Here is a 144179-nt window from a genome sequence, read left to right as displayed (position 1 = left end):
ACATGTATGAAATTGTCAGATAATAAATTATAAAAGTAATTCATGCTTCTGCATAAAAAAAGAACTTCTACTATATATTGACTTGTGAGGTACCAGTTTCACAGTGATAAATTACCCAATTGCTTTCTCCCTACCTTTCCTTTAATCTCTTCCTCCCTGACTTCTACCCTGGGCTCCTATCAACTTTCCTGTTTTAGGTAGGATTAGTCAGTTAAGCAGAACCAATTAGTGTAAGAGAGTCTTTTTTTTTTTTTTAAGGCATACTACCTTACAGCCTGGATACTGAAAAAAAAATGAAATTACATTTGAAGAAAAAATTTTAAAAAGTCAAATTAAAAAAAAAAAAACCCTCCTAAGTGTGTCTTGCTGGTCCATGTCACCAATCTCAGCATGTGGGATATTGAGGAATAAGGCTGAGGTGTTCAAGGTCATGTTCAATTTCATCCTCAGTGAGTACTATGCCAGCCTGGCATTTAATGAGACATCATAATTAGCTTCCTTCGACTGACTTGGCATCTATCTTTTATGTCTTTGTACTTTATTTTTGTTTGGCTTTATGACCCACTGGGTTTAACCAGGGCAACTTGCGTGGGCACAATGTGAGTGAAGCTATCTATGAATGTTAGTAACTCACCAAAGGATATGTCACTGAAGACAACAGCTGAAGCATCCCAAGATTACCATGATCTCTCAAATGTCCCACGAGTCTCTGCCCCAATCCATAGCAGACTGTTTACTGGCTCAGTCTTGTACAGGCTTTATAGAGGCAGCAGCAGCTGTTCTGATTTCATGAGTGCCGTGGACATGTCATGCCTGTAAGACTGTCTCATGGCCTTTCTCCCTATTGCCCAGCTCTTAATTTCATTCTTTGTCTCTGCCATGATGTTCCGTAAGCCCTTGAGGGGGTGGTATGGGTGTCCCCTCGAACACTGAGCATTCAGCAGTCACCTGTTCTCAGCACCTAGAGAACCAGCCTTGAGACTGCATTAACCTCCACTCACGGCAAAGAGTATCTTCTTTGATGAAAGCTGAGGGCTGCACTAACCTGGTCATATAAACTGATATGACTCATACATTCTTTAAGGGAAGTTTCTTCTAGCTTATGGCCAGTTTTCTAACAGCGAGGTACAGAAAATGCCCAGAAGGGCTTGATGACCCTGCTTTCTGTTGGTACCTCTCTTGGGCTCCTGTTTAGATGTGTTTTCCTGCATTCTGAGCTTTTCCTGCCATTTATGCAGATGAAGCCGCAAGGTCCTCTTTATGCTAAGATGGTGATAGTGCTGAGGAAGTGGGGTCTGGTTGGAAAAAGACTGCACCTAGGTGTGTGCTGCTCATGATCGTTCTACTTTCTCTTGACGGTCTTTCATCTTAATTTCTCTGGGAACTGATGCCTCTGATTTCTCAATCTCCTCAAAGTTTTGTAGCCTGAAGGGTAAGTTGGGCCACTTCTCCTACATGCCCTCTTTTACATGACTTTGCGCTTTGTCTCTGCCAGAGATCTGAATTGTGTGGGAGCTGATTCCCACCTTCCATACATGCAGAGAAACCTGTTGTGTATGTTGCGCTCCTCCTGGTCTTGACAGGCTTACTTGTAGTTTTCCACCTATTAAAATTAGTATTTTATTGGGAATTTCAAGGAAAAAGGGAGTGCATTAATGGCTTTGAAATACTTGCTTATATTTAAAAAAATAAATAAAATTTAAAAAATTAATGTGCTATCTAAACCCAAAATTGTCAATGCTTTAGTTTTAACTCCTAAGTATGATGCCAATCATAATACTGAAAATTAAGGAAGAGGAAGAAGAAAGAAAAAGAAATCTCAGAGGAGATAAAGATAAGTTGCCAATTGGGGGAGACGATAGACACCTTAAAGCTGTGCCTTCAGAGCTTGATGGTGATTTTATTTTAAAACTGGAGCACTACTGAACTGAATCACCACTACATACATTGAGATACTGATCCTTTCTGCTGTCAATCTGCTTTGGATCAAGGTCACAGGCCCCATGGAGCTAGCCTATATGTTTATAAAGGTAATTACAGCTATGTGTGTGTATTTTGTGTGTGTGTGTGTGTGTGTGTGTGTGTGTGTTATCACTATAGCTGCTTTGAATTTAAAATCATCAACCAATAATCACACCAGAACTGAATAGTTTCAAAACTATTTATTACTTTGACACTTTACAGAAACTCTTATTGGCCTTAATTGTGGTTATACCTCAAGGATTGAACTGTAACATTGTTATTAAATAAGAAATAAAGAGAATCAAAGGTAAGGAGAAATGAGTGGAAATTTTTTGTTTGTTTGTTTGTTTGTTTGTTTGTTTTTCAAGACAGGGTTTCCCTGTGGCTTTGGAGGCTATCCTGGAATTAGCAATTGTAGACCAGACTGGTCTCAAACTCACAGAGATCCGCCTGCCCCTGCCTCCCGAGTGCTGGGATTAAAGGCGTGCGCCAGCAACACCCAGCTCAAGTGGAAAATTTTTGTACCCTGAGCTTTTTTTTTTTTTAGTTTGTGTTAAGTATAAAAAGTGAATGAGAACAACATATGTAGGATGGATTATATTTGAAGCACATTAAACCCAGTTTCTCTTGCAACAAAACTCTTTGTGCCATTGCTTTATTACATAAAGGAGCATTGTATCTGGGAATTTGATGTAAGTTCTTCACCATAACCTCAGTAGACATAGTAGTATATATGAAAACCAGACAGCCGGGTTTGTTTCCAGTCTGTATACAAACACCAAAGCCTTGGATAAACCCTAAACCCTATTGATTTCAGCTCCCTTATCCACAGAGGTAGTGGCATAAACTGCATAGCATTTCACTATGATCCTATAAAACAGCAGGTAACAGTGTCTTCCCTTGTGTGTGAGGGGGGGTCCAGTGTTCTACTTACTTTAATATTGAAAAGAAAAGCATCAACGATTAAACTGAGGAATACTGAGACTGTGCATGTGTTATGTGCCTATTCTTTATTTGGATTGCCTTAGAAAAATCATTTATGCAATTCCATGCTCCAGTTTCCTTTTTACTAAAGCAGCAATAATAGTGTTTGTGTCTTTAGTGTATCAAGATATACTATTCTTTTGGCAACCCTATTTGGAATGATTTGGACCAAAAAAAGATGCATAAATACTAAATTCTTGTTTCAAAATTAATTTTAGGTTATTACAATAATTCAAAAATACTTAACCCTGCCCTTTAGAATTCTGCACAGAAAATGCAAATTAAATGCTAAATTCTACATAGTCCTTACTCATGTGTGAAAAAATTAGATATTCTGCATCGTAGACAACTCTTCTGAAATAATGTCACCATGTAATATCACTGTTAGCTTTCCCAGCTGAGAAATGCTGTTTTCATGAATAGTGATAAGAAAGGAATTTGAATGGAATTTTACATTCTCATGCCTTGTTACATAAAATTGTCACCCAGGACTATAAATTTTATCCCTTTTATGCCAAATATAAACTATCAATTTCAAATGTATAGTATAGATTTAAATGCATTTCTTTCCATTTAATTTTTAAATGTCAGGTAAACACTGTTGAGTAAAAAGAACTTACAATATGATTAGCTAGCATTAGATATATTAAATAAAACCATGACCCCCATCTATTAATATATTAAAATCCTTGCTACTTGTGTAATGCATAGCAATTGAGAATATTTGCCTTAATAATCCAACTTACAGTAACATTTTTAATATGATTTTTTAAAGGTCTGGACCTTTAAAAATGGGATAAAATCACTTCTTTTTAAATATTCATTCTTAACATTTGATATTTATGCTGTTAATTAAAGTACTCAAAATTATGTTGATATTTCATCAGAAAATGTGATTACCAAAATATGAGCTATGCATGTTTGGAAGAGATTGTAAATTAATTTTAAAAAGTACTTTAAATAAACATACTACTAAATCAGTTTTTTAAAATGCATTTATCTGTATACAATGTAATGATCGGGAAAGTGTAGAGCTTTGGTTGAAGATCCTGTCATTGTTTGCTGAGTCGAAATTGATTATTTAATATTTATGAAGCATCTATGAAGTTCACTGGAACCCATAAAGCCTGATCTTTGTCTGAAGGAGTGTATGCTAACATAAGCAACCTTTAAAAGGGGCTTGCTAATGAAAGAGCAGAGAGAACAAATACCTTATCAAAATAGATTTCTGACAACAGTTTTCTCCTTTAGACCTTGGTTTCTGTTGACATTCTATCAAAATAGACTATTGTTCACTGTTTTAATGTGACAATTTAGAGCCATGTATTTGGTTTTCTTTCATAGTAAGGGTGTATTTTAACTGCACCTTTTCAAATTGAGTTTTGAATATCATTTGTAAAGTATGTATGTGATTGTCTCTTTGTTTTCTGAGACATTGTCTCATGTTCCCCAAGCTAGCTTCAAATTCCCTGTACTCTGTGAATGGCCTTGAACTCCCGGGTCTCAACCCAAACACGGGGACTACAGTCATACTTTATCACACACCAGCCATTTGTAAAGTATCCCTGCAGTGTGTGTAGTCCTTGCTTCAAATTCCTATGAAACTCAATCTAGGTAAGCTTTTGCAGTTATTCTGTTTGCCTCTTTTTTGAAAAAAATGTGTAGCTATATATTTTATACATTCTATCAGAATTTGTACTTCAATGTTTATGAAGTACTTTTTCTTTCATCAATCTAGCACTGCAGCAACCATGACATTTTCTCTTAAGCAATGAACAAGTTTGGGGACAATTGAGAGAGCTTCCCACCTGCTAATACAGCTATAACTGGAGCAAAGCACCTGGCAAGCCAGCTCCTCCTTCCAAGTCCTAAAGTCTTTTTCTCTTTGCACAATGATGAGGACTCACAATTACGCACTAGATAGCCTACCCTCAGCAACAGTTTTAAACACCTTACTGACTTCAAGACAATGGACTCTGTGAAGTTCCCACCAGGTTACTACCATCCCAGTTGCTTCAGATATATCTTCTTAGGACTTGGGTGTAACTTTCCAGAATCGAAAGCCACTTTATTTGTTTAGCAAAAATGTCATGGTAGGGTATGACTCACATATGGAAAAACAAAGAAGCCTGTGAAATGGAAGCCCAGAGATCAAGTGGAAAGTACTGGGAAGGGGAGGAATTTTGTGATAAGTAGCTTTTATTGTGGCTTTTGATGTTGCTTACCTCCTGGCCTTAGTGTTTTAACACCCATCTTATTTATTTGTCTATTATGTATACAGTGCTCTGCATACAGTATGCCTGCAGGCCAGAAAAGGGCACCAAATCTCATTGGTTGTGAGTCAACAAGTGGTTGCTGGGAATGGAACTCAGGATGTTTGGAAGAGCAGGCAATGCTCCTAAGTGCTGAGCCATCTCTTCAGGCCCCTAAACACCCACTCTTGAGTGGTGCTGCTGATGGGCCGAACCAGAGAAATATGCTAAGAAAAGGTAACTTCTCAGATTAGTCTGTAAAAAAGACTGGCTCATTTTTATTACTTTCTCTTTCCAACTGAAGCCAGCTGCTGCAATGTGAGCTGACCTACAGAGATGTTCATGAAAAGTATTGAACCCTCCACTCAATGGCCAGCAAGCAATTAGAGACATCTAACAACCACATTAGAAATATTGGAAAGGATCTTGCAAGAGTGGGTTCTTCCTCTCAGACAACCCCCTATGTCAGAGGAATGAGTTAGTGTGCGCCCAGATCTTGACCCCCCCCCCAAAAAAAAACTATGTTATACAAATGTCTCTTTTCTGAGATCATGAGGTTATAGGGCAAATTATTAGGAAACATGTGGTTACATGTCTTTCCACATGTGATATCATGTAAACATCATATAGGCCTTTGAACTTTGTATTTCACTATGGTGGTTTTTTTATTTATCTTTCCGGGGGAAATGTAAAACTACTGGGTGACTTGGTAAATGGAAGCAAAGAGCTTTTTGAAATGATCTTGAGGCATGATATACACACCTGCAATGCTGACTCAACAGGCTGACATGGGGGATCATAAGTTCAGATTAAACCTGGACTTTATAAGACCTGTATCAAAAGAGTGGATGGGGGATTACTGTTGCCCTCATACTGACACACTGGGCACACTTTCAGGAGCACAAAGGCAAGAGTGTCCAGAAGCATTAAGAAGCCATTGCCCTAGTTCAAGTGAGAGATGATTCAGGCCTGAACTAAGGCAGAAGCTGTGGAAATGAGAAGAGGTTAGAGCAGAAAGAGCCAAGAGCAGTTGATAATGGAATATAGTAAGGCATAAGAAAGAAGGAAGAGCTGAAAAAGTGTTTCGAAAATATCAAATAAGACTGCAGTTTCAGAGATGGTGAGAACTATGCCAGAAGAGGGTTGGGGGCAAAAGATGTAAAGTAACTTGGTGTGAGGGCTGTTCCATAAAATATCCATATTAGATATCCTTTGCAAAGTTCCAAATGATTAGCTCAGTGTGTGAGTCAAGTGCTCAGGGCAGAGGTCTAAGCTGTAAATATGGCTTTAGAAATACTCTGAATATAGGCAGCACTGAAGTCTTGAGTTGAGTCTGTGAGACCATTGAGAACAACAAGCCAAGAGAAAGCATGCAAGCCCCAGACCAGGAGACACCCTAAAGTTTAGAGTTAAGGGGTATCCCTAAGTTGGGCACTGAAAAGGAACAGGTATAAATAAATGAGGTAAGGAAAGAACATGTCCTAGAAACAGAGAGAAAAAAATTATTCAATATGCTGTGTGGATACATGTGCTCAGTCCAGTGCTGCTGAGAGGTTATACAGAAGTAAGACTGAAAATGGAGAATTAACTTCATCAGCATGGAAATTGTCCATGGTCATGATAGCAGCATCTGCTGGAGCACCAGTGAAATTAAAGGAACAATGGGTAGATGGAAAAATACTTTAAGTATGTCCTGACAAATATTCAATAGAGGTTTACTGTAAAGAAGAGAAGTGGGAAACGTATTAACTTAAGGAATATATCAGGACAAGAAAGGTTTCTTCCTTCAAACTGGTAAAAATAAGGAGTTCACTTGAAGAGAGGGAGAAGGGATTGTATAAGCAAGAGGGTGGGTCAGGATCATGACTGTGAACCCACAGAGACAGCTAACCTGTGCTTGTGAGAGCTCCCAGAGTCTGTACCAACAGCTAGGGAGTCTGCCTGGGACTGACTTATGCCCTTCACATGTGGGTGACAGTTGTGTAGTTTGGTCTGAGTATGGGGCCTCTAGCCATGGGATCAGGACCTGTGCCTGGTGTATGATCTGGCTCTTGGGAACCAATCGCCATACAGGAATGCCTTATTGATCCTTGATGTAGGGAGGGAGTGGTAGATGGCAGGTGGGAGAATAGAATGGGAAGAGAGGAGAGAGGAGAAACTGTGGTTGATCACATGAAAAAAAAAGAAAAAAATAACAGGAGGTTTGCATGCTGACGATTCATTTAAAGAATATAAATAGTTAGAAAATGAAGCAAAGTTGGAAGTAGGAAATCATTTCAAGAAAAAATAAACAACACACACACATTTCAAGGAAGAAATTAGTTTGTCATAATTATTTTAAGCTAAAAGAACAGATTTTTTGAGTTATACCCATAGTGTGGAATGAGAAACAATTCACACAGAAACAGCCAGATAAGAAAGGAGTAAAGCTCTTTGTTCTTACACCACTCTCTCCCTCCCTCCATCCCTCCGTCTTTCTACCTTTCTCCCTCCCTCTTGCCTTCCTTCCTCTACCATCTCTTTATCCTAAAATCTATTAGTAAAATGTATTTGTTTAATAGTTGTTTAATAAATGGTATTAGTCTTCATTATTCAGTTTGTGCAAATTGTTATTTTTCATTTTCTGCAATATTTCCCCAAAATTCTGTGATGCCACATAGTATTTTTGTTCTTCCCTGTAGCTATAGGAATCTAGTGGCAGGGGATAATAGCTGCAAGAAAGCTGGTACACATTGAAAACTGACCTTCCACATGTCCTTAAAGGAATTAGATAGGCTCGGGATGGTTCCAAGGAATATGCAACTTTAACCCAATGTCCAAGTGATTATCATTACATAGCTGTGAATGAGTTTGGTGGGAATTCTGGATAGAGTTAGACTCATTGATATGGTTCTTTAAACTGAAGAGGCCATATTTATGTAGACTGAATATGCTGTTAAGAACCAGATAACCAAGTAGACTGTTGAAAATGGCTCCCATTCCTCCATACTCCGACAACACATGAAAACATACATATTTTATGAGCTAGTTCATTGTTTCTTTGACTAATTTAGTATATCCAGTGCATACCAAGAAATATTAACTAGTTAGGTCTTAACTAAAATTAGAGAATTACTAGGGGGCTTTACTTTGTATATGGGCCTAAATAAATAAGAACTATCTTTGACAGTAGAAGCTTAAAATTCTTTGTGACACCATAAATGTATGCTCTTAATAAGTGGGGGTCACTAGTGTTAAGCAGATGATTTGCAAATATTCTCTACAAATTGCCCAATTTGTAGATTACCCACATTGCTTTCATCTTCTACACCTTTTATGTACAGTAACAGACAACCTAGAATGAAGTAAAGATACAAAGATGGCAAGAAAACACAATGTTCATGATCAAATAATAGGATTCTTTTTGCTTTATATTTTCAGAATGGAATATTATGAAGAGGAGAAATAATGAGACAGTAATCAGCATATGTGAAATAAGAGTTAGATTGGTTTAAAAGGGGGGGCTGCCCTAGGTGTAAACACCAGGGAAGAAGCCATGTATAGAGTTTATAAGACATAGATGCTAAGTGTGAATTTGCACATCAGTGACACCTGTGAAGGAGCAAAACAACAGCACTAATTGGCATCCTTTGTCTGGAGGTGCCACACTGGAAACTTAGATTACTAAAGCACCTATCTTCAAAAGGAGTTTATAGTTTCTGGAAACTATTTGTCTAGAACAAGAAATTACAACTGCTGTATGATTTGCTAAGTGCTGTGCTGGAGCATCACACGAAGGTCTGGGAAAATTTAAGGAGAAAACCAGCTTTCTAAGGTGTAAATTGAGAAAGGTTCTTTGAGATAATAGTACTTTGGCTCTACAAATGTCCCCCACAGGCTCTGCCATGCTGTATTGTCAAGGCTGCACACCTGCCAGCATCCCAAGGATTCTCCTATCTCTGCCTCCCTTTTCACTATAGAACCACTGGGATTATAGATGCTTGCCACAGCATCCAAATTTTTTACATGGGTCCCAGAGGTCAAACTTGGATGGTCAGGCATGCATCTACTTGACAGCTTGATAGATGTGCCTTTCGTTGGAAGCCAACCAATTTAATGTTTAGCGTGAAAACCTCCTGAGGTCAGTGAGAACAGAACTTTGTAGCAGACTAAGCGTAGATGTCTACTTCTTTTACAATAACAGTGTTAACAGAACTAAGGAGGCTCTTTGTTTTTCTCTAATTTAGAGTTAGTAAGATTCTTAAAGCTACAAAAGGGTACACTTCAAGCAGGATACAAATGCAAAGGAAAGGAAAATCAGTTGCCAAGGTACACAGATGTTGATTAGCAGTGTTGGGGCATAGGTGATTCTGAGTAAAGTTCAAATAAAAGCCATCTCCAATGGTCTCGGGAAAATAACTTGGAAATGCTATTTATTACTTAGTTTGAAATTAAAAGTAACTTTATCTAGTACTCCCATTGCACTTCTCTAGCAGAAGAAAACTTTTAGCCCATGAAAGAAGACTGCTAATCAAAAATCAAATAAAAACTCCAGTTGAAAATGAAAACACACTGCATGTTTTCTTCAGCCATCATCTTTAAGAAAAAACCCAATCACAATGGATAGCTACTATGTTTGAAAGGAAAGAGAAAGAAAAGAAACCGTAACTAATGGCAGATATCACCCCCTAATGGAACACATGAAAACATTTCATTTTATCTGAAGTTTTATGGGGAACATATCCATTAATATCTCCTCTGCCCCAGGAACTCTAGCTCAAACTTTCCTCCAACTTGCTATGGCCAATAATGACCTTGAATGACATTCTGCCTTCATTTGGGGACTCTTGGTGCTATAGCCACCATGTTGGGTTGAGATGGTGCAGAATAGAACAGTACTCTGCCAACTGAGCCATCTCCAATCTGATTATTACCTCTTTAAACCTGTTTCTTCATATGGACAGAATAAGCATCTATAGCAGGTTCACGGAACTTTAAATATAACCCATCAACTTTAAATATTTTCCATCATTCCTGTTTTATCAAGGGGCATACATTACCCCTACTTCCAGTGTCATAGGAAATATAGCTGTTTTGGTCAACAAGTAGTTGAAAAAAATAACGTTAAATCCAACTGTGATTATGTTTTATTACAGACCAGTCCTTTACACAATTAGTGCTTAAGCTTCATGATCATGAATTTATTTTGAGATGTCAATTTTGAGACAGAGTGGGAAAAAAAGTGTTCAAGGCAATGATAATGTCCCACTTTAAAGTTCTTATGTTTTTGCTTAAATGGTTATAATAACACATGCTGTGGAAGTTTTCTATATTTATTTTGGAATTACTGCTATGTGCATATGTATTATTCTTGGTAGGATGGGCATCTTCATATCTAGGGCATCCCACTATGATGGCTGATTATGTTCCAGCTGGTCTTTCTCTACTTAGGAATGAAATTTTTTACTGGAGTAAATTTAATCAGGCAATCTTGTTAAATGTGGCACTGGGCCCAATCAGTTGAAACTTTTGAAAAGAGGAAGAAAAGAGGAAAGACAAAAGCTACAGTTTTGGGTATCATGGATTTCTCCCGGGTAAATTCTGAAGTCAGATCATCTTTGGTTCCTTCCCTGGTTGTGCTCTACACAGACTGTGATTGCTCAATCTCTTCACTTTAGGTTCTCACTAAATAGGGAAATAGTATCAATAACTGAATCTAAAGGTACTGTATGGAGGAGATAATGAATGTATGCTTGTCCAGCATCAGATAAATGGGAAGTGTGCAGTCAAAGTTTCCTTTTATTGTTACTGTTATGACACATAACCAGGGTCAAAGTATGATCTATAGACTACCTGCTTCCTTATATCACAAGATACTTATTAAACTATAACTTACTCGGTATTTATAATAATTATTACTTTAAATTCCCTAAGGTTTAATCTCAGACATCTTTAGTTTCAATAAGAACTCCAGCTGATTCTTATTCACATTAAAATTCCACGGCCCAAATACCCACTTTCAAAATACTGTCTTATAGTCTCAGCATTAAGAAGTTTCTGATATCGGTATCATGATCCATTATTAAAATTTTGTGTTCCAGAGTAAAATGGGCCACATTGCTGGAATCTGTGTATAAATGTTCACACTGGTCCATATGAGTTCAGGAACTGGCAGAAGTGTCTCCATCCTCAAAGCTCCTATTTCCTTCCTTACACCAAACAGGAGCAGTGTATCCTCTCCAAAATAGTGCTTGAGGACTCTTCAGAATCTTGAAGTAGTCATTCCTGCATGAAAAAAAAAAGTCTACCCCCCCTTTCAGCTCTCTCTTCATCCAGTTTCTGACATAGGATATTCCACTGAAATAAGAATAAAACATCCCTTCCACTTTAAATGAGTAAATTTGCCCCCACTTCCATGCCTTGCCTGAAGTCAACAAATGCTCATCAGAGAAGCATGTCAGTGTTGCCAGACTTTTGTGGACTGAGCACTCAAGATTAATCTCCAGATATATACATCAAGAAGCACCTTGGAAGGAGGTGGCCTTTGAGCCAGATCTTGGTGGACATGATTGCAACAGAATGACATTTGAGATCATCTCCAGTTCCCATGTTTTTGAGAGAGTCTCCATTTTTAGCCTGGACCATGTTTTAATTGAAATCTTCCTTCCTCAGTCTCCTCAGTACTGGCATTAAAGTCCACACTGAGAGCTAATTTATGTGTGTGTGTGTGTTGTTAATCTGGGGACCAAACTAACCCAGCAGCTGCCATGATCTAATTTGTATTACCTGATGTGATACTGAAACAAACAAACAAACAAACAAACAAAAAATTAGATTGAACTCCTGTTGTTACTTTTGTCTGTCTTTTACCATATTTTGTCTGTATTTTACGGAGATAATTTTACTAAGTCAATCATTTCTGTTTTTAGAATGAAATCCTAAATCACAAGGCCAGGTATACATGTCAAAGATAAATGACCTGAGACCAGTGATCAACATAACACAGAAATTTCTGCAACTCCTTATTGTTCTTTAGACAATTATATTTAATATATAAAATAAAAATAGTATCTAAAATACTTATTTCAAAAGATATATATATATATATATCTTTTATATATATTCCTTATTAGTTTACATGCAACCTATAGGAAATTGAGCAAAATCAATCACATAGATATTTTCTACTGACATACTATGAAATTTTAAAAAGTTTGATTCTAATTGCATACTTAAAAAGCTGTCTACATCATTGCTTATACAGTCCATTCCTTATATCTCATAGCCTCATTAGTGTGATGAAAATCTAAGAATATCATTCCTACTATAGTTAAGTAAAACTGATGTTTAATAGTATCAGTGTATTTCAGCTTTATTTTTATTGGCACTAAACAGAAGAATAAAAAGGTGTATATTTAATCACCAGTGATGACAATAACTAAAATATTGAATACTGCTTGCATGTTTAATACTTACCTTGGTTGACTCTAATGTATGGTACCCAAGATGACAAGTTCTGTAAACCCCACCCTAAATAAAACATCATATGGCTTGTCTATATAAATATATTAAAGCATGTTTCATACATTTAAGGAGATCTCTCTGTTAAAACAATATCAATTATACAAAAAAGCATTTAATATTTTATGAAATTATTGCCTCCTTGAGAAACTGCCTGTGCTCTAAGCAAAACTCAATATAAAAATATTTTACTAGACCATGATATAAAGTCTTTTTTCACAGTGTTTCCTACTTAAACACAATGCCTATAAAATCTGTAATGTATATTTTGGAAGAACTTTTAAGTAATACAGAAATAGTCAAATCCTTAAATTTCTTCCAAATCCCTTTTATAAAACATAGAATAATGTTAAAATCCTTGATTTAATTAGGAGAATTTAAAGCTGTTTTAATTTTTAATGATTTCATATTTGTCATCATTATTAATAACTATTATGGAACTTTTGTACTTAAGATCTTGAGGATGGCCGAGCGTTGTTGGTGCATGCCTTTAATCCCCACACTCGGGAGGGAGAGCAGGCGGATCTCTGTGAGTTCGAGACCAGCCTGGTCTACAAGAGCTAGTTCCAGGACAGTCTCCAAAGCCACAGAGAAACCCTGCCTCGAAAAACCAAAAAAAAAAAGAAAAAAAAAAAAAGATCTTGAGGATGAAACCTCAAGTTAAAGAATGATTTAATATTTATTCATTGATGGAAACTGGGAAAGATGATGGGTGAGACATGGTGGAAAGTGCCTTTAATCTCAATACTCAGGAAGCTAAAGGCACATGGATCTCTGTGAGTTGAAGTCAGCGTGGCCTACATAGAAAGTTCCAAGCCAGACTAGGCTTACATAGAGATATCCTGTCTTTAAAATAAAATAGATCCCAACCCACAACTCCGGCAGAAACCCCCTACTCTACCAGAGGCTATGCTGGTACCTGGAACACAAAATAAGACCCCATCCACTAACACTCACTCCTTAGAGCCAACTCAACTTTCCCACAAATCCCCAAATGCCCTAGTCTTCATATCTTTGCCCACAACTCCATCAGAAGTCCCCCTGCTCTACTGGAGGTCAAACAAACATCCAGAACTCCAGGTAATACCCAACTCTCAGAAATCTGTGATTCCTCATAGCCCTGTCAGCTTTCCAGAACAACACTCTTTCCTGTCTTCTTCATATTCCAGCTCATAACTCTGGCAGAACCTCCCTGATCTACTGGAAGCCAAACCAATGCCTGGAACCTCGGAAGTCACATTGATATCATGAATACCAGAAGACATGCTGGTATCCAGAACCCCAGAAGCTCCTGCTACAATAGAAGCCATGCCAGTACCTAGAAACCTAGAGGCTACACCAATTCCCAGAACCCTAGAAACTCAGAGACAATTCCAGCACCCAAAACACCAATAGAGACACCTTACTGGACTTGAAGAGTCAGTAGTCATTAGAACTACAGACAACTCAGGCCAGAAGACCAGACAGGAAATAGAAACTAAAGGAAAAAAATACCCATCAAACAAAGATAAACTCAGAAATCACCACCTAAACCCATAATTAATTACCCGTGTCTAGAGACCAGTGTAAGAAACAAGAAACAACTGCCAGGGCAATATGGCAGTATTCAGACAGTAGTTATGCTGCTCTACCAAATCCTGGATATTTCAACACAGCTAAAGCACAAGAAAATGACCTTAAAACCACTTTCATGAAGATTATAGAAGTCCTTAAAGAGGAAATGCATAAATCCCTTTTTAAAAAATCCAGGAAAACTCAAATGAACAATTTGAGGAAGTGAATAAATCCTGTAAAGAAAGCCAAGAAAAAACAAACAGGTGAAGAAAATTAGTACAACTGTTCAAGACTTGAAAACGGAAATAAAAGCAATAAATAAAATATGATCTTTACCCCATTTTCAATTGGATTATTGAATAGTTTGATGTCTAGTTTCTTGAGTTCTTTGTATATTTTGGAGGTCAGCCATTGGTTAGATGTGGGGTTGGTTAAGATCTTTCCCCATTCTGTAAGGAGTCATTTTGTGTTGTTGACCTTCTTCTTTGCTTTATAGAAGCTTTGCAGTTTCAGGAGGTCCCACTTATTAATTGCTGCTCTTAAAGTCTGTGATACTGGTGTTCTATTTAGAAAATGGTCTCCTGTGCCTATGTGTTCAAATGTATTTCCCACTTTCTCTTCTATGTACATAGTGATAGATATGGATCTATTGGCATTATTCTACATGTTGACAGCCAGTTAGTTATACCAGCACCATTTGTTGAATATGCTTTCTTTTTTCCATGTTGGCAATGGAAAATCTAGGTAAACTAACAGGAACTATAAACAAACGGTACCAAAGGAATGCAAGGGATGGCAGACAGAATCTCAGGTGTAAAAGATATATCTGTCAAAGAAAATGTTAAATCTAAAAAGTTTCTGAAAAACCATCCAGGAAATCTGAAATACCATGAAAAGACAAAACCCTAAGAATAATAGGAATAGAAGACAAAAATTCCCAGGTCAAAGGCCCAGAAAATATTTTCAATCAAATCAAAGAAGAAAATTTTCCAAACTTGAAGAAGATACCTATAAAAGCACAAGAGGCTTATAGAACACCAAATACAGTAGACCATAAAGAAAAGGAAGTCCTCCCACAAAAAAAGAAAGTACCCATGAAACGGAAAAATCAAAACACTAAACATACAGGACAGAGAAAGAATATTAAAAGCTAAAATGCGAAAAGGCCAGGTAACATATAAAGGCTGAGTTATTAGAATTATATCTCACTTCTCAATGGAAATTCTAAGCCAGAAGAGCCTGAACAGATGTATTGCAAACTCTTAAAGACTGCAGTTGTTAGCTTTATATCCAGCAAAATTTTCAATCACTATAGATGAAGAAACAAGATATTCCATGACAAAATCAAATTTAAACAATATCCAGCCCTACAGAAGGTACTAGAAAGAAAACTCCACTCCCAATGATGCTAACTAAACCCATGAAACACAGGAAACACATAATCTGACTCCAGCAAAACCAAAAGAAGGGAAACACACACACACACACACACACACACACACACACACACACACACACACACTATCATTACCATCAACAACAAGAAGAAAATAATACGAATTGACAATCATTGGTCATTGATATCCTTCAATATCAATGCACCCAATTCCCCAATAAAAACACACAGACTAACACAAAGAAAGTGATTACAGGATCCATCCTTCTGCTGCATCCAAGAAACATACTCAAAAATCAAAAATAGCATTACATCACAGTAAAAGGGTTGGGAAAAACATTTTTGAAGCAAATGGACACTAGACACAAGCTGATGTAGCCATTTTACTATCTAATAAAGCAGACTTCCAACCAAAATTAATAAAAGAGATGGGGAAAGATACTTCATGCTCATCAAAGTAAAACTCCACCAAGATGACTTCTCAATTTGAAAAATCTGTGCTCCAAATGTAAGCACACCCACATTTGTAAAACAAATATTAAGAAAGCTTAAATCACACATTTTACCCCAAATATTAGTAGTGGGAGACTTCAATACTCCACTCTCACCAATGGAAAAATCATCCAGACAAAAACTAAAGAGAGAAGTAGTGGAGCTGTGGTGGTTCAAAAGAAAATGGCCCCCAAAGGGAGTGACAATATTAGGAGGTATGATCTTATTGGAGGAAGTGACTGTGGGGACAAGCTTGGGTCTCATTTTCTCAAGCTTCCTTTAGTGTGATAGTCAGTCTACTTCCTGTTGCCTGCAAGAGGTAGCATTCTAAGCTCCAGCACCATGTCTGCCAGTATGCCACCACACTCCCCTTCATGATCATAATGGACTGAACTCTGAAACTGTAAAGGAGCCACCCTCAATTATATATTTTCTTTATAAGAGTTGCCATGGTCATGGTGTCTCTTACAGCAATAGTAAACCCTAACAAAGATAGGAGCTAACAAATGTGACAAAAATGAACCTAACAGAAAATTTTACCAAAACACAGAAGAAAATATACCTTCTTATCAACACTTCATTGAACTTTCTCCAAAATTGACCACCTATTAGGTCACAAAGCAAGTCTTAAGAGATACAAGAACATTGAAATAATCCCCAGCATCCTATCAACCACCATGGATTAAAGCTGGGTTTCAACAACAGAAAGCCTACAAAAGCATGTAACCTGAACAACTCCCTATTACTGAGTGACTACTGAGTCAAGAAAGAAATAAAGAAATTAACACTTCCAGGAAGTCACTGAAAATGGATGCACAACATATCCAAAGTTATGGAACACAATGAATGCAGTGCTAAGAAGCAAGTTCAAAGAATGAACTGTCTTCATAAAGAAATTAGAGATATAGCATACTAGCAATTTAACAACACACAGGGAAATTCTAGAACAAAAAGAAGTAAGCACACCCAAGAGAGGCAGATGGCAAAAAAAAAAAATTAATCAAGTTGAGGACTAACGTCAATAAAATACAAACAGAACAATACAAAGAATCAATGAAAAAAAAGTCAAGGAAATGATTCTTAATGATGTTCTGCTATACTAGCATAAGCATCAGGGAGGCTTCATCCCCCAACTTTTGGAAGCAGAGGCAAAGACCCACAGGCAAACATTAGGCATACCTCGGGAATCCTGTGGAAGATGGGTGGGGGAGGATTGTCAGAGCCAGAGAGAAGCCCACAGCATCAACTAACCTGGGCTCATAGAGGTCACAAAGACTGAATGAAAAACTAGGGAACCTGCATGGGACTGACCTAGGCCCTCTACATACATGTGACAGTTATCTTTTTGTGGAACACCTAAAGGGATTACAGCAGACGTCTCTGACTCTTTTTCCTGCTTTTGTGACCATTATCCTCCGACTGGGTTGCCTCATAGAGTCGGAATATGAGGAGAGGTGCCTATTACCTTATTGCATCTTGTTATGCCCTGACTGGTTGATAACCCTGGGAGGCCTGCCCTTCTCTGAAGGGAAGTGGAGAAGGAGGGGATTGGGGTACAGGGGTGGTGGAGAGGAGGAACTGGGAGACAAGGGAGGAGAAACTGGCATCAGGATGAAATAGATGAAAGAATAAATAAAAATATTTAATTTAGTCTTAACGGGTATTAATGAAAGGGTTAAATTAGGATGGAGGATGGGTGGAAAAGGTAGTAAATTTGGGGACGGGTAAACAATGCTAAAGACCTTTTAAAAAAGTCATATGGAATAGCACCTTCTCCTATAGGAGCATCTAAAATATAAGATGTAAACATATACAAAAAATCCAAGAATGTATGAACAGTGCAAACTGTGTTTTATGGGTTAAAAAGAAAGAGGGCACAAAATTAGTTGATTAGGGAAGTAGTATTTTATCTTGGAGGAGTGTAGGGATGTAATTTTAATAAAAGCATATTGTGCAAATTCTCAAAACACTTATGAAATAAATATAGATAAGAAAATGAGAGAAGCTCGGCACCACCATAATCTTTTGCAATAAGTAAACAAATAAAAAATTAAAATCCTGCACTCTTTCATTTGACTATGACAAGAAAAACAATAATGAAAAAAAGTATGATGGGGAAAACAGTATTTTCTTTCATAAAGGAAATAAATACCCATGTAATTTTTATCAGTGTGTATATGTTATCTGTGTACATATATATATATATATATATATATATATATATATATATAATGAAATTAGAAGGAGTAAGAAAGGGGGTCAATACAAGAGGGGAGAGGGAAGAAGAAGCATGAGGCAGATGAAAAGGAGCAAAATAAAAGAAGATATTGTATGACGATGTCATAACAAAACATTATTTTGTATGCTGAGCAAAAATATTCATTAAAAATGAACTGTATAGCAACAGTTAAGGATTAAATAAGGTCTTTCTAAGTTTCATTTCATATGTTTGATTGCTATTAAAAACTTTAACCCAGTTTTATAATAAATGTCATAACAAGCAGCCTTAACACTTCATTTTCTCCTGCCACAGTTTAGGAACAGCTAGTTCTGCCTTTACTCCAGAAGTTGTAAAGGTGATTCATAAAATTGCCAAGTGACAAGATGTGATGCTGGGAAAGATGCTGTCCCATTCTGTACCTAAGCTTTGTTTCTCCTGTTTGTTTTGTTATTTTAGGAGGTCTACTGTTTGTTTTGAGACAGTCTTATTTTTTATTCCAGACTGGTCTCCAATTCATGGCAATCCTTCAGCTTTAGCCTCCCAAGAACTGTTGGGATTGTAGAAGGTAGCAAAACACCCACTAATACTGCATCATTATCTCTTGCCTCCTCGGATGCTAGCTTACCAGCATATTGTCACTGGATGTGTGTGTGTGTGTGTGTGTGTGTGTGTGTGTGTGTGTGTGTGTGTGTGTGTGTGTGTAAGAGAGAGAGAGAGAGAGAGAGAGAGAGAGAGAGAGAGAGAGAGAGAGAGAAAGGGAGAGTGAGTGAGTGAGTGAGTGAGTGAGTGAGTGAGTGAGTGAGTGAGTGAGTGAGTTTGAACTGGGTAGTCTGGGCTGAGGTCAAACTTTGAAAAGTATTCAAGGATAACCTTGAACTTGTGGTCCTCCTGCTACTCTGAGCACTGAACACTGAGATTACAGGTGTGCACCACCACACTCACTTTTAGCATTGTTTTAATATGTCAATATCCACAAGAAGCAAAGTACAATTGTATTCTTGGTGTATGTGATAGCTTGACTGATTGAGATATGAATTTATGGTCTTTTCACTACAATGAAAAGATCAGAAAGAATTCTGATTTTAAAAAAATTCCCTATTACCGACAGTGGTGGTGTATGCCTTTAATCCCAGCACTCAGGAGGCAGAGGCAGGTGGATCTCTGTGAGTTCCAGGCTAGAACAGAGCTAGTTCCTGGAGAGCCTCCAAAGCCACAGAGAAACCATGTCTCTAAATACAGAAAAAAATCCCTATCCTCTCTTCATGCCTGACTGTTCTTCATTTGTTACTTGAAGATAAAATTCAAAAGATAGTTGTGCCCACCTTTAATCCCATCACTTGAGGGAAAGAGGCACCCAGACCTCTGTCAGTTCAAGGCCAGGTAGAGTGGGTTTCAGGACAGCCAGGACTACACAAAGAAATTATGTCTCAAAAATCCAAAAGGTAAAAAAAAAGATATTTTTATTTTTCTGTTGCTTTCAAGAACCTTGTCTCAGTGAAGAGTTATCACAACAACTAGAAACATGAGACAGATCAAAAACCAAAAAAATCCCAAATATAATAGAAGAGAAAGTTGACCTGAGTCGGAAAAGGGACAGGAATTTCTAGACCCATGATAGCATCCATGCCCACATTCTTTTTTTTTAATTACAGCACACACATTTATTTATTTATTCACTTACTTATTATAGATAAAGTGTTCTACCAGCATATGTGCTTGGACACCAGAGAGTGCACCAGATCTCATTATAGATGGCTGTCAGCCACCATATGGTTGCTGGGAATTGAATTCAGGACCTCTGGGGGAACAGTCAGTGCACTTAACCTCTGAGCCACCCCTCCAGTCCCGTGACCATATTATTGATGAAATACAAGGATGTGAAAGAACTTGAGAGAGTTAACTGAATATACTGAGCTTCTGGGTGGGCTAATCTTCAAGGTTTTGGCAGAGTCATTTGACTTGCACTATCTACCTTGATAAGGAAGAAGGCTTAGCCATTGAGTAGCAATGCCTTCTCCAGTTTCCCACTGGTTCTATTATTCTTGGAACCACTTGGTCACCATATGACCACTAACTTGCAAAGTATAAAATATGTAAAGTAGGTTCATGGACAGCTTGGGCCAAAACTAGAAAGAGAACCAACCAAGTCACCTGTTTCTGCCTTCCCCACAGCAGTATCACAATTTCTAGAACAGACGAAATACAATGACAGAAAACACAGACAAAGTGTTATTTGGAATCTTAGAGCATTGTGCTAGCAGATATGTCACAAACATCTTGATTCTGGCCTGTTGGTTTCTTACTGTCCCCTCTAAGTGTGTGCTATGACTTCTGAGAAAGTGCCTCCCCTAGGTATATTTCCTGAAAGATAATAGGTAATTTAAAAAATAACAATAACAAAATACAATCTGGGTATCATCACTCAACTATAATCCCAACATTTGAGAGAGCAAATGGATTATCTAGAGTTAATGATCTTCTGATACTACAGTATGAGATCTTGTCTCAAAAAAAAAGAAACAATAAATATGAATTTTGAGGGAGCTCAAATTCTGCTATGAAACTCTTGAGTTTTGGTCTGGCTCTAGAGAGGAGATAGATGTTGGTCAAATGACTGAGGTTGGCTCTCTTACTAGCCAATCAATATGGAGTTTGGAGTCATATTCACTTTGATTTCATAATGCAAAAATACAATAATATTAATATAAGCTAGAAATAATATAATGGCTAAAAATTAATAAATACAATATCATTGGACATATATTTCAAACATAAATCTAAATTAGTAAAATTTATTTTTGTGTTGTAAAAAACGAAGGCATAGTTCAAGCTCATACAGTGTATCAAATAAATGTGCATATTCCATTAGAATGTGAAGAGTGACGCATGTTGTGACAATAGATTCTATATGGCTGTTCTGCAGGAAATAGTCCTCTAGTGTATTGAAAACTTACAGCTCTTGCTGCAATGACCAAAACCACTCAGAGGAGAAAGAATTGATTTAGGGATCAGACTATGGCGATTTGCAGAAAATTATGGTGGAAGGAGACAGAGGCTGCTCTTCATTTCTTAGTGGACAGAAACATGAAGGGGATACTGTAAGAGGCCAGAGAGGAGGATGGCCCCAGGGACATAACCTGATGGAGCTAACTCCTAACTATGGCCAACCTATGTGTTTCAATTCTTCCTAATAATACTGTCATAGTATAAATTACAGCATATAGTGATCTTTCTGTTAGGTAAGAGCTCTCATGGTCTCACTGCCTCTGAAAACTAGATGAAAACCGGATACACTCAAAGATGTGGCTTAACCATCCCTTAGGTTTTTCCTGTCTGTCTTTTCTTTTTTCTTTTCCTTTTCCCAATTGCCCTTTTCCTGTAGGTTTTGTTTGTTTGATTAATTTTAGGACTCTGGTTCTTTTAAAGGTTTATTGATTATGTGTATATACCTGTGTCTCTGAATGCCATGTGCATGATGACACCTGTATGTTGGATCCCCAAAAGCAGGACTTACAAGCAGTTGTGACTCATCTGACTTGGGTTCTAAGAATTGAACTTGGGTCTTCTGGAAGTGGTTTGTTTTTCAGTATCTATGTGAAAGGTGTGCATGTTTGTGTGCATGTGGAAGCTCCTGCATATATGTATGGAAGTGGACATTGCCCATGTATGCACTTGAATGTGGAGGTCCTTGGTTAACAGTTGTGTCTCCACTGATTGGTCATCTCTTGCAGACTCTGGGGCTTGCCCTTGCTGGTGGTATGGTTAAGCATCTCCAGAGATACCACATCTCCTCCTATCCACAGGCAGATCTTCCACTGCAAATTCATTATGTCTGCATGTATGTCTCCACATTACTACTTATCAATGGGAAATTTAAAAAATAATTTAATGAAGAAAATGGAGACGTGCATTTGAACTATAAATATTTGAATTTGGTCATGTGCTTCTGGGAAAAGAAAGAAAACAGAAAAATACAGCAAGTTCATTTCATAGTGAATGAAACTGAAGGGTAGGTATTGACTTCTGTTAACTTGTGGAGTGGGCAATATTGAACTTAGAACACAGAGGATCATGTATCATTTCATTTCAAAACAATAGATAAAGAAAGTCAGTGTATCTTTCCTCAGTGTATCTTCTGGCCACAGTTTGTATTAACTTTCAAGACTATTTTCAGCTCCAGACTATTTTTATGTGCTTTCAATCTCGGCATTAAGGAGGGAGAGGCAGTTGGATCTCTGAGTTCAAGGCCAGCCAAAGCAAGTTCAAGGCAGGCAGGAGTACATAAAGAAACCCTGTCTCAAAACAGAGGAGTGGATTTGCTGGTGGGCAGCTTGGCGGAGGATATAGGAGGAGAAACTATGGTCAGGATGTGAAACAAATGAATAAATTCAATTAATAATAATTAATCATAGTAGCAATTACCTACAAGTCTTAAAAAAGAAAAGAAACCCTGTCTCAAATAAGCAAAACAATAAATAAATAAATAAATAAATAAATAAATAAATAAATGGAATATCTGACCAATAAAGTAAGGTTTCTCGCACTCTATAAAGAAACAAACCTATAAACAACTTATGGAGTAGAGCTTAGTGACAGAATACATGGCTAGCAATGAGCAAAATTCTGAGTTTGGTCCCTAGCATTGCCAAAGAAGACAAAGTTAATGTCAAGGCAAGGGAAGGCTTGAAGAGTTGGCATTCTGCTCTTAGAGGGGACACAGATTTGGTTCTCAGCACCTACATCAGATAGCTCATAGCTCCCTGGAACTCTAGCTCCAGGATTTTCTGATACCTCTGGCCTATGTGGACACCTGCTGTCACGTGCATATACTTCCACACAAATACAGTCATTTTCAAAAAGGTAATGTCAAAGAAATATGCTGCAGGTTGTGTGGAAACATCTAGGAAATTTTTATCTCTATCCAACAAAGGAATTATATCATTTGTTTACTCTTGAACATAAGTCAGGTTGTCAGACTCTAATAAATTTTTTATGATGGCAAATGTGTCATGAATGTATTTCCTGTCTCCTCTTTATACTTCAAAGAATTATGTGCATGTGTTTATTAAAAAGTTCTCAGTTCTTTCTGTTATAGACCCAGAAACTGTAGACTCACACTCATATGTGTGTCTACATATATATATATATATATATATATATATATATATATATATGTCAGAAAGTCTTAAAAGTCAGATCTTTCCTTATACTACATTACACCGCCTCCTAGTAATATTATAAAATCTTCCTTAAATTCCATAAACTGTATCCATTTTACCAAACAGGAAATACACATTCTTTTTCGTGATCCTCCCATTAAACACATGCTACATTTTTGAACAAGAGCCAGTATTATAATGAGATTATGCACACAAAATATATGCAGATACAATCCGCCACATTTCGTTATTAAGAGTGTGGTAGGGTAGAAGAGAATAGAAGAGAAATATTCTGCATTTAAGCAGTTTTGCACATAGATTCCAATCAAAGAGACCCAGTGCTCTCCGTAGGCTCACATGCTGTTCATAGAGAAATGCAACTACAATATTATTATGCTTTGGGTTTACTTACTTTCAGTAATGGAGGTGTTTCCAATTTTCTCAGACACTGGGTAATTTGCAAGCTTGAAACATTATTGAGTAAATTATAAAGATAACAAGCAAACAAAAAATGTGAACTGGTAATGTGGTTGGGTGATTGATTTTAAAACAGTAGCTTTTCAATTCTGGCCTACAGTCTAATGTCCAGATAAAGCTCTTGGAAGTGTGAGGCAAACTAAGAAGAACATATACACATATGCACACACATGTTATAAGGTTATTCGTTTCTACTCTGAGAGCTTACTCTAAGTATTAAATATCATCTTAGTATGCTGACATTTGTTGTTCTTATTAATATATATTTCTCTTTTTGATTTTTGTAATTTTGTTGCTTGTTTTTTTTTTTGTTTTGTTTTGTTTTGAGGCAGGGTGGCCTGGAACTGACCTCATTTAGTTGGAACTGACCCTATCCTTGCTGTGACCCTCCTGTCTCTATCTACTGAGTTCTGAGGTTACAGATCCACCACAGAATGTATTCTTTTGTAGAATCAATTGTCTTTTATAGAGTCAATTGTCTTTTATAGAGTTATATTTCCATGTGCATGATGTTTTCAACTATGCCATACCAACATTGAGTGGAACTGGGAGTCTGAGTAAGAAGGATCTCAAGTTCAAAACTGGCCTGGGCTACACAGTAAAACCCTGTCTCATCTTCCAAGATGAACAAACCAACCAAGCATCTCTTAGATTTCCAAAGAAATTTCTTTGTATAGATTCAGTTACAGGCATAAGCCAATAATCTCCAAGTTTCTGTTGTTTCTTGAGAAAAAAATCTAACTATGTAGACCAGGCTGGCCTCCAGCTATCAACATTTTGCCTCGGGCTTGCAAACTCTGGAATTGCAGATGTGTACCACAACAACAGTCTCTCCATGAGCTTCTAGGTGAGAAGGAATTCTTCCATTTTCCTGAGTGCAAGACTATATAGGTGCTTTGTATGTTGGTAAAGTTAAGGAACCATGGAAGAAATTCAAAATAGAGAAGAAAAGACAGAGTGAGAAAGTTGAGCCTCTAGTTGTTATTTCAAATATTGATTGATACCAAATTAATACTCTTCTTATTAGAGTATTAATTGGAAAAATTAATACTTTCATTGGAAAAAGCATCATTTATGTCCCCCTGCTGACATAGATTCAGTACAACTAATCAGGCATTGCTGTAAACTCCCCCCAAATTGGCTTACTTTTATCCAAATCATTTCTACATGTTTTTCACAAGTATAACTCAGAAGATATCAAACGGCCAGATAGATGTGTCTTTAAACTTCAATACTGGTTATCTTCAACCTCACCTTTACTATTATTCCCATCTCCTAGAGTCACATTCCGTCTTTGCTACCCCAGCTACTTCTGAGATCTGAGGCACATAGCCATAGCTCTGATAATGCCAGATGGCTTTTTGACTTGTTTTAAATTCACTTGTCTCGAACCCAACATTTCTCAAAACTTTGCTTTTTTGTTTCTTTAGAGATAACCACATAACCATTTGTAACTCCAGTTCTAAGGCAATCTTATGCCTCTGGAGTTCACCAGGCACCAGGACATGAACACACACACACACACACACACACACACACACACACACACACACACACACACTATAAAACAATAAATTTTTGTTCTGGGAGATGGTAGTGTACTCCTTTAATCTAAGCACTCAGGAAGCAGAGGCAGGCAGATCTCTGAGTTTGAAGCCAGCCTGCTTCAGGATGGCCAGGGCTGCTTAGGGAGACCCTATCTTGAAAAACAAAACAAAACAATTTTGTATGGATTTAAGCACTGGCATTAACAGAAATATAGGTACGTAGGGAAAGGATATGACACGCCAAGTGTGAGAATAGACTATACAAAAGCTGGTCATGCTGTGTTTAATATGTGAGTGGTGTGTGTGTGTACCTATAGAAATATGCATATGGTTTGGTGACCTCTGAAGTTACATAGTTCAAAGATTTGTGAGTTCTTTTTAATGGTAATTCAGATCATATGGTGGTTCCTAGGGTGCACTAGTAAGATTACTAGCTGATAAGGTAAAAACCATAGGTCATATGGTTTATAGTTTATAGTTTTGTGTGTGAGATTCCCAGAAAACTATAGGCTTACATCTGGGAAGAAGTGAGACTGTTCTCAAAAGTCATGTACAATTAGGCATTAAAACATGGTTTGTTTATATTTTAAAAATCTTGCCGGGCGTTGGTGGTGCATGCCTTTAATCCCAGCACTTGGGAGGCAGAGGCAGGTGGATCTATGTGAGTTCGAGACCAGCCTGGTCTACAAGAACTAGTACCAGGCCAGCCTCCAAAGCCACAGGGAAACCCTGTCTGGAAAAACCAAAAAAAAAAAATCTTATTTGAAATATCTCTATATAAATGGAATATTGCTTCTTATTTAGCAACTTCTAGAAAATTTTAATTGTGAAATATATATATATATATATATATATATATATATATATATGAGTATATGATGAGTATGAGAGTGCTCAAGAGAGCTCATATTGCCTCTGCTGGCCTCAGACTTTCTATGAAATTTAAGATGACCTTGACTTCTGATCCTCCTGTCCCCAGCCTTGCCCATGCTGGGACTGGAAGCATGTATCACCTAGCATCATTTATGCAGTGCTAGGGATCAAATCCAGGCTTTCACAGGTGCTAGGTAGGCACTTTGTCAATTAAACTATACCCTAGTGCCGTGCTGCTATTATTCACTACCAGTGGGCAAGAAATGAAGAATTGGAAATCAGGCTCAAGGATGAGGTTTCTTTCTTATGTTCCCTAAATTTTCCCTGTCTATCTTGTGTCAGTAAACTCTTGTCTAGCCTACTTAAGGCATTGTGTTCAATCCTTAGCAACTCAAATCATGTATAAATAATTAAGAATAAGAAAATAAAATAAAAATCTAAGGAAATAATGAGGACTTACCACAAAATATCCATAATTATCAAAATGTTGAAAGGTTAAATCTTAAGCCAATGCATAAATCAAGAGAATAGTATGGTCTGTCCTGGAATGACACATGTTTGTGTGGGTGTGCATACTCAGTGAGGGGGACAGAGATGGTTGATTGAGCTGGAAGTTCCCAGGTGCTACTTAATTTTTTTTAAATGGGGGTCTCTTGAAGCTATGGTTTGGATATATTTGTGGTTTGTATGAGAGAAGAATTTATTTTCAAACAAAAATAACAAAATGTTCACACACACACACACACACACCACACACACTGTGGTCTGTTACTGTCCTGAAGCTCACTAGGTCCCAGAAGCCTTCCTTCTCTCTCTCTCCAGGACTGGGATTACAGATATGCACATGGTGTTTAGTGTTGTTTAACCTCAGGCTTACAAAGCAAACACTTAGCCAATTGTGCTCTCCCAACCCCTGTACAATGCTGATGGATACTAAAGGGAGAACTCAGCATGAGAAAGTAAGTGTGAACTCCAGCACACAAGATTTCATATTTACTACACAGAACTTCATTCTACAAGGGCAAATCCCTAAATGATACTGTATCTTGAAGTTCTATGTATCCTTTACCTGAACAACTTTAAAAATTGTCTGCTATGGTAGCGCATGCTTGTAATCCCAGCACTCAGGAGGTGAGGGCAGAAGGACTGGAGTTCAAGGCCAGCCTAGGCTACACAGGAAATTCAATACTAACCTGGGTTATATAAGATCCTGTCCCTGAATAAACCAAGACAAATAACAAAAATGTACTTATCAACTGCTTTAACAATCTCTTAATATCTCTATTTGAATGCTGCTCCAGAATCATGGCAATGTGAGCTGGAATCTAATAGCAGACATAATTTGTTCAATACAGAATGTGTTGTATTTCACACATTGAAAAAATTCTTTTGTCAGTTTGTGTTACTGGGAAAATTAGAGACCCTGTTAGGCTTCTTAGTCATGTTAATAAAATAAATGAGAAACGACTCAGAAGAGAGCTCCAGGACAATTTTAGTAGTGTTTAAGAGAAAATTCCTAGGTCAGTCAAGCCATCAATCTCAACAGCTGCCTGAAGGAGTGAGATGGAGATGAGAAAGAGAGAAAACCATGCTATTAAGAAGTAACTACATGATGGGCAAGCAGTCACACAGTGGGGAAGAGGGCTTTAGAGAAGGAGAGAAAAAGTCTACAGTACTAGGAAAAGTATATTTGCATTTTGGCAAACAACCAAAAGGACAAGACAGAAGAAAGGAGGTGGGGAGCCACCATTCTGGAGGCAGACAGACCTAACAGGACCTCATGGGGACAGCAGAGATTCTGTTCAGAAGTATATAATTTCATTAAAGGGTAAGCATTTCTCCCATCGCTTTTCACATCTTAAGACGAATCAGCTTTCCTGGATTTATGCAGTGCTTAGTCCCTGGAGCTTAGTCCCTTTGCCAGGTGACTGACCTGTACCACAGTATTAACTCTTAGCAGAACAGAAGAAGGCATGTCTTTACCATGGATAGAGTATAGTTTTTTGATCAGAAGTAATAGCATCCTTTTAATGGGTGTGGTAGTTTGAACGTAATTGACTCCCATAAGCTCATATGGAGTGGCACTGTTAGGGATATGGTCTTGTTGAAGGAAGTGTGTCACTGTGGGGGCAGGCATTGAGGTCTCTTTTGCTTAAACTTCATTCAGTGTCACAGTTAATTCCTGTTGCCTTCTGATCAAGATGTAGCCAGCACCATGCTCCCTGCCATAGTGATAATAGACTGAACCTCTAAAACTGTAAGCTGCCACCTTAATTAAATGTTTTCCTTTGTAAGAGTTGCCATTGTCATCCACAGAACCAAAGCTGCAGGATCTCCACAGCACAGGGCCCCCAGCAGCATGCCCAGGAAGAGTCCTAGTAGGGACCCAGCATTGAAAGTGCCATGGGGACCAGACCAATGACTCTTTGCAATGAACACTTGTAAGTAGAGATGTATGGACAAAGGGGTTTACTGCCTGTCTTGTTGGGATGCATGGTAGCTTCCATGGTTTCCACGATTAGACCTTTAAGTCCTTCCCCCTTTTTTATCATTTTATTTTCTTCATTGTTTTCTCTTGAATATTGTTTTATTTGGGTATGTGTGCACAAAGTGGGAAGGTCTGATGCAAAGGGACAGGGAATTAGTGGGATCAAGATACATGATGTGAAAAACACATAGGATAAATAAAACCTATTTTAGGTTTAAAAGGGTTGCTGTGTCTCTTCACAGCAATAAAAACCCTAAGACCACTAAAACTTTGTAAAATGACCACTAGTGGTTCCATTCTGTCAATAAGGTTGGTTTGTATGAGACAGTATATGGCTGAAGTGATAATGAGTCACTTCTAAGGTAAGATTGAAAAGACAAGACTACATTTTGTGCTCACACAGGGGACAAGTGATGAGCAACCTTACAAAGAAACCCAAATTCAAAAAGCTGAGATTATATAACCAACTGTCAATAAGAAGGTCAGACTTGCCAATTACCTCGATTGGGCTGATTGGCTAGAGTTCTTAGTCCCAGATGATCACAACCCAGATTCTAACAACTTCATTCGATTTAAGAGAAACAGGGTTTGAAGAAAAGAGAAAAGAGAAAAAGCTTCCACCTTGCCTTGAACATGTTAAGGTCTCTAGTGACCTACACAAAAATATCATGTGACAGAATGCCTGAGTTAGGAATGTTGCCTTAGTTAGAGTTTTATTGCATTTTAGAGACATCATGACTGAGTAACTATTTCATTGGGTGGCTTGCAAGTTCAAAAGTTCAGTCGATTATCATGGAGGGACATGATAGCATACAGGCAGAGATGGTGCTGGAGAAGGAGCTGAAAGTTCTACATCTTTATCCAAAGGCAACAGGAAGTGAACTGTGCCAATAAGAGTAGCTTGAGCATAGGAGACCTCAAAATCCACCCCACAGTGGCACACTTCTTTCAGCAAGGCCATACCTACTCCAATAAAGTCACAACTCTTAATAGTGTCTTTCTCTATAAGGAGCATTTTCTTTCAAACTACCACAATGTTAATGGACAGATTTCACCGATTTGGATACTAATGATTTAATTAGATTTTTATTTACTAGTCACAAACCTGGTGTTCAGTCTTCTAAGTGGAAAATGACATCAATGAGTTGAAATCTATGGGCAATTTTAGAAGCAGAAAAAAATAAAGGTGGGCCTCTAGCAACAGATTGGTCAATTTCTTATGCAGACACAAAAGAGTAATTGTTGGAGAAGTGATCTAGTGATCTCTCAGATTCCTCGGGAAATTACATCTTAGAAATAAACAACTTGAGGTTTGGTAGGAGACATGGAACCTTAGCACAAGTGACACCACCACCTTTTAGGTCTGTTGTCTTTTCTTTAACAGGGAAACATGACAGATATCCTGGAAACTTCTCTGAGAGGCATTTTTCTGTTTTCTGTCTCTTTTCTTACTTTAGGATCCTGACTTGATGAAACATGCTGTGGTTTTGTACATTGAAGAAGGTGCTTCAGGATTGTTAAGTCAAAGTACCATGGTAATAATGAATGTAGATTGATTTGAGTTTCTAAACTTCATATTAACCTATAACTCAAAAGTGGATGATTAACATATGACTTTCAAGTACAGATAACTCCAGAATCAATAATTTAGATTTTTTTGAGCAGTGGTCAGGCACTAAAAGCTTAAATAAAATGGACAAGATATTACTAAGTATGGGTCCATATGTTAAATGATAAGAGTGCTGATAACTTATTGAATAAATGAATGTGATGTCTTCCTTTTGGGAGATTGAATCATGTAATAAATATCCTATCAGGAAAGAATCATTTATAGCTGTTCAATAAATGCTGTGACCTTTTCCTCCATTTTAACTGATAAGATATTATTTTGAAGAATCATACAGGATATGGAGGTGTATGGCTAAAATCTCAGCACACATAAGTTGGAGGCAGGAAGATCAGGAGTACAAGGCCAACCTCTACTATATAGGGAGTTCAATGTCAGCCTGGGCTACATAGTAAAACAATTTTTCAAAAAATAAAATGAATAAAAGAGAGAGTGGAGGTTGAGTTGGGGGAAGCACAGAAGAGAGCAAGATGAGAGATAATATAATAGAAGGAGACATTATAGGTTTAAAGAGAAATCAGGCAATAGGGAAATATTTGGAGAGCTACAAAGATGACACCAACTAACAATCTAAGCAACAGAGGAGAGGCTACCTTAAATGCCCTCTTCTGATAATGAGATTGATGGCTAACTTATGTGCCATCCTATAGCCCTCACCCAGCAGCTGATGGAAGTAGAAGCAGACACCCACAGCTAAACACTGAACTGAATTGGAATCCAGTTGCAGAGGAGGACAGATGAGCATAGGGGTCCACACCAGGCTGGTGAAACCCACAGAAACAGCTGACCTGAACAAGAGGGAGCTCTTGTTCCCCAGACTGATAGCTGGGAGACAAGCATGAGACTGATCCAGACCCCCTGAGTATGGGTGTCAGTGAGGAGACCTTGGAAATCTATGGGGCCCCTTATAGTGGATCAGTACTTATCCCTAGCATAGGAATGGACTCTGGGAGCCCATCTCACATGGAGGGATACTCCCTGGGCCTAGACACAAGGGAGAGGGCCTAGGCCCTATCCCAAAGAATATGGCAGACTCTGAATACCCCGTATGGAAGGCCTCACCCTCCCTGGGGAGCAGAAAGGATATGGGATAGGTAGCGTGTTAGTTGGGGGGTGGGCAGGGGAGGAGAGGAGAGAGAGGGACCTGGGATTAACATGTAAAATTATCTTCTTTCTAATTAAAATATAAAAGGAATAAAGGAAATGTATGGCTATCAAAAATCAAATGAAATGTCAATACAATTATGTTTTTTTTTTTTTCTTTAAAGCAATTAGAAGCCGGGTGTTGGTGGCACACGCCTTTAATCCCAACACTCGGGAGGCAGAGGCAGGTAGATCTCTGTAATTTCAAGGCCAGCCTGGTCTCCAGAGAGAGTGCCAGGATAGGCTCCAAAGCTGCACAGAAAAACCCTGTCTCGAAAAACCAAAATAAATAAATTAAATAAATAAATAAAGCAATTAGAAATATAGTGGAAGGTTTGTATATTGCACCATAGTGAAGAAAAACAGTGCCAATAAACTGTAGGTTAATTTATTTAAAAAAAAAAAACAATGGGGAGGAAGGGAGGGGGAAGACACGAGTGAGAGAAACTGAAGGAGCGAGGAGAGGAAAGGAAGTAGGAGATGAATCTGAGTGGATGGATGTCATTAGCAGTGGTTGATAATGTGTGCACCCTCAAAAAATGCTACCCATGTTTGAACTTGACATGTAAATACCAGAAGCAATGGATGCTTTCTTGAAGGCCTTTCTGATAACAATGCCATCGTTTATGATTCTAAATGGTGCCAGAAGTAGCACATGCAAATCTCCCCTTAGAAAAATGAGACTCCATACATAAACAGCATTTTTCTAGTTATGTTATGTTGCTCGCAAATACATATGATAAAGCAATGAGCACTGATATTATTTGACACCATTGGTACAGGAGTAATTGCAATCTGCAATCTAAAAGTGAACCAAGAACAAAACCCTGAGTTTTATTTAGAGTGTGTCACACAGATATAAGGAAGATTTGTAGCTTTCTTTGATGTGCTCACATGAAATGCCTGTAGTCAAACGGCTATTTTTAAACTTGAGAAGAAACTCGGGACAAAAGGAACATTTTAAATATAAAAGGGAATTCAGGAAGATCACAGAGAAGTAAAATCACTATTACAAAGTTCAAAGACACATTGTTCTTCAAATATCAAGAAGCTGACTTAAATATCATTGGTGACTCTTATTCAGGGGAGACTTTCTAGGGTTTAAGGAAGTGATGGACACAAGGCCACTCTCTGCCCCCTTTTACAAACTGCTTAGTTTTGGACCACTATTGTGTTTTACTTTCTTGCAACCAAGTCTTCTGTTGTGTCAGACTTTTGAACTCAGAAAAAAGATCTTAACTGCAAGATAATGGGTGTGTTGTGACAGGCATCAAGTCAGCTAACCACCAAAGACAGGCAGAGGACTCTGAAGTGTCAATTCTCTGGGCAGCAGACAGTTCCTCATCTGTGTTAGGGACCAAGAATTGGCCCCTGCATGAATGGGAGCCAGAACTTTGTTTTCATTGTGAGAGGAAGTCAGGCTGTTTCTTGAGCCAAGCATACTCCTGCAAGACCTCCATAAGATTGTATGGACAGATCTCAATGAAGACTTGCCTAGAGAAGTGATCTCCACTATAGTGTTAGAAAAACCTCCAAATATACGTGGATAGCAACTTGTGTGGAACTCCTCTTCTGCAAGGCAATTCAGTTTGTTGGTATATTTTGTCATTGCAGAAATTTTGGAAAATAATCTTTATGTGCAATTTGCAAATGTGAAACTGGCACTTGGAGAGAAGTAATCTGACCAGTATTGGGACTACACTTCCTTCCAGTCAATGCTTTGTGAATGCTGTCCTTCCATTACTCTGGTATAGTGTGTGTGTGTGTGTGTGTGTGTGTGTGTGTGTGTGTGTGTGTGTGTGTTTCTTTTCATCCCAACTGGTATGCCCAGCAAAGCCATTTATTAAGAATATAAAAAAAATCATAGGATTGCTTTAATAAGAGTTCAAGGACATCTATTGCAAGCCTTTCATTTAACACATAGGAAATCAAAAAAGGCACTAATACAGCTGGGATTGCAATCCATATACTTTGGACACTTTATTGTTACACACATCGATATTACATCTCTAGAAATCACAGAGAATGTATGTTTCTGTGCAAAAAAAAAAAAAAGGAGATAAACCTGTACATTTGAGAAATACATTGAGCTCTGTATCACTTTTAAATCATCATGTTCTAATTATTAGAACAAAATTCTATTTCCAAGCTTTGCTGAAGTGAGATTGAAAAATACAAAATATGCATTCATTTAATATAAATAATGGATTTTATTTTCAGTATTATGGTTGAAACCTGGAACTTTATACACATTAGCCAAGTGCCTCCACTGAGGCCTATTTCCAGCCTCCTCATTCTCTTCCTCTTCCCAACATTTTATTCATTTATTATTATTATTATTATTATTATTATTATTATTATTATTACAGTTGTTTAAGGTTTCTCTGTGTAGCCCTGATTGTCCTGTAACTCATTTTGTAGATCGTGATGGCTTTAAACTCAGAGATCCACCTGCCTCTTCCTCACAGGTGCTGGGATTAAAGGTGCACACCACCATACCTGGCTTAACTTTTTATTTTGAGTCAGTCTTACTATGTTGCCCAGGGTAGCTTTGAAATTGTGATATTCCTGTGTAGCCAGGATAACATGTCTGGTCCATCAGATTGAATTTACAGTTTTGATATATATGTACATCGTGAAATGATTGTTCCAATCAAACTAACATAGCCATTAACTCATATAGCTGTCATACAAATGTTCATGCATGCAGTGGAATAATCCTTTTGTTCACTGTGAGGATTTGTAACTCTGGTTTGTTTAATAAAAAGCTGATTGGCAGGTAGTCAGGCAGGAATTGTAGGTGGGACAACCAAACTAAAAGATTGATGGGAAGAAGAAGGGTAGAATCAGAGGAGATGCCAGCCAGCTACCAAGGAAGCAGGTAACAAGCCATGAGCCATATGGCAAAGATAGATAAGAAATATGGATTAATTTAATTGAAAGAGTAAGGTAGTAACCACCCTGAGCTATCAGCTGAGCATTTATAATTTATACTAAGTCTCTGAGTCGATTATTTGGGAAGTGGCTACCAGTTATTTGGGAGCAGGCATTCGTGACAGGAAAACTCTGCCTACACACAGGAATGTATGAAGTATGAATGTATGAAGGAATGTATGCATTCCTTCATATTGGAAGCATTTGAAATCTACTATGAAAATCAAGTATGACATTGGTTTTCTTGACACAGTGATCTGGCTGTGTAGTCTGAAATGTCTGGAAATCCTGTCTGCAAGCCAACCACCTATCAAATACTCTTGATTTGCTAGATGACAAGCACATGACTACTAGGACAAGCTTTTACATTAGGCCATTTTCTGTGCAGATGTTTGGCCTTTCTTAGTTCTCTAATGGACAGTTTTGATTTTTGTTTCTTTGCTGGTATACAGGAGGGAAAGAACTGAGACTGACAAAATGCCTCCATCAGATTAGCCTATAGGCAAATCTGTAGGGCATTTTCTTGACTGAGAATTGATGTGGGTATGGGAGGGCCAGCCCAGGGTCAAGGGTGCCACCTCTGGGTAGATGATCCTTGTATGCATAAAAAAGCTGATTGAATAAGTCATGGAAAGGAATCCAATAAGCTGTGTTCCTCCATGGCTTTTGTTTCACTTCCTGCCTCCAGATTTCCTGCTTTGAGTTCCTGCCCTGACTTCCCTTCATGATGGAATGTGCTCCGTGATAGGAATGTGTAAACCAAATAAATCCTTTCCTTCTCAAGTGGCTTTAAAAATGTTTGTTTGTTTATCTTTATGAGTGTTTTGTCTGCATGCAACTATGTTAACCACCTGCATTGCTGGGGCCCCTGGGCCCTGGATTCCCTGGACATAGAGTTACATACAGTTGTGACCTGCCATATGGGATGTGGAAAAGTCAAACTCCTAGCAGTAAGCAAGAGAAGCAAATGCTCTCAATCAATGAGCCATCACTCCAGTCCCTATCTCTCTAATGCTCCAGTAGTATTCAGAACTAGATCTAGTAAAAAATGTTTAAGAATATGTGGACTGTACATAGATACATCTGTCTTTACTCACACTATCTCCTTTTTTAAAAAACAAAATATGTAGAACCATAGATTGTGTTCCCTGGTTTGTTTTCTTTGCTACTTCTTTTAGAAGTAAGTCACAAAGACACTTGAAAACATAAACATGCACACAACAGCTAAAATGGGTGGCACATCAAAGTCAGTATGAATGTATGGTAGGCAAAAGAAACAAGACAAATTTAAAAAGTGCATAAGGGCAAAACTGAGAGCCCGTGTCCCTTCACAAGGAATGTTAGCTCCTTTAAACATTGCTTCCTGTTGAGAGTTTCCACCCCAAGCAAGTTATTTTCTATAAGCAGCTCCCATGTAACCCCAGGTAGAGACTCAATATTAATTATAAATCCTCAGCCAATGAATATCTCAGGCTTGTTACTGGCTAACTCATACATTTTAAATTAACCTATATTTCTTATCTACACTTTGTCATGGTGCTTGCTACCTCTTCTCAGTAGGGCATGCTATTTTGCTTCTTTCTGGGTCTGCTTACTACCCTAAGACTCCACTCTTCTTCTACCCAGAATTCTGAGTTTGGCTCTATCGCCTAATCTTATTGTCCAGTCAGCTTCTTTAGTAAACCAATCATAGTGATATGTATTCACACTGTGTAAAGGAAGATTCCACAATTTTCTGTTGCAAAACAACAGAATTAGGAGTTCTGGCCTATTAAGTTTCAAACCTGGGAAAAACAGCCAAGGTGACTAGTTAACACATCAAATCGACCTGGCCTCCAGGTTCTCCCAGCATCCCTCAGTCCCTACCTGTTAGAGAGTGACTAGCATACCCTGCCCTCTACCTTGAACTCTCCAGCCTTCTGCAAGGGGCTCTTCTCTATGTAAAGCAGGCATTTCCCTGCATTTTTGTACCTTTGGGTTCATGGCTCCTGGACATGGTTCTTTCTCTCCCTTCTCTCTTCCCCTCCTCTTCTCCGCACAAAGCTCAGCTCAGTCTGGTCAAGTCCACTTTGGACTCTTCCAGATTCCTCTGCCTCTGGGTTATGCTCTACAACATATCTATAATAAACTTCCTGCTCTACCATACCTGGAAAGAGTCATGTCCTTTGCTTTCTTTTTTATTCCTTTTTTTCATTCATAGCCCAGTGTTACCAACCTTTGATTTTTTTTTTCTTTTTTCTTTTTTTTTTTGCAGGCATGCTGAAAATGGTTGTTGGGACATAATTTGAATTTTAAATGTTGTCTGTGAATTTCCTTTGAAGGTCAATGTGTAGGTCAAGTAAAACATGTCTGACTGGCACACACTGAGCATTTCCCCTTGTACTCTTGTAGAAATAGGCCAAGGGTTCAGACCCCTGCACCCTAGCTCCAGCCCACAGTGCCCAAGACAGAATGCATCCAGGAACCTGAATTCTTTTTTTCTTTTTCTTTCTTTCTTTTTTTTTTTTTTTTTTTTTTTTTTTTTGGTTTTTCGAGACAGGGTTTCTCTGTGTAGCTTTGGCATTCGCTCTGGAGACTAGACTGGCCTGGAACTCACGTAGATCCGCCTGCCTCTGCCTCTGCCTCCGGAGTGCTGGGATTAAAGGCATGTGCCACCAACGCCTGGCCCAGGAACCTGAATTCTTAAGGAGTTTCTTGCATAATCTCATTTGAGAACCAGGAAAATCACACACTTAGGAAAAAGAAAACAGATACATTATTACAATTGAATTTCAAAGCATTATAATTCAAAAAACCCAGTGCTTCAATGGTGGGATTGGATTGCATCTAGAGTTTTTCTTCTAATAAATACTTGGGTGGCAGTTGTGGGATTTTTCAAGTCAGGATTATTAGCTTTAATTTAGGGTTTAGCAGATAGTTCCCATGGTAAGGACCAGGAGATAATATAAACTCATGTTTAACACATTACATAAAGTCCAAGCTACAGTGTTTGTGACTTCCTTTGCTCTGTCATCTACATTCTTGGGCATTAGGAGTCATTTTTGGCTTCATGGTGAACAGACTTTCACTAGATGACAGTGGTAATGTCACTGGTAGGGAGGAGAATGTCTTTTACCTTGCATTTGTTTCTTTTTCTTTTTTTCTTTTTTGAGACTGTCCTGGAACTACTCTGGAGACCAGCCTGGCCTTGAACTCACAGAGATCCTCCTGTCTCTGCCTCCCCAGTGCTGGGATTATATATGTGTACTACTACCTCACACCTTCTACCCTGTCTTTTGTTTGATACTCTTAACTGTCACCTCAAATTTCTGCTTGCTTTGACAAGAGTATCCCCATGAGGTTTTTAGCTATCTTTCAGCATGCTGATGAGCCAACAGCTTTCCCCTTGGATTATTTTCACATAGCTCATAATCCTGTATTATGGCATATCTTATCCTGATCTATTTAATGTACTCCTATGGAAAAAAAACAGGTCACCAATAATTCACTTATATGGTATTTTATTAAAACATATTACAACATTTGTTAGCTTACTTAATAATATAATTTTGAGAATTATTAATTTTAATTATACTAGTAATTTTATTTTACTTAGTTTATGTTTTCCTCAGATGAGAAGTATGTGTCTTTCTGTATCCCTGACTGGAACTTGCTTCATAGACAAGGCTAGCCTCAAATATGCAGCCATTCCCTTGGCTCTGCCTCCTGAGTACTGGGATTATAGGCATGGCACCCTGCCTGCTATATTAACCATTTTTAAAAAGTAGGACCACAATAGTTTGTATTTTTAGACAATTTTTAGAAATGAAATTACTTTCCTAAGAGCATACATTTTCAATGTCATAAGTCAACTGCAGAAAACCACTAATGTATATTATTTTACTTCATAAAATAACAGCAAAGGAACTATAAAGCTTTAAATAACTTTATATACAAGTTAAAAAAAACTTTCCAAAAAAAAAAATAGGACTTGGGGAGGGGCTGTGTTCTTTCAAGAGCTCTTATTTCAAAACCCAAACGGGATTTCAAAATACAAGTAAATAAATGTCAAAGCCTCTTGGCCTCTGAGCTGCCATGCTATGTTTGAAATCTTGCCAGAATGAAATTTTCCACTCAAGAAGGACTGAAATGTACTAAAACTGATTTAAAAAGACAGTCTCAAAGAGAGGTGGAAACTTGTGCAACTTCAGAGTACCTCTTCTTATGCATGCAGCTGCTTCTCAACGCTTTCCTTACCTTCTGATCCTGGACTTACTGTTCAGTGACAAGAGTAGACCATAGCTAGGCCCCAGGCTAGAACCTAGTATTTTTGTAAGTAGCCAGGAGAAGAACAAGCAAGAGAGAAAAATGTCTCATTGACTATGAAGCCAGAGGAAGAGAGCGGCAGAGAGAAGGGTCCAGTCACAAAAAGCACATACTTAGTTCAGCAGTTTGGCTGCTTAGAAGAGCTGCAGAGAGAGAAGAAAGAGCTGCTTAGTCAAATAAAATCACTCTCAACTACAGTGAGAGCTGCAAAGGGGAAACCGGGAGCTCCAGCAGCAAGATGGACCATCCGTCCGAAGGGAAGGAGGGGCCTGTGTAGGGGCGATGGGCTTTGGAAGCCAGAACTAAAATTGTCAGCTAGTGAAACCTTGCACTAAAGGAACCTGGAGAGTAAATGGCAGTGGGATAAATCAAAAGTAGAAATGGAAACAAAAGAACCTTAGGGAGAACGCTGAATACGTCTATAGAGACAGCTTGCACTTTTAAACAGCCTGTTGCTGAAGAGAAAGCAAAGTTGCTAGACCTCTCTACCCCCCTTCTCCCACTCCCAGTTTTCTGTTCTTCAGCAGGGTTTTCCCTTAGGCAGGGCACCCCGGACTTATCCCCGGTGAGGGCTCCTTTAACCTGGACTTCGTCTCACTCAAGATTTTCTACTGCTCTCAGACCCAAGGATACTTTCCCTCATCTACTGTCATTTGTTACCAAGGCTGTGTAGGGAAGATAGTGACGGATAAAAACTTTTGTGGTTTTGAGAACTTGGGCCTTTGTTGGTCTTTTTCCCTGTCCCTCCACGCCCCCGACCACGTGACCCAGAAAGATCGGGGATTTTGTGAATGGAGCCGAAAGGTGGCTCAGGGGAAGGCACGGAAAACGCCCCCTGCTCGAAAGCAGCCAATCCGCTGGCGGAGCGCTGAGGGGTCAGCAATAAACAACAATGGGCTGGAAATCTACGGTTCCTCATTGGCTGCAGGGACAGGCTCGCCGGGCCTTTGGAGAAGCTCCGCCCTCTCCCGGTTGCCCTGGATACTTGTCGGGGTCTGTCCTCGGAGAAGGGCTTTGGAAACTGTTGCTGTCCTGTCCCGGGTTTGCAGGTCGGCGGGGTACCCGCGCTATTGTCCCGTGTTCTGGTTGCACCCTCACAAAGCAACCAGAGCTTCCTGACTCCAGCTCTGCGGCGTCCCGAACGCAAGCGCTGGTCCGGGCTCCGATGCAGTTCTCTCTGAATGGGGACATGCGCGATGCTCTGACTAGCCTGGGGACAAGCCCTGTGTGTGCCCTGGAAGACTGCACTCTCCCAAGAGGAAAGGCAGAGTGTTTTGTTATACACCTCCCTCTTCCCCAGCGGGCCTGGAGTGCCAGGCGTGCACGTTCCCATCTTAATGTCTCCACCGTGTTCCATTTAAAGAAAGAAACTTTCCAATAGAAACAGAGAACCGTAGCACGTTGCTCAACGGGAGAAGCAGCTGGTGGAAAAGTGCTTTAGTCACCAGCCCTGGTCGCCACTAGGGTCTCAAGTGACTTTCAACACCATGAAGCTTCTTGTCCGCTCCTCCCGGGTGGGACAGGGGCAACGAAGGGGACATCTGAACTAAGCCCCATGGGCAGGCAGCTTCAGAGATGTCCTCGCTTCCAAACGTCCCATCATTGTCCTTGTAACCCGAGCTCTCCCCGCTCTCCCCTCCCTCCTCGGTGGAGGAAGTGGAATCCTCAAGTACAGTAAGTGACACTCTCCGCCTCTCTGTATACATAACAAAAGCTCCGGAAACGGCGGGTCGGGGGTGGAGTGGAGGGGGGGCGCGTCTGAACCACCCAGTCCTCCCCCACTCCTCTGTGGCCCGCGGGAGGTTTCTTTTCCCTCACCACTCGCCGGAGTGAATCTGATTTTTCTACTTTCCTCGCCTGCTGCACCGCACTCCTCCGATCCTCCCTCCCGGTGCCACCTCTCCTAAGAAGCAGCTTCTCCGGCTTGCTTTCCTTACTGTATTTTTAAAATCCCACTGACAAAAGGAGATCGTTTTAGATCATGTATTAAAAAAAAAAAAATCCAATAAGCCCTATAGTGTTGGTTAGTGTTGAAAAATGAGAAAGTAGCTTGGGCCGAAAGCTGTTGGGAGCGAGGCTGGAGCGTGTGGTGGGCTCGGGGTCAGAGGTAGAGAAGAGAGACTGGGCACACTCGCTTTGTAGATCTGTGCGTGAACCTCACGACCGGGCTTTAAGGATATCTGCCTAATATTGGACCAAACACGCTAGCAATGAGAAGTGGTTGACTAGGTTTCGTTATCTCCCCCGGTCTTTTCCAAAACAGCAAGTTGAAAGGTTTCCTTGGTGGGTTTTCCTGGGTGCAGGACCTGCGCCTCCTCGCAGAGCGGTCGCGGAGGCAAGAGGGGCGCAAGAGACCCAAGGGAAGGGGCCGAAAGCCGCCTGATTGACAGCCCGAAATCTGATCTTGTGAAAGAGACGTGGAGCCAATGGGAGGCAGCGATCCATCAGTTTGGATTGGAGGCCCCTGGAGGAGAAGTAGAGGAAAAACCACCGAATTGAGCTCTGTCAGAGGCGCTTTCGGCTTCCAAGGGGAAGTGCTGGGCAATAATTAATGTTTTTATTAAATTTGGAGGGAATTTTTTGCAGCCGTTCGCCTAGCGTGGCCTTCAGGTGGGTCTTTCCAACAACTTTTTATGTCTCTCCAGATAATTGCATGGTTGTGGGTTGCAAAAACTATCCTTATGAAAGAGGTGCCTCCTTCTCTTTAGTCCCGTTAGGTGAAAAGCAAGTCTCGTTGATCGCCATTGCTAGTTTTGCACACGTTTGCGAATCAGAGCTGCCTGGGGTACACTGACCGAACAGGGAACGTCCAGAGTGTAAATAAATACACTGCCTCTGGTTAGGATTTTTGATACGACCTAAAATATGTAAATTGTGAACTCTCCTGGCTCTCTTTGGATCCAGGTGAAGAAGGCGGCGTAGGGGAGGGTTATTTTTGTGAATGGGACTGTCGAGGGTAATTAGCTATGCAAATGCAAGAGCTTCATTCATGATTTTTTAAAGCCTAAAAGCCATCTTGTTCCCCTCTAGGTTGATAGAAGTCCAGATCCCGAAGAAATCTCCAGCTAAATGCTCAAAATATAAAACACTGAGCTAATATTTGTGAAGAGCAGCAGAATGGATGGATTTTATGACCAGCAAGTGCCTTACGTGGTCACCAACGTGAGTGATCAGTTCGAAAGTTGCTGTTTATAAACTTGACTCGGACCGACGGACCGACGACAGGGGTGGGGAGATCAAGAGATGCAAAGGGAGGGGGCAGGGGGTTGGGACTGCAGACACTTTATCTGCTTTGTTGCCACTGTAGGGCGACTCTGCTTCTAGAAGCCCCATCTACAAAAATGAGCTTACCTTTGAGTGATTTGGCTAAGGCATAGTTTTGTTTTAAGACCCCTTCTGGTTAGAGTGTCCACGATGAGTGGAAGAGGAGACGAAGGGCAGCTGCAGCTGCCTTCAAAGTTTGTGGCTGGGTTTGTCTGCCACACTGAAAAGAACCAAGTTAAGACAAATACTGGCCCTTTTTGTTTACATGGGGTGTCTTGGAGGGGTTGCTTCCCCCCTCGTTTTCTTGCTTTTTCCAGTTTTCCACTCCTTTGGCTTCTCTTGCTGCGGGTGTGGGGGGTGCTGTCTGAGAGAGAATCATTTTTAATCTAGAGTTGATTTAGTAAGAAAAATAACATAACGTGTTCTAGCTTAATGTATCGATGCTGAGATTACAAGTAACCATGACGAGAATAAACAGGAGTGTTAGGATCTGCTCGGGGAAGCCACACTCAGGCTGTTGAACTCGCACCCTGAGCCTTCACCACCAAAGTCAGACAATACATATTGAAGTTCTCCTATGAACTTTTTTTTTCTACTCAGAGAGAGGATCCAGTAGGCTTATGTTATGTATGCATGTTGTTTTTTTTTAATGTGTGACATCTGAGGTTTATATTCTTTTAAAGGATTTTATCTTTCCCTTTGTAGAGTCAGCGTGGGAGAAATTGTAACGAGAAACCAACTAATGTCAGGAAAAGAAAAGTCATTAACAGAGATCTGGCTCATGATTCTGAAGGTGAGGTTTGACTCTGAGCTGAACCCCTCTCTTACTGACACTCTCTAGCCTCCAAGGAAAGGGCCCATCTCAGTTGCATCTAAAAAATACTAAACATTGAAACTCCTGAATTTAACGTGGACTTTACACTCACTCATTCCCACAGTGAGTTTGCCTTGGATACTATTTTATGGTCTTGTCACAATCTAATGAAAGAAGGAAACTAACACCCAACAGTGACCTTCTTCTTTTAAACATTATTTTGTGTTTATTCTTGTCCATATGGCATATAACTAATCCCCTACACTGAGATAACAATTTAAAACTATCTAACACCCTGGGACAAAGTAAGCAGCTATGAACCCTGCTTACGTTTTTCTTTCAATTTTATTACAGTTAAACAATAGAAATGAAGCCATATACTACTGTTGAAATTTTATGAGTGAGTTTGATGACTGTATTGTGAAGTCATAACATCTTGTTAATAGGCCTTGAAGTATTCACTAGATCAAACTTCAGGCTAAATGAGTAGTTATTATATTATTTGGTAAATGAGGTTACAGATTCTTCTATAAACTGTTAGTAAAATGTCAATGTATTAGGAATTATTTCAACCCTGTGGGGCATTCATAATGGATTGAAGAAACTTAATTACCAAAGTTGTTTGAATTTAAAAGAAGTGTACTGAATTCTAAACTCCATCAAATTTTCATTCAGTAGATATCGGAACCCCCCCTCCCTCCCCATGGCAGAGTACAGTTTGGAATTGATAATAAACCAAAGCTAGGGTACTGTTTGTCTTTGATTTTTATAAGTCTGCTTAATGCAGAAGTTTTTCTTTATATGCCTGTATGTGAAGTTGTCCCGTAGTGTTGAGGTAATTCTGTTGGAAAATATAACTTGGAAGTTAATTCAAGTTCTGTTGGTATTTTGTTTATAAACTTAGAAGTTGTAAATGTTTTGTCTTTTTAATCCTGGTCCTGTTTTAGCCAGTCAAGTGTTCTTAGGCAAGATTTCTGTGTGTAGACCATCTTTAGTTCAGCACCTTGGTGAATTTTAGTGTATGTGTGTTTTTCATTCTCTTTGAGCATACTTTTTATATGTTAAAAAAGAAGATAATCAATATTATTTTGTTGTCTAAAGAAATCTCTTAAGTGTCACCTAAGTGATGTCATAAGTAAGCAGGGTTATTCAGGTACTTAAGAGATGAATCCTATGTTCAGTGGATGCTCTCTAAATTGAAATCATACTGAATGCCAGCATCATGACAAACATTTTCAGTTAATGAAGACTGCAGACTGTTCAGTCTTATGTTTGTTTCTTTGATTTGCTTTTTAGAACTCTTTCAAGATCTGAGTCAGTTACAAGAAACATGGCTTGCTGAAGGTAAGAAAAAAAAAGGCTTTAAAGGGGAAAAGCAACTCTAGAAGGGGGTGGAGGGAGTCCTGAACTTGCTGTCTTAATGTTCAACCCAATTAATTGAGCTCTAAAAGAGCCACCTCATGTGTCATGCATACATTAGAGCCTCTGATGAGCTTGTCTTTGGGGACTCTGGGGCTGCACTACCCAGTGTCATCACAAATTACCAGGAGAAATTGCTTCCAGCTCACAATCACATCTGCTTTTGGCAAGAACTAATGCACCAAGACTTCAGGTTCTAAGTCTCTGTTCAGATTTTAATTGCAATTGATCAGGTTTATATTATTGTACCTCGAGAGACCTAGAGCCAGAACCGGCTGGCTTGCTGTTTCCTTTAGAGCGGCGCATATGGTTATTTGCTGTTCTGGTGGAGGACTTTTCTGATGGCAGAAATTAGTTTCTCTGGGCTCATCAGGACGGGATGCTTCAAGATTTAAGTGCAGGTGTCTTCTTTCCTCCTTGTTCACAACACAGGACGTTAGGTGTGTATCTTACAGTTAGGAAATCTGTGGGTTTCAAGTAAATCTTTTAGTGGGAGTGAAGGGTTTTAAAATTGTTTTGTGTGTTATGATGCATGTAATGTTTGCTGAAGTTTGACTTTGGATGTTTAGTCACTTTTACTGGGATTTAATGTGGAGACATTTAATCCATTTTAGATTTTTTTTAAAAAAATACCACTCTACAACCTATTTTATTTTTTATTCTGTGCAACTTTGTTTATGGGTACAATGAGCTGTGGCTTCAGTGAAGCTTGACATATGTTCAAATATGCTTGAGGGTGGAAGGGTTTTTGTTAGTATCTACCAATTTAAATTTTTCTATTGGAACTCCCATATTTGTGAGATGCTATTTTGTGATTTTGTACATGTGTATGTGTGAAATGAAAGTTGCTAATATTTAAATATTTAGTATATTTTGTTAAATATTTAGTATATTTTGATATCTGAATATACATAAGTAGATATGTATGTACTTATACTTTCTGTGGCTAATGTAATTCTGGCATCAGATTTTCAAGATGGTTTAAAGTGAAAGGAGGGTCTCCAAATGGAACTCAGGGCTGCTGTAGCTGCTCTGAAGTAGACAGATGAGCTTTTAGCTATGGTCTTGTATGCAGTTGATCAAGTTGCTTTTAGCATGTAAACAAGTTTCTTTGTCTTGCTGATAATTCTAGTTCTTCAAAAGGCTTTTACAATCTTAAATGATTCAAAATCATTTAAGTTAAATAGCTCTTAATTATCCTTTGAAAAGGGGATTGCATTTATATGTTAATGAATGGTAAGTATTAGTGAAAGTTTTGTTTAAATTTAAGGTCTTTTTTGCTTGTCTCTAAATGAAACTTTCTGCAATAGATTACTTAGTATTGCAACATAAACCATATATTCAAATCGCTTTTTCATGAAAAATTGCAAATGCTCTTGAATTAACTTTTATCTGTGGCTTTTGCCAAGTTGAAGGTTATGTGGAATTTTGTTTATTCAAGAATTTGCTTGCTTATCCAAAATGAGTTACCATACATACCTTAATTGTTGTGAAAGGTTTATTGGTTCTTAAGATGTTTAGATTTGAAAACTGAATCCAAGTCAGTGCACTGGCTGGCAGACTTTGAATGTGCATAGCAGCTGTTTTTTGATTTTAAAGTGTGGATCTGTGGCAGAATTTATCATTTTCAGTACCTTTTCTTTCTTTCTTTCTTTCTTTCTTTCTTTCTTTCTTTCGTTTTTCACTTTTTCCTTGTTTTATTTTTGCCTTATGCCTTAGATAAGAAAGTTAAGTAATTTATCCGAGTTTGTTTTTTAAAACAGTATGGGATTTTTCTTATCTCTTCATTACCTGCAAATCAGTTCTGAAGACATATCTTTATATAAAGTAAACCTAGATAAGGATTAATGTATTGGGAGGAACTCGGGCTTTTACTTAGAAAAGAATTCATAAACTTAATTAAATTCAGAAATTAAGTTGGAGTTTTTTTGTTGAATGCCCAGGTGTGCTAATGTTTACAATCTGCATTTTAGAATCATATAAACATTTACAAAGTAGTTACATTAATTTATCCAGTTATTATGTAAGCAAAATTTATTAAGGTAATTAAAACAATCTAATAGTAAGGAGGTTTTTTTTTAAATGTTAATAAACTACACATTTAGCTTTGTCTTTGGGAATTAAATATAATTATTGTGCACATGTATTTTTATTTGGCTTATCTTATGACTTGAACAATAAGAGATTCCCAAAATTAGACTACTTAATTTGTTGCTAGTATGTTCATTTCTGCCCTTCTGGACAGGCAGAAATTAATGGATTGCTAACCTGGCAAACTATATAATACATAGCCAAGAAAATAATCATAGATTTTTAAAGCATTTTAATCTTTTTAAAAGGAGATGATTGACAATTTACCAAGATTCTCCCATGAGTTAGAACCCCTCTGGGAAGTCTAACAGGTTCCTAAAAATCTTTTGTAGACATAAGAATCAAGTTTGCTACTAAGTGTCAGATGATAATCACATAAAAAAAGAAAATTCTCAAAGTCCCTAAAAAAGAAATGAATCATCTTAAAATTTTAAATATTTTTTCCTGTAAGAATGTTTATAAATTATACCAAGTACAGCATATTGATTAGTCATTAGTAAATTATTAAATTATTTTGGAGTATGAAATATGTTTCATCTCCAAAGGGCAGTTGAGATAAATAAGGCAGGACTTTTGGAGGGTAATGATAAGAGTTCGAATATTCAGACTGCTAAAGTCCTCTGTACAAATAATGATTGCACTTTTTCTTGCAGCTTTATCTGCAAAGAGAGATGGAAAACTAGTTTATAGAATGTAGAAACACTCTCCAAGCACTAGTACTGCTGTTTAAAGGCTGGAAACAAACATACCACAACCTCAAATAATCATATTTTGAAGAGAGTTTAAAGCTAATGTTTTCAAGGACCACAGGAACTGATAAAAGGAATAGAGACAATGTTTATTTTAAATGTTACCGTAGCTGCTTTATATTGAACTTCACTATGGACAATTCTTTATTGATTCTCAGTCCTTTGAATTAGATTGCTACTGACAGGCAATTGGAATTATTTGATCCCTTGAAATAACTAGTTCAAATGTCACTCCTATCAGCATCGTAGCAACTTTTTGTTCTTAACTTGTTTTGAGAGCTATAAATAGTAAGTGCTGTCTAAAACTTCTTATTTGGGGAACAGAAATAGAAGGTAGTAAAAAACAAGTCAAGAAAGCATTGTGTCTTTCTAAACTCGTCCTATCAACATGTACCTGCCAAAACAACTTATAGGAAAGTAATACATTTCACTGTACATCCCAGGTGAAACGTGACTACTTTTGTCTTATTTCGTTGTGGTCTGGGTGTCTTGAGGTTCCCGCTATGAACTAGCTTGAGAAAGTCACCAGTGGTGATTCACCACCACCAGGGTAAAAGGCTTTCAGGGACATAGTGAAGTCATTTCAGGATGCAACTATAGGTACACCTCAGAGTTTTATTACCAAGAGCAATGTGCTACGCCAAACTTTATTATTATCTCATACAAATAAAAAGATTGACTTTGATTTTTGAAATTGTCAAATAATGGTCATGTTGGCCTAGAAATAGAGATGTTACTGCATTTTTCCCAGTTTGCTTCTGATTCAAAATTTATGTCCAAATTATATTTTCATGATACTTACTGGGAATATGAGTTGCTATTATCTCTACATGTGACCTCCACTATATGCAGTACTCTTGAGGCACTCAATTTAATTACTTGAACACTCTACTTTAAAAAGAAAAAAAGAACACAATGTTATCATTGGGTATACTCATATTTCTTTTTCTTATGTGGTGCAGTTTTTATAACTGTAATACTTTATATGGTTATATAATATAGGATCTGATTATTCAGTATTAAGGAAGTCCACACAGGTTCTTAGAATTAGGTGAGAGACGATTCTTATTCGTGTGTGTGTGTGTGTGTGTGTGTGTGTGTGTGTGTGTGGTGTGTATTGGAGTAGTGTGGTGTGTGGGGTGTGTGTGTGTGTGTGTGTGTGGTGTGTATTGGAGTAGTGTGGTGTGTGTGTGTGTGTGTGTGTGTGTGTGTGTGTGTGTGTGTGTGTGTGTGTGTCTGGTGTGTATTAGAGTAGTGGCTGCTTCCATCCCTTTTTTTTGTACCCGAAAGCTCTGTAAAATGTGGAAGGACTCTGATTTGGAGTAAAGCTAGAACAAATGTATTTTCCTTCTAAATATCCATTGGAGGAATGTAAATGTAGCTCATCTATGATCTACTTTGAAAAGAAGAGAAATTATTTTTAAATAGAAAAATTGGATTTGGTAGAGCATAGTGTAGTTTTTTCAGGAAGTGCTGACATGTGAAGTGCTGGACTTTTCCGGCTGAGTTACAGAGAATGTACACTGTCTTGTGTGCTGCAGTGCAACTCTATTTCTTTGGTTTATGTACAATTTTGTAATTAAAAATAATAGGAATCCATCTACAGAGTCAGGCCTCTGTAGAAGGAGAGGGGACACTCTGGCTGCAGACTTCGGCTCCCTGCCTGGCTCTGGGCTTGCTTGCCTTTTAAGTTTTCAAGTCACTGCAGGTCAGTTTGGTTAGAAACTGAAGGCGACTGAAGGCCTTCCTGTTTCCCTGCTTTGCGTGCATGCACAAAGAGTGCATCCAGCATTGAAGGCCTTTCTTTCTGTCTAGGAAGTGCCCCTCCCCTTTCTACTTAAATATGTTTATATTTCTGCACTAATTAATGCTTTTACTTTGCAATCATTTTAATGTGAAACCGGATGTGGTATAAAAGTAGACTTGTGAGCTCATGATTATTTTGTTCTGAAGCCTCATTTTAGGATTAGAAGGAGTACCACAGTGCAAATGTTGATTTTCTTGTTATATTTAAAATAAAATTCAAATTTCTTCAGACAAACCTTCACAATAATATGTTACATTTTTATGACTCAAAACTTGAATGGCAGAGAAGCAAAAAAGGCCATCTATTTATTTTATTAGTAGTATTGTTTGGCTGCTGGGAATCAAACTTATGGCTTCCCACATGCTCAGCAAGTGCCCCATCTCTTTAGGTACACCCTACCCCTTTCAGTGCCGGCCCGCATCTTTCCTCTCCCCTCCTCCTTTTTCTTTCTTCCTTTTTTTCATCACCTTTTCTTATTTTCTACTTTCTTTCCTAAGTTTTGCACATCCGTACCCTGAAATATATGATGGGTTAAATATGTGTATATACTTCTTGCTTTCTCCTTCTCTCCCTCCCACCCCCTCTCTCTATATGTCATTTATTTTAATGTGTTTCTTAATGGATCTGTTTGAGACAGAGCAATACAATTTAGTGTGTTTACTCTGCAAGTTCAGCTTACTTGCTTTAGTTCTCTGGAAGGGTGTGACATGAAAAGATTGCGGTTGGGCCACATGGTCCATGCTGGACTGTGTTTTTGTGAATGGAGGCAGAAATCCAGTTCTGTCTGCTTGTCTTGAGGAAATGCTGAGGAGATCAGCTGTCTCATTCACGGGTAGAAAGAATGAGTCATACATCTTCTGCCTTGTTTGGCTCCAGGTCATTGTTACAGTGGATAGAACTGGTTTTAATTAAATATTAACCCTTTAATACTTGACATTTGTTTCGTTTGTAATTTTCCCACTCCTTCCGCCCCCCCAACCCCCCCTCCCCCGTCCCGGCTTTAATAGAAAACTCATCAGACAGCTGTTTGCAAGAATAAAAGGGTTTTACTTGCCTGCAGCTAAATCTGAAAAAAATTTAAATGTTCACCGTTTCTTAAGTAATGAATATTGTTTTATTTAAAAGTTGAAAATCGGCATAAAGTAAAAGCAAGCTGTATTTAAAACTGCTTTCCCCCAAGGCACTGAGTTTAAGGACTGACAGTAAAGTTGGCAAATGGAGCATTGATTCTGTGACATTTTGGTTGTGATTAATACTTTTATGAATTTCTTTGTCACAGTGCTGCTATAGCCTAGGAGGAGAGAGTATTAAAGGGCAGCTTAGGCTAGGAAGCTAGATAAAACCAAAAGCTGGGAGTGTGGCTGCTGTCCTTTTAAAACAAACATTCAGAGACTCAATTGCAACTGGCCTATTAATGGGAAATGACCTGATAGAGTTGTTTCAGCTATTACCAATAAAATCTACATGCTCAGGGTTCTTGAAAGCCTTTTACTGCTCTTTGGTACATATTTCCTCCCCTTCTCCATTCTTCTTGTTCTCCCTCGTCTTTTACTGCTTTGTATAGAGAAACATTTTCACCCCCCAAAGATGAACACTTCAAGCATAGTTTAGACAATAATGTAATAAAAAATCATTTAAAAAATTTAGGTTGACTTATGTGGTTAATTTTCAACTTTGGTTTTAGCATGGCCTGCAACAATATTTCAGGCAGCTGTAGTCTGCTTCTTCATAGAATTTTTGTGAATTAAAGAAAAAATATATGCTACAAGTGTGATGATACTGTGTCATAGTTTCCTTGCCCAAATCCAAGTTGTGTTTTTAGTTAAATGCTTTCCTTTTACTCCAACTTGAAGTTAGAGGTAGACTTAAGCCTTTGTCTATTTAAGTAGTGTGCTGCTTCTTTCAGTTGATTCAGTTTCTTAAGATTAGCTTCTGGGAAAATGTGAGTCATATGTTTTTTGTTAAAATTCTGTAATATGTTCAAGCATAAGTGTGAAGTACTTATTCAGTATGTTAAGGAGTTAGAACAGAAATAGCATCCTTCATCCTTACGCTTTTTACAAATTGTTAGTATGGAGCTATTTTCTCTGTACTTGTGAGGTATACTTTCTAGATTCTTCTGCCCATTAAGTATTTCCCCTGGCCGCATACACAGGTCACCACCCAGCGCACACCACACAGCCTTTCATGCTGTTCCTCATGATCTATTCTGTGGAGCTGCAGCTCTGTCTTACAAAACGACGGAGAAGGTCTGCCTGTGCAAGCGTGTTAAGTCTCCAATAACTCACCACCTGTTTTCAACCATTCCTATAAGCAAGCATTACATTTTCATTAGATTATTGTAAATCATGCTTTATTATTTTATTTTATTTGTCTGCTTTGTGCCACTACACTGGAATGAAGGTTGACTTTAAATTAAAAAAAATGTTTTATTACTTTATGTGTGTGGATTCTTTTGCTGCAAGTATGTCAGTGTACAGTGTGTGTGTCTAGTTCCTGTGGAGATCAGATCCCCTGGACCTGGAACTGCAGATGGTGTGAGCCACCATGTGGGGTGCTAGGTGCTGGGAATTGAACCTGGGTCTTCTGAAAGAACAAGTGGCCTTAAACACTGAACCATCTCTCTAGCCCCAAATGTTGGCTTTTTAAAACCATATTTTGTACCTCAATTGCTATATCTCTTTAGCTGTTTTGGTTTTGGTTTTGGTTATGATGTGTAGCACTGGATGTCCTGTAACTCGCTCTGTAGACCAAGATGGCCTTAAACGCAGAAGCGCACCTGCCTTTGCCTCTCATCTGCTGGGACTAAAGTTGTGTGTCACTACACCTGGTCTGTATCTGTTTAGTTCTTAATTTGGAGGGAAAACTAAAATATGGATATATTTTTTAAAAGTTGAGGATTTAATTATGTATTTGCTGTTATATTAATGTGTTAAAACATTTGTAATTCTTTCAGATGTAAAATCATAAAGTACATTTCTTCATCAATCTGAGAAGAAAGTCAAAAACTATGTTGTCAGTAGCAAAAATACATTGTCAACAGCTAAGAGAAGCCAATGAACCCCCTTTTTTTTCTGCTTCTAGTCATGGTTTTACTTTTGTTATGTTGTTGTTGTTTGTATTTTTGGTTTATTGAGGCAGGGTTTTACTGTGTAGCTCTGGCTGTCCTGGAACTCACTCTGTAAACCAGGCTGGTCTTGAACTCACAGAGACCTGCCTGCCTCTGTCTCCCAAGTGCTGGGATTAAAGTTGTGCACCACCACCACCACCCATCTTGTCTAGTCTTGTTTATTAGAAGTAAAAATATAAAAACACTAAGCTGACTGTGATAATGCTTGTAAGTGCATTTGTGAGTGAGACTTTTTGGGGTGGTGGTGGTAGAGGATTGGAAAGGAGAATGTATCTAATATCCAAGTATCTGGGATTATGCTTAACCTACCCCATTTATTGGTTTCAAAAATCCCCTTATTATTACATTAAGTTGCACTAAGGGGTGTGTGGCAAGTAGCATTTAAAGAAATTAAAGAACTTACCTGTAGGTGACAATTTACCAGTCTATGAGGTAAAATTTGTCTAACTTGAAAGCTGTTATACATAGCATTAAATACTGCTGAAATAAGAAGAAAAACTTGCTTCTAGTATGGGTTGATCAAGTTGGTACCAGTTATGACTAGAAATTACTGTTTTTTGTTTTTTGGGTCTTTTTTTTGGCAATAGGGAATGGTGTATCTTCTGTAAAGTACTGGTATGAGGAAAACCACTAGAGAGCAACTCTGTGATATACATGATATACACATTTTATTTCTAGGCAAGACTATCTTAGGATAGTTATATTCTTGACCAGGGTAGTACATGCTTTACTCATCAAAGTATTTCCATTTACAAAGAATGTGATTAGATAAACATTGAAAAGAAAAACCTGTTGAGTCTGTGTTCTGTTTTTACATGGAATTATATCAGAAAAATCCTTTTTTCTTAACTCACTTATCAGCCAGAAACATTTCAACGGAGTTAAATGTTATTGCTATTGTTGTTACTTGATTCCTGAGACAGAGCCCCAGCTTTCAGTTTAGGCTAGCCTGGAGCTCTCTCTATGTGTCTCAGGCTTGCCTCAGACTATTGGTGAGCCTGCCTCAGCCTTCCAAAAACTGGGATTACACACTCAGCTAAGACCGATTATTTTAATTAACATTCCCCACATAGAATAAGTTCATTCAGAAAAATTTGGTTGACATCTCTTTTAATATGACTTGATCAGATAAGAACTTAAGGTATTATACAATATTAGTAAAGTAATACTAGCTAATGAGATCACATTGGAAGTTAATAAGGCTCATTGCATGTTCACCAAGTTACAATTAACCTGATTTCTGTTTTGTAAGTTTATACAAAAGGTATGCACATCTGTGTGTATTTGAAAACTCACTAATATCCTATAAAATTATAAGTTATTTCGATGTCCACATCAAAGGTAATAAACATTTCAAGGTGAAAGAATGAACTTGTGTTTTAATTGCATCTGAATGTATTGAATTTGCCCAATTAGTCCTTTTCCTTTAATCAAGCTGGAAGTCAATTGACCTTAGGGGCAACAAATGGTGCAAATCTTTCCTCAGTGCTGACTAGCATAACCAGGAAAATATTTTGCATGAAAAGATGACATTTGTTTTATTGTTCATTATTTTTATTACAAATACAATTGTTAAAATATATTGCTTTGTTACTTGTGGCCCAAGTCAATGACTGTTGTCTCATTTTTAAAGCTTTATGGCTTGCATTGAACAAATGTAGGGCAAATGTTTTTAATTGTGGCAGTCTTATTTGCAGGAGACAGAACTTACCCAAAGAAGTCATTTCAAAAACTATGGGGGACTTGTGTGATAGCTGCATATCACTTGAAAAGAACCCTTATAGTTCACCACGATGGTCTGCTTGAGTGCCAGTAGTGAGTGAATGGACATGCCTTCAGGACCGCTCCTGCAAGATGCAATCGTGCAGGATGCAGGAATCCTGTTCCTTTTTATTTGCCGTTTCCTTAACTTGCATCTGGCAGGTGAAATTCAGAGGGATCACACCTGCTAACCCACTATTTCTGACCCACTCATGTTTTCCGGTTACATCAATGGACCTTTTCGTTTCCTTTCCTATGCTGTCAAGACTGTTTTAAAGAGGAGGTTATTGCAAATAATCACAGGTCTGAGCTCCATCAAAATAGGCCTCGATTGATGTGTCTGACTTGATATTCCTTATATCTTGGCAGTTCCTCTCTTAGTTTTTAAACCCCCCTTTTTTTTCTTCTTCTTCAGCTCAGGTACCTGACAATGATGAGCAGTTTGTGCCAGACTATCAGGCTGAAAGTTGTAAGTACAGCATGACTCATCTCTCGTGTTTCCCTTTGTGTGTCTTCTCTCTCTCATTCTTTCTCCTTGGTTGCTTTCCGCTTCTAAGTGTCTGTCTTTGCATTGTGCCAGTGTTTTATTTGGCTTCCAGTCGTGAGGTGTTTTTGTTTGTCAGGCAGTGACATCAGCAGAATCCAGGGGTGTCAAGGAAAGCTGAACTGTTGAGATGCTGGCCGCCTTTGCCATCCCTAGTACATTTCCTTGGAGAGGAAACAGGGTGTGCTGTGCAAATGTGTGAGTGTTCAGTTTTGCCAATGTGTTTACAAGGAAAAGTCTGAATGCTGGTGGCATGCAGAGTGACAACCCATGTGGAAGTAGTTATCCTGTAAGTGGTCAAAAGACCTTGGCTCAGATATTCATTGGTTAACTGTATTACTCTACATTCACAAACTTTCACCTGCTTTGATTTAATTTTTAGCCTCAAGTTTTCAGCTTCCAGGTTGCAGTAGCACAAATGGCAGTAGCCCTTGGCTTCTTACAGCATCCCTTTTGTGTTCCTATCCCTGAGCCTTGCTCCAGGGCCTGTCAGAGTGAAGGGAGAGTGATTCATGGATACTTGCCCTCCCTTAATTGCAGAGTGAGCATTTTGCCTGCACAAACATAGTTGCCCCAGGGTTTACTGCTGATATTTATACTTTGCAATTCTAGCACTAAGTGAAGTTACTGACCCGTGAAGTGACTCCAAAGGAGAAGCATAGTTGCTCTTCATCCCCCAGGGACATGTTCTGATATAGTTGGTAGATTCATGTCTCCATGGAGAGCTGTGGAGCTTGTAATCTAGAAGCTCTTTCCTCATCGTACATACACTTCTATGATAAAGCTTGATTTATAAATTAGTCAAGGCAAGGAATTAACAGTGGCAATAAGAAACTAGAACAATCGTAACAATGCTCTGTCATTAAAACTATTTAGCAGTATAAATTATTTCTAGAATTTTGCTTTTACTCTCTGGCCTGTGACAGGTTACAGAAAACTGAATATGTAGAAAGCGAAAGTGACTATGAATGGAGAACGTTGTCCACAGTAGGAAGCTTGTCTGACGAACTCTTTTTCCTTTCAGTGCCGTTGAAAGCTCTAACCTGTTTTGTGTGTTCAGACTGTTGATGGTGTCAGATGAGTGGATGTCAACAGATACAAGAGATTGTTACTAACTTACACCTCATGAAACCCATATTGTAGACCTTGATCTCCCAAGCACCTATATTACTTCAAGTAGCAGATGTTTGCTGGAAATGTTTGTTTTCAATGTCTGTTATCTTAAACTTCCCAGGAACAAAGGGTAGTTAGAGGGTTCCCAAGAATGAAAGCCACTTAGAAGTCAAAAGGAGAAAAGGTGTAAAAGCGTGACCTCACAGTAGTTTGTTTGCCCTGACAGCTGGTGTTGTACCAGAACCCTCACCAGTTTCCCCTGATGTGACATGCCTCAATGAAACTTCAGTCTTCAGATGACAGATTTCATGCGTAGGGAAAATAATTCAAGTTCCTCACGTTATAGCTTGATTTTTTAAAAGCATTGTAGTAAAGTGCACATAAGACAAATTCCATCTTTTGAAATTATCTCAAATGTAGAGTTCAATGGCACTAAGTACGTTCTGATTGCTGGACTATCATCAAGTTAGTTCAGAATTTTCAATTAGTCAGAAACCCTATACTCGCATCGCAGCAGCTTCTGTCTCTCCAGCCCCTGCCAACATTGCCCTGTCTCCTTAATTTTCATCAAAGAAGAGAGTTTAATGTGCTCATTGGTGTCGGGGTCCAAGTGTTTCACGTAGCCATGAAACATATTTCTGAGATTTCAGCTAGAGACTTTCAAAACTCTCAGAGGGAAAATGGCTCAGGACAACAACTATGCAAGGCCCCTTAAGGCCTGGGAAGGGAACAGTCTTGTTTTCACCATTTCCTTTCCTGTGAAGGTACTTGAATTTTTTTTTTTTTCTACAAGCTCAGCCTGTCCTCTGAGTGAATAAATCAAGTCTCATTGAGTCTTTCCATATCCGAATAAATTGGTGATGATTCCAGTACAGCACCAGCTGTCATTGTAGAGAACAATACCCGAAGGTGACTTTTACTCCTTTTCTTACTCACTGTCTTTATCAGCTTTTCTTCTGGAGTGTCTCATCCCTCATGCCCTCAGTCTCAGCAGTATGGACTTTTTTTTTTTTTCTGCGCCTTTGATTCCTTCTTACCCCACTCACTGTCCATCTATTAAGTTGATGATATGTGGTCAGTGGAACCACAGAAATGAGTTTTTTCTTTCAGTTAAATTTGATTACTTTCATTGGAGACTCATCTGAGTGTTGGTTAGTGTTGTGATCAGCAAGCTCTGAGCAACTACACTCACCATGCAGTTATTTCCGTCTTTGGTCTCGTCTCTTGTGTCTCCTCCACTTTCTCTAATGTGCCACCGGGTTCCTCTGGAGTCACCCTGCACCTTCTACTGTGTGTTGGTGTAAAACACTGTTTAAATCAACATGGAACCCCATAGAAAGTTCACATTAGAAAGACTGATGTTTTTCCAGATTGACAGTTTATTTTTATTTTTGAGATGGGTCTTCTAAGTTTCCAAGCTGGCCTCCAGCTCACTATCATGGATGATTATGGATGATCTCAAACTTCTGATTTTTTTCTTCCTTTCCCAAATGCTGGGATTATATGCATGAGCCACCACACCTGGCTGCAACAAAATGTGTCTCTTTAGTTCTGCTGTCCTTCTAAATGAACATATTGGTGTCCGCTGAAAACCCTTGAATTACCTTCAATTCTCTGCAAAAACCTGCAGTTACTGAGTTGTTCATGCTGCCTCTCAGAAGTGTCTCAGATTTTCGACCTGTTTCATTCCTGTGCCCCTGTGTTCCTGCCCCCTCAGGCTGCTGCCACAGAGGTCCGGAATAGGTTTCAAGGTTAGTTTTCTTGCCTTCGGTCCTTTCTCTTTCTAGCCTGCCCTTTGCATCCACACACAGTTGTCTGGCCTTGTTAATTTTCTCCTCGAACCTCTTGCTGGACAAAGTCCTTAGGCTTGAGCTGTGCAGAAAATTGTTCCATAACCCAGGCCTTGACCTTCTTTTCAACTCAACGTTTTGACTGTTGTGCCTCCAGTATTCCATCCCCATCCAGCTGTCTCTACACCTTAGTCCTTTCCACCTTTCACTTCTTCAAACATGACACACTTTTTATGGCTCACACTGCTTTAGAAGATTTCACTGTGAGGTTTCAGTGGTCCTATTCACACTCACTTCAGACTACATCTTATTTGTCTTTCTTGTTTTTTTTTTTTTTTTTTTTTTTTTTTCTGTCCCGTCTTACGGAGTTACCCGACAGCATCATGTGTCTTGTATCTATTGTATTAGAGAATTTAATAGATTTTTTTGTTTTGTTTTAAGAGACATGGTCTCATTATTTAGTCTGGACTGGCCAAGAACTCAGTATGTAGACCGGACTATTTTCAAACTCAGAGAGTTTGCCTCTGTCATCATACCTGGCCCAGAGATTGTGAATTTCCTAAGAGTGAGGGTCATGTCATGTTCAACATGACTGGCATGTTACAGATGCACTAGAACTAAGACAGTTATGCTAGTCATCTTAATTTTATTTTAACCACTGAATAATGACAGGTTAATGAGACCTTGAAACATTTTTCTTTATAAAAAGAAATGTAAACAAAGGGTAAACATAATTCTAAACTCGAGGTAAGGCATTTTCAAGTTTTAACTGATGTAACAAATATTTTCTCAGCTGATGCTGTCCAGCTAATTTCACTTGGTACTACGGAGAGAATAAGAATGACTTGAAGAAAGGAGTAGCATATCTGGGTTTGGAGTGAAGGAAGGCTTGCTTCAAAAAGAAGCTCTCAGAAACTAGACTGGAGAGGTCTCTGAAGGGCTTTCTGCCTGGGGATGCTTAGTGGGAAAGAAGGATTTTACTTCTAGGAATAGAAAGAAACTCTTCATCCCAAATGAGACCAATCATTTCTACATTTACCCACGATGAACATAGATAATTGTATTTCCTTACAGACTACCACAAAACAAGATATTTCTGTACTTGTCTTTTTTGCTACAGTCCTTTGGTAAAGCAAGGTTAGCCAAATTAACAGCAAAATTTACTATGGCGTATTTAAATACAGATAGAAGGTGACAGAAGAAACACTTCAAAAATGTGAACAGATATAAAACTATAACACTTGGGATTTTCTTAAATTTTATTTTTGAACATTTCTTATTTTTATTGACAAAATATTTGAATTAGAAATATGGAACCCAATGTTACACTCTTGTTGCCAATTAGAAATTTTGATAATTTCTAAATTTTGAAAAAAGGATAGGCATTAAAACAAAAGAAAATAACTTTTAATTAATTCATTCCAAGAAACAATTGGTTTGAACACATTATTTTGTATATTAATATATTTTCATAACTTAGACATGCTATGGAAACACATAATCTCTTTATGATCCACTTTAACTTTAGTAAGGAACTAATAAGGTAGGTGTCTCTTTAGAAAAGGAAGTTCAAAGGGCATTTTGAAATGGAAATGTATGGTTAGCAAGATGTTTCAGTGGATGAAGACACTTGCTGCCCTGTCTGATGACCTGAGTTCTAATTCCAGGATACACATAGTAAAGGAGAGAACTAATTCCAAAAAGGACCTCCACATGCACACACATGTACATACACACCCATACAAAGAGTGAGAGTATCATTTGAAAAATTAAAACTACATAGATGAGCCATTCTGAACTGAATTTTTATGAATAAGCATTTAAAATTATTTCAGTCATATATCAACTCATTCTAAATGTAGTTATATTACAATAGTCTTTTAGAATCTACCCTTCATTTTGTTCATCATTCAGCTATACATTATTTTCCAAGCTAGTTTTTTCTTTTTCTTTAGATTATATTTGTCATGTTCAGGATCACATTTCACATTCTCCCAGTTATTCTGCTGGATGCCCAACAGAGCATACTTTCTAGCTCTACCCTGTCTTCTTACTCTCAAAGGGACAGTGGCATGCAAGGTGATTAGAATGATGACATTGAAAACTAACCTAATATGTTTATGAAACTAATTATTGTCAACCACTTCACTTGACCTGATGTGTGTAATGGAGTAGCAGTGGAGCATCCACAATTAGTCAAGACAGACCACCGTGTAGGGAATTGGCCATTTAAAAGCAACTACTACATGGTGATACCTTCAAGTAAACAAAAGCCTCAATGAAATTTTCTCATGTTGTTTAAAAATTAAGAACACCAACCTTGATTTTTGGGGCAGTAGAGGAGGTGGACTTACAAATTCCTGCTAGAAATCTGCTTCTTTTCCAGTCTTTTCCTGAAGGGCAGGTACCGGAGCCTTCCATAAGCTGAGCACATTTTCTCACAGACCTGTGTCGTATGCCCCATAGGTCTATTTTCTAATAGTTCTATGCAGACTCTCACTGACTAATTTATTTTGGAAAATTCCACTTACAATTTGTGTTTCTTAACTTTTTGCCTTTCTAGTAACCTACAACTGCCTTCACCTCTTGCTTTCCATGCTTACAGTGAGACTTTTGTAACACTTTGCTTCTTGGTGTTAGTATTGACATCTTTCTCCTTAGACTAAATTTTGGAGTTGGAATGGCCAAGAGGACTTTGTGGTCTCCTTTCATGACTTTTGGCCCAAGAGGGAAGGTGTTCTCAGAGCATTTCCTTTGCTACAATTTTCGACCATGAGTTTGTTAGTGTGCTGTTGGCTTTTCCTCTTCTTTCTTTCTTCCTCCCCTTCTTTACTCATTCTCTCCCTCCTTCCTTTTTCTAAATGTTTTTGTAGGGAGGGACAGGATCTCACAGTGTAACTCTGTCTGGGCTGTGCAGACCAGCATGGGTTTGAATCCAAAGAGATCTCCCAACTCTGCCTCTTTGTAATTTTTGAGGCAACATTAAGCATATTGTCCTAGTAAGACTCATCTCCATAGTCTTGTCTTTCTTCACCTGAGGTTCTATCCAGGTCTGAATCCTAGCTTTCTGGGGCACCTGCCCTGTCTTCCTCCTTGGTTTGTTGTTGGTAGTTGGTTTGCTATTGTCATTGCTGCTTTTTCGTTTGTTTGTTTGTTTTCTTTTTCACAATTCAAATGTTTTACTAAGGCAACACAGGCAATATATACACTTGAAATCATTCCTTGTCCTTACAATTCCTTATCTCACAGCCCTTTCTGGAAATAAACATGTACTTCTCCCCTTTCTTGTTGTCTCAAGTTTCAGATAATATTGCCTTCTCTATTTAACCACATTAGATTGTAGTTCTTTTATTTTAAAAAATGTTATGTGTTTAGGTGTTTTACCTGCATGCCTGTCTGTGCATCCATTTGTGTGCCTGCACTGTGTCAAAAGAGGCCACTGGAACCACTGGAATTGGTGTTACAGATGGTTGTAAGGAGCCATGTGGGTGCTGGAAATTGATCCCAGTCCTTTGGAAAACCAGTTAGTGCTGTAATTGTCTAGCCATTGCTTCAGCTCCTTTTTAAATCTTTCTTTTTATGATGGGAAGGGTGTTTTTATGTTGGCAGATGTTCTTTAGGTGACATAGGTTGTTATGTCAGGGAAGGTATGATGGAAGGAGTGTGAAGTTGCTTCATCAGCTCTGAGAATATCACAAACTAGGGATGAATTCTGACTCTCATCTAGCTCTTTCCTCTTTCCCTTCTTCCTTTTTCTTCTTTAAGAGTTTGAGACAGGATCTTATGTAGCCCTTGATGGAATTGAACTTGTTATGTAGTCAAAGAAGACTTTAAAATCATAAACCCTGTCTCTACTTCCCAGCTGCTGGGATTAGAGCCATTATCTACCATGCCCAATTCTAGAGTTCATCTTTTGCCTGTTAAGACAGATGCAAATGAAGAAATGTTTTGACTAAACTGTAATTACTTTATAATGTAAGACATAGAAAATTCTAGAACTGGACCTCAGAATCTCTAAGGGGCTGTTAGGTGATTCCCAGGTAGGCCTACCATGGAATACAAGGTTAGACATTTTGCCTACCCTGTCATTTACTTACTCAGGGAAAAGATAGAAGCATGGGTCCTCTGCCTTAAGCTGATGGTCCCTGATTTGAGATTGTGTATGTATATAGATGTAATTATGCAACCAACATGGCCATCTAGCAATACTATCTAAATAACATATCATCCTTTTATTACTTAAGCATACTAGGGAATTACAAAATGAAGTCTGTGTAAAATACTTTAAAATGTTACTCTTTTGAAATTTTTGCTATAGTAAATTATATATTTTCCAATCCCAAAGCCTTTTTATATTTATTTTTTCTTTCAGTTTTGAGAGTCATTGCTGAATCTGGTATAGAATCACGTGTGGTTGAACATCGAACACTCTGAGGAGTAAGGCATTGCTGGCTCCGCCTTTCTGAGTTTTTCTAGCCAAGATTCTCATCCATAGAAGTTCTGTCTGTTGTTGGGGCAGGTGTGTCCTGAGTCTGTCTCTACAGGCAGCCCACTGGACACACTTGCACAAAAGCAGAAATCTTGGTTTCGTCCTTGATGGTTTCACATAAGTGAATTTTCTAATCAAGTTAGAAACCCAATGACAAGTCTCCAGACACAGCATTGTGATTGTGCCATATCTCCTCTGCCCTCAGAGGCTGAGGTAGGCTAGGCCTAGTCCTTAGTTGAAGAAAATCTAACCACAAACTCTGCCTTGCATGCATTTTTGTGTAAAGTGATATCAAAATCCTCTGAGTCCAAGAGAAATAAAACTAAACCACCTACCCTGGTCATGTCACTCAAACTTGGCTTAGCTGTGGGATGGAGAAGAGCACAGACCACATTTTGATCCTATGATGGCTTTTCCTCACTAAAGGACAAGAGAAAGGGTAACATCTAATATGGAGAAATGCATGCCTGAATTTAAAGATGGACTTCAGAAAAAAAAAAAGACAAGCGATTAATATAGAAGTAGAAATTACTATAAACTAAAAAATACATAAATAGAAAGTTCCTTTAGTTTTGGTTTTTATGCATTCTCTAGAATTTAACAAAAACATTTGATTTAATCAGTTTCTTCTTGCTAAGGTAGATAAGTCAGACATAATCCCAAGAGAAAAACCAAAAAACAAACCAAGACTGTGAAGTCTACCAGCCCTGAGTTTTGCTATTTCATTATAGTTAAAGGCTGAAAGTGTTAATTTGAGCCTAATCATTAGCTTTGTCTTTCCTAGTTTCTCTTTCCTTTAGTTTGCCCATAATGCAGCAGCATGCCCAGGAAACTTACATCTAAAGCATGTGCAAAGAAGTATGGTAGCAAATACTTTCCACTCTTCCTGCCTATAATTAGTAACAAATTATTTTAAGAGGAGTGATCTGTGACATCTTTGGTTGGGATTCACTTAATATTAAATAGACACGTTATTATGCACTGACTGGACTTAGTAGGGATGAAAAAATTGGGTGGAGTGAGAGGGTGGAAAATTATTGTAGTCTTTGTTCCAGAGTTTTATCATGCATACATTATCCTGCCCAGTCTTACTTACTGTTTGGTCTAGTATAAGGCATTTATTAGTACTTGAAAATATTGTTTACAACGTAGGTAAATATCATGAAATCAGTTGTAAATTGGAAGCAATATGTGCTAAATGAGTACCTGGACACATTTATGGAGTTTTGTGTATTTGCTGTTTCTTAAGGGTTTTCATTTCTGTATTTCTCCCTATTTCCATTTACCACAAGTAATACCCACTTAGACTCATGGCACATATTTGCCTTTGTTACTGAAATTTTTTATCTAAGAACTTGTGTTGTGATTCACTAAATAAGAATGTGGGTTTGATGTTGTTGCTTTTTTTCAATCTAACAAGTTATACTCCAGCAAGTAGTATTTGCATTTGATAACAGCTGAGGATATTATTAGTTATTGATTTAGTTATTCATAAAATATTGTAAATGACTAGAGGAAAAATCCTGTTTATAGAATGTCTGGTGAAATTTTAAACAGAAAAAATGTTTGGGTGAAATGGTTTTGTATGCAAGCTTTTGAATATTATTGTGTTTTATTGATACCAAGTCACACTCTGTATACCAGGCTGGCCTGAAACTCACAGACATCCACCTACCTTGGCCTCCCAAGTGTTGGCATTAAAGGCATTAATAAAGGATGGGATAAAGGGGTTGATGCCACTATGTCTCACTGAAATAACATTTAAAAATGGGGTTTAACAAAGAACCCTGTTAGCTATAGATGACATATCAGGCCATTTAAATGACATATATTTTATAGTTGCCTACAGTTATACTTTTCAGTTGTGGTGCATGTAATTCTGGATTCTGTAGAAAACTTTTGAGTTATGATGACTTCTTACTTATCTCTTACTTTGCAAGGGGCTTTTGTATTTGTATTTGGTTTTGTTATCTTCCTGAGGATTGAGCTAGCAGTCCTGTGCATGTTAGGCAAATGGTCACTCACTGAACTACAGACCATAATGTTTGCCTTTATTTCTGTTGGTAATATTGAAATAATTGTGTTTTTACAAGTGGAGCCTGTATTCATAGTATGTCATCCTGTAATTTTAAAATATGAGTACTACATTTTAGTAGTGAAACGATTCTTAAATTTCTTGTTAGACAAAGTGCTGTTTAGCCAGTGTGACTTTGAATTTGATATATAGCCGAGGATGACCTTGAACTTCTGTTCTTGTTACCTTCATCTCCCAAGTGCTAATTCTGGAATTAAAGGCACACACCAACATGTCCAATTTAGTTCTTTTTGCAAGATGTGGGGATCCTTGACTCAGGCCACCACCTTGTAAACTTTAGTGTTACTTATATTGAGTGCTTGTTTGTATAATTGCAGTCAATACAGATGTACAATAGGCTTACAAGACTACAAGCTTACTTACTCAGCAAACGTGATTTGAAACTCTGCTCTGTGCTGGGCATTCGGTGAACAACCAGGTAAAACATCTCTGCAATCATAGCACATAGATCTTACAGCATCTTGTAGATACACATGGATCCAGCCCAATCCATTTCTCCTAAATCATGTGAGGGGAACTGTCTATGCATAGTCATTATTATATATTTTGAATTCAGATCCGTTACTATATGCAGAAAAATAGTCCCTACAGCTTGTCTCTTTAATTTAACAGTTATTTCCACAAAGTATACCTTGCACGAAGGTGTTAATCACCAGGTCTCCCAGTCAACAGCTCAGTGTTTGTAATCCTACCTCTGTGTCTTACACCAATAACTATCAGGTGGATTTTTAATGATTATATACTGTAATTTGTAGTTGATAACTTTTTACTTTGGGGTTGTTTTGTTCTTCAGTGCTGGGGATCAGACTGGGGCCTTGTGCATGCTGTATGCTTGGCGAGTGTGTTCCCTTGAGCTACACCCCAGCTCTCTGGTTTAATGTTCATTATTGCTGTGTACAGAATTCTTTTCTCTGTGCTTTGAGGATATAATTGTTCTTTTTGATCCACTTCAGACAGCACTTATTCTTCAATTTCTTAGATTTAGTAACTTCTACTATGTATTCATTTACGTTCTGATGTTACTCTTCCTTCCATTGACTTCTAGTGGATGGGTCATGTCCCATTTCATCTTTGTCTGAATCACACGCTGTAGGTCTTCACTGGGTATCCATTGATTGAATGACTAACATCTTGGATAGTCGGAATTTTGTTTTTTAAACCTTCAAGCAGAGGTAGTTACAATGGCCAGAAATCTAATGTACATATCTGCTTTATTTTTTCTGTTTCATTTCCTTTGAGGAATTATGGAGACTGCATGTATGCAACATTAGAACTATACCTAGTTATCAGATTAGAGCCCTCTAATAAATATTAACTTCTACTTCTATCTCAATACATTTCCCAGTAATCAATCTCTATTTAATATGAATACTGAGAAATTATTTGGTATTGTTCCTGTTTTATTTAAAGAGAAATTCAGAGAGCACAACATGATTAAATGGGTAAAACATGTGATAATGATGTTATGCACCTTGACTCTCAGTTCCCAGTTGCTTAGTTTGTGGTAATCTTCCTTCTTGGACAACCAGACCTTGCGCTACTACAAATATCAAAATGTTTTCCACCTTGAGAAAAACAAAACAAAGCATACATAGCAAAGGCTATGAAAATTGCTCAATGGTAGAGTAACATGCCTGAGTCCTTGAGTTTGAGTCCTGGCAAAACACACACACACACACACACACACACACACACACACACACACACATACACCAAGGCATTTATGACTAAGGTCTGAAGAATTAATGGAGACTTGGGTAAGGCATAAAGAAATCTAACAGGTGATACGCCCTGGAAAGATACCTTGGGAACACATTTGGTTTAATTGTGCAAACAAGATGGCTAATTTGTTGTTTGAAAACTTCAGCTGCAATCTGGGAAGGTGTGCTTCACGTTCACTGTCTTGAAGACGTTTTTCTTGTTCATTCAAAATGTGAAGGATATTTATGAAGGTACCATCTCTTTGCATGCTTCTAATGTGGAGGTGTTGGTTTCTGGAATTAAGGAGATCTATGACGCCACAGAAGTAGAGGCATCAAGGGAATGCTAGAGGGCACAGGCTTGTGATCCCAGTACTATGGAAACCAAGGCAGGAGGATCCCAAGTTCAAGACTAGTCTGGGTTTTATGGCAAGACCCTGAATCAGAAACAAACAAGCAATAGAATCCAAAACATTAACTCAAAGGAGAGAGAAGTGGTGGAGAGGAGGAAAGAGAAATCAACAAGACTGCTGGCACTACTGTAGCCTTCCTGAGTTCCCAGTAGCTAGTAAATCAATTTCCACTGGAGCCCAGGGCTTTGGTTTGAGATGATAGTCTCAAGTTAATGATGTCAACATTTTAAGTTAAAGATGAAACACTGAAGTCCAAAAGAGTTCTTGGGGTCTCTCTTGTTCTAGAGGAAGATTGTATGCCCTTAGTTTTGTGCTGGGGAATAGAAAATAAAAACCACAATAAAAAGCTGTAAAACATTTATCTTTATCAAAATTGTCTGTTTGTAATTGTTGGAATATGATAATGCCCATTTTCTTGACTAAAAATTGTTTTGATGTTCTACTGCCTGATAAGCACAAAAAACAAAATAGATGAAAAGTAAATCAATGCTTATTGCTATGCTCAGCTTAATTATCTACTTCAATTATATATGTATATATATAATTGAAGTAGATAATATATATAAAAGTATATATATAAAAGTATATATATATATATATATTATATATATATATATATATATATATATATATATATATATATATATAAAACTTAGTTAGGTTGGTTACGTTAGCTGTGATCAAGGTCTATAAATCCATGTTAGGCTCTGGATTAATTCCGATTAGAAACCTGCATCCTCCTTTCTTCACCTTTTGCACTGAACTTTTCAACACTGGCATTTAGTGCTGAAGCTTGAGAGCCTGTTTGGAGCATCTCCTCTAGCTGCAGACTTGCCAGCCACAGGACTCACTCCCAGTGACCCCTTCCTAGAAGATGTATGGATAGCATTGAAGTCAACTCTGGGCAGTGTTCGCTTTCCCTTTGAAAGGTGCTCATGCTGTGAAGTGAACTTTTATCACTGGCTGAGGTTGATTTCCTCTGTCCTCATGGAGGCTATGATGATTGGATTTGACTCTCCATTCCTTGGCACCCAGCCAGACTGTCAGGTGATGAGGTTGTCACCAGCCTGCCAAGAAAGCCAAGTGACTGGAGGACATTGCTCTGTGCTGCTGCCAATCTTAGATTTCTCCTGTTGTGTTTTCTTCCAGGAGAATCAAACAGTGTTTTCATTTCTGAAAGCTCTACTTTCATTCACTCTTTTATTGCAGATTAAAGGCTGGTCCATTAGAAGGTTATCAGTTAATCAATAAGCTTCAGTCATGCCATTTTGTGATGAAGATATCCATTGATCAAAGTGCAAATTTAGGCCCTGGGCTTTTAAATGACAAATTCAGAAGGTTAAGAGTGAGTTCTTGTGCAATGTATAATATTTATATTTAGAAGGTGGACATTAATTTATGCATATGTATAACATATACAAACCCATACCTCTACTTGCATGTTACATAAAATTACATTCACATGTCTTAGCTTTTGTTAAATAAATCTTAGTCATCAGTAACTCTTTCAACGTGTGTGTGTGTGTGTGTGTGTGTGTGTGTGTGTGTGTGTGTTTGCGCAAGAGGAGGAGAAAAGGGGAATGATGAGGAGGGGGAAGGGAGAGACAGAGATGGAGACAGAGAGGGAGAAGAAGGAAGACGAAAATATCTTTATCTTCACATACATATAGAAAGATAGTACCTTTTTTTTGGAAAACAAAAACCCAAAACACTTTAATTTTTAAGACAAGTGCAAGCACCCCAAACAAAGGATTATTGTTACAACACTTGTTAGCTTTTCACAATCTAATTATTGCAAGGGCATATGGACAAATGTTAATGGACAACGTTAAGAAAAACTAGGCACCTTAATGAATAAAAATGTTTTTAAAAAGGACATTCAATCCACTGACTTCTAAGAGGCTAATATACCTCTCTAGGTTATATTCTAAAGTTGTAATGCCTACTAATGGTTTGTATCCTGATTCTACAATTTAAGAAAATGCATAAACTAATGTGGCCTGCAAAGGGAAAATTTTCTCATTCATGAAAAACAACGAAAAGGCAAGTAAACTGCTGTAGCAAGTAAAGCTGCTTATGGAAGGAACATGATCACTGTCACCTTTAAGCTGTGAGGAGTGCTCTGTTCACTGTGATGCAAACTGTATAAGCCACACCTTGTGTGTTAGACAAACATCATCATCTTTTCCAAAAATACATTATTTTCATTCCACACACTGAACATATTTCTCTTGTCCAATTTAATCTACATATTTAACTTATAGTGCTGATAGGAGGTATTGGGCCATCATATTTTAAAGGGGAATGAGTTCTTTAAAAGTAGTTTTAAAAATATGCAAAATAAAACTGGAACTGCTAGATTATAGTGTCAATTTCTGATGTATTTAAGTATAGTATTGTAGTATCTTCTAAGTCACCTGTGAATACAAATCTTGAAAATCTGCATCTATTTCATATGAAGTATATAGTTAAATGAACATGAATTTTAGTAAGATTTATCATCTTTATTTTGACTAACTTCAGTTTGTTCTTTTAGTAACATTGGTATTGTGGTTTTTGTGTAAAGAGAAACCACTTAAGCCAATATCCATTGACAGTGCCAGGCATTGAGCTAGGTGCTAGGAACTAAATACCTTGCTAGTAGCTAACACTAATCTTTGACATCTGCTTGGCACCTGAAAGTTCGTAGCCCATTTCTACATTTTCACACCTGATTTACCTAGCAACTTGACCTTTGTATATAGGCATACTTGTCAAGACTCACACTAGTCCAGTGGCTCTCAGAGTCTCACAGATATATGCATGACAGCATCAAGACTCACCTTCTAAGACTTTCCTTCCTGTACTTTGCAGCAAATTGCTAGACTGGCATTCACTGAGTTGTTGTTACTGTTTCAGTGAGTGGGATATATGTAAGTAAGTATTTTTGACACGTGCATGCATGTATACATTTACTGCTCATAAAATACAGTAAAGGAAATGGAAAACAGAATATGCATTTTCTTATTTATAGGATTCTTCTAATTTATCCTGAATGGACAGAATAATGCACACACAGAAAGCAAGGGTGGAGTAGACAGCATCCTAAGTTCCTTATTAACCTATGAAAATTTCTATCCTTGTGCTTTGAATTGGAGAAATGTGGTTATGTCCTGTGTATACATATTCAGCTTCAGGAATCCTGAATGTTTGCCTAACAAAATAATGATGCTCCCAAAAGGGAATTTTAAAATTTTAGTTTGGACACTGTTTATTTTTGGGCAATGTATAATTAGGACAAAACATTTGCTAATATTTGCTGAAATTAATTGAAGGCCACATTTGTTATCATTTTTTATCTGAAACTCTTTTTAAAAATTCCTTTTCTGCTACATGTAGTGTTGTTGCTGTAGACAGTAGAACCAAGTCCTATAATCATCATGGTTTTCACCCAGGGATTGGAATGCAATGTCTTGTCCTTGTATGTCTGAGTTCAAATCTCTGTTGTTGCCTAGATATGTGACCTATTACAAGCAACTTAAGGTCATTGTGGCTTACTTGTCTCATGCATAAAAAGACTAGGTAGTAGAGTATGGTGGGTGGAGTCAGTGTAATATGAGAGTATGTCTGTGTGTTTCCTATAACATTACATGTGCTTATATGCAAGCTATACATGTTTGGGACATAGAAAACAAACACCACATAATCTTTTATCTTCAATAAAGATATAGTGCATGAACTATCTCAAGCTTACTACTTATGTTATTGAGTTCATTGTGATCTATTTACCACTTTGCTTTATATATTTTGTTTGTCCATGTGCTTGGGACTTGCATGTACAACTCCTAGCCTTTAGGTCACAGCTCCAAATACTGTAAATGATTGCTGGAAGAATGACCCTTTCTGTTCACACTAAGTAGCTCAGGAGGCAGTCACAGTGTCCCAGAGAAGAAACTCTGAAATACTATTACAGATCTGTCAACACACTGATTGTGGGAATGCATAAATAGAAAGTTCAACTAGACTATTCAGATTCTTATAATACAGACACAGTTATAGGATCTGCTAGCATCTTATGTTTTGGGTTAAGAATTCTGGCTGATCAAGGACATAGTTATTTGTGGGTCTAGTAAAATTGCTTACATCTTCTGTGTTTTTGTTGATTTTGAAGTTGATGTATTCATTGAGGGAAAAATAGTGTTGATTTTTCAATTAAGATGCAACCTTCACAATGCAATGCATAATAATTACAGTGTTTATTCAGCCTGAAGAAAAATTTTTTACCATTTAAATAGTAATAATCAAGATGAGAACTGCATCAGAAGGGTGTTAATTTTATGATACCCTCTACTTAAATCATAGAAAATCCACAGGCCCTTTGCCTTGGTACTATTCCATTGGTGTGGTATTCTACTTTATATGCAGTATCCATGAAGCCCACTTAAAAGCAATTGGCTGCAGACATTATGGTGGCCAAAGATCACCCTTGTAAAGTAGATACTTTCTTGCTGCTAAGGAGTCACAGTGCTTCAACAGCACTAGATATGTTTGACCAAAAGTTTCAGTGATGGTTCTTAACAGCCTTAGGGAGGATCACCAGTCATGGGAAAACAACTTAGATTTGAAGTTCCAGCTGTTGACTTCTGCATGCTGAATATGTTGAAGAGTAGATGCTAAGTTTCCTGCCCATCAAATGGAAAAGCTAGCATTTGAGGACTATTTAGCATTGGAGGAGGATCTTGAAACAGCTACGAGCTTAGAAAGCAACAACATACCTGGCTGCAAAGCATGCACAGGCCCAAACTTTTCTAACTACAAGGTGAAGGTGGATATGGGGAGTGAAGGAGCTGTATTTTGTCAAGATTTTATCACATAGTCTGGAAAAACTCAGTGGCTCTGTGGAAGTGGGTCAATATCAGTATCTATTAAACAAAAAAATATTCTGAATGTCAGAGAATTTTATAAGATAGATTGGTAGCAATGAAGAATTAGATAGTGATGCCAATAGTACAATTGAAAAATTATGATGTGATTGTGTCTGATTGATGTAGCTGTTTTATGATGTCATTCCTGATACACACGTGAGTAGCATATCTTCCTAGGGTGGTGTAGTTCTCAATAAAGATCAATTCCTCTACCCATGAAAAGGAAGAAGTACTACAGATCTAATAGCAATCAAATTGCAAATTTATGGAAGATCCTGCTTATTCTCTGGTTTGAGGGACAGTGTTGCCTGAACACAGTGTTCTATGTATTTTATTATATTCATGGTTGTCAATGGAATAATAACAACAGTAAAAACAACAAAATGGTTGGGAGCCCATTCCATGTAGAGGAATACTCCCTGAGCCAAGACACACGGTGGTGGGCCTAGGCCCTATCCCAAAGGATACAAAAGACTCTGATGACACCCTATGGAAGGTCTCACCATCCAGGGGGAGCAGAAAAGATATGGGGGGGCGTAGGGGAGGACAGGTGGGAGAAGGGAACTGGGATTGTCATGTAAAACAATCCTGTTTCTAATTCAAATAAAAAAGTTGGAAAAAAACTGCACATATATTCAGGAACATAGGTATAGAAAAAAAAAAACGGTTTACTCAACATTTTTAAGCCAGTTTTAAATCTGGGTTTTGCTTGCATAATTAGAATGCCAAGATAATGGTTATTCATTTATATGAGAAATAGTTCTTATGTAAAAATATCTTATTCTTGCTTTCAAAAAGCATTCTGAGAAACATGAAGAAAGAAGCGAGGCATATTTGAAAGATTTAAATAACAATAGTTTTATTTAAAGTTCAGAGAGCAAAGAAGTCCTGCAAGTCAGGCTCAATTCCATCTCTACTACTTTCTTTTTATTTGTTTGTGTACATGTGTGGGTGTGCCATGACTCACAAATGGAGTTCAGAGGGAGTAGTGAGATTCAGTTCTCTCTTTCTACTATGTTGGTTATCAAAGTTGAACTCAGTTTTTCATACTTGGGAGAAAGCTAAGCCATCATGTCAGCCTTCCTTCTGTTCCCATAATTTTGGTAAGTCACTAAGTATCACATTGATTCCATTGCTGCATCTTCCAAGGTGGTGAGGATAGTAAGGATAGAATGAGGATAATTTCGTCCAGAGTATTTATTATTAGCACAATTACTATGACATTCACCATAAAACCCAAGGGCAGATTGCTGGCATAGACCCTAAGTTCTCTACTTTGTTGTCTTTTGTTTGCCCCTGTTCAAGATACTAATATAAATTGGAATAATTGAGAAAAGCCTCATGAAGAAATTGAAGTATGCTCTTCAACTACAGACAAGGCTTATAGATGATTAGAAATAATATGAACCTAGATAGTTACTCACCCATTATGTCTGTGTTTGCTGGACACTAATAGTTCTTGTGTAGGGCACACTGGGTATTGTGTCTTATTCTAAGCACTCTGTATATTTTAAGGCATCTGATTTTCACAACAACCTAATTTAGTAGAAACTGCCATGTCTTTTTTGGTGTTTTGTTGTTTTTGAGGGATAAAATTATGTTACAGAGGGGTTAAATGTGGACTCAGCATGACCAGCTATAGATAAAATCTTCCTCAAGAGTTACTTTAACCAGTGCCTATCAGATGGAGTTGTGTCAAAATTGAAAGCAAAGCAGTTTGGTCAAGGTGGTAATAAGTAGTGCTAAATAGTGACAGAAGTAGACTAAAGTAGCTACATAGTGACAGACTTCTCTTGGCAGAGAATTTTCAATGTATTTGTGTTTGCCACCCATTTTATTATAGAAGAAAGGTCCTTGGAGTGGACAAAGATCAGGGGTTGATGCTGCAGATAGGCAAGTGTCTTTCCTATATTTCAGTGAGGATAGGCTCAGTGTCTCAATACAGAGATGGGCATTAGACAGTGGGGGACAGTAGGGGAAAGGCAGGCATAAGACTGGTAGGTGGGAATAAATTAAATCCTGTGGACTAGCAATAAGTATATCAGATGCATTTGGAATTTAATTGATGAACAAATGAGCCTGAAAATATCTCAGGATCAAGTTAGCTATCACTGTATTGTGAAAGAGGAAACATAAAACCAAAGAGTTTCTTTCAAGTATATTTTAGCATATCAGCACGCATGTACTCAATTAACCATATTTACAAAAATGAATGTTAAATAATGAATATACTCTGGGAATTGTACAGATTGTTTTGGAATCTGATGTGATAATTCAAAGTAGTATGCAGTGCCTAAAATTCCAGCTTGTGTAGTAAGGAAAGAGGAGAGTCAGGCCCATCCTCTACATATCCTCAATTTACAAAGCTCTATTTACTTCAAAGGGGCCAGGAGGAGAATGCAAAGCAGCTTATTATGTTTGTGATCCTATGGTTGTTTTGCAGCTGGTAGCCATGTGCTTTTTCAAAGCTTATCTTTTTATCCGTTTATTTGCACACTTAGAAGCAAAGCAGAGTGCTCTTTTGTCTTCATAGTTTTTGAGTTTCTTGGAACTATCAGTTACAAAGAGGACTATTTAACACAGACACAGACACAGACACAGACACACAGACACACAGACACACACACACACACACACACACACACACACACACACACACACACACACACACCTGTCTTAAAGTGCTAGTATAGGCTGCTGAATCTGTCAACTGGCTCTAGCATCTAATGGCCCCTTACATCTGGTGAGACAGCAAATGATTCTCTGTAGTATGAGATTATGATTCTGGGGGGAAAACTAAAAGAGAATTATAGGGAGAAAATTCATCCATTCAATACACAATCTTCTATATCGTGTGTTGGCAAACAAGAAGCCTGGTTGTCATTGTCACTCTCTGATAACTAAATTATAGGAAAACAATAGGTCTGTAGTTGTGATCTGCAATAGTCATTATTCTGTCTAATGTATGACCTAAGAGTCTCAAAAGATTAAATTTAAGTTTAAGTAGGTCGATGTGGCAATACATAAAACTTTGATCGTTTTAAAAGAGGCAGCTAAACATTAAAATAGTTTGTTGTTTAGATGTCACTAAGACCTTATCTAATAACACACATGTTTGCATTTAAAAATTCAGAAGCTATTAGTAACTAATATTTATTTGAGTGAACTTTTTGTGAAAATAAAATCATATGTAGAAGTCATTTTCCAGTTAGTTTCCCTGTATACACTAAATAACAGAATATCTTGCTTTGTGAAAGGATAGCTGCTGTGTAGGTTTTTATGTTACTACAAACTGTGTCACTCAAGATAGAAATAAAAAGATCTGTAATATTTAAATATCGTTGTGTCTGTGGTATGATTTTTGCATTTCCCATAGTTCCTGGACACCATGGCTATGTTCTATGCTCTATGCTCAACAGTATGTATCTAATGCTGTAATTTAATTTATTCTGCTTTGTTGTTAGCAAGTCAAAGTAAAAAAAATATATATATTGGAGTGTTGCCATGGCACTTTTGCTGTGGAGTTAAATGAGTGGCAGGTGAGGAGCCTCTGTTCCCCTTGGCTCTGGTTCTGTTCCTGATGGATCTTACTCTGTGAAGTAGTCCCGTACTGCAGCCTCAGGAGCCTTGTGGGTATTGTGTCAGGAGAACTGTAGAGCAGAATGGAAGGGCCAGGAGTCCTTGTACTGGCCTCTGTAAAGTATACATTTCTATACATTTTGTTGAAGACTGATTCTACAAACAGAAAAAGAATTAAGAACATCTCCTAGGTCATAAGCATAGGCACTAATGAGTATTTGGGTAACTATTGGTTATAAATTCCAGCTATAGGAATCATGAAGGTAGATGCAAGTTCTCTATTACACCCCTCCTGAAATACTGTAATGTGACCTCGTTTGTTTGTGATTGTAACTCTCAGCTGGATTCCACTTAAAAATGAGAGATTGTTTTTGCAGAAAAAAATATAAAGAAAAAGAATGTGTCAAAGCAATTGCAAAATTTGCTTACAAAAATGTAATAGACTTCTAAAATTATCTATTGCAGTATCAGTTTTCTTGGAGTCTAGTATGTCCTTTAGCTATGGAAATGTGAGCTGTGTGTTTACATTTTCTTCTTCCAATGCTTGCAAAGTCAGATTCTTGTGTAAGTGTCTTACTATGGTGTCTGTCTACTGCTGATCTAGTGGTTATAGCTATACATATCTAAGTCTTTCTTGTTTGGTTTTCCTTATTGCTGTGTTTAACTTGTTTGCTTTTTGTTTCATTTGTATAGGCTGGACGTGTCAGTAGAGACTTAAAATTATTTTGATGTCACTCTTGTGCAGGAGATGATACTGTTTATGATTAAAATGATAGAATGGGGGAGCTGATTGATTAAAGAATGTGACCCTCCCAATCCTACTCTTACGGATCTCATGTTTCTCTCTCTCTCTCTCTCTCTCTCTTTTTTTTTTTTTTTTTTTGGTGAGGCTATTTTTTAGTTGTGTGTTTGAGACACGCTCTTGTTATTTAGCCATGTTGGCCCCAGACACTCAGTCCTGCTGCTTCGGCTTCTGGCAGGGGCAGGAGCATGGGTGAGATTATAGCAGTGCACACCACCTGCCCAGATTGTTCAGTTTTGTTTGTTGCTGTTGTTGTCTTTTAAGATTTATTTTATTATATTTTATGGGTAGGAATGTATTGACTACATGTATGTCTGTGTTCCATATGCATACTTGGTGTCTATAGAGACCAAAAGAGGGGCATCGGAACCCCTGGAGTTGAGGTTACAGACAGTTGTGAGCATCATCTTGGTGCTGGGAACCAAACACAGGTCAGCCAGTAATTTTAAATGCTAAGCCACCTCCCCTGATCTGTTGGGCAGTTCTCAGTCTAGTAAACTTACATGAGAATTTTTCAAGGTTCTGAATACTTCATGTCAAAACAGTCTAAGGATGGTGACTCACTCACACACACTCATGTAAACTTGGCTTAAACATTAGAAAGCATTTTAGTTTATCCATTCTTCCTATATATCTGTTATTTCATGTGTGTGCACGTGCATGCCATGACACATGTGTGGAAGTCAGAAGACAAATCATGGGAGTGAGTTTCCTCCTGTCACTACAGAGTCCTCTCCGGAACTGAGACCATTAGCCTGGGTGGGAGGCACCTTCCCTGCTGAGTCATCTCACCCACCCCATTATGAGACATTCTGAAGGACATTTCTCAAATTTATTTTAGGAGACAAATTATACATATGATAAATTAGTCGCTGTTTTAAATAAAATGCATTCAGAGTATTTACCTGAGCCAGCATTAACAGCCAGGTGACAGAACATTTCTGAAGAAGGTGTTTCTTGTCAGGAAAATTGCCAGGTTTCCTTTGTGATCACTGTATCTTTGTTATTTTGGCAGCCTGTAAAGTTTTATTGGTATTTACTGAAAGGTACGTGTGTGTGTGTGTGTGTGTGTGTGTGTGTGTGTGTGTGTGTGTGTGTCTAGCCAGCAGGCTTTCTTTTTTTCCGGGCAAACTTTCCTAGCTCTGGTATTGAGAACATGTTTTCAGCTTTGATTGTCTACTGTCAGGGTCTTTTTGAACAAGGAGCCAAGTGACTAATAATATTTGAATTGATGTCAATCATGCCCTTTGTAGGGTCCCACAGAAACGAGGCAGGTGTGCTGCAACTCTAGGAGGCCTGCTTCATACTTAACTCTACATATTATTTTGGTGCTGAAATGGTCAATTTAAGACTCTGCAAATTGCAGGCTTTATTTTTTTCCCCATAGAGATGAAAAGAAAAGTATGTGAAATTATTAATCAAACATAAGGACTCAGTAGCTCACAAGAGAGTGGAATTACATAAGTAGTAATGAGTTACCAAGTAACCAACAGATCATTTTGATGAGGTGTGTATGAAAACAGTCAGTGCAAAAAAATATCTAAAGTCACAGAATAATAAAAATGTGTTAGACGTGAATACGTGAATACGTTGTGTATTATAGAATGGAATGTCAGCACTCTAGCTCTAGCACAGGCCCTTTCCCTCATCCACCCCTTCTGGGCCATATACCCTGCCACTTATTCCTGGGTTTATTTGAAGCCTTTTGCAAATCATGCTAATATATAGGAGATGACTTCTAAAATTGCAGTCATATTGCTCGACTTCTGAAGACTTCAGTTAGTGAATTTCCCCTAAACATGTATTTGTTCCACTACTTATTTTATTGCATTTAAAATTGAAAAACAACTCATGTTTTCCTTCATAAAAATATTGGCTGCTTGTTAAACATTTTAGACACAGTGTGTGTGTGTGTGTGTGTGTGTGTGTGTGTGTGTGTGTGTGTGTGTGTGTGTGTTCGAGCATGCATGTGTATCCATGCCACTGCATGCATTTGGATGTCAGAGGACTATCTATGGGAGGTCTCTTCTCTGTGTAAGTCTTGGGGATTGAACTCTGATCCTCATACTTAGCGGTAAGTGCCTTTTTTGAGCTGAGCTATCTTGTTGAGCCTGACTACTTGTTTTGTTGTGAGTAAAACTTACAAACCATAAGAACTATTGTTTGCTATTTATTCTGCAGAGCCAAGCATGCTAGTATTTGGCAGGCTTTTTGGAGCAATGTAATATTATCTTAATTTTGTTTTGCATATTACTGTGGCCCATAGTTAAAGTAATTACTATGAAAATTTACATTTGAATTTTGAGCTCATGAGTTAATTAAAAGGGAAAATTGAAGGTCACATTTATCATTTGTCATGTTTAAGCAATACGATTTAGTATTTTCTTTTGTGTATTTTCTTTCTTCTTTTCCTTCTTTCCTTCCTTCCTTTTTTATAGCAGTGTATTTTGAAGAACAGATTTGACACTTTTCTTAAGCTATTTGTTAGAGATCTGTCCTCATTACCTACTAAGGGCAGAACCCTAAGAGTTGCTCTAGATGCTGGAGGAGGTCAGAGTGCAGGGTTCCTTCTATGCAGGTGGTCTTCATAGTGACCAGGGCAGAACACCTCTTGTGTCTGGATATACAAGCCCACGGGCTATAACATTTCTGAGAGTATCTTCATACAGGATTAAGGGACACCAAGAAGTACTGGATATCCCAAGCTATAGCCAGCTAGGGGTAATAACTTTCTTCCTAGTCATTCACAGATAACTATAACCCATCATTTGAAAGAAACCACAGATGGAGGTACAAAGAGGTCATCTCTTGGGGGGTGGGGGGATTTTTCAGGCCTTGAAGAGTGTCTTATTAAAACATGGTGAGGCAGATTCAATAGAAGAGTAGTTTCTGGGTTTAGAAAGGTTGGGGTTAGGACCTCATTAAATAGGGCAGCTCTAGGGAGGTGTGGATTTGGATGGTTTTAGTCTTTTGGGGACTTCATTTCGATTGATTAGATCTGTTTCTCAAATAGCTGCAGCTTGTTCTGTTTTGTTCTTGCCAGTTGGATGTGGAGTGCTGTATGTTTGGGCTCACGGCACAGAATTTGTTTCCAAAAAAAAGTCTCGTGCTGCTTTCCATCTACTGGACCAGTAGGGGTAGGAAGATCTGATTCAAAGCCAATGCAAAATGCAAAAGTGATTCAATTTGGATCATTCCTCCATCAGAACTTCATTTTCCTGTTCCTATCCTTTTCCAGGTAGAAGAACCCATTCCTCCCAGGGTGCTCTAGCTGGCAATTAGCCTGGGAAAGGAAAATCATTTAGTACCACCGAGCTGAACAGCCATTATATGAAGTCCGGGCTTTAAATTTGGAGGAGTGAATCAATACATTGTGTATTTAGTCTCTTTATTTTTCAATTAATGGTGCTTTTAAAATTAGGAAAATAACTTTCTGGTTTTGATATTGCTTTTTATTTTATTAATATAATATCTTACTTTCCCATATCAACTAGAAAGTAGATGGTCCATGTAATCGAATTTAAAAGAGATTTGAAACACCTTTTAAAACAGTGAGTGCTTTAAAATGGCAACCATATTGCCTGCAAGCTTTCTAATGTGCATTATGTACCCTCCTTGCTTAAATACAGTATTTATACCTGATCTTTACTTTTTCATAATGATTAAGGGTCATTGTGAATGTGAGTTACTATTATTTCCACAGTGCAAAAATGCCTGGAGCAGAGTTCAGTACCCATTTACACAACATGGCCACCCAAAAACATATGTCCCAAAGTCTTGTATCACATCTTTGCAATTTTTCTCTTATGTCTATTCAGCAGTAACTCTGCTACTCGTCATTGCTGCCTGAGAAGCCCTTATGGATGCGAACTATTAACATAACACTTTTGATTGGAGCTGATGTGAGTCTCTCTGTATGTATGTAAGACACGTAGAAATATAGATAGATAAATAGATGGATGATAGATGGAAGGGTGGATGGATGGATGTGGTGTGTGTGCATGTGTGTGTGTAAGACACATAGAAATATATATAAATAGATGGATGGTAGATGGATGGATGAATAGACAGATAGACAGACACAAAAGTAGGCATGTACATACATTCAACATGTGGACACATGATGACTTTGCTATATAAGGGGCATGGTACTCACATGCCTAACAGATAAGTATGTGAAGTGAGCTCAATGCAGATATTGCTGGAGATTGGGATGGGAGCAGAAGAGAGTGTATGAAATATTAAAACTCAGGTCTTGGTAGAAGGGAACAGGTGGCCAAGGCTCAGTCAACCACTGACCTGTATTTTGTGGTGGAATATTGACCACTACCAGTGACATTGTTTCGTTGTTATTATTCCTTTCTGGAGAATTCTTAAGTTTGAAATTTTAAAGCATAAAAATAACTTGAACCTGATACGTTAAAATTATCACAAGTGTCCACATGTAGTTGAAACCAATGAAGTCCTGGCAACCTTTAGATCATCTGGGCTGCTGGGAAAAGTCATTTCAGTCAACGGAGAGAAGTCCACTTTGCATGCCCATCACTCATGGAAGACCGGGATGACACATCTAAACTGAGAGCTCATCCATTTTGTTATGTTCCAATGCAATACTGGTGCTATGTAATGTACAGAAAGTTGCCTTAGTAAGTCAATTTCTGAGGAATAGCTGCCTCGGGAGGTCGAAGCTCCACCAAGAGGTCCATTCTTCAGATGATGAGAATTCTGGGCTTCTAGTTCAGCTTTGCCATCAGGTCACAAGTTTGTGGACGTGTGACACTGGATGGGGATGTGAGTTCCAGGGGATGTCACTGTCACCAGCAGCATCTTTTCATATGTGATCTCCTCTTTGTTCAGGTATGCCTTTGACAGAATTATTCAGAAATCTATGCAGTAGAGAGCACACTCGCTGTCACCTACAGGAGTCACTGAAGGCCCAGGTCCCTCTCCTAAGAAATGGAGGATTCCACTAAGACTCCCTGCTGACAGCCATGTTGGGTGTGTTCCAGGCTGACCTGCTTTCCTCTTGGGGTTGTCTTCTTAGCATTGTTGCATTCAGAGGGTTCTGAGGATTAAACCAACATTGTCTCTGTCACAAAACTTTGCCTATATGTAACATACTCTTAAATTAAAAATTTCTGAGGTTCAGAAAACAATGGTTGTTTCTCATGATTGCTGAACATCTTTTAAGTAGTGAACACATCAAGGGGCCCACTACATGGTGGATTTCTGTGAACCAGCAATATCCCCTTAACATTTTGGGGTCATCTTTCTTATGGCTACTTAAAGAATCTTGTTTAAGAAAGAAATGGATATCATGTTACTATGCAATGGTCTGCATTTCTGCCTCAGAGATATTATAGGTGAATATATTTCCCGATGCTGCAAACAATGGAAAATCATGAAAACTCAAGTCAGGGTTCCTGCCCTTAAATGTGTTTCCGTTTGCATTTTGATAGCAGTTTAGAAATGTTATCGCTTGTTTGTCACAGACATAATTCACATCTTTCTTCAGGCACTGTAAACAAGAGAAATGGTTTAATGGCCCCGTCAAGGCACTCTGCTGATAGCAGAGATTAGGCTCTTTAGTAATGGATGTCTGTGTGTGTGTGTGTGTGTGTGTGTGTGTGTGTGTGTGTGTGTGTGTGTGTGTGTGTGTGTGTTTCCTGTGAGGGTAGGAGAGCTACAAGAGGTAAATGTACTGAAAAGGAATCTTTTGAGAGGCTCAAATGGAGCTCGAGGACACTCTGAGCCTCTCACCTTGCAAGGTGTATTTACAGAACATGTGACATTATTGTCCTTACTTGTACAGAAGCCTTCCTCTTTGCTTCTCAAGTTTATCTGAGCACTAATTGAGGACACTGCCATCCATTTATCACCTGGACTTGAAGTGATACCAACTTAAAGTAAATGTTTCATCTACTGAGTGTACTCCTAACTACATATATTTGTATAAAAGGCTGCATGCATTTTTCATGGCGTGGCTGTATCTTGTCTTAAATAATCTAATTTATGTATACCATTTATTTTTCACCTTTTACAGAGATTTTCCTTCCTCCAAACCACTTCTGTAGCCAAGTGTTTTCCCCCCATAAGCACTTAGATATCTACAACATGATTTGTTTTTATTTTGACTTTTTCGGTTATATTTTCTAGACAGGTGTAAAAAATTCTACATGTTATATGCCCTATTTGTCTAAGTAAGTGCTTTGAAACTCCTCGTGCCTCATAAATTTGTAGTGTTGCAGTCTCAATTATGTGCCATTTTTCACCATCTTGTTTGTATAGCACCGTGAATTGATTATGTGAGGACACACAAAGTTTTAACAGATTCGGGTGACCTTTGTTGACTAAGTGAACAGTGGATAGGAAAACACATCACTCTGTCAGCTCCTCTCATGTTTGCTTTCTCCCTTATCACTGTAGACCATGATCTGATACAAGATCAGCCAGCTGTTCTCTGCAGAGTCAGTTGGTAAACGTTTAGGCTTTGCAGCTCTTCTGGTCATGACTACTCAAGTTAGCCACCACGCTCAAACTAGCCCCAGACTGTCCACCAATGATCAGGATAGAAAAGTTATATTAATAACTTTTTGTAAAGTTATAAAAGCTGGTTGTAAGTTGTTGGTGGCCACAGCCTGTCATTTAAGAACTCCTCAAGTACTGTATAGTAGATTATTCTTAACATCACGTTTTGTTTTTGTTTTATTTTCTGAATAGACCAGAAGTCTCATAACCAGGGTGAGGAGACTCTTGTGGGGAGGCTGCAGTCCTGGTTTGTAGCCCTTGAAAATTTCAAAGACCTGTTTCTCCATAGACCAGGCTGGCCTTGAACTCACAAAGATCTGCCTGCCTCTGCCTCCCAAATGCTGGGATTAAAGGTGTGCACCACAAATGCCCAGCCTGGTAAATGTTTTGTATTCACAGGAATTATTATTCTGCTTCACTCTTAGAGCAATTAAGGAGTTTTAAAATAGGAAAAGGCCAGAACCAACCCCACTTCCTGCTTATTTACATTTTCCACCCTTGTCTAGATAGAGACTTGTATGTTACTTGTGATATTTTAGTTATCCCAGGGTAGGGCAAGCTTTCAGTGTGGGACAGCACCATCTTTGCTTTAGTGTAACATGAGTAGTGTGAAATCTTAAATGTCTTTGGTCTTAGGAATAAATTGAAGAGGCAGAATGCCTAAAACAAACATAAAATGCTCTGGGAAATTTTGCATTTAGATGCAAGTGCCAAGAATATATTAGTAAGGTCATGCCTACAGCTGTGTGTATCACACACACATGAATTAATCAAACATAAGGAATATAGAACAAGCTAAGATCTTTCCAAGAGGAAATATTTTTTAGAATCTAAATAAAACTCTTCTTGGACCCTTATACGCACTCGATGGTATGAAGTCATCTCGTTCAGCACCTGCACTCCACAGTTCCATATTGCTTTCTCGCTCTCAGCACCTACAGTTGCATCTGGGGCCCAGTAGATACAGTAATTACCAAAGGAATGAAGGACTGGGACATACTCCATGTGATTTTATATAATGTTCAGTGTGTCTGTGAACAAAAACATTACAAGTGCAAGTATGAACAAATTTGAATTTTATTGCAACCCAAACCCCAATGTTCTTTAAAACAATTGTTTATTTGTTATTATCTTTAAACCAGGGTCTCTTGTAGCCCAGGCTGGCCTGGAGCACCTTAAACATCTGATTTTTTTGCTTCTGCTTCCCAATGCTGGGGTTACAATCATGTAATAATACTTGCATTCCTAAAGTAAATTTATTCACTGCGCTTTATATGTGGACATTTTGCCTCCGTGTATGTCTGTGAACACACATTCTTGGTGCCTGGAAATGTAAGAAGAGTACATCAGATCCACTGGAACTGATGCTACAAATGGTCATGAACCATGATGTAGATGATGGGAATCAAACCCAGGTTCTCTGCAAGAGCAACAAGTTCTCTTAACCATGGAGCCTCCTCTCCAGCACAAGGCTTTAAGGTTTAGCCTGTCGTAATGTAGTCTTTGATCTTTACCGAGACAGCAGGCTTAGCTTTTTAATCACTGTTAGCTTCCCATCTCTTTGGCTAAATACCCAATAAAATAAAGTTTAAAAGCAGAAAGATTTATTTTGGCTAATGGCTTCAGGATTTTTAGGTGGCTGGCTATGCTTCTCTTATCTGCAATACACAATACATCATGTCACAGAGGCTTCTGATAGCTGGGAAGAAAAAGAGTCACCTGTGCCAACAAGTCACACTCAAACAACCTTCCACTATGCCTTATCTCCTAAAGGTCCCTCTCTTCACCATACTGCTTCAAACTGGGGACCAGGACTTGAACATCTGAGCATTTGAGTGACTGTCAAGTCCAACCTTAAAACAACAGATGTTACCAACTGGAATGTTCCTAATACCTAAAAGAATCTGTGGCATTTCCTTGAAAATTGTAAAATATTACGTATATCTGAGTTACTTTGAAACATGGTTGCCATTTCCCATTAGGATTCCAAACAGCCATACACAGAAATGCTATCTATTAGTAGATAACTACAAGAAACATGGTCTGTTCTCAGTGGAAGTTTACAAGGAACATCTTATTGTCCTGAAAAGAAACTATTCTCCTGAGAGAATTTAATCCATTCTCCCTGCCTACATGCTATGCTATTATTGTGTTTTCGCACAATCAAAGATGCATTTTTAAAATAGGCCCCTCAGTCTTGGAAAACTGAGGGTATCTGGGTACTTCTGTAGTGTTGTGACTGAATTGTTTCCCTTTCTGAGATGTAGGTTGCCAATTAAAGGAAGTAAGCCATGCCTTGTAGTTCATATTTCTAAAATGAAACTACTCAATTATCAGTCACTTAACAAATGAACACCATAACCCGTGGTAAACACTCAACTAAAAAGTGATTCAATTTATTTTGGAAGTGCATATTTTTAAGTCCTGATATTTTGGACCTCTTAAATTTAACCATTAGACAAAGTCGGTCATCATTAGTCAGACTTAAGATGTGGTTTCAAAGGTCAAACCTCCATCAAAGCAAAGAATGCAAGGCCCATCTCATGAGTGTTCTAGCTGCCTAGAAGAGCTGATTGCTAGGGCTGTAGGTCTTCACAAAGTTTGCACAGGAGGCCTGTTTCAGGAAGGCCTGAGATGAGCTGTGAATTTCATCCACAGATCAATGATTCAAGCTTTATGAAGCCAGGAATAAAGCATCATTTCAAAACATCATTTCTTTGTCAATGAAATGAAGAGGCTAACTCACTTGATTTAATTCACTTGGAAAAGGAAAGATTCACTTTAATTAAACTACAAACAATGCCGATGCCTGCAGGTCTGTGTTCCAGGCCCAGGGCAGGGCTGCATGGCCAGCTGAGTGTAAGCAGCCTCAGCAGCAGGCTGGAGCCGTGTTCAGTGAAAGTAATTTAATTAGTGTTGATCATGACTCCAGATGATGGTGATTTGATAAGGAATAATTTAGTACTTAACAGCCTTTTACATGCACCAACTCCATGTGGGAAGGTACAGCAAATTGCACGAAATGAATGTGCTGCTTTCTCTTGTGCCTGTGCCAATGATCTGGAAAAACCTCCTATTAGCAGACGCTAAGCCTTGAGTCCTGTGATGAAATATACCTAGCCAGCTTCCAGCTCAGCCCTCTCTACTGGGAGTCTCTGCATCGCTCATGCAAAGGTAAATAAAAAATGTATCCATGAAGTCATAGATAAGATCCCCAGGAGTCAGGTAAGCTAAAGTGAGGAGCATAAGAAAAGCCCCTTGTTCTTGTACAGAAAATCAAAGGCTTAAGTTCTATTTCTCACATGCAGAAATTAAAAACAAAAACCAAACAAACTGACAAAGCAAGACCTAAAAACAAAATCCAAATCAAACAAATTAAAAATTTGTGAGTATCTTAGATCTGTCAGACATTTGGCTTGACTAGTAAAGACAAAATGAACTCTTGGTTCATAATGATTAACAGCCCCACATGCATAGAATGAAGATGTAAAGAGTTGAAGCTCTCCACTCCTAGAGCTGGAGAACCTACAAGGTGAAGATACTACAAGCATTGGATCTATTTGGATTTGTCAAGTGCTGGATCTATTTGAATGCAATGTACACTGGTGTTGCCAAGCCTCATGTTGGAGTCAGCATTTATGCAGCTATGATAATCACCTAGAAAATTTTGTAACATAAAAATCATTACACAGTCGGCATGATGAAAAAATTACTGGGAATGGGCATTAATCTGGACAGGTTGCCATGACAATGTGACATGTACTGGGTGGCTTAAGAAGCAGATACTGCTTCTCTTGGTTTTCAGAGACTACAGAGCCAGGAGAAGATGGGAACAGAGTTCTGAGCAATGATGGAGAAAATCTGCTCCAGAGTTCTTCCTCACTTTCTTGTCAATCTTTGGCGTTTCTTGGTTTGCAGAATCCTCAACTTGATCTCTGCCTTCATCTGCATGTGATGTTCTCTTGAGTCCACATGTCCACCCTGTGAGAAGAGGCTAGCCATGGAGTCACAGATCACCATAGAGATTTAATTTAACTGAGCCCCTGAGCAAAACCACATGCTAAACATGGAAGGCAATCTTTCCAATCTCAGTTAGCTTTGTTTTGGAAATTACAAGGCTTAACTCCATAGCTGTGAGAGCATCTGTGTTTGTGGACCCCTTGGAAGGTACTTTATTCCCTGCTTTTTCTGAATGCTCTCTGCCTGCAGATGCCATACTTCACTGACTTACCTCCACCAATGAATAGTTAAAACATTTTTAGTTTTCTTCTGATGAATAAACTTCTACAAACATCCCTGCATATGTTTTGGGGGCAACATATGCACTCCTGTCTCATATATGCATACACATCCAAATATGACATTAGTATAATTACTGGATCAGAAGGGACATTCATGTTGAACCTTAGCAGGTAGCCACACTCTTTTCTGAGATGCTTATACCAGCCCATCATCTTAGCAGCATGAATGAGAGTTCCCATTATTTTCTTTTTTCAATATTCATATGGTCAACTTTTAGTTTTCCTAATGGGCATTTGGTTATAATTTGTGGTTTTATTGCCAATTTCCTGATGAGCAAAATTTGATTACATTTTGTACATTTTGATAACTTGTTTGGTTACCCCCTCCATCTTGCTATTTTGATATTTTCTTTTATGAACTGCTTGTCCACCTTTTGTCCATTCAAGTTGGTCTTTTGTATCATATCGACATACAGCAAACCCTTTTATGTTAAATAAGAATTATTTGTCAATTCTTTCTGTTGAAAGCATCAGGGAGCTTATGGTTTCTCCTTCATTCTTCTAATGGTGCCTTTAAAGTGACAATTTTAATTTTAGTAAAACTTAATTTGTCATTTTTTTTTCTTTTGGGTTAAGTGTATTTTGCAAGCTGCTTAGTAATCTTTTCATGCCTTTTGTGCAAAAATATATAAATATGACATCTTAGGTCTTCACAAATTTTATTCATGTAAATTAAATCCATGATCTTTGTTATTTCTTTGAGGGCAAATTGGTTTCTTTAAGAAAATGTAAAACCTAGGTTTTAATTCAAAGTGCTAGAAATTGAGTACATATATTTTGTTAACTATGTTCAAAGAGCTAGTAAGTAATTAAAAAGTTCGGCCAAAGTTACCAAAAAACGTGTTGCAATATACATGTTTGATATTTTAAGAATTAGTGAAATAGTGCACACGTGTGTTTTTGTAAGTGAACACTACAGTGTTCACTTACATTGTAGTGAAATAATTCTAAAGAGAATATACTGATCACTTGAGTACTCATCGGAATTTTAAAAATACAGTGAAATTTATTAGTTGACTTTATAGTCATAAAATAAGCACGTTTATGTAAGAATATACATATATAGATTTCTTATAGTGTACATTTTATGACATAACCTATATTAAATTAAGCACAAATGAATGAACATGAGCTAAAACTGTGTTTTAAACATCACTACACACTATAATGTATGAAAAAGAAGAACATCATTTGATACAGAATTTTTATGGAGGATTTCATGTGATGAAAAATTTTCATGTATCATTTTATTGTTGCATGAATTCTCTTTGGTTTTAATAATAAAAACTCAGAGTCAGCTATCAAAGGGTGAACACGGAAGGATCAGAGAAGCAGAGCAGCCAGCTACTGGAGTTTGTACCTCTACCAATCTCAGACCAAAGGGGAGATCCTGTCCCTGTGAGTGCTCACACTGCATCTCAGACTGAGTCCTCAGACTGCATCCATAGCTACAAATCCTCAGAGTGCCTGAGCTCCTGTCTTTTCCTGCCTTATATTCCTCTCTTCACACAGCCATATTACCTGCCTCTACCTCCATAGTGTTGGGACTAAATGCATGTGATCCTAAGTTCTGGGATCACATTTGTGTGAGCTGTTTCTCTTTTAGACAGATTCAATCTCATGTAACCCAGGGTGGCCTTGAACTAGCAGAGGTCCATCAGCCTCTGTCTAGTGAATGCTGGGTTTAAAGGTGTGTGCCACCACTACCTGGCCTCTATGGCTAGCTAGTTGCTTAGCTCTGCACTTTGATCTTCAGGCAAGCTTTATTTGTTATAAATAACATTTCCCTAATTTGTCTAAAAAAAAAGGTTATAACCAATATAAGAAAAACTCCATACAATAAATGCAGTCATTATGTACATTATAAACAAGCAATAAGCATATCAACAATGTCTAGTCCATTAGCAACTGATAAATTCAGAGAAAATACTCTGTATCTATCCTATCTTGATGAGTCTAAAATGTTGTACCTAGTTCACTTTCTATTCTAACTTGCGTTACCAAAACTATTTTTAATGTCTCTCAAGTTTATACACTTTACACCTCTTTAAGGAATTTCATTTCTGAATCTTGTAAAAAGGAAAACTATAGCTATAAAGTCTTCAACTTCATCGGAGACCTGAGAAGGAAATCATATTACCTGAGCAAGCAGGAAGTGCAAGCAAGCGACTTCCAAAAATTGTGAGAAACGACAGAAACAGCTGGCTGCCTGGACAGTCACCCAAGGTTCCTCTGCAAGGTTGGGGCCTCCAACTTCAGCCCACAGGCCTCTAATATTCAACAGATTTTTCTACGAAGCAGGATATTTGAAGGACTGTCTGCTTTGTCTTGGCAAGGTTTAGCAGTCACTCTCTTTTTGTGTCTGCTTGTCCAGTTTGGACAGCATTCTGTCCGCAGTTGAGGCAAGAACACTTTCCTGCCCAGTGGCTACATTTGCCACAAAGAAAGTAAACTCCGTGTGGAGTTTCTTTGATGCCCATCATCTTCTCTGACATAGATTGGTGCTGCCAGAGGCAGACATTTCTCATTGTCATAAAAAAAGAACCTATGTTATTAAAACATTTACAATTCCATATTCTGTAGATATCTGAAGTGTTTCAAGATGACCTGTCTGTCTAAACTATATCTCTTTTGACTTTGAAAGCATAACTAATATGACTACAAGTTTAATTGTAATAGGTACTAATTACTAACCTGTATTTCATCTTCATATTTTTGGTAAATAGATAGGCAGGTAGTTTAGTTTCTGTTTTAAAAATAACTATTGGCCTTAAAGATGTTGGTTTTCCTCTTTACATACTATTGTGGCTTTCCTTTGGACTTACACCTGGATTTTCTTTGTCACGCACCATGAAATCATTGCTACTGAAGCATTACTAGTGAACAATGCCCAGACCTGTACTCCAGCCTTGACTAACAGTTGTATTTTTTTCCTCTGTTTTATTCACTGAAAATCTTTTGACATGTTTTCAAAACTTCTTTTCTATAAACCAAGCTTCTAGAATTGTTAATATCAGCAAAGTTTGATTTACTTAATTCAGGTGTGCATTTTTGTTACACAGTACAAGCAGATAAAGGGGGCTGCAGAGCACGATTTCCATAATCCTTTCTGTGTCCTGGATTATCACATGCTATTATTCTTACAATCATAAGTTACTATGAAATGTTAAGGATACTTTAAGTTAGAGAAGTAAAACAGACAAATAGATTTAATTCCTAATTGAATTGAATATTTATGGATAATTTTGTTCTGTTTCTAGTGGCTTTTCATGGCCTACCACTGAAAATCAAGAAAGAACCCCACAGCCCATGTTCAGAACTCGGGTCTGCCTGCAGCCAAGAGCAACCCTTTAAGTTCAGCTATGGAGAAAAGTGCCTGTACAGTGTCAGGTAAGCAGTTCAGTGCACACAAGGAGAGTGGCACCACTTTCTGAAACAACGTGTAGACAATCTCAAGTCAGTTTTTTTGGGGGTTACATCTTCATTATATAATAAGCTAATTAGGTAATGTATTCAGCAGAACTCCAAAGACCCATTCCCCAGACAACCACACACTTTAGCATCATTTTAAATAATAATTCTGATTTCAATCATCAACTTTTTTTTCTGTACTCATGCATTTTGTGTTTGAAAGGAGAGTCTTGTTTGGCACAGGCAGCTTTTGAAGTTCCCATCAGAATGAATGAATTATTTACTTTAGGTAGATAGTTTGTCAGAAAAAATATATAACATTTGGCAAGCAAAAGCAGGACATTAGTTATCTGATTGTCTTTACAGATGATCTATACAATGCATTCATGGACAATTGTAATAAAACTAGAATTTTATAAGGCTTAGCCAAGGCTATTATCTATTAAAAAGCCAGTTGTTCTTGAGATGATAATAAAGGGTGGTGCATTCTGAGTACATTGTTCATTTGCTAGAAAATTTGATAACACATGTGTTCATTAAAAACCCTTTGTAGTGAATTGCATGCTTTTATTCTTCATCTTGGCCTCTAATTGCATATAAAAAAATTGGCTCTAGCTATTGACTATTAGTCTTGATTATAGCAGAAACTTAGTTCCTAAAGGAAGGTGGTTTGAGAACATATGAAAAATGATTGCAGATATGTGCACTGTTTTAAAAGGTGGATCACTTCAAGCTCATAATGCACTGGGACCCTGAGCAATCTTGTGTTGTTGCAAATACATCTGTGAGATGTGAGACTCAAGAAATGTTCCATCTCATGGCAACTGACCAATGTTGAGATCTTTTCTTTCTGTTGGTTCTTGAAATTTATTTTTTTATATCTGACTTCTTAAGAGGCTCACTAGAGCCTAAAATTATGGGGCAGCTCAATTGAAACTACAAAGTTTTATAAAACAGATCTATTGTAAAAGTGAACTATGAGAACATATTGAGTTTAGGTAAGATATTAATACATGTTTGAAGATTTAGTTTTGTTGTTTGCATTTTCTGCTTAAGGCTTGTATCCCATCACAGTTATTTTAACAGTGGAGAATTTCCAGTCATTGAACAGGTTAGATGTTGGATTCTCTTTGCAGTTCAGCACTGATCATTCTGGTGACCATAAAAACATTGTTTGATACAATATGTCTCTGATCCATAAATGAACAGTTGAGAAATTAGGTGACAATTTGGAGGGTTTTTCTGGAAACCAGCATCTCTCTCAGCATAGAGGGTGTATACAATACATTCTAGTACTTTTCATCTGTCTCTAAATAATAACATTTAATATAAAATCTTATGGGGGAGGAAAGTAATATCTTAGAATAATTAGCCATTTGTTTCCTTTTTTATGAGAAAGACTCAACCAAGCCACTTTATGAAAGAGTATGTTTTGGTTCAGAAATATCAGTAAAGAACATGCATAGAACTAAACACAAGAGAATTCCATACATATGTATAACGTGTTTTGATTAAATCTATCCCCCTATTCCCTCCCTTCCAATTCCTCTCTTTTCTCCTCCACCAGTTACCTTCCCAGTGTTCTTTATCTGAAAACAGATTGCTTTAAAGCTGGAGTAGATGAATGTAGCACATGCCCCACACTTCGGCAAAGCATATTTAGTCATGAATATAATTCTGTTGTTGTAATAGAGAAACTTTGTTATTGTACATTAATCTGAACAGAAATATTCCTTTTACAATGCACACACACCACACACACAGAAAGAGACAGAGACAGAGACAGAGACAGAGACAGAGACAGAAATGGGATTTCACTGGGTAGCATTGGCTGTATAGAACTCAGTCTATATATAGATCTATAGACCCAGTTGACTCAGAGAACTGCCTGCCTCTGATCTGTTTAAAGGCATGCACCATCTTACCCAGTTCACATTAGTGCTTTTTTATTTGAAGAGTAAAAAAGAAATATATTTTTTGTTGTTGTTCAGAAAGTAAAATCTTATTTTTTTCTATATTGGAGACATTAGGTTCAATCATATTCCAGAAAGCCACACATTTGGGGAGCAATTTAAATTCATAATATAAAACCAACCGCTTAATTTTTTTTCTTTGTAATTGAGATTGGAAGTTTGTCTAAGATAATAGGATTTTATTCTTAATAATATCATTTTGTACTCATAATCAAAGAAAGTTTAAATGCATCTGAGACATTTTAATTCACCTCATTAATCTTTATTATTTCATGTGAAGAATTCAAGGCCAAACATCATTTATTTAATATAAAACATCCACAAAGGCAACAGCACTGCCTTAAAATTCTAGCACAAATAAAGGCAAATCCAATATGGTCTCTCTTATTAAGCTAATATTAGGTCTTGTTTTTAAAATGTAATACAGAGGGAGAATTAGGATCAGGTACTTAATGATTTGGGAAGGATCTATCTGTTCAGCTTACTGACAGTGTATGTATGTTGAGAATGGATGGAGATAAAGAGCCCTCAGTCCCAGGAGTCTTCCTTAACTAAGTTGTCTGTGTACTAAAAATGGATGTTACAATTATTCATATTGTTATATGATTTCATATTCTATTTTCTGTTTAAGGGCATGGGGACTTTGAAGTCTATAAGTTCTAGAACTAAAAAAACAAAATCTTAAGGTTTTAGCCTCTTTATCACTTACGCCTAAAGAGGATGGGATTCTTTAAAAAACGACTCCAATGCATCCTGTCCTCTCTTTTGTTCTCTGGGTAGTGCCTATGATCAGAAGCCACACGTGGGAATGAGGCCCTCCAACCCCCCGACACCATCCAGTACTCCAGTGTCTCCACTACATCATGCATCTCCAAACACAACTCATACTCCGAAACCTGACAGGCCCTTCCCAGCTCACCTCCCTCCTTCTCAGTCCATACCAGACAGCAACTACCCCATGGACCACAGGTAAGCTGCAGATGCCATTTCAGACAAAACAGGCAAAAACCTCCACCAGTGTCAGCTTTTGTGGAGGGTATTGCTCTTGGCTGCTGTGAAGATCTATAAGTCTTTCAGGTGAGCATATTAATTTTGCACATCTGCACAAATAGTTCTAATAAAGCTTGCTCTATCTAAAATAATTTGTGGAGATCATTTACAAGCATTTCTTTTTATAAACATTTAAATTGGCTGCTAAAATGGAAAATCTGAACATTTGAACATTTCTCCTTCGCTTCTTAAGTTGCTTCCCTTAAACTTCACATGAGATCATGTTTCTCCCTGAGCATATGTGGGCACTTGCTCTGCAAAGTTAGTAGACTCATTTTAGTAGGTGGCTTAGGAAATTAGATTCATTATATTACATCAGATTATTTGGTTCTATATAGTCTTACAAAGTACAACTTATTTGATTAATCTGTTTGTTTTCCTTTTCAATGACTATTTAATGTCAGTAGACCCCTTGACTGTGGACTGAGAGTGTGCTTCAAAGAGACAGGCACCAACTGAGCATTACTTAGAAATGAACCAGGAGTGTGGAAGTAGTGAGAGGGCTGCAGTAGAAAACTGTTCACTTGTAGAGATGAAGAGATCCAAGTATCAACACAATATTGGGGGAAGCACCACCTTAGTATGTGAGTTAGACCACGGGGTACCTCTACCCACCTAAGTGCCTCCCCCCATCATCAGTGTATCCCTGGAATATCTTTGACAGTAGTTTCCAAGGGAGAAAAGGACCTTATCCGAAGTGTGTACTGAGTTGATGGCAAAATATGAGCTCACTTTTTGTGACTATCTTTGTGAGAGCGCTGAATACTAACCAAAAAGAAACATACATCACCCTCCACTACATAGTATCCGTAGCCTGTTAGATTCCAAGAGTACAAGTAGGAGTGAAGTCATTAGGGAACTCAGAGCTTAAAGTTTCTATTGCTTTTCTATTTCCAATCTGCCTTTTAATTGAAAAGTTGAATGATTAGATTCTTAATATAGGATTGCATTAACAGTTGGACCCCCCAAACCTCAAACATTTATCCATGAGCTACAACCATAACTGGCTGAGGTACATCACTAAAAATAGCTGATTGAAAGGACTCCTCTTAGACAAGAGAGGAAGCAGGTGTGCCACAGGCAAATCTGAATGCATAAAGGGAACACTGAGTCTCAGTTGCAGATACAGTCCCTCCTTGCTTTAAATGAAAAGGATGAAATCCTATTTTCCCATATGAAACCCAGTCATGTCTTCTACCTTTGCTCCTGTCGCCAGGGGCTCTGATGCTTTAGTTACTAAATGCTGCCTATTGTCTTTCCCTTCTCACCCCATAGACTTGAGATGTATTGAGAGTGAAATGCTGTGAGCATCTGTGTAAACAGTTTTATAAATACAGATGAAAGAATGCCTATTGCATGGTGGGCCATTAAACAGAAGCACATTGTGCAGGGCCAAAAAGAAAAAAGCAGGGGCGATGAAACACTATCAAGGTTGCTTTTGTCCACTGCTGAAGCCTTCCCCGAATTTGTCATCACCAACCCTCCCCCCATTCAAATGAACACTGGGTTATGGGTTATTTCATCTGCCCCCCTGCTCAGGCTAGTTATTTCTAAGGCAAGGTGACTGTTGAGTAAGTAGTGTGCTTGCTTTTATATGAACTAACTGGAGATGCTTTAGCCAAATCCATTTTGGTTTCTCAACTTGAAGTCAAGTACTTGAGACTGACAACAGCCGGCCCGGAACTACAAGAGGGAAGCTCAGGGTCTTTTCCCACAGCCCCCCCACTGAGTTTTGAGGACTGCACCAGCTGGCCAATCCCAGGAAAATCTCTGAAACCTTATGTTTCTGATGAGGATTTCTTAGAGGGCTCTGGCCAACAAATGGCAGTCCCTTGGTTATAAATGGCAAATTTGCTCTGGGAACAGATCCCTTCCCCAGATAGCCACCTCCAGCCCCCGGCACCCCACCTCACTCTGGGAACGGTTTATGGCCAGCTGGCCAGAACCCCGCTTCCTTTCTCAGCCTCACCACATACCTCAGGCCAGCCCCTTGGCACTTTCTCTTGAACCCACTGTGCAAGAGACCTGTCTGTTTTCCTCAGCAGTGTCCCCGAGGCATACCCTGATTCTCTTTACCCACCAGTGCGTTAGCATGCTATCCTCAGCCACCAAACTCTTTCTTCCATCTCTTTCTCTTTCCCATTGGTCAGTGGCTGACCAGAATGATACCCAGACCATACATCTTCCTGGGAAGTGTGTCACGTACACATACGTGGCCTCCAGCAAGAATAAGTACAAATCAGGTTGACTCGTAAAAGCAAACGGCTTTGCTTCCTTACAAAGCTTTCAGTGCAGGCATTATTAGCTTCCTTTTAAGGCTTCACAAGTGAGCCAGCTTCTTATTTTACCATCAAGTTACAATTTTCTGATTCACTCCTTGACAGTTCTTAATGATAATTTCTGTTTCTTTTTTTGGCTAATGAAATAAGCAAGAGAAGGGAAATGAATGCAGTGCCAGCCAGCCTAGCTGTTTCACAATATCCGAGTTTCTAAGTTTATTTTGTGCAGGTGTAAGTGGAATTTCCATGTTTTTCATGGCAGCCGGTATACCTAGAGTTAAGCCCTGGCATCCACTATGCTTCAAAATGCTACAGCAGTTGCTTTGCCATTCTTTGGCTTTTACCTTATTTTCGTTTAACATTACTAAAATTAAATGCTAACTTTCAAAATTAAAGTCTTAGGAATGCTTTTAGTGGGGATAGGTTAATAGGCTAATATTTGCTTATGGATATGTTTTAGAGGTTACTTTTTTTAAGCACTTCTGGGGGAATTTTTAGACTGCTTTTAAATCTTTAATTAATCCACATCTTTGCGGTGGGTCAATGATGTTACAGATGAGATACACAGACCAGAACAATTATGTGATTAACCAATCATTACCAAGAACCAAGGAGCATGGGCCTCACGTATAGCTCTCAGCCTAGGCCTTAGACATGTCCTCATAGCCTGAATGACCCCAGACTTGTGCAGCCTCTGTGTATTATCATCTTCATCTTTCCTGGTCAGATGTGTACATATGCTTAGTTTTTAATCAGCTCAACAGTTTGGAGTTCGTGGACAGCACAGAGATAGTCTTTAATAAGAAAACAAAAGTTCCCCTGATGCCAAAATGTACTTGTTACAAGAGCACATAGTGAATTTAGACACTGCTGAAGAATTTAAGGGCCTGCTGATTTGAGAAGAGATTTGGTTCTCTCATGTTTCCCACATTACTGACTGCTGTGGAAGGAAATGCAGTAAGAAGCTTTTTGTCCGGCTGCTGGTTAGTTTGGTGACAGAGTCTAAAGAGAAAGAATGCCATTTGAGATCAGATCCTGTTGTTCCTGCTTTTTCTTATGTGTAATTATTTGAGGAACCTTTCTTCCAGAAGTTATGTAAATGATCCAATTAGCTTAAAATTGGTCATTTTAGCTGGTAGGGTTCATATTTATTCCAAACAGTTCATTGTTCTACAGCTACTGGCAGTACACCTTTAATTGCTTGATCTGCTGAAGTGTTTGTAATGGATGGATTAAAAGGGGAGTACACGTCATCGTGGGATTTAAAAATCATAGCACTACTGTTCTAAGAAAGAGAAATCTAAGGCTCATTAAATCTGCTCACATTGGGCGTTTGGTATTAAACTACTCACTAGCAGTTAGGCATTTTATCAGTCCTTTAAAGACAATGTTGTGTTACCATTTCATCTGAAACACTCTCTCTTCTCCAGATTTCGTCGACAGCTTTCTGAACCCTGTAATTCTTTTCCTCCTTTGCCGACATTGCCAAGGGAAGGGCGTCCTGTGTACCAACGGCAGATGTCTGAGCCAAACATCCCCTTCCCACCACAAGGCTTTAAGCAGGAGTACCATGACCCAGTCTATGAACACAACACCATGGTTGGAGGCGCAGCCAGCCAAAGCTTCCCCCCTCCTCTGATGATCAAACAGGAACCCAGAGATTTTGCATATGATTCAGGTAGGCCTATCCTTGGATGGAATTATATGTAAATCATCTTTCCTCCTCCCTTGTTGATTTGATTAGTGTTGTCAGACTGGGTGGCTTCTGACCATTGATTTGTAAGTGGTACCTTCCTGATTTTATCCCATACGGTTATCAAATGACTTTTCCATGAGATGGTGATCAAAATAGTGTCTGAAAAAGAAGAACAATGTATAAAATTATATATATTCAATCTAGAGCAGCAAATTGTAATTTCTTTCTTGACCCTCTGTTTTCCTTTTTTATTTTGCTATGATTATGTTATTTAGGAGTAATGCTTGCTATGTTATAGTCTTTTATGGTAGATATTTGCACTTGGTAACTTAAAAATATTCCTGTGGCCCTAAAGTAAGAATTCTTACATATTAGGAAGGGAACAGAAAAAAAATACAGATTTAAGCTTCTTTCATAGGATTTAGCTTTGTCTCAGAGAGCTAGAAAATTCAACTGCCTATCTAGCCACTTTTGGTCAACATTTAATTTTGAATCTCAAAAACTCACCGATATCATCTCTATTGAGTTGTTACTGCTATAAATCTGTGAAATTAGGATGTAAGTTTTTTACTCTTCTAGGTATTTTGAAAAGATTTGTGAAGTAAATCATAATTTTTATAAGAAGGGCACCATACACCTGTAAATTTTTATTATAAACATTATTGTAGCTATTAGATGCGGAGACACTTGAGTGCATTGAAATTTCCTTCCATCGGGATACAAGCGTATGAAAGAACTATTGCACCATGCTAATAAGTTCTGAGTCAGGCTTGAGGTGACAGAAAGCTGCTTCCAGGTTTTAAGTTAAATAAAACAACCTGCTTTATCATGAATGTCCCTTAGAGTTCAACACAATGTGGCCCTGTGACTTAGAGGCCCTCCCATAGCCTCTAGCCTCAAAGGACAGAAAAGAAATGAACCAAGGGCATTGGCTGTTCTACAGAATGCCTCAACATCCTAAAAACACAGTAATTTCCAACAACACTGAGTTTCCTGACCATCTGATCCTACTAAGGCCTAAGTAGATTCATCCCAGGCTGGGTTTCTTTATAGTAGAGCATCTGTTTGTGACCCCACCTAGATCCAAAGGCTCTCCCAGGATCAGCTGTTTCTGAGAGCCTGGGTGCAGAAACAGAAGTGTACCTTAAGTTTGTATGTCAGGCCTTGCTAGGCCTGGAAGCATTGGGTTGAGGGATAGAAAGGTGTTTGGGCGAGTCTCTGCAGAAACATTGGCTCCATCCTATTCCAGGGCTAACTTTAATAGGTTTTCTTAAAAGCTAAATTTGATCTGGACTTTTGGGTTGTATTCAAGGTATGTTTTCAAAGAAGAGAAAGGAAGAATCGATATCTATTTCGTAGATGGTTTACAATTTAGAAAAATAAGCCTGTTTGTTCAATGAAGGTGAGCATCTTGTCAACTTGAAATTCTTTCTGGTGATTTGAGGTTTTAGAGACTTTTCATATCTAGCATTGGATCTTCATAATTAAATACCTTGCAAGCCAACAGACTTTACTTTAGGTAGGAAACATTTCTCTCTGTGAATTTCAAATTCCATTAGCTGGTATTATGCTCACCTCTAACTGTTTTTTCATTTGCTGCAGTACAGTTGAATTCATCAATGACTTTAAAAAAAGTACAGATGGGAATTACATAAATTAGTTCAAAGAGTCAATTAATGAGACTTCTTGCATAATACATTGAAAACTTTGTTTTTGCTGTGTTTTTAAATGTATAATGTAACATCAAATCCTTTTGTGATTCTGTGATTTGTTCCCCATGTGTCTCCTCATGTTTATATTGCAAACACATGTATGTGCAGTGTACAATTGAGTGTTTATACTATGTGAACCAAGCAGGAAGAGATTTAAGAATTCCAATGAGGCAAAACTTTAAAGGGCGGGACTCTAAGAGATTAACTTTATTGCCTTGGGTCAAATACAGTGTGGATATTAGAGTCTGCACTGTGTGTGCCTCAGAAGCACAGTGTTTGCCCCATGTGAGTTCCAGATAATGGTCCAGCATCCCACCTTCAGTGTGGGGCTCTCCTAAGTGTGTCAAATGCACTGCAGCTGGACTTGTAAAATACTACTTACCTTTTGAGAAGCTAATAATTTTATGCTAACCCCAATTATATTTTAAAATGACACAGTTACACAGTATGTCTTAATTCTGATTTCAGTTTTGCCTATAGGATTCAGCTTTATGTGAATAGTTAAAATATAAAAATGAAGCTTTGGTATGATTGAAAAGAAAGCACTTTGGGGTATGACTTAGAAGAAAATCATTCATATGTTGTTACCAAAATGCATTTTGCTGCTATGAAGTTGATCCTTCCTAAGTGTCATATATTGCAACCAACAAGGATGATCTCTGGATTTTCTGGTTGTTGCCATTAGCTCATTCATCTTTCCCAAGAGCACATTAAACAACCTTTTAGGAACTCTAATGTATTTATCATTGAATCATTACTTTCTTTTTTTTATTGGTTTTGAACTAGTTGCACATTAAGAAATACTTTATATGTGATTTTAAAACAGTACAAAAATGTGTTTTTCTAAGCAATAATCCAGAATCTGTGGTATAAAGTTATCACTTCAAAGGGATTCTAGGATACTTTATTAGTTAATTCAATGTACTATAAATGTTGTGACAATAAAAGATGTCTTGGAAGAGAAAAGACAGCATGATTGTGCTCTAATAAAACCTGACATTAATTATGACATGGGAAATGGAAGGTCTATTAGTTATAATTATAATTACAGGAATGCAATTTCAACTGCCGAATATTTAAGATAAAAAATTGGAAATATTATGTTATTAGAGTAGAAATCTTTATTCAAGGGATGAGACAGGGAAAAACCTTGGATCAAAAGATGGAGAAGAAAAAGAACTAGATATTCAAGGAGCCAGTTTGTTAAGCTATCCAGTAGAGCAGTTACATATGGCACTATGTTGGAAAGTTAACACAATATGTCTGCTCTGTTGATTTGTTCCTCATCAATAGCCAGGTAGTGCTGTGTGAAGCGTCACGCAGGTTTTTGTTCATTAGTTAGTTGCCTTCTAAAATTCAATGTAAATACAGCACTCATTGGGCAAGTGACCACATATAGTTAGGATGTGTAGAGTGCCTTGTTCAATGTGCATAAAACAGGCACTTTAGTGAATATCCCACTTGTATGAGCCCCTTTGCCCATGTTTATAACTATCCATATCTCTTTAGAATGCCAGTGATACAGGTATTACTATTCACCTTATATTTATTTTTTTGTGTGTCTGTCAATCTTGCTATGAAACCCCAGTTGGCCTTGTTCTCACCATGTTTACCAAATTAGCCTGGAATTTGTCACAATTCTTTATCCTCAACCTCTGAACTGTGGTTAGACTTGGTGCATGGCCCCCATCCCTAAATGTACATATATATGGAGAGAAAGAGAGAGAGAGAGAGAGAGAGAGAGAGAGAGAGAGAGAGAGAGAGAGTCTGTGCAGAAACATTTGGTTCCATCCTATTCCAGGGCATATATATGAGTTTTCTTTGTAGTTCTTAGCTTATTGCTCAGTTCATTGACTTACATTGTATTTGTTCAGAGTAAAGGGGAGTGTGCTGCAGAAGATTTTTGCATGTCCTATTATCATTTACCTTAATCTTGATTAGAAGGTCTGTATGGTAGAAGGCTCTTTATGAGATCCAGGGACTAGAATAGCATCAACTGCTCTCAGATTTTTGGCAATATTCGTCCCCAGTTGAGGAAAGTAAGTATTTCACATGGGCCAATGCTCACACTTTCCTCTAATTTTATGTGCTTATTGTTTTGGGGTAGCAAATTATCAGACCTGAAACCCTGTAAAAGATTTAAATTGTCCTCTCCCCTTTCTTTCTTACTTTCTTTATCTAATGTGTTTATCTCAAATCTTTTTCCTTTGGAGACAGGGCCTCACTGTGTAGGTCTGCCTGGTTTGGAATTCAGTTTGAGGATCTAGCAGTCAGTGAATTTACAGATACCTGTCTCCAGAACTCTGGGATTAAAGGCATGTGCCACCTTGTGTTGCCCCTCAAACATTTTTAAGAATTGGCTCATCAGCAGCTGCAGAGATGGCTCAGTGGTTCAGAACCCTCTGCTCTTGTGGAGGACCTGGATAGGTTCCCAGCACCCACATGGCAATTCACAATTGCCTGTCGATACAGTTCTAAGGGTTCCAAAGTTGTTTTCTGACTTCTGTTGACACCAGATGCACATGTGAATATACATACATGCAGGCAAACCCTCATACATGGAAAATAAAAACAAATAAATCCTGAAGAGAAATAATTGAGTCATTACAGAAGTGTCCCTTTACAAACTGCTTTTGGCAAACACTCAATAATAATTAGAAGAAAGTGCAGAAAATTAATAGCCCACTAGCTCCAAGTCCTTTGTATGAAATTTGACATTGTCTAAGTTCTCTCACCAGACTTTACACTTTTATTTGAATATCCTGATATGTGATACATACAGCTAAACCACAATAGAAAACTTGAAACTTCTGTCAGCTGTGTTCACTTTACACAAGCAAGCTTGTGAGGAATTGCACTATCTAAAACAGATGTAAGGAATCTCTTAGGAGAATAGCATGTCCCTCTTTTCAATCTTCATCACAAACCATTTTTCATTCCATCCATTTTTTACCTTGGCAACCTCTCATATTCCACATATATTTCGTTTATCACCTTAGAAAAATGTAAAGACTTATTTTCTGTCATTAGCTAGTAAAAATATGATGTGTAGGCAGAGAAATGGGAAAATAAATACTTCAAAATTATTAACCTCATGTTAAATATGGTAAAACTAGAATCTGTTTTAACTTTCTACTGCCAGAGTGGACACATATGGCTGGGATTTCCGTGGGCCTCGGTTGCCACTTTAATAAAGTCCTCTGCAGTTTCAGCAATGGGGCTGGTTGTAGATTTTTATGTTGTGAGTTCTGCTCTGTTTCGCTGGTGGATCATCATCCTAAGCACCTCCATCAGTGGTTCTCCACCTTCGTGATGCTGCCACCCTTTAATACAGTTCCTCGTGTTGCACTGACCCCAACCATAGTCATTTTTTTTCCCTTGATACTTCAAAGCATAAAAGTTTGTTACTGCTATGAATTGTAATGTAAACATTTGTGGTTCCTGATAGTCTTAGGTTGTTCAACTCCCAAAGGGGTCGAGACCCACAGGTTGAGAGCCGCTGATTTAGAGGGCCAGCAGTGAAGTCAGTCCTATCTCAGTCTACAATGAGTGAGCATACCTTGGGCTTCCAGTTGCAGGGTTTAAAACATGGATTTAAATTTAAGATGAAGTAATTGAGAAAGTCAGGAAGAACAATGTGCATGCATATCTTTTTGTGTGTTTGTGGAGAAGTACGGAGGCCTGTGTATTTGGAAGTGATTTGTCAGAAACTTAATCCACTGACTAAACTTCTAAAACACTGAAGGAAACATAAAAAAATAAGAAGGCTAAAATTAATTATAGTGCATCTGCAGATTATGACTTCTAATGTAGTTCTTCATTTAACAATAATATCCCAGAACTCTTTCATCAGCGACAGCAAACCTATCACAAACAATGGAAGAGTGTGGAGGGGTTATTTTGGATCCCCAGTTTTTGATCTCTCAATCCATAGTCCATGGCAGTATTGGTTCTTAGTATGCATTGAAAGAAGACAACAGAGCATATCCTCCCAGTGGTAAAGTATGGGGAAGGAGGAAGAGGCGGCTCTGCTGGCCAGTATAACCATGAAGAGATGCGGGAGGGGCCGGGGAAGAGCAGATAGAACCTTCAAAGCTCCTTCTCTGGAGACCGATTTCCTCACCTCCTAATTGCCAACACCTCCCAAATAGCCTAACAATAGGAGACCAAGTCTTCAGTATTGGAGCCAACAGGGGATAGGCATACTACAACCATAACATAAAGATATACTTCAAAAACAACTTATTATTTGCTTACAGAAAAAGACATACTTCCTAGCAAAGTTAACCTGAAACATACCTTCTAATTAACTGCCAATATTTGGGTATTTTCAGAAAGGAAAAAAAATACTATCCAGGAAATACAAGGAGTGTAATGATCATAAAAGAAAGTTGTCAAAAATTCCAATAGAGTCCGTATACCACAGGATGTATCAAGAAAACTATCTTGGTATTTGTTGGAATATTCCAAGCCATCATAAAATAAAAGACTTCATTATCTTCAAAATGCAAGAAATGTAATTTCTCTTTGATGAGCATTCTTTTTTTTTTTTTTTTTTTTTTTTTTTTTTTTTGAGACAGGGTTTCTCTGTGTAGCTTTGGAGCCTATCCTGGCACTCGCTCTGGAGACCAGGCTGGCCTCAAACTCACAGAGATCTGCCTGCCTCTGCCTCCCGAGTGCTGGGATTAAAGGCGTGCCCCACCAACACCCAGCTTGATGAACATTCTTAATGCCATTGGCAAGTGACTGATTTCATATTGAAGAAACCATTTTTCCATTTTTAGAAATCTAATCTATTTAGAAAGTTAAGTGGACAAAGAGGTGGAATATGTTTTTTCTGCTTGAAATCCCTAAGATAGCTGTGAGAATCACTACTTCCTTCCTAATGTACACCTCTGTTCAGGCACACTGTTATCTCGGTTCAAGTGGGTAGAATGGAACACCTAACGTAGGAAAAGTCACATTGTCTAGACCTGTTTAACTCTTCAAAAAATTGCACAGGTTCCTTCATGTATGATGAAATTATACCTTTGAACACATTCAGAAAGGAAAAAGATGAGTCAATGAGTCAAACATGTTTAGTATGTTACCTATGTACTTATGAGTATGGCAGTGTTACAGTTTGCCTATCTTTGTGGTCTTGTGGCTGACAAGGAAGTACAGTCCACTGCCACTTCCCAGCATCAAACACAAGAATTTAGCCATTTATCTCCAACCCTGGAAATGACCAGAACTCAAAGTTTGAATTACAGCTCCTACCAAATAATAATGCTCTTGCACCATCACAAAGTTAAAGTTAAGTAGGAGGCTGTCTATATTTCAGTACAAGTACTGAACCTAAATCACCGACCAACAAGTCAACATTTTAGTACCAATCCCCAAAGAGTTGTTAGGCTATATTCCATGAACTGTTATAAATCAAGTTTCAAATGTATTGACTCACAGAGGTTATGCAGCACATTAAATTCTTAACAATAAGAAACAGTGTTTGGTCTGGTGGTACATGCCTTTAGTCCGAGCCTTCTGAGGCAAAGACAAGCATAACTCCATGTGTTTTAGGCAAGCCTGGTCTATAAAGGAAGCTTCAGGCCATCCACAGATACATAGTGAGACTCTGTCTTTAAAAAACAAACAAACAAAAACTAACAAACACCACATAAAATGGTATATTTATGGTATATTTTATGGTATATTTATTCATTAGTAGCATTCTGTATGGTGGGTTACCACTCATCTTCCCACATGACTTATTCAATGATGTAAATTTTGATCCTGGAAGATAAGGCGGTAATGTATTCTGGCATTGATTTGCTGATGCTGGAGGCTGTTAGTTAAATGCTGAACTGTCATAATGCTGCAGTAGAAACAGATTTAATACAGGCTGTACTTCACTGTTCCTGACTTTCTCATCTGCCCTCCCCGGGCATGGCATACTTTCCTAGCAAACTGCTCAGGCCTGTTGATTGCAACTATGTTCCCATGTGACTTCAAGTCACCAGAAGACAGACATGCTTTCTTCTCTCAACAGGAAAAGTCCAAGTTACCGATTCCACATAAAACCTATGTAACACTGTTTGGATTAGCACCAGCCCTTTCCAATTCTTCCCCGTGATTGCTTAGATTAGATAATTTTGAACATTGCCATCTTTGGTAATTTCCAGTGAAACCATGATTATGGTTCCATGACCTCTGGCTTTTTGTACCTGAGATGTGACACTCCAGCAGTCTTAGCTTTGGCCCTGCTCCATATGAAGCTTCCTTACTTAAGGTCACGTTTTATTTCATGGAATGATGCAGCTGGTTTTTCCCTTACTCCTAACTTTTAACACTGTTGCTTGAAGAAATGCAAGTTGAGAATCACTTGGGAATTTTAAAGGATGAGCTATTGATTCTATGGAAGATGTTAACCTCCTATCTGTTGTTCTGGCATCCAAAGACAATTTTCTTTTGCTCAGCCAGGGATTTGTGGACAAGCAGGATGATGTTTTAGGTGCTTGAAATGTGAAAAATGACAGTGGCACTTACCTAATTGATCTCATTATTATGATAGTTGTCATAGGCCAGCCTTACAATTGGACTGCTTTTAATTGCCTACCATCCCCTGTGTGGGTTTCTGGTTAAAGTAGCAACTCTACCAAACAAGGATACTGGTCTATGCTATCAGTTTTTCTAAGAAATGCTTCAATATACTCTAAATCTACAGTTACTGTAAGTGGCCTTGGCGAGTGATTTGATTTGAGAATTGAGACTACAGTCTGGATTTACTCTTTATGCATTAACACAGGTCAAATGGACAGGGACTGCATTTTAAGTCAGTAATGGAAGGCTGAAGGCTGTCTTAAACCAATCATATCAGTTTTGCCCATGACTGATTGATCCCTAGGGGCAGAGCCTTGTAAGCATTTCTCTTCCATGAATGGACTCCATAGAGCCTGGAGTTTCATTCATAAAATGGAGACTGAAAGGAAACACACACACACACACACACATGCACAAGCACACACACACACACATCCTGGCTCTCTGGAATGTCATTTATATAGAGCTGGAGGGTGTAGTGTTCCATCAGCTGCTGCTTTTGCCAGTTGACTGGAAGTAATGATTAATGCTCATTGGTCTTGCTTGTGTGTAACATGACACTATTTATGGCCTTCCAGAGTTCCTAATGTATGGTGAATGAGAAGACAACATTCTCAAATCAGAAACATAAACAGGAACTGGTGGGTCTGAATTCCATTCAAATATGTCATCTCAGCCCCACTGTGTTTGTCTAAGTTGGATTTTACAAGCAGGAAAGGGGGAAGGGAGGGATAATGTGCCTGTGCATTGTACTAGCTTGGAAAATGGAATTTGAAGGGGGTGGAGTATACTTTTATAGTGTGTAATTTATGGTTTCTTTTCAAACAAAACAACCAGGATACAGCCTTCGAGTTACTTACCACCAGTGGGTAAAATGAACATACAACTATTTTTTATAACTAGAACTGAGATGTGAAATTAAGTGAAACAGTTTAAAGACTGTTGGCTATCTCTCTGTGTTTAATGTGAACAAAAGAGGCAAAGAAAAGATTGGCTTCTTTACAAAACACTCTCTCTCTCTCTCTCTCTCTCTCTCTCTCTCTCTCTCTCTCTCTCTCTCTGTGTGTGTGTGTGTGTGTGTGTGTGTGTGTTTACTGGAATGTAAGGTTTTGGATTTTAAATATTCTTGTAAAATATTTTGGCACTGAAGGAAGTCCACACTTAAATGAGTTAGCTAGGTAAGAGGAAGGGGTTTTATAAATATTTTCAGCTAGAAAGGATTCAAGTAAATTGAAATAATTGTCAATTTGTGTTGGGTTAGATAGATGCTTATCAATTTCTTTGTGTGTGTATGTTTCTATTTAATTGATTCTAATAGTGCCAGGCACATTTTATAAAAATAATCATTTCAGATAAATAGGAAAATAATCACAAAGCAAACAAAACTGAAAAATCCCAAGTGTGGATGAAACAATACTGAATTCATCACTCCCTTCTTAAAACTTAAGCCATGTCCAAATCCTTATTTTATTACATATGTTTGGTTTCATGTATGTCTGTGTACCATGTGTGTGCCTGGTGCCCAAGGTGATCAGAAGACAGTGTTGGATCCCCCCCCCCTGAAATTGGAATTATGGATGGTTGTTTGTCACCGTGTGGGTGCTGAGAATAGAACCTGGGTCCTCCAAAAGAACAAAAAATGCTCTTAACCACTGAGCCATCTCTCCAGCCTTCTCACTACATCTTTAGACTGTTGTATTCAGAACTTTGCGACTGAAAACCAGCTAGTCCCTAAAGCATCACGGTTTGAACTTCTTGTTTGTCATCTTATGTGGTTCCAGTCATACTACTGCTGGAACTTATCTTGAACTTAATAGCTTGCAGATTTCTTCAATATGGAGTAGTATATGGGTGCTGAAAACATCTTTTACACGATTGTGTCTTTTAAGGAAACTATAACATGTAGTTTTCTTGATTAACTATACCAAATTCATTCAAGCATCAAATGTAAAGACACAGTTAAAGGGTAATGTGTGTTTCCGTATTTGCATTCATACATATCTTCATGAAGCTTGTGGTACGTATGCCCTAGGGACCCTTTGAGTTTTCCTCTTCCTTCCTTCCTTCCTTCCTTCCTTCGTTCCTTCCTTCCTTCCTTCTTTTCTTTCTTTCTCTGTCTCTCTTTTTCTTCTCTGTGTAATAGTCCAGGCTGTCCTGGAACTCACTTTGTAGACCAGGCTGGCCTTGAACTCAGTGAGATCTGCCTGCCTCTCCCTCCTAAGTGCTAGGATTAGAGGCATGTGCCACCATGCCCAGCTGGGTCTTTAACAGAATATGAGATGCTATGGGAGAGAGATGACACAAACTAGTGAAGCAGCAACTTGAAGAGCTGAAGGGAATGGAAACAATAATGTCCCAATAGTCACCATTCTTGAGTCAAGTTTGTGTCATTAGTTGTTGGTATAGCTTATGATTTTCTTTAGTGCTCGGGCTCGAACCAAGTATTTCCTGCCTTTTAGGCAAGCACTCTACCACTTTGTATATCTCCAGCTATGTGAGGATTTAATACATGTATTTTCAGAAATTTGTTGAATAACAATACTAACAAAAAGAGGTTAAGTCACCGGGTGTTGGTGGCGCACACCTTTAATCCCAGCACTCGGAGGCAGAGGCAGGTGGATCCCTGTGAGTTCGAGGCCAGGCTGGTCTTCAGAGTGAGTGCCAGGATAGGCTTCAAAGCTCCACAGAGAAACCCTGTCTCGAAAAACCAAAAACAAAAAAAAAGGAGGTTAAGTCTTCCAGTTTTTTATTGAAATGTGCTCTCTCTCTCTCTCTCTCTCTCTCTCTCTCTCTCTCTCTCACTCTCTCTCTCTCTCACACACACACACACACACACACACTCATACAAATATGCCTTACGAAGTAATACTATATGCATACTACTTGCAGATGTGTGTTTTACAGAATACATCATTTTACTTCGCATGTTTAGCATTTTAAATTTTCTCCCATTATCCATATGTACTGAACATAGCTTAGCTCAGTGGTTCATGCTTGTGATCCCAGTACTAGGTAGAGTCAGTCAGAAGGACAGAATGAGACTTTCTCGTAAAAGTGAATGAATGAACAAACGAATAGTTCCATGTGGATGTTACTTAATCATATCACTCCTACAAGGAGTCAAAGTATACAGCCAGCCAACATTTGTATTCTTATTTAAAGGAAAGCAAAGGAGTCCTGAGCAACTCCTACCTTCCTGGGATTTCTCATTTACCTTTAGCCATCTGAAAGCTGAATTTAGTTGTACATTGATTATCACTGCAGGGATCCAGGCAAAAACACCGAATGAAGGAGCCTCCCTTTCCAACCTCCTTGTTCCCTTTGTTATATGAGGTGGTCCAGGTTTACACACTACTTGGTAACAAAGGAGTTTCAGCAACCACTAAAAATGCCCTGCCCAATCATGACTAATCTTCCATCTCTGGAGTAGCTTTTGGAATCTTACACAAATGATACCTTAGGGGAAATTTTCATTTTGTACAACTGAGCAGCAAATATGCAAATCAAAGGAGTGCTAGGCATATTATGTGTTCGAATTCAAAACTGCATTTTGTGGTAAAACTTTTGGTAAATCTTCCCATGTCAGTATTGTATTTTCCAGCATAGCTTTACATTGTAAGGCAAAGGGAGAAAACAGCTTTTTTCTTTTAAGTTTCTTGCACGTGTATCTTGGTATGAGGTGATACTTTCTGTATCACTTCAAATCTGATGCCTTTAATAGTAATACTGCATGAAGCCTAACCCAAGCAGACAGTTTGGGGACTTGCAGTGCTTTGTTCTTGATTCCACCGCCATGCATGGAAGCCTGGAGATGCCAGCAGCACTTGACTGCTTTGAATTTTTACAGCATATTAGATCAGCTGTCATCACCACAAGAGCTCATCTGTAACAAATTACAGGCACTGTGATTTCTGTGAGCTGATTTGGTCAGCACTAATATCGTGTTTTAGAATGCTTTGATCCACAAGTTTCTACATCAATAAAAATCCTTTGTCCTAAATTCAATTTACATAATCCAATTTATAGACTGACTTTTAAACTTCTTAAGTCAGTGTTGTTTAAGAACAAACAACAAGAGTTAATATTGCAAAAATATGAAGTTCTAAAACGGATCCTTGAGTATTTAAATTGTCTGGTGGAAATTCTGGCTTAATCATACATTCATGATGACTGTTTAATCAATATATTTTTAGATATAATAGATTAAGAAATAGAATTACAGAGTCTATCCCCGAATAACTACACTAGTAACCAATAAATCAAATAGTTCATGGGACTTAGGAACATGAAATTAAGGTATATAAGTAAACTATTGAAATATGTAATTCTGTGTATACTAGTGGGAATATTACATGCAACTCTATGTTCCTCTTAACATCACTTCGAAAAGTATCACAAGCACTCCCATTTTACAGATGAAAAGGTGGAGGAAAAAGCTGTTAACCTGACAAAAGCTACACTCCCATTAAACAAGAGACCTTAGACTTGAATTTGTGCCTAGTAGGTGATAAAGTGGTTCCTGGCAATCACTATGCTGAGCTGGTCGTCCTAAAATTTTAACCAGAGGATGCCAGATGGGATAGTGTCAGTGTTCTGCCATCCTAGCATGTTTGCCTAGGTCATGTTACAGTGAGTTGTTGCTATTGCATTGCTCTTCCTTCCACAGGAGAGTGGAAGGCCCTGCACAGTGACACCTCCACTCTCTGTCACCAAATATTGTCCTTTGAAGTCACCACTTAGTCCAGCTTGGATCTTCATTGAACATTTAGCAAAAGTTCAAATGGAATGCCATGTCTCACCAGTTGGACTTTTTTTTATTAGATAAGGTAGAAATGAAAGCAGCAGGCAATTTAATTAGCAGTAATTTTTCTGGGCAAGTCATTACTTTGATGAACTTCAGAGCAATGTTTACGGCCCCTAATTAACCATGTTAGTCATTTGATTGAATAATCACTTTGGAAATGTTTCTACAATTTGATTAGAGTCTGACCCACTCTGATAGTCATAAATTAACTGATATCACTTTAGAATAACATGACTTCAGTTATTCTATGTGAATAAACCTCCTAGCTTTTTCTTTTATTTAATTTTTTTCTGGCTTCTCTAAACTATATAAATGGCATCCATTTAAAGAGCAGACTGGATTTAAAAATGCTAGCCAAGGCCTTGCCTTTAAAAACTAGTTGCCAATTTTACTTATACTTGTGTCATAAATGGCAGGATTTGGAAATGCACAATTCTCTCCATAAATTGCCACCCATTGTCTTCTTAAAAATGTAAATTACACATTGGTATTATGAAAACTGTAATGAAGTTTCTGGCCTGAGCCTTATTATATGTGTCTGATGTTTAAAATAAATTTTAGAACTATGTGTTTTAAATATCTAAGTAGACCTAGAATTTTGGAAGAACAGTACAGTGTAAGAACAGCAATAGAGACATCAGCTGTTTTTCTAAATGAGGAGAATTAGACAAATTTTCCATAACATATGTCTGACACTATGTCTAGATTTCCAGGATTACACTAATTTTACATCACATTAGAATACTCAATAAGTGTCCTTCAGTCTTGAATACTGGATTCCTCAGAAATGTTTGAGTTTCCTCTTTTTCTCCCCCTCTGGGCTGGATAGCACATACAGTCACACTTCTATGTAATAGATTTCAGCCTCTGTCTTTTCCTTTAGCTCCCTCAGAGCCTGCCAGCTGTTCTTACAGTCATACTCCAGGTGTGCAGCAGTCACTAAGAGTATTTCTGTGGCCTGGTATCAACATCAACATAGCAAAATGCTTGCCCCTGAGCAGCTGTTGCACTGACTGCAGTCATTAACACTGTCCCTTCTAGGACCAGCTGTTTTGAGGGACCTTCTGCCTGGCAATAAATCAGAATGACATTAAAACTTAATTGGAAGGCTCATCATTAGCTTAAAGTTGGAATGAAGTGGATTGCTATTTGGCCTATTATCAATACTGTCAGGAAAAGAGTCACTTTACCTTCACAGACTCAGAATTAAGCACTGTATAATAAATTGTATAAACCATGTTATAGAAAAGTGTGTATGTGCAACTTTTCCACTGTCCTCGACACATAAACTATGCTTTCTTATGTGCCTTTATTTCTTATAAGTATTTAATTTTATTTCCCTGATGCTGGGGATTGTACGTAGGACTAGTCCATGCTGTGCAAGGATTCTCCTGCTGAACTGTATGCCCAGCCTCTTACATCCCTGACTTTGTTTTGTTTTGAGAGAGTCGCTCTGTGTAATTTGGAATGGTCTCAAATTCACAATCTTTCTTCCCCAGCCTCTTGACTATTGGGATTATACGCATGTACCACCAAAACTATGCTTTTAAAATGTTGTTATAATTATATCTTACTGTTGAAACCATATGGTTTAAATATTTTATGTTAAAATTGCTCATATTTTTGTTGATGTTAATCATTAGGCCAGAAAAATTATCACTTGCCATCAGACCATACAAATAAACAAACAAAAATACTGACTTTGAAAATGGGAAATTCTAGACCAAGGTATAAACCAGGCCGTATATAGTGTATTTATTATCTCTTGTTAAAATGAGTGTGTAGATGGACAGGTCTGAAGAGACTGAGCTTTGAGATTCATTCTTTAAGGGTGGGATACTTGAATGACAAGCATTGGGAAAGATGGATTTTTTTTTGTACTAAGTATTGCAGTTGGGGTACACATTTCCTTTTCTTTTTATTAATGTTGCTAAAAGAAAAAAGAACAAAACAGAAAAAACATACACAATTGACTTAATCAAGTGTTTATACATTCAAGGTAGGCCTCAATTTGACAGATCTGAAACTTGCATTTTGAAGAACTATTTTTAAGGAAAATAAATAAAAATGAAGTACAAAATTAGGTATTAGGTAGGGCTCACAAGGGACTCCTAAAATTCAGGAAGGCCTTTAATGTTGAGGCTTGCCATGCATCATCGGTCTCTGGTTTCTTAGTCAGTAAACCCTCATCACCAATGAGCTCTAGAATTGTAATAGGTGTCAGGAAATATCTTTCAACTCTTTATTTTATAGAAATACAGGGAAAAAAAGTTTGTCCAAACTTAAGTAGCTTCTGTAGTAATAAGGACTTGAATTGGAATCTTATGTCTCCTGACCCATGTTTTCTTTGTTTTTCCCTATCAAAATCGTTGAACATGTTCAGTTCTCAGTCAGCACTGTGAGGCGAGCTTCACAGCTAGCCATGATTGTTTTCTCTTCCAGATCCTTGGACCCTGTAGGTGGGGCTTTTTCTTAGCACAGGCATTATGAAATTATTTATTGTGAGCTTTGAACATGATCACTATTCTTAATAAAAATGAAAAGCCAGATATGCTGTTATCTAAGAAAGACTGATAAAAACCTTAAAAGGCTCAAGATAACTCATGAGATTTAATTATTCTATTGTTTCTCAGTAATTTATTTGTGAAGTCATCCATAACTGAGCCTTTGCATTTTGCAGTGCACATAGAGTAATGTAGGGTATGTATATAAATTAATTACACTTGCCCTTAAACACACTGGTATGACAGCCGTTTGTGTGGTATTACTAAACTTCAGCAAAGTTGAGCTGGTAAAACTATTCTCACCTGCTTATTGAAGGGAGTCTCCCTTCACTGTGATACATTAAGCTTCTCTTTCTTGAGGACCCCACTGAAAATGTTCAGCATATATTGACCGACTTGCTTATCTCGACAGTTGAGGTTTTGGTGCATTTCTATCTACCGTCCACCTGTCCTGGCCTTCTAACCTGCCTTTCTTTGAGAAATTTTGTTTTTTTCTTTCAGAAGTGCCTAGCTGCCACTCCATTTATATGAGGCAAGAAGGCTTCCTGGCTCATCCAAGCAGAACGGAAGTTAAGTTCTCCATTTTTTTTAAATAACATTAAAAATAATCACACATTCCAAATTGGGATTGTCTTACTCATTCATTGTGTGCTTTGGGAAAACGCATTTATGTTCCTCAAACATTATTTTAGAAATTATCCTTTGGGGTCTGGGGACGATCAACTGCAAAGTGCTTTGCTAATATACTCAAGGCCTTGGAGTCAGTCCCTAGTAAGCAAAATAAACACAAACCACACCCTGTCTTTTGAAAATGAATGGATAATCTTTGATGTCTTGGTAGCTTGTCCTTGGTTGTTAGCGTGAGTCTTGTCCACACAAATAGCTGGGTTCTTTTCTGCCAGCACCTGGAAATCTTTTTAACTAGAAATTGGTCTTTCAGATTATGCACCTTACTCCACTCTACCAACATAGATCTTGAAGAATAACTCAGTCATGACCTTATAAACAAAAGTCACAGTTTTGTAGTAAAACATAGTAGAATGATTTTTGCCTTTCAATGCCTTGGATTTTGTACCTTATGGAAAAGTCACTTATTAAGAAACCATTCTGAGCGAGGTAACCCAATCACAAAAAGACAAACATGATATGTACTCACTCATATGTGGATTTTAGACATAGAGTAAGGGATTACCATCCTACAATCCACATGGCCAGAGATACTAGTAAATAAAGAAGACCCTAAAAGAGACAAGCTTTGTCTCCTGGAGAAGGGGAAAGGTTTATCATCCCCTGAGCAAATTGAGAACATGGGAAGAGGGGGGAGGAAGCTACGAGAGTGAGAAGGGAAGAAAAGGAAGGATGCAGAGGTCATGAGGAAGCAGAAATTTTGAGTCAGTTGTAGATTAGAAGAAAGGACATATGACAGGTAGGATTTTAGTTGGGGGGGTGATAGAGGAAGAAGGGAGGGAGAAGGCAACTGGGATCCTCATGTAATTCAATCTTGTTTGTAATTCAAATATAGAAAGAAAGAAAGAAAGAAAGAAAGAAAGAAAGAAGGAAAGAAAGAAAGAAAGAAAGAATAGAATAGAATAGAATGACATAAGCTGTGCAGTGGAGATATTATTTCAGGTAACCAACCACAGTGAAACTCTCTACACTAATAGATTTTGACATCTGAAAAGTAATAGATGAGAAATGACTTTATGTGGATATTATCTCCTGGAGGATTGCTAGAACTATGGCTTAAACAATATGTTTCTTCATAGAGAGAACCTTTTCAGTTAGGATTAATATCCATGATATGTGAATGATGTTAATAGATGTTTAAGTGACAAGAGAAGACAGTAAATCTTGAATACTTCAGAGCAAAAGCTTTGCCCCAACGACATAATTACTGTTGCTGGTGTTATTAATATTATCAACCTACCGTAAAGAGCATTGTATTTGAGAAGTCAAGTTATGTTTAGATTGTCTGAAATCTCATCCCATAATTAAAGGTGACAATGAGGTGAAATCAAGTATATGTGTGAGAGAAAATGATTATTAAAAGACATCAGTTTATTTTTACTTTTCCTGTGAGTTATGTTACATCATAAAACAAAAACAGCAATAAAACTCCTTTCTTACTCTATTGGCTATTAATGATGGGAAGGTCTTGGTGAGTCAGATGACTCAGTGAGTGAAGGCGCTTGCTATGCAGCCTGGCGAGCTTAGTTCAGTCCACAAGTCCACATGGCAGAAGAAGAGAGTCCAGTACTGCCAGTTGTCCTCTAGCCTTCAGGCCCATGCTGTGTTGTGTGCACAGCACATATGCAAAGTATGATAAAAATGATTTTAAAGTAAGAAGGTTATCTTTTCTAGATTTCTGCAAGAAAGTAAATGGTAAACTAAATCAGTTTTTGAGTGCCAGGACAATACCAGAAGATGCCAGAAAATAAAACGATGTATTATAAAGCCTTAGGTCTTCCAGCATTTTGGCAAGGTCTGTGGTCAGGTCAGCCTATCTTTGCTGGTTACACATCATTATGCTAAGGTGCCCTTCTAAACTGGAGTGCACAAAATCTACTCAGTTCTATCAACAGGTCTGGTTCCCATCCGACTGATGTGAAAACTGAGAGATTAATTTCATATTGTATCATTAATAACCATCTCCTGCTCTCCCCCAACAGGCTGCATGTTTGAAAAGGGCCCCAGGCAGTTCTATGATGACACCTGTGTTGTTCCAGAGAAGTTCGATGGTGGGTTTCTCTCGGGATCATTGTTTGATTTTAAAGAGTGCAGAACACACTTTCCTTTTTCTGGAAGTAGTTAACATTTGCACTTCGAGGTTTCCATGCACATCCTTTATCACACACTAAGGACTAGTGAGGTTACTGAACTTTCCCTTCGCCTCCCCATCCCTTTGTTTCTCTCTTCTCTTTGGTTCCCTAAGAGTCCTTTTTTGGAGATGGGGCAGAAGGACGACATTGTGGCTGGGCTTTGTGTAGAGCAAGGCATCTTTCCATTGCCCTGCTGAGCACATGCAGCTTGTTATTTGAGATTTACTGAAAGCTGATCCTGTAATTAACAAAGCAGAGCAGAAAGCACGCTACTGTGGATGCACTGATGACTAATGCAGCCTCCTTTCTTTTTATTGTTCATGAAAAGATGCATTATGGAGCACAAGAACAACATAACTGCCCATTGAGTTTACTGATTGCTTGCCCCCCACACTCCCACCAAGGAAGATGTACATTGCTAATGTAGCATTATGTTGTAATTGCTTAAAAGGAAATAAGGAAAGCATTACCTTTTAAACATCTCTCGCTAGTGCAATGAAAGGGTCCAGATATTAGAAAAGAGCATCAAACTAGATAGAATCTTCTTCTCTTGACATGCGTGGTGGCAAAAGCTGACATTTACAAGGAAGCTTGGAGGAAAAGTGAATGGTTAATTCATTTACTGGTTCTTCGGAGTGGTCTCCGTATTTCCTGCTTTGATTGTCAAACAGGAAATGAGCAGGGGCCCTCTGATTAGCTGATTGCAAAAACTTTGGGGATCTCGACTGTAATGACTTGGGCGCTCTTGGAGTTTTTAATTGTCATTATTTAAACAGCAAAGTGTATGCTCAGATTGCTGTTCAGTCTCCTATAATTAGTTACTTGAGGGCTTAACTGCCAAGCTTCTTGCTGCTCTTGTAGTTTTTGGAAAGGATGGTAAGTTTTAGGAAAATTATTTCTTTAGCCTCCCTTAAGGTAGCTAAATTTGTTAAAGGTCATGGAGTTGAACCTTCAAAGGGAATCACTTTTCTATCTTTCTATACTAGTCCTTAAACCTCTATTTCAGAAATGTGAGTTTTGTCAACTACCCTTGTTAGAAGTCCCTCATAGTTCTTAAAATTTGGGTTTTGGTGTTGACATAAAGCTTAAAACTTGCGTTTTGGAATTCATTTCATTTATTGTGAGTTTCACATTTAAAATAATGTTAAAATTAGTAAGGGTAAATAAGGAGGGAAATTATCTTAAAACTATGGGCAAAGTAGAGTGCTGGCACCGGGCTGTCCTAGTTTACTTTCTTTGACTTTAAATACTGTAATTTCATTATATATAATATGATATATATCATATGTCTTGCATTTTAAATATTAGAGAACAAAAAGAAAAGCAAAGAGGACCTTTTTGCATGTAGTTAATTGAATAAATACCATTTATAGACTTCAACACCATAGAAACTACATTTCACAAAGTTTCACTCTGTCTGCATGATTGCTCACTTGCCTCCATGGGGGGAAAAACTTGAAATATTAGAAGGAATAATCTGAGATAAATAAAACTGACTTTGAAATCAACATGAAGAAACACTCCTGTATTGCCCGGTTAAAGAAAAAAAGAAAAAAGAACTTGCTGATTTTTTAGTGGCTATTGACTGAATAATTGTGTGTGTGTTTTGTTGCTGTTTAAGTTTTGTGTTGCTTTTTTTCTGATCATGTGATGGGGCGCATTTCTACTTACTGTCTGTTGGAAAGCTTGTGATTTAGTTTCTTTTGTAGTTCACACTTAGTGTGAATAGAGCTACTTGACTATATTCTGCCTGAATTGTTTTTCACAAAAGAAGAGATGGCATCTTTCTGTAGGCAGTAGCCAGTCAGTATGAATTACAGGCAGACCCAATATAGTTTTGAAATGCATGGCCAGAGTTAGAAGAAAATGATTAGTGGTCACAACACCAAGTGTTCTGGTTTAGTATTTTGCTTTGAAAAGCAAAACAGTTATCTAGCAAAAGCATTATTAACACATTTACTCATATTAAATTTTTATGCTTTTTTTATACTAGGTAAACATAGCTCACATTTTTTTTTCTTAAAAAATTTATTTCATAAAATGCTCTGGTATACATACATACTTTTGTAAATTATTAATTATTCTCTCATACAATAATCCTGACTACAGCCTTCCCTCCGTCCTTCCCACCTCCCAGTCCTCCCCACCCAGTTCCACTGTTCCTCCATTTCCCTTCCCTTCAGAAAGGAATGGACCTCCCAGGGATATCAACCAAACATGGCTTAACAAGATGCAACAAGACTAATCACATACTCTCATATCAAGACTGGAGACAGCCCAGTAGGAGAAAAAGGATCCCAAGAGCAGGCAAGAGTCACAGACCACCCCACTGTTAGGAGTCCAGCACAAATCCCCAAGTTAAACATTCACAGTTTGTATGCAGAGAACATAGGGCATACCCACACAGGCACCATGATTGCTGACTCAGTCTCTGTCAGGAGCCGATAAGAGCCCTGCCTAGTTGATTATGTGGACTGTGTTACCCTGGTGTCATGTAGGACCCCTCTGGCTCCTACAATTCTTCCCCGCCCCCTCTTCTGCAGGTTCCCTGAACTAGGCATAGTGTGTGTAGGTCCCTGTATCTGCTCTTATCAGCTCCTGAAGGAAGCCTTTCTGATGTCTGTTGGGTTAGACACTGATTTATGAGTAAAGCAGAATATCCTTAGGGACCATTACCTTTCTTTCTTTCTTTCTTTCTTTCTTTCTTTTTTCTTTCTTCCTTTTTTTCTATTTTTGTTTGTCTGTCTGCCTGTTGGTTTTTGTTTTACTTTTTGGTTAATTGTATTTGGTTCTACCATAGGTCTCTGGGCCATCTAGTTTAAAGGAATGTATGTACATTCATGCTTAAGTTGGTCTTTTAAAAGACAGACCAACAAGCCAGGTGGTATAGATCACCTTTAGTCCTAGCATTCAGATGGCAGAGGCAGGCAGATCTTTTATTTAGAAGAATTCCAGGATGGCCAGGTCTACACAGAGAAACCCTGTCTCGAAAACCACAACAAAACAAAAGCCCAAAAACTAAATTTAATGAGCAAGATGCAGGCAAGTTTTATTCATCGTGAACATTGTTTCCTTTGTTGCCCAGTGAAAAGCAATGGCTTCCAGAGGAAGACACATAAGGTATATGGTAACACTGCAGACTCTTCATGACTTTCCCAATGCATAGAAAGTGCAGGCCACTCAAACTTCATGATATTACTAAATTTACCTTGAAATTTGTGCACTCAGATTTTCAGTAGTTTGTCATACGTGGGTCAATAAGGTTGTCTACAAATTACAGTTTGTAGAAATTAATTCATACAAGTTAAATTCGCAGAGCTTAAAGCTGATTACACTTTCCAAGAGAGAGAGAAACAGCAGTAACACGGCAGAATCGAACGAGTGTGATTAGGTACCATAATTTTTTAAGATGTGAATGAAAGATAGACAATTGTATTAGGTTTTTGTAAGTAAATGATGTTTATGAATTTGCTTGTACTCGTGTGCATTTATATTAATGAGATTACACATTGTTAATACTGTCTGCAAGTTTCTGTAGATTGTTGGTTTGCATTTAATCATTTGATTATTTTAAATCTATATTTAATGTCACTGTTACAAAATCCATGAAGTGATTGTGTTTAACTATTTTCATGGTTGATTTGGTGTAAATTTTATACAAATGACATAATATTGTTGATAATAGTTTATATTTTAAATCTAGGAGACATTAAGCAAGAGCCAGGAATGTACCGGGAAGGACCCACATACCAGAGGCGAGGATCACTTCAGCTTTGGCAGTTTTTGGTAGCTCTTCTGGATGACCCTTCAAATTCTCATTTCATTGCCTGGACTGGACGAGGCATGGAATTTAAACTGATTGAGCCTGAAGAGGTTAGTCTGGTAGATTTTAAATAGGAAATCAAAATGTTCTATAATGTAAACAGACTTGGTTAATATGCTAGACAGGTAATACAAAGTTTTGAATCTATGTAGATATATTTTAAATTTGAAAGTAGGTCAAAACAATGTAAAATTTATTTGATGGCCTTTACCATTGAATGCAATAGTCTCTCCCAGTTTGCAACAGTTCAGAGGGCTGGTTTTGCAGTAGAGTCCTGGCTTCACCCCAAACACACACAGAGGACTCAAAAGTGGGAAATGCCATTGCTAAATGTTTGGGTGTTTAAGTTCTGTAGTACATTTAAAGCTCCATTTGGCTATAAAGAAACTTTGGTCTTCTGTAGATGTACTGAAATGATGTAATTGAAGAACCACAAAAATATGGTTTAGAGACTAAAAATGCCTAGCAGAATAGTCACAGAGTCCATTACCATGACGGAGGAATGTGTGCTCCCCCTTCATGGAAGATTTTAATAACCAAAGCGAGTTGGACTGGGGAAGTTCAACAGGGATTTGTGTCAGTTAAACAGCCATTTCCCTCCACCTGTGATTAAAATAAACTGAGCAGAAACAGACATTTCACTTTTGTCATATTTGTTAGAACAGGAGACATTACTGAATGATGTCAGTAACATTGAAACACTCAGAAGAGCCCACATTCTACAAGTGATGAAGTTCTTTGTACAACAACCCTCGGCATTTAGATGTGTGAGTCTGAATAAAAGAGTGGAAGACCTGACGAGCTGGCCAGTTATTCTGAGTTTTTGTGATCAGTTGAACTCGAGAAAGATAGGCAACCACGTCTGTTTCATACAGCTGACATTTCAACAACTTGGCTGTCACAGGTGCATAAAGTCAAAAGCAAGACCCAGTAATTCAGTCCTTTGACTATTTCCAAATGGTAACTAGCTCAGTGGGAGTTGTGCAATAGGTACCACGTGTCTTCGGAGCTTTTGTTCAACATCCATTCCTAGGGGCCTGGGAAGACAGCTCAGTAAATAATGTGCTTCCTTACAAGAGTGAAGATTTGGTCTCTGTTCTCAGCAGCCAATGAGAAAAGCCAGGTGTGATAGCATACGTCTTTAATCCCAGCGCTCTGGAGGAAGGCACAGCAAGATCTAAGGACACACTGACCCTAGTCTAGTTGATCAGCACATTACAGGTTGAGTGAGAGACCCTGTCTGAAAAGATGAGGTCAAGGGTTATTGAGGAAGACACTATCATCAGCCTCTTACATGCATGCATGCTCGTGCGCACGCATACACACACACCCATACACACAAAAATAAAAAATGAAATATCCTATCTATTTCTGATTGCTGCCTAGCCTAGCTCACACTTACAATCATAGTCCTCAGACAAATGACTGTGTTATCTTTTCCAATTGCTTCTTTGGATCTGTGAATGATTTTCATCTGTGTGGCCCACAGAGCCTCGCTCACCTTCTGCTATGTAACAGATCTTTCAGTGTTGACCACCACAAGCCATGAATGATGTCTTGGGAGCCACCATGTTGTACTGCTTACAGGTTTTATTTTCTCATGTTTCGTCTCTTAGTTTAAGGCGATGAGTGAACTTCTGAATCTGTCCTGCTTATTGGCTCAGTGTGCTAAGATAACATTAGCAACTACGGCTCTCTCTTTCAGGTATATGAGATAGTGGTATATTATTTCCAAATTAATCAGTCATCCTAGGGAAAACATTCCTTAACACAGTGAGACCCCTGCAGGGTTCCATGTCACAGTCTTGATGATGCTCAAGCAAGATGGATACCAGGAAGTCAGACTGCCTCACCCTGATTTTAGGATCGCTGTCCCATAGCCAAGCATTACCTTCCAAAGTTGGTGGGTTGGATGATGGAGGTTACTGATACACACAGGGTCCTGACTCAAACACCAACACCGAAAAGATATACTTCCTAATATAATAAAAGGATGGGGTAATGCTTGAACTCTCGCTATACTCTTTCTGCTCCTTCTTAACAATGTAAACTCCCATTTGAAGTACTTCATTAGAAAGGCATCAGAAGTATTGACCTTATCTTTGAGACTTCATGCTGACAATTGTGCCTTAGCTCTAAGTGATGCTGTGTACGTTATTGGTGGTGCTTATGGGGATCAAATGGACTGTCTTAGATTTTGGGTGGCCTGAAAGTTATTTATGCATCTTGTTAATTTTAGAGCCTTTTGTCTATAATGTGTAGGCATATTGATTTTCCCTCTTAACTTTGTGCCAGTTGTGACACAGAATAAGTCTAAGGGCATACTTTTTAAAGCCTAGACTAATAATCCACAGTGTGGAGAATTAATTGACGTTATAGGAACCAAACTCTTACAACCCTCTTTTACAGTATTTCCAATTATCAAGTGACTCTATCTAGAGATTCCTATGACACCTAAAGTTTGCTGCTTTTTTTAATTTTAAAGTGAACTCTGGTAAAATTCTAGAAAATACTCATTTGTGAATGAATGTTTTGGGGAATGTGTTGCTTACCATCACTTTTCACATTCCCTGAGATTCTCATGCACTGTAGTTGTGTCTCTACTGAGCCAGTGACATCACTGTTATACTTTTGAAAGATTTTATTTAAAAAACAAACTCTTTCCGTCCTTCCCTCCTGATCTCCCTCCTACCCTTGCTCTTATCCTTCCTACTTTCCCCTCCTCTCCTTTCTCTTGGACACTTCAGAGTTTTCTAGCCCAGGGTATAATGAGAGCTGATCCATAGTCCATAAGGTTAAGATATCTTTATTCAGATAAACACCAGTCAAATGTAAGCCAGAACGTGCCAGGGACCGCAAGGCAGGCAGGCCAGAGAGAAGAGGCAGCCATATGCCTTGAAGTCCCTTAAAAACCTATCCCTCATCTTCCTGACCTCACCTTGACCACGCTCTGGCAGGCATGGTCAGGCACACCTATAGCCAGCGCCTAGGGTGCGTGACTACTGTGTCTCCCTACACCAGAGTTGTCTGGAACTTGTGATTCTTTGGCCATAGCCCTAGTCTCATGCTCACCTCCCCTATGCTACAATTACCAGCATATCTCACTATACCTGGCTTGCATTTATATTTTATTACTAACCTTTCCCTGCTGTATTCACTATTACTTAAAATACTTACTGTAAAGTTGGCGGATAACACTAGCCAGAGTGAATAGTTGTCCCTGCTCCGTCATGTCACTTTACTCACAAAATAGTAGAGAAACCCATGTGATTAAAGTCATTCAATGTTCATTTCATGGATACAAATTAGTGACAGAGGAAAGAGTAAGGATTATTGTTTTTAAAGGGGATGGAGGGGGACAACAGATAGGTTGTTGCTAATGAAGAGAAGAGGAACAGATAGAAGGCTTTGCAGAGTTCCTTTGTGGGACACAACAACTCAGAATTTCATGGAAACAGAAGATTGTACTCTGGTAGAGACGTCTCCTGGCTTTGCTTAGACTGTGTGTGGTTTCTCCTCAGCCTACCAAGGAGAGGAATTAATAAGGATATGACTTCTCCTTCCTCCGTATGCCTCCAGCAGCCCAGTGTGATGGTGAGGTAGAGCAGCATATTGAGAAATGCTTCCAAAGCTCTGCTGGAGGGCCTCAGCCAGACCCAGTGCTCCACATGGCCACTTAGTAAACCCTTCTGAGATCTTTACTTAAACCACACTGGACATTCTGCTTAAAAAAAAAAAAAGACTCATATGCATGGTGACTTTTCCACTTCCATCTTATTTTTAACATCCAATTAATGTTTCCTAAGTGAGCGTAATTTTCCAGTTTGCTGTTGGCTCTAGCTTTCTTCAGAGGCCGCTTTGGGCCACAACAATTATTTGTGGTTCAGCTTATTAATTGGCATACTGTTTCCTCGGCAGACACACTGCCCATTGTTATTTCTTTTGCACAATCTGAGAAGGGTCTCTTTCTCTCGTTTTTTTTTTCCCTATGATTTGTCACAAATGCAATAAAACACCTTTACAAAAGGATCATTAAGCCATTCTTCATCTGGAATTTCTGTCTGAAAGTCCAGAAAGGAAAAGACAGCCTGTGTATCGCAGAAGGGAAAATCTGCCTCGTTTTGGTCAATTGCAGCCTGTTCTTTCCTGATGTAAACACATTCCCTTATTTCCATTTAATTTCTATCCCAAACAATGGTGACAAAGAATTCTATTGTGACCTTTAAGAAAGAGGACTGCACGCCTGGTTTAAACCAGGACACAGGAAATTCAGATCATGACGGCCATTGCTGCTTTACTTGTGCCTTGGATTTGGAGGTGTTTTTGTGCGTTTAGAAGTCATACATTGATGAACTTGTGTGTGTGTGTGTGTGTGTGTGTGTGTGTGTGTGTGTGTGTGTGTGTCTGTGTGTGTGTCTGTGTGTGTAAGCCACTAACACTAAACGATGTGATTGATGAAGACTAAGAATGTGATTCTGTTTTGGTGACAGGTGGCCCGGCGTTGGGGCATTCAGAAGAACAGGCCAGCTATGAACTATGACAAACTTAGCCGTTCTCTCCGATATTACTATGAGAAGGGAATCATGCAAAAGGTGAGGTGATATTACATTTGAACTCACTGTGATGTGCCCACCAATGGTCCCCAAGTCATTCCTAAAATCTCATAATCACAACCTTGCTCCAGTCAGGCTTTCACACATGTTAGGAGATACTTGGCTCCGGCTTGGAGCATCACAAGTCTGTTAAAAAGTCATGGACACTGGAGATAAATATATAGTAATATCTACCAAATAACAAAAGTTCTCTCACTCCGATACTAGATCTATATGTCTCTAGAAGCTGTGCTTTTAGTGTGCCCCACAATCACACATTTTTGAAATGCTTGTACTTTTTTTTTCTTGTTCTGATTCTTAAAACACTCAGGCATCATTTGTTCTTATTAGAAAAAAATAAAACACCTTTTTTCTTGCTCCATATCTTGCCTGATTTTATCACTTGACAGTTTAATATCCCAAACCACTTACTTGAAATAAATGTTTCATCATATTTGGTTGGCAGAACCAAGTTCTATTTCTTTTAATTCAAATGAGCTTCTTTTAATATTTAAAAGTTGTTCTGTGTAAAATCCCAAAACATGGATGAAGATAAAAATGTATTTAAAATATAACATTTATAAAGGAGGCCATGAATAAATGAATATATAAAGATAAAACATGTGGATATTTGTTGTTATTTCCTCCAGCCTTGGGTGGTTTACTGCTAATCTGGGCACTACAGCTTCATGTGAATACTTCACAGACCTTTTAGATGCCACTGCTTGGCACTAGGAGGGCAGGTGGTTCACCACAAAAGCGTGGAGAGCTTGGACTCTGTATGTAGGTAGCAACCAACCAAGGTCCCTTGCCATGTTAGTAAGTACTTTCCATCTTCATACACATACAACCATTTCCCTGCTTCTCTAAGACCCACTCATAACTCCTGTGGGAGTTCTTTCTAGAATATTCTGCCTTTTTCATTGCAACTATTACTGCATGTTCCCCTCGGATGGTTAATGTAAATTGTAGCATAGTTTATTCAAAACTCTATGCTTTCCCTTCTCATTACATAAAAATATATAATGGGGAATTACATTCCAAGTTTGTATGATGCTATTTCTTCATTGGCTTAAAACTGTAATTAGACATTTATGATGTATATAAAGAACAATTCAATTAGAAGCCTGGAGAATAAGATACAATTAACCAAATGGGTTAATACAAGTAAAACATTTTAAATGATTAATTTCAGTAATTCTGAAACAGAACTAAGAAGTGTTAGAAAAATACTCGTACTTTGTATAAAAAAATATCTGCACATCTAGTCAAAAATTTAGCAATACCTAGAAAAATGTATTCTGCATTATATAATTCTGTTTGTTTCTTTTTGTTTTACCTTTTACATTTGAGATTTTATTTATTTTATTTAATATTCTTTCATAGATATACTTTGATTGGGTCAAATATGCCTCCATTCCATTTCCTCCAAATTTTGAGAAAAATTTATATTGTTTTAGTGTGTGTTTGTGAGTATGTGTACCATCAGTGTACATATGCAAATCAGAATGACAACTTGCAGTTAAGCAGGTCTGGCTTTCCACTCTGTGGGTCTGAGGGATTGAACTCAGGTTGTCAGACTTGGAGGCAAGTTCGATAACCTGCTGAGCTACCTTGACGTTCTCCAAGTTGAAATGTAATTTAAATCTGTCCAGGTTTTGACAACACACCATTCTCCCTGTTTACTGCTGATATAGCACCCCACAAAATTTCTGTGTTTTTTCATCTCACTGTTGCATAAGTTTCACCTAATAGTCAGGATCTCTGACACTGGTTGTATCCCTAACAGAGGAAGGCATCTTTTACTCTATATGTCTGTCAGCTCTCTAAGCCCAGCAATATCTAACAGTGTGACAATTACAATAGTAGCACAAGAAACAATGTTTATTTAGAGAAAACTAGGAAGAAGCATATGACAAAAAGTCCCTAGGAGATTTTGTCATTTCAATTGCATCTTGTGCATTTAAATTCCTCATGATGAAATGCTTTTCATTTATTACATTGCTTCTAATTAAAGACAACCTCAACATGTCAGACAGAGTATCAGGTGCAGTACCCAAGACAAACAATTATTTTTTGCAGCCCTAAACTAAATAGAGTGGGCTATAAAATATAAAACACACAGAAGCATACAGAGTACAGCATTTATTTTACTTTTATTTCCTTAAAATACTTTGAAAAATAAAGCAAAATGGAAAGAAAGCTAAGCTTTATTATCTCTTAGCTTTTGTCTGATACTGCCTGGTTTTCATTTTTTGCAGTCATTTCATTAGTTCAATTTTTTTTTTTTGTAATGAGGACTAAAGGAAAAAAAATTAAGCTAGATGCCTCCATTTGCTTTGCGTTGGGCTAGAGACTTCCCTCTATGTATCACAGCTGGCTTTCCAAGCAGCCCTTCCTGTCTCCATTTCACAAGACAAGGAACTAAAGGGCAGTTTAAGAAACATGTCCAGATTCATAAACATTGCTCAGTGTTGGCTCTTTCAAACCTCTGGACATCCAGATTATTTGGACTCTAATATGGTTCCTTTTACTTAAATTCAGGGCAGCAAATATTCTAAATCTGAGTCCAGAGCAGCAGAGATCCTTGGCAGTCATTCCCTCTCTCCCAAACATGTACAGAGAGTTTATAAACTGTGAGCACACTGTTTCCCCATGTCACAAATCAACTAGCAAGACCTTTAGACACAGAAACATGAGACGTTCAATTCTTTTCAGCTTTCTGAAATTGTGAGCTACACACACACAGCAAAGTTAGCACAAGGAATTGCCTTTGTTCCCCATCACACCCCTGGGTCTTGAGTTCCTCAGCATTGTCTATTAATGGCAGGTACATTTGTCTCCTTCAATTGTTTATCATTTTCTACAGAAGCATTACTCTTCAAAACTTAAGTTTGGGACATGTCTTTCCCTACAAATTGTGCTCCATCTCCTTTATTTCAGGCAGTTGTCACATTTCCTTTTCTCATTTCCTCCCTTCCCAGTGTGTATTTTAGATTCCTTTCACTTTTTTTTTGCGCCTCTTACTTCAATTTGACACTTTACACACATCCTTAAGCTTCATCTAATGTATCTTGCCTTCATTTTAAAAAGTGATGTGCTCAGGATAATGTCCTCTTGCTCCATCCTTCATTTAAATAAGGCTATGTATCTTTGGAGTTTTCTTAGATGAGAATGCACAGTGCCAGGGGGAAGATGAAAGGGAACGAAGCAGTGCATCTTGGGAATTAGTGATGACTAGTGTAGTCTTATTAGGAATAAAGCACATTTTCCTTTTAAAACTTGCAAGTTGTAGAAATATAATAGGGGAAGATAAAGCTTGAAGACATTTTCAAAAGCATAGATGTTACCATTAAAACAAAAACTTCAATGGGAATTGCTGGCATTACATCGCTGAGTTTTCTTTCCCAAATGGCAGTGTAAGCACACCTTTATGTTAAAAGGGGCGGGGGAAAGCAAACTGCTGAGTTTCCTAGCTATTTGTGGCATAAATTAATTATTAATCTAGGTCAACATTTTGTGTTTGCCTTGATTGAACCATGGTTTACTTCACCACGTAAAGATTTTTCCCACGAAGGTGTGTGTGTGTTATTTAGTCAAATGTTCTGTTTGCCCTCCATCCCTGCTGGTGTATTAATGCTTGTTTGTTTCTCTCTCCCCTACCCATGTGGGGACGGTGACTTTTCCATGATATTCTCAGGTGGCTGGAGAGAGGTATGTCTACAAATTCGTCTGTGACCCGGAAGCTCTTTTCTCCATGGCCTTTCCGGATAACCAGCGCCCACTGCTGAAGACGGACATGGAACGCCACATCAACGAGGAGGACACGGTGCCTCTGTCTCACTTTGATGAGAGCATGGCGTACATGCCAGAAGGGGGCTGCTGCAACCCCCACCCCTACAACGAAGGCTACGTGTACTAAAACCAGTGACAGTCAAGCAGGGCACCCCGTGCTTCGCCTCTTTTTTTTTTTTTTTCAAGATAGAGAGAATCACCGAATTCTCTTCAATCTTTGTTTTATTTTTGTTGTTTGTATTTTATTTTTTAAGTAATAATACAAAAGGGGGCTTTTCCTGTTGCATTATTCTATGGTCTGCCATGGACTGCGCACTTTATTTGAGGGTGGGTGGGAGTAATCTAGACATTCATTCTGTGTAACAGGAAGATGGTGGGTGAATGGGCAGAGGGAACTAGGAATTCATTTGTACTTAGGCTTGGGATGGGGTCCTACGGGTTTTCTGTATGATGAAGCTATATCATGTTTGTTCTATTTCATAATAACGTAAGATAATTTTCTCGGTATCTACGGTACATTTGATTTGATATTGTGTAAATATCTACTTGGAGACCATTTGCCTTGAGCATTTCCCCACCATTACTGACGTTTTCGCAGGTGTACAAAAAATATCTACTGTAAATGGCAGTTTAATGTTAGAAATGACTGTTTTTGCACCTCTTGTAAAAAAAAAAGTATTTAGCAATTGCATTTGTTGTTCTTTCTATTCCATTTCGCTTTACAGATGACTTGTAAAGGATAAGAATAATTGTGGGCAGTTCTCTGAATTTTGAGTAATCACCACGACTGTAAATGAGGGGCACAATTTTGGACTCTGGCTCCCGTTGAGTCATAGGCCAGTAGCATTACATGTATCTGGTGCCATCTTGCTGTTTCAGTACAAATACTGTCTTTTGAATATGTCAATGCCCATTTCAGTTAGATAATGACATGTCATGATCCTTTGGAATCTTCATTTAAGTGTTAAATCTGGGATCACAATGAAGCAAAAAGAAAAAAAAAAGAAAAAAAAATTACCTGTCTCCTTTCACTATCTTCCGTACATAAATACATTATTTAATCAATAAGAATTAACTTACTAAATCACATATTATGCTGTTCTAGTTACAGCAAGCACTCTTTAAGAAAAATATCCACTACACTAAATAGGTATGATAGTAATTTTTAGACATGGTACCCATTGATATGCATTTAAATGTTTCACTGCTGTGTTCTGTTGATAACATATATAAATATTAGATAATGCTAATGCTTCTGCTGCTGTCTTTTCTGTAATATTCTCTTTCATGCTGAATTTACTATGACCATTTATAAGCAATGCAGTTAACTACAGATAGCATTCCAGGACAAAATAGATGACTCAAACCATTTATTGCTTAAGAAATAGCTTACACCATGCTATGCTATAAGCAGCTTTTATGCACATTGACAAATGAAGAGTGAGCTTCAGCTTGCTAAGGGAAACTGTGGAAACTTTTGTAACTTTGGGTGAAATGGGACATTGTTTATGAACTGTTAAAGAATATGAGGAAGTTTCTGTGTGAAGTAGTGCTGGTACTGATGTTGTCCATCCTCTCCTTCTGGACACGCCTGTAAATGTGATCAGACTGTATGAAAGAACATTCAAAGACCTGAGGTTTCAAAGATTTCGCCTTTGTTTTTGGTTTGTTTTGTTTCACATTTAAAAACAACTGCATTAAGAGCGAGCCATGTTACATTCACTCCGAAAACCATATAGAAACAGTATCTCAATAACCCTGAGTAGCTGCTTTCAAGATCCAAGCAAAGGAGGTGAATTGTGTTCAATCTGCTACTATTCTGGAGAACAACTTTGTAAAGAATCTATAGGACAATACTTATTTTATAGAAAATCCTTAAACTCAAAGCCCAAAGAAACCTAGGAAAGTATTTCTGATTACAAGAAAGACTTTGTGAAGATGAGCCCTAAGTAGCCATTCTCCATGCAGCACAGATCACAGTTGTTTCTCTAATTCAACAGTTCCTTCACTCGCCACACACCCAAGCCAGTACTATCTGCATCCTCCAGAAATGTTTTGATGCCTATGTATGTCTATAAATGATTCCATTGACTGTGCTGCATGTATGTCACTTAGCCCTTCACAGGCTGATAAGTATGCCTTAAAAATCAGGATGCCCACCAGGATCATGTGGCTACTTACAGCACTTAGAATGAAAAAACAACTTTGTAAATAACCAGAGAAATATTTATTGGACAGAAATCTGAGATACGTGATTGAGCTATTTGGCAAAATAGAAGAAAATTCAAAGTGCATCTTTAAATGTAAATTGCTTTGAGGAATCTTTTCTTTTCCTATTGTTCTTTCTCCCTTTTAATATTCTTGTTCTGGTCAGTCAGGGAGGAAGAATAGGACCCTGAGCTCTTTTAAAGGCTCATAAGAATAAAGGTATTAATTCTGATCGCTAAGGACAACTACATGTTTTGCTGTTACAGGTAGTGACTTAATGAACTAAGTAAGTCATCAGCAAACATTAAGCATATTACTAATATAGACAAATTCAAAATATAGCAACATAAACTTTAGCAAAATGGAAGATTTTATATTTTGATTTTGGGGTTTTTTTTTCTGCTTTTTCTTTCAGGTAGATTAATAAACATAGAAGCTGATTTCTGCAAGATTCGTGCATTTCGTATTTCAACAGCTTTGGCTACCAAACATCCAAATTAGTAAAGTAAAGTTTCTCTTCAACTTGGTAAAAGAAATGAACAGATATATCCACTAGTGTTTGATGTCTCTCATTGAAGATGTGCACATATTCAGCAATTTCTTAAAACAAAGAATATTATCTTCCAAATAATCAGTGAGAAATTATTTTATTAGGGGTACTTCAAAATGAAACTCCACAAACCTGAAGGTGTGTAGGATTTCCTCAAATCACAGAAGACTTGCTTCCGATAGATGCCATAACAAATTACTTAACTTTAGTACCAACATAAATTTACTTCCTTGCAGTTCTGGAGGTTAAAATTTCAAAGTCAAGGCCTAAAAGGGCTAAAATCAAGATGTTAGGAAAGCTACTTCCTTTTGGAGGCTCTAAAGAGACACTGGTTTTGTTTTTTGTTTTTGTTCCCCCCCCCACTTTTTTTTCCAGTTTCTGGGCTGCAGGCCATTTCTTGACTACTAGTTACAAAGTTTCAATTTTGCCTCCAGGGTCACATATGTTCCTCTCTGCTATCGCATCTCCTGGCTTCGGCAAGGACTCCTATTTAGGGTTTGCTAGAAAATCCAGGTTGATCTTTGCCCTCTCAGCCTCCCCAATCATGTGCCACATCCCTTTTGACAGATAAAAATTCATAGGTTCCTGGGATCATGATGTGGTTTCAGGGCAGGCCAGGGAGGGTGGGTGTTTATTCAGTTTCCCACACAGACAAAGACCCAGGGAGAAAAATCCTAACTGATTTATTCATGAACAAAAAGTACTATTGAGGTAGCTAAGATACCTATAGAGTAAGAGTATTGTCATTTGCCATTCAGATTATCTCCCCTTATTTTTGAAATACCTTTGAAAAAGATGTAATTATTAAAATTCACTTGTTCTAGTAAATCGTCTGGGCTACACATCGAGCTTTTATATGAGTTAAAGATCCCTCCTATCCTAGTTAAGCACACTTGGATAGGAAAAATAACTAAGCTGCGATAGTAAGGGCAATGGCACAGTTAAATCTAATGTTCTTGCCATATTATGTTGTCAAAAAGAATTTTTAATATTAATAATGAGCTGATTCCTTATGATTTTCACATCTGCAAATGTTAACTGCCCGTTCAATAAGAACGATAACAATATGTCTCTTGTTAATTAAAGGAACAATTCTGAGAACTGGAGTTGATGTCTCTTTATATAACAATGAATGGCATTTCTTGCCTGATGTCACAGTATTTGGTCCAGACTATAGTGTTCTAAGTGGAATCATGTTTTCATTCACGTAGCCCTTTCCAGATTATAGAATGATGGAACATTATGGAAGAACTAGTTGAATGACTATTTTAATCCTTAAAATTTTAAAAATCAGAAACAAAAAGGCTATTTTCCAGGCAGTTTGATATGGAGACGAAAGATTAAAAGTAGGCAAAATAGGGAAATAATCAATTTAATGACAGTAGATATATATGCTGGACAGTTGCAACAAAGATTGTGGAGAAGCCATGTTTCATGAAGGTTTTTGTATTACATTTAATATTAAAAGAGTTAGGCAGGTGCTGCCCTATGAGGACAGAGAGGTGGAGGCTTCTTCCTGGGTCTTTGAAAACCTGACCAAATTTAGTGAGAACTTAACTAGTACTTTTAGGGCTTGATTTTCTTTTAAAGTGAGACTGACTTAGACACTTTATTTTTAAAAAGCAGTTTATGGAAAATTATAGTTTAAGAAGAAACTCTGGTTAACCTAGCAGGTGCCTTTATGCAATTATTGATGGTTTTGGATTGTTCAATGAAAATGTATATATAATAGCTGTGGTTTAAGAATCCATATATAAGGTAGGTTTTTTTGCATATAAACTCCAATATTCTTACTTAGTTCCATTCAAAAATTTTGTTTCTATGGGGGAGACTTTTTTTTTTAATCTGCTTGGTTGTATTAAGATTATAATTACAGTTTGAGAAAACATTATGAAATTCATGTGGTGATAGCAAACTAAATATGCTCAAAATTTAAGTCTAAAATAAAAGCCCAGAAATGGAAAATATTGGATTGTTGTGATCACTTGGAATGGTGGCACACCCAGATCTATGATGTATCTCAGCCGTTGACAGCCTCTTAGTTAGCTGTAGTTTGAATAGTTAATGACCAAAGTGTAATAATTCTTCACCGCTGTCATTTCTCCTCCCATTCATTTTCTCAAGGACTTAGATACCAGGACACTTAATAAGCATTTCCAGTTGTGTTCCATTTTTTTCTTTTAGTTACATTTCATTAAGTCCCAGTAAATGTATTAAGGAGAAAATCAGAACTTTGGGGCATCAACAAAGATATGAGACTTCTCTCTCCTGTTTCTGTTGTGAATGGTTTGTCTAAAGAGCTGACAAAGAAACAACATTGTGTTGAGATGTCAGGAGCAAATCCGTAGCTTGAAGTTAACTATGCTCTTGTTTTAGCTTCTCAGGACACGAGTGGCTGAAACAGTGTTTCTGATTCTTGTTCAGTCTTACCTCTGGAACACTCACTGAAGAAAAGCTAAAAAGTAAATCAAACAGCATTTAAAATAACAGCAAAGACAAATGAAAATGCCCCAAATAGTCTTTGATGATTTTCCATTGGTGAAGATTCCAGACTAACATTCAGAAAAGAAGTGCAAATACACACTCCACTCTTCAGTAAGCTGTACGCACTATAAGCACTTATACAGACTCCACTCTACACTAAACTATACACACTGTAAGTGCATATACAACACTTTCCTCTTCAGTAAGCTGTATATATCACACAGTTAGGTGAAGGCGAAAGAGGGGTTTCAGAAAACTGGATCACAAAAGGATAAATTGCATGATTCAGAAGCAACAAACGTGATTTAAAAGCAGAACCAAACAAAACAGGAAGTATTATACAAGCACGACTAAATTGTTATTTCCTGCTTCTGCTAAGGGGTTAACAACAGTATCATATAAAGGTAAGTTTTCCGAATCACCAGTAAAACCACCTCATAGAAAGTAGGAAATGAGTATTTAATTTGCAAAGAACAAGAAAAGATAATGTGTGTGACAGGACTTTTCAGTCTCCAAAATGCCATCTTTTGTTCAGGAATCAAACTCAGACCTGGCCCATACAAGGCAAGGCTTTGCTACTGAGCCACCTGGCCCAATACTGTTATTCTATTTTTAATGGACCACAGAAATATTTTTCTTTCTTCATCAAAATAATTTTAAAATTGTATTTTAAGCAAAAATTCCCACACTTTGGGAAAAATAGTTAAAACATATTCAAGTTTAAATCTGCTTGATGGCACATGCCTTTAATCCCAGCACTTGGGAGGCAAAGCAGGTGAATCTCTCTGAGTTCGAGGCCAGACTGGTCTACAGAGAGAATTCCCAGACAGGCTCCAAAGCTACACAGAGAAGCCCTGTCTTGAAATCCTTTCCCCCACAATATAAAACAAAACAAAAAATTCTGTTTACTGAATAGTATCTTAGCATCCAGTGTTTTAATAATACTCAGAGGAGTATGTAATCACTTACTTTCAATTTTTTTTTTATTTTTCTTAGATGAAATATTATTTAAAATCCTCCAGTTGATACTTAGTTGTGTATTAGGACCTGAAATATACATTGCAAATTTATACTGTATTTTAAAATTTGATTGTGTTTCATTTACTAATGGGCTCACTTAAATTTATGTGATAGTTTGATATCATTATTAAAAATAAAAATCTCTAAATAGACCAATAATTTTGTTGGGAAAACAAGTATATTTAAGTAGTCAGCTAATTGAGTGTTTTTACACAACTCGGCCTTTTAAATGGGTGCTAACAAATGCAAACAGATCCTTCAAACAAACCATACCAGGGCCAGTACAATGGCTCTTAGGTAAAGGTACCTGCTGCCAAGTCAGATGACTTGAGTTCGATCTCCGGGACTTAGAACTGATTCCTTCAAGTTGTCTTCTGACCTCCACACATGTGTTGTGGGAAAGATTAAATAAATGTAATTTATATTTTGAAAATCCACGCCAAAAATTAATTGACTTGTTGTTTTCATCTCTCTTAAGTTTTAACTGATTTTTATTAATAAACAATCTCTAGAGTGTGACAAAGCTCTCTTGGTAATTAGATAATATGTTTTAAAGAAAAAATTTCAAAACATGGCATATTTGTGCTGGCATGTAATTAATGTGAAATTAATGAAGTGTGCAAGGCCCCCATCACTATGTTTTTGTTTAAACACTCAAAATTGCTGATCTGAAGCACAATGAATGTCTTCTTGCCTGAACTTTCCAAGTAGCATCTTTAACTCTTTCCTAACATGTTTAGAGTATAGAAATATAGTAGAAGATACACCTACTTAAGAAGGATATTGTGTTGATTTTCAGTTCTTTAGGTAAAGGGCAGTATCTAAAAGTAGAAAAATATGAATTTTTTATCTTGTTTACCTTCTCCTTAAATATCTTCTAATTTTTTTTGCAGTGTTTGTTTATTCTGTGCTAATTCCATACAGTTTATTTTAATCATATTTTTTTTCCTGGCCTCCAAGCTCCCCAGATCCTCTCCAATCAAGTCATATCCTTTCGCTCCCCAAAACAAGAAATGAGCCCCTAAAACAAACAAACAAACAAACAGAGTCTGATTTGTGTTGGCTGCTTACTCCTTTATTGGCCGTTTACTCCTGCCTTGGAGTGTGGTTGATATACCCAGTGAGACTCCACTAGACAAAACTGGTTTTACTTCTCCCAGCAGTTATCAATTTTAAATATCTTCTTGGCAGAGGCAGGGCTACCAACGCACTTCCCCATCTTCACGCTAAAATTTTTGTCTGTCTTAAGTTTTCTAGTCTTGTGCATGCATATGTGATTCTGCATGTTTTGTCTGGAACTCTTTCCTTAAAAGCATCTACCACATCTGGCTTTTACAGTCTTTTCTGTGTGCTCCCACACTCCTGGTCCTAGAAGGGAGGGATGTGATAAAGATATCCTATAAGGGATGAGCACTCCAAAGTGTCTCACTCTCTGCATACTGTCCACTTGTGGGTCTTATACATATCTTCATTTGCATCTAAAGCAGTAAATGATACAAATGATTTAAATATTGCCATTCAAATTAATTTACCTGCTTACCTCTGAAATTCACCATCAAGAATACCATGAAAAACAATCAAATAATAAAAAGATTTCCTTCCAGAATTTCCTGTGTACTTACTTTCATAGGAATTCATGAACCTGGAGAAACCCTGAGGTAGTATTTCTACAGCCAAAAGGAGAAATGTAAGAATAAACAGATCAAACTTTAGGGCCGACTGGATCATGCACAGAAAGTATATTATTTCACTCACACTAGGATGGATTCTAGATTACTTGTTTCATTTTTTTCTGCATTCAGAAATCCACATATTCAACCCCCACATATGAATCTTCTAAGAATTAATATTGAACCATGACATAATATCATTTGCTTGCATATTTTGTCCAAATTAAGTGCCCCCCATATAAGATAGGTTTATAGAAGATTATCCTTGTCCTCAAACTAAACAAAACTAATATATATCTAAAGTACAGATGAGCTTAATTCGGAATGCATCATTTAGTGATGACTGCATTTGGGACCTTACAGAAAAGAAGTACTATTATGGTATCGATCGATAGAAGAACACAGATAATTTTGTTCAACTTAATTTAGAAGTTTAATAATGGTTATTTCTATGACATGAGCAGGTAGTTGATTGCTAACTACAAATGCAGACTTAAGAATCAAAGCAGTGCAAGCTTACTCATTAACTTCTGGAAGACATTTGCCCAGTGCCAATTCTGAGCATGTGCACATACGAATTCTTCACTGTGCAGTGATGGGGTTATTGTGTTATTCTGTGTTACTAGCTCTAAGCAACAGTAACCAAATGGTATGCAGATTGTCAAGCCGAAGGCTCTCTTTTAAAGATGGAGTAGTTATTTTTGGTGTATCACCTAACAACTGGCCTCCTGCTCAGCCTACCACTGATGCCCACAAAGGGCCACAGAGATGAGTCACGAGATCCTCCCAACAGTTCAGTCCTTTATCTCTCTGCCCATTGAACTGACTGATAGCAGGAAACTCAAGTTGGTTATCTGCCTGTGTCTGCATCTTGTGTGGGATACTCTCCTTCTGCCTGATGCCATCTCAACTTACATTTACTGCCCCTGTCTATCATTAAAAGTACCCAGTTTTACTCTCAATGTAGCCTGACTCAAGAAACCTATATAAAACCTTCTTCTTGGGGTTGCCTTGAGGAATAATTTTTTACACTACAGTTCCAGTCCTTAAGAGTGAATTTTTCTAAATCTAATAAACTTAATTCATTTCCCCTTTCTACATATGCTAACTCATAGTGTTTACCATGGATTAACATTCTCATAGTCCAAGATACGGTGCTATCAGTCAAGGAACAGTAAAATGTAGGAATAAAAGACAGAGCATTTTGAGATCAGGCTGCTTACTCATTCACTTCTGGACAACCTCTACTCTGATTTCCTGTTGAAGAATGTTTATTAGCTCTTGCCAGGCATCCTCACTAGAGTGACACGGTCTTTAAATCTTACACAGCAATCCCTGATGTACCACCCTTATGCCTAGAGGAGACAAGGTAACTTGGAAGTTGAACTACTTCCTTAAGATCATCCAGCTTTTGGAGAGCTATGATGCCAATGGCTGAGAACACTATGATGTGTAAGGCCATCCTGGGGCATCTGTTTAAAAACCCACTCTGGAGAACCTATTGCCTCTAATGCAGGGAAACGTGGCTTTTGTGTTCATCAAGGAGGAACTCCCCAAGAATAGAGACAGCAGTTGGGCAATAAGGTACAGGCTGATACCCATACTGATAACATTGCACCATGTAAGGTCACCGTGTCAGCCCAGAACACTATTCTGGGGCCTGAGAAGACCTCTTTCTTTCAGGCTTTAGGCAACAACACTGAATCTCCTGGGATACCTGTAGCACGAATAATAAAAACCCAGAGACAGTTACTGAGGTTCAAACTGAAGATCAGAAAAGCAAAGCAGCCAGCTCTTACCACTACCAAGGTTGAAATGGAGATTCTGTCTTTCCCTGTGACTGGAAACTGGATCTCACATGAGACCCTTTGCTTCTTCCTTACATACCTCCTCACTGCTGGGATTAAAGGTGTGAGCTCTGCTACTCTTTTAGACTGATTCACTCTCATGTAGCCCTGGGTGGCCCTGAACACAGAGAGATCCATCTGCCTCTGCCTCCTGAGTCCTGGAATTAAAGGTGTGTGCCACCACTGCCCAGTTTCTACAACTAACTAGTGTGGCTAGCTTTGCATTTTGTTCCCCAGGTAAGATTTATTAAATCAAACAATATATCACCACAGATACAGAGTGATGTGCAACTGATAAAGGCTGGAAACAAAGCAGGAGTTAGTGATGCCACACTGTTGAATATGATGACGAAGAGGAAGGAAAAGGAAAAAGAGAAAGATTTGTTAAGGTCTAAATAGAATTAACAAATTGAACATGAATTAAGGCTTATGGACTCTGGATATGCCTCCATGAGAACGGGAGGGAATCTTTTTGTTTGTTTTGTTTTATTTTTCAAGACAGGATTTCTCTGTGTTGTAACCCTAACTGTCCTGGAACTCACTCTGTAGCACAAGTTGGCCTTGAACTCACAGAGATCCACCTGTCTTTGTCTCCCGAGTGCTGGGATTAAAGGCATGTGCTACTACCACTCAGCTATCAGGGCAATTCTTCACCTCTTCTAGTTAAAATACAAAGGACCTGACTAGAAGAAGAGCAAATAGGGATAAACAACTTTCAGAAATCATAAGAATTTATCTTAAATACAACATTGGCTTTAAGCAATAATAATATCTATTTAGGTTCCTATACTGAAGCCAGTGTCCATAAATTACCTTTGTGTTCCTGTATTACTTAGATAATGGTTTGGAACCTAGAAAGAGAACCCCAGTGCTTATTCTTGATTTGTGCCAATACCCCATTCACTCATAAAACATGGAACTTGTTTTGCAGTGCCAGCCAGTCTTAGCTTCATGTATAAGAATTGATTCTCCAAAGCAACTGGCATTTGAAGAACTAATTGCTGAGTGTTTTGCCTTTCTTAAGTCACTAAAAATAATACTTCAGTCCATCTTCAGGAAAACTGGACAATATAGGATATCATTTATGTCTTTCCATCTTTTTTAAGTGTTTCGATTCCTATAGGATCGTAAAGCCTGCTGGTGTGGCACATATGCAAAGATGCAGTGCTTAGCAGGAACTCATCATTTATCTCAACATTTAAGAGTCAAGAGAAAGAGGAATAATGTCAAGGGCAAAACTACGTGGTGCATACAGTTAAATATTGAGTTAGCTTTTAAAGGCTGAGGTAATAAAGCAAAATGGAAGCTTAAACAATAGAAGCGCGATGTCTCACAGGTCTAGAGATCCATCATATGTCCCAAATCAAGATGTTAGCAGGGTTGGTGTCTACTGAGTGCTGTGTCTTTCCAGGCTCTTTATCTGCAGAGGCCACTGTCTCCCTGCATGTCTTAACATGGTCTTTCTTCTATGTATTTCTTTGTACAAATTCTCCCTGTTAGAAAGATATTAGATATATTGAAATCTGTGTCTATTCCCATGACCTAATTTGAGCTCCTCTCTGTAAAGACCCTGTCTCTAAATAGGATTACCTTATGAAATACTGTAATCAGAACTCCAGCATATTTAGTTTATTTATTTATTTAAAGGTGGGTGATAATGAATTCACTAGACCCAACATAGATGATAAATGTGTGTTTATTGGGAACACTTACACAGATAATAGTAAAGAAATGCTGCAGTGTTTCTCTGCCCTTCCAGTCAGATCTGTGACCCAAGAGAAAGACAGCATGTGTGAGAGACCATGCCTCACACTTTCCCTTTTCTGCTTCCATCATGCCCAAAGGAGTGTGGCCACTGTTACAGGGTCACAGGCAAGATGCCAGTATATTTATTAATTTTTTCATCTGTTGGTTTTACCTCCCAACTGCAGCCTCCCCCCATCCTACCCTCCCAGTCCCTCTCCCCCAACCCTCCTCCTCTCAGCCCCCCCCATCCCATCCTCTTCTGTCTCCATCCAGGAAAGGGCAGGTCTCCTATGTTTAATCAATAAAACATAGCATATTTACTTTTAAATAGGATAGACTGAAAGTACAGGAAAAGTTAAGAGATCCCTATGTACAATTAAGGCTATGTACAATTAAATCACAGTGTCTTTGGTATGACAAGCATAGGGAAAGCTGTGAAATATGACAAATGAATTCCCTTTACTCCCAAAGAGATGCTTGATATCAAATTCATTTTCATACCCTTTTCATCTTTTCAGAAATCAGTGCCTTTCCCCCTAAAACTATGTTATAAGGAAATTAGAATGAAGAAGTTAATACATTGAATAAAAGTCTAATAAGAAAATGCAGAGATAAAAATGGACAATAGAATGATATAAGAACAAAACAAAGAGAAATAAAAGAAAAAAAAACAGTATTCAAAAAGAATACTGTTGTTTAGCTTTTAAGATCCAGAAGCTAGCTAGAAAACATGAACAAAATGATCAGTTTCCTGAACTCAAAAAGGTAGATGAAGAAATTTGATTTAAGCTCTATTTATCATTTCAGCGCCATTGAGCAATAAGCTGCGTGGGTTTACACAGAACAAATCATGCCAAATACATCAGATTACTTTTTTCATTGAATTACAAGATTAGTAGATGAATGCAATGTGGGAGATGTAATACATTTGAAGTTCAGAAATACATTTGATACAGCATTTCATGAACTCTGAAATGAATTCAAATAGTCAGGAATATTAACACCAGTGTAAGAAATGGATGTTAAATAAAAGGTTGTAAAAAAAAAAACCAAGAAAATAAAGCAATAATGGACCGTTGGTATGGCAGCTTGGGAACACATCATTATAAGGTGCTACAGTGTGTTACAGTGATCACAGGATTTATTCAGCACATATTAACATTCACACAGTCGTCTTGGGCCGGATAAAAAGAAGTGAAAGAAAAGACTAAGAATGCACCCCATGACTTCAGACAATGTATACAATCAATCCAGGTTTAAGGAAAGAAGAAAATAGACTCGGCCTCCTGGATTTTTATTGCATTTGAAAGTAGTAACTTATATCACTGGATCATTTTAATCTCTACATGCTCTAAAAGTCTGTTATTGATGCATTGGTTTGAACGATCTGTGTCTCATAATAAGCCATTTCTTTAAGTCACCAATTGGCCTGGCATTATATACAAAGGTCCACAAAAAAGACAATACAACCTGTCTTGATTTCCTGACTCTACAGTGGTCAGATTTGGTCAGGTTCTTGATTCCACTGCAGCATGTGAGTGTTTCATGTTAGACACTGCTTTTTAGGTGTAAGTTAAATATAAGAGGTAATTAAATAAATAGGAGGGAGTGGAAGTATTGCAATGAAATTCACAGTTGATACTAAATTAGATGCTGCTAAAAGCAACAAAGTCAGTAATATCATAGCAGTGCCCTGGCACAAGTGAGAAATGCATGCATTAAATGTAAAGCATCAGAATAACTAGGAAGGAGAGAAATGTGTAGCATTCATTCCTGGGATGCAAGGCGGTGACAGCAAACAGAAATTTACTTATGAGTTTATGGTATCAGGTATCACCCAAGAGATGCAACCTGATGTTTGATCTATTAGAGGAGGTTCAAGGTGATCCATCAGCTTCTGAATATATTACTAAAATTACTTCTAGAGGATAGGATTTATTCTGTCTAGAAATATTTCTTTTTGGAATAACAAAGAGGTTCAGAGGGAAATCAGAGCACACACAAGAATGGTTATGAAATGGTAGGACCAGCATATGATGAAAGATTGAAATGCACATGAAGGGGAGGAAGTCGTCCTACAGATGTATATAGTATTTACTGGGGTAAGTGGCAGAAGAGATTCAGTATTTTCTAAAAGGAAAGTAGGCACACTGTGAACAAATACACTTATTCCTACATTAATAGCAATTAAAACCTTAAAGAACACTGCGTGTCTGAATTAATCCAAGGAAATGGTTCAAGAATGTGCAATAGAATATAAGCACTCTTTTAATTTCGAGAAAAATATTATTATTTATTATAAAGATTGTTCTAGTGGAGATGATGTCTTTAAATGGGATCACAGTCACCACAGTTGTTTCCCTACTTGCAAGTGCTCTGTAACTGGCCACATAACTAATTAGTGATTAAAAAAGTCAAAGTCACACAAAGCATTGGGATGTATCCTACTTCCCTGTTGCTTTTAGTGAGGCATTTGCTTTACTCTGACTGCAAAATGTGTAATTCTTTCTTATTTCAATACAATGTATTGGATTGCTCTGGGTATAAGAAGGATAAAAGAATCCAGGTGTGATAGCATTCAGCCCGTATCCCATTCTGGGGTAGGATGAGAGCAATCTTAGGCTGGCCTAGGCTTTATAGCAAGACCATCGTTCCAAATCGGAGGTTAGCCTAGTCTCTATAGTAGACCCTAGCTCCAAAATAGTGTGTGAGAGAAAAGCAAAAAACAAATAAAGACAAAGATGCGTGGAAAATTCTCAGACTAGTAAGGCAAGGAAGATATAGAAGGCACTGATTATAATTCAATGTGGGAAACTTTGTATTCTAAGTATCTAATAAGCATTTGAGTACAGTTATAAGAGCAGTTAATCTTTCTCAAATGTGAATATGAAGACATCTTTATAGGATAGCTGATATATGACCTGGATGTTTAAATTTGATAGACAGTTTCAGGAGAATAATGGAGACTGGTAGGTAAGAGAAACAGAAAAAAAGGAAAAAAGATCAGAATTATTAAAACCTTGTTGAAAGTATTCTTAATTCTTGCCCTCAGTCCCCACCTCCAAAAGCAAAGAAAATCTGGAGGCCTGCTGAGTCTGGTCAAGCTCCCGAAACCATACCACCACAATGTCTGTTTGTTCTCAAAACCAGCACCACCTCACGATTTAACAACCAGTTCCTATTCTTTACATTAGAATCTCTTGGGTGATTTTATGCTAAAATAGACATTCTTGAATTTCATACTCATTATTGGAATTTGGTGTAAGAATATAAATCTCACATTACCACAGACGTCAAAGATGAGACAGCAGATATTGGAGGAAGGAGGCCAGATATTATTGGAAGTCAAACATGATTACTGAAAGTTGTCATCTGATTTACACACACACACACACACACACACACACACACACACACACACACACACATGCACACACTTTTCCTCTCATCAGTTTAACAGAATGACAAGCCAGCTTTGGCTTCTTGAATGTCCACCATTGCCATTATTTCCTCCATGTTTTGTTCACACACTTCTTTTAATTTAATTTCAAGTTTCTGCTCATATTTTAAGAATTTTTTAAACACATTATATTTTCTGTCTATAGTCACAGGATAGAAACATTTCTTTAATAATTATATTTTGGTCACATTTATAATATATTACAACTATAGGCTTGAAGCAAAATATTTTGTCTTGTTCATATAAGTCCTCTTAAATACACAGGGAATCCTAAATATTTTTTAAATGGCCAAATAGATATTTATTTTAGATGACAGCAAAATGCATTTGAGAGCAGTTAGGCACAGGAAATGGCTTCTTCTCTGGGAGGGTCCTACAATTACTCAGTATCTATGGGACAAATACTATAAACCTAAATTATTCCCCCTGGCAAGCAAGGCAAAGGGACAGCACAGTACAATCAGAGATGGACCCAAGAGAGCCTGCTACCCAGAAGCAGCAGACATGGGTTGCTTGATCATCCACATGCCAGTGTGTTGTCTAAATTATTTAAAAATTTTTAATTTTTAATTTAATTTAATAGTGGTTCTTTTTATATCTTGTTATGGTAGTTTGAATGTAACTGCCCCCCATCATCTCATAGGGAGTGGCACTATTAGGGGAAGTGACTTTGTTGGAGTGGATATAGCCTTGTTGGAGGAAGTGTGTCACTGTGGGGGTAAGCTTTCAGTTTTCCTATGCTCAGGATACTGGCCAGTGTCTCAGTTGACTTTCTGTTGCCTGCAAGATATACAACTCTCAGCTTCAGCTCTAGTACCATGTCTGCCTGAAAGCTGCTGGGCTCTTCACCATAATGATAATGGACTGAATCTCTGAAACTGTAAGCAAGTCTCCTCAATTAAATGTTCTTATAAGTGTTGCCATGGTCATGTTGGCTCTTACCAGCAATAGAAATCCTAACTAAGACACAGGTAAAATTTCTTTGTGTGGCCATCACAAATTAGTTTAAAGAGAAAAGTATTAAACTGAAAACATTTGGTGCTTAATACTTCTTTGGACTGGAAAAGTATGATATATTTCTGCAAGCAAAGTTATTTCTTTCTTTATTCTTATGATATGTGATATATTCATTGGAATACATCAATGAAAATGGAGAAAAAATTCATGCCTTGTGGATTGTTCATTGTAATAGCAAGATGGAATACAGATTTATTGTATTGTATGTGAAGAGATATAATCACAAAAGTGTTTGGAGAATGAATGTGTGTTAGTAAAAATTAAAATACTGGTAATAGAGAACAACTCCATGAAGATGGTAACAGCTGAATAAATAGAGAATCAACCTAGTACAGGCACAAAGGAGGAAGTTCTCCCACACAAAAGGAGCAAGCAATGCAAAGATACCAAGCTGATAAGTGTCCATTGTACTCAAAGACAGTGTAACTGAACACTGGTGGCAAGAGACGTAAGATGTGAGCATCGGTAGAAAATAGTTAACTAACAGTGGACATACTGAGGGGAAGAGCAACAGTTTTGCTTCCAACAAACTCAGTGTTAGACATCCAGTGGAGGTAAAGCATCTCTGCTTAGGCAGTTTGATTTGCATGTGGTCCATCTAGGGGTCCTAGGACTGGCCTGATTATTTCTTAGAAAAGTTCAAATGAAACTTGTTTATGTTTACATCACATTGTGGGATATTTCTTTAATGGTACTTATTTCTGTTCTCAGAAGGTAGTCAGACTAATTCTAAAATAAAATATCTATAAACCCTTGGGTAGAGTTGGATGCATTACACATATTCTATAGGTGACTGCAATGACTACTACTTTATATAGAACTTTTACTTGTAGATACCAGTTTACCAAATATGAACCTGTGCATATGAATGCATGTTTAGCTCCACCAAAGACAGTCCTTTGCTTTTTTGCAGTTTGAACCTAATTATAGAAT

General features: G+C 38.0%; 1 protein-coding gene across 3 annotated transcripts; it reads left to right on the top strand.

Annotated features, from left to right (window-relative positions):
* The first annotated feature begins 39959 nt into the window (after positions 1-39959).
* On the top strand, positions 39960-131103 carry Etv1 (ETS variant transcription factor 1). Of its 3 annotated transcripts, none has more exons than XM_027419741.2 (13): positions 39960-40588; positions 41945-42076; positions 42884-42971; positions 44289-44336; positions 54365-54418; positions 89468-89597; positions 92372-92560; positions 96351-96598; positions 112717-112785; positions 114885-114953; positions 118738-118907; positions 123348-123449; positions 127150-131103. In XM_027419741.2, the coding sequence occupies exons 2-13, from the start codon at positions 42032-42034 to the stop codon at positions 127369-127371; spliced, it is 1434 nt and encodes a 477-aa protein (XP_027275542.1). In that variant the 5' UTR covers positions 39960-40588; positions 41945-42031; the 3' UTR covers positions 127372-131103. The 3 variants fall into 3 exon arrangements, with proteins under 3 accessions (XP_027275542.1, XP_027275541.1, XP_035300997.1); XM_027419740.2 differs by lacking the exon at positions 39960-40588 and adding an exon at positions 40729-41524; XM_035445106.1 differs by lacking the exons at positions 39960-40588; positions 41945-42076 and adding an exon at positions 42223-42412.
* Positions 131104-144179: the final 13076 nt, after the last annotated feature.

Source organism: Cricetulus griseus, chromosome 5 (genome assembly GCF_003668045.3).
Source record: "Cricetulus griseus strain 17A/GY chromosome 5, alternate assembly CriGri-PICRH-1.0, whole genome shotgun sequence".
Lineage (NCBI taxonomy): Eukaryota > Metazoa > Chordata > Mammalia > Rodentia > Cricetidae > Cricetulus > Cricetulus griseus.
Note: the sequence above shows the minus strand (reverse complement) of the source record. Positions and strands in the feature narration are given on the sequence as shown.

Excerpts from the sequence above, each read along its gene's own strand:
- Etv1 (XM_035445106.1), top strand. The coding sequence starts at position 42,329 with ATGAGTGGAAGAGGAGACGAAGGGCAGCTGCAGCTGCCTTCAAAGTTT. Across the intron at positions 89,598-92,371 it reads AAGTGCCTGTACAGTGTCAG|TGCCTATGATCAGAAGCCAC; the intron begins GTAAGCAGTTCA and ends TTCTCTGGGTAG. Across the intron at positions 118,908-123,347 it reads AACTGATTGAGCCTGAAGAG|GTGGCCCGGCGTTGGGGCAT; the intron begins GTTAGTCTGGTA and ends TTTTGGTGACAG.